The sequence below is a fragment of the Corvus hawaiiensis genome, chromosome 3 (assembly GCF_020740725.1).
Source record: "Corvus hawaiiensis isolate bCorHaw1 chromosome 3, bCorHaw1.pri.cur, whole genome shotgun sequence".
NCBI lineage: Eukaryota > Metazoa > Chordata > Aves > Passeriformes > Corvidae > Corvus > Corvus hawaiiensis.
Genome location: NC_063215.1, coordinates 56,464,254 through 56,608,432, shown reverse-complemented (window position 1 = coordinate 56,608,432; position 144,179 = coordinate 56,464,254). Strand labels below are relative to the sequence as shown.

At 39.0% G+C, this 144,179-nt stretch overlaps 2 protein-coding genes across 9 annotated transcripts; one reads left to right on the top strand and one right to left on the bottom strand.

The window, feature by feature from the left end:
• The first annotated feature begins 29,630 nt into the window (after positions 1-29,630).
• On the top strand, positions 29,631-65,749 carry SAMD3 (sterile alpha motif domain containing 3). Of its 2 annotated transcripts, none has more exons than XM_048299900.1 (11): positions 29,631-29,730; positions 30,463-30,652; positions 34,499-34,609; positions 42,639-42,824; positions 43,128-43,212; positions 50,244-50,411; positions 61,786-61,863; positions 62,613-62,813; positions 63,198-63,369; positions 65,011-65,093; positions 65,338-65,749. In XM_048299900.1, the coding sequence occupies exons 1-11, from the start codon at positions 29,652-29,654 to the stop codon at positions 65,653-65,655; spliced, it is 1,671 nt and encodes a 556-aa protein (XP_048155857.1). In that variant the 5' UTR covers positions 29,631-29,651; the 3' UTR covers positions 65,656-65,749. The 2 variants fall into 2 exon arrangements, with proteins under 2 accessions (XP_048155857.1, XP_048155859.1); XM_048299902.1 differs by having other exon boundaries at positions 65,011-65,188; positions 65,338-65,423.
• Positions 65,750-66,513: 764 nt separating this feature from the next.
• L3MBTL3 (L3MBTL histone methyl-lysine binding protein 3) lies at positions 66,514-143,354 on the bottom strand. Of its 7 annotated transcripts, none has more exons than XM_048298324.1 (22): positions 143,276-143,354; positions 133,360-133,471; positions 121,505-121,616; positions 119,187-119,346; positions 118,055-118,193; positions 116,654-116,738; positions 114,400-114,491; positions 111,795-111,899; positions 110,287-110,422; positions 107,986-108,077; positions 107,280-107,431; positions 98,386-98,462; positions 96,928-97,013; positions 94,675-94,785; positions 92,934-93,048; positions 89,669-89,771; positions 81,870-82,016; positions 80,323-80,487; positions 76,288-76,379; positions 72,242-72,405; positions 71,381-71,443; positions 66,514-69,469 (listed from the first exon to the last, which is right to left on the bottom strand). In XM_048298324.1, the coding sequence occupies exons 1-22, from the start codon at positions 143,350-143,352 to the stop codon at positions 69,326-69,328; spliced, it is 2,529 nt and encodes an 842-aa protein (XP_048154281.1). In that variant the 5' UTR covers positions 143,353-143,354; the 3' UTR covers positions 66,514-69,325. The 7 variants fall into 7 exon arrangements, with proteins under 7 accessions (XP_048154281.1, XP_048154285.1, XP_048154282.1 ...); XM_048298328.1 differs by lacking the exon at positions 143,276-143,354 and adding an exon at positions 143,186-143,248; XM_048298325.1 differs by lacking the exon at positions 143,276-143,354 and adding an exon at positions 141,899-142,002.
• Between the last annotated feature and the right edge of the window lie 825 nt (positions 143,355-144,179).

The window sequence follows — 144,179 nt, the reverse complement described above, 5'->3', positions numbered from 1 at the left end:
GGTGCAGATATTTGATAACAGCAAAGGAAGTCAAGAAACACAGGGCCAAGAAAATGTCAGAATCATACAGAATAATCTTGGCATGTGTCACTATTTATCTTAACAATAGTTACACAGCATGCAATACTATGTAATTTGTCATTTATTGGCTCGAGCTTTACCTCAACCAGTTTCTGAAACTAGTGAGAATACAGACAGAAATGTCTGCTTCCAAATGATTTGTGAGCTGTCAACAGCAGTAAAAATGCTGATTTGACTTAATCCTTTCATACTTTGCTACAGTCTAACTTTTTTTAAAAAGATAGAAACTCATCACTTCAAGTATGATGGAAGCCTATATATATAAAAAATAAAGCTTTGAAAATCATATTGGTAGTTTCTTAAGTAGAAAGCCAAGGTTTTCTCTCTGCTAGCATTGAAAGTATATATGGCCTTTTCTATATAAAAAAGAATTTGCTGGAGTATCTATTCTCTTATTAACAGCTGAAGTATGAAACAAGTGTTTGAGTTGAGTGGCTTTTAATCTGTGTGAAAGTGGTATAAGAAATCAGGTCTTCTTAAACATGTTCCACTGGCATAATAAAAATTTATTTTGGTTTTATTTGAAATGTTCATCTGAAGAATGCGTTATTAGATATTATGAATACCTGGATATGTTAGAATGTACAATGTTGGTGTCTAATAAAAAACACAGAAAAAAACCCATTATTTATTATGCACATACAGGTGAAAAGACTGAACAGTACACTGAATAAAGGAAGTAAAATAGCTGTGAAGTGGAACTCTCTAATGCATAGAATAGTGAGGAAAAAAGAAAATTCCCAAAAGGTGTTTCTTTCTTTTCAGTTTATTATTAAAGTCACTGCAGTTTAAGAACTTCAGCCTATGTCTGGGAGATTTTCTCTAGCTGGCATCTTTAAATAGCAACACCATCTTGAAAGAAAGTTGGAAAGTAACATACAGCTTTCATGTCCATCGCAGCAGAAGCACTCGATAAATAAAGTACTAGTGGAATAATTTGGGATTTTTTTAAGAAAAAATATACAGAAAATATTGTCTGTTCTCAGATTACTGAATTCTTTGGAGCAGATACCTTTTCTTCTCTGCATGTAAGATTTCTTGCTACTGAATCAAAAAAACGCATCTCTTCTGTTTGAACTGTTTCAAGTCAAGGCAAGAAGGTGGGATGCTGGGACTGTAGGTAGAGTATTTCTTTGTTTGCATAAGGATTTGTCTCTGCATTTTATACACCAGAAGTAGTGCCAGCAAAAGAGAAAATGGCTAACAGGATTGCCAGATTTTCATCATTTATTTCTGGGAAGATAACAAAAAGCAACAGAATGTGCAACTTAGCTTATTAGTTTCATAAGAAACTTCCCATGCAAGTGCTGTCATGAGCATCAGTCATACTATCTCCGGATAAAATTCCACTGGGGACTTAGAGGAAATTAGGAGCAAGTGAAGCAGGACCATATTTGAGAGAAGTATTGTTGCTCTTCTGAATGAATATGTAAAAAATGGAGAAAGAATAATTGCTTCACAATTTTGAATGGTGTCACTGAAGTATTTTGTATGTCGCATAGTAATTATCGGTGATCATTTTGGTTGTGGCGATAGTGAGTTCAGTCTTCATGCCATTCCATGCCATCTCAAATTTTTCTCATTATTGTTGGGATAGAGAGATCTGTGAAGCACCAGGAGAAGTGAATAGATGACTCTTGTTTGAAAACATATACCCCTACCAAAATGCATCATTAAGAGAAGTATTCCTCTGTCACATACTTCCATAGAAATAAAAGCCATATCCATGTAATAAATTCAGTCTTATTATGTAAAATGTGAAAATAATTACCTACAACTGCTACCAATGAGGTTCCTAAATATTATTTTTTCTAGACAAAATAGAAACTGGAACTGAACAGCTTGCTTTGTTAAGAAAGCATGAGGATGTTAAAAGCTTTCTGTTGTGAGGGCCTTCCAGTATGACACGATTGTGCAAGTCTCCCGAAAAAATAAGTCCCATTGACAGCCTAGACAAAAGTTGGCTTTCATTTTAAAAGTTCGAGAAGGTGCACAAAATCTTGGAAATGTACTGTAAAATATCAGTCATCGTTTCCAAGCTTTATGAAAAAGAGATTGTAGTTTGTGGTTCTGTTACTTTTTATGCTTGTTTCTAAAAGACAAATGCTGAATAATTCTGTAACAAAGACTACCAAATATGACAATTAAAGCAGACTACTTAATGGGACCAGGGAATTAAAATTTCCTATGAGAATAGTTATGAAAATGGTGTTTATGCCCAATCCAACATTTTGATTCCAACAAAACACAAATCTATAGTCTATGTTACCTGGCATTTCAAGGACTTAAGGACTTCATCCTGTGTAAAAGATTAGTCCCTGTAAATTTTTTTCTCACCAGCCCTCTCAGGACCTGGTTTTAGCCACCACTCTTTTTTTTTTTTTTTTAATCTAGTGAGGATTTAAGGAGGGACTGACAGTTTACTGCTTAAGTCCTGAGGTAGACTTTTGGAGAAGAGGGATTCCTCTGGTTTTGGTTTTTACATTTCAGTGGTGTTAGAAGCTAGAGTATGGACTCAGGGCACAATGTTCATTGACTAAAACTGAGGGAATAGAGTAAAACTAAGAGTAAATACGGTAGAATTAAGGGAAGTATCCCATTTTTTTTTGACGTGACTCCCTTTAAATTCAGTACCCAAAATATTTCTCTTAATGAAGTGTGGCTTGAGCCTCTTCAAGATGCAGACACCATAAAATAAACATTTCAAGACATACTTAACTTTAAACATGAATAAACATGTTTAAACAACTGAAAACCCCATGGGTTTGGACAGTGTTCTGAGTGTCCTGCTAAACTGACTCAGTGATGACTTTGGGGTCTTTGTGCTATAAAAATAACAAGATTGGAGTCTTAATTCTTAGTAGAGTTTTTCTAAAATATGAGTATTAGATAAAATTTACTATTTTGTGATTTTCAGAGTGCAGTTTAGCCCAGCAGTAAGGTCTTCAGATACTCTGCTTGTCCTCCTCAGGAGGTGCTCTGAAACAGTGGAGAACTATTTTAAGCGCTGAAGGAAAGAAGACAGAATGACTTTGTGCCTTTTTGATTTGGGTCTGCATACAAACTACTTCTGTAGTCATATGCCCCATCAACATATGCATATAAGATGTTACCATAACTTACATTTTTTCCTATCACCTTAGAAAATATTTTGGGTTTTTTGTTTTGGCATGGAACTTGTACTTATAAATGATGGATTTTTAATACATACATACAAAAAATATTATAATTACTGCTTGAAAGAATACATATTTCCCTCCTTCCTCAGAAATATTGCATTGCATAGGGATTTAATTTCCCCACGAGAATCAAGCAAGACATACTGGAAAGTACATTGCTTTTAGAGGATTGTATGCTAAAGCAATCAAACTGAAAGATATGTCCCAGCTACAAAAAACAAAAAACAGCTGGAAAGAAGTCCTTGACATTTTTATCCCAGTTTAAAAGGCCATGCTGCTGTCGAACATTTATGTAGACACAAGTTAGAAACCTGTAAACAACATTTTCATTTATGAACCAGTAACCCAGAATGCAGCAGATTCTCAGCATAGTTTATATCAGGAAATTGTCTTAGAAGAGACTGTGGACGTAGCTACTATGCCGAAATGTAAAAAGGAAAATTGGGGGATAGGGAAAACCTCTGTACAAAGATACCTTTGAAGGCTTTTATTTATGTTTTTAATGTTCTCTGTACTGCTTAAAGGATTCTAAATGACTGTAAGGGATGATTTAGATATGAACATGTAATCTGCTGCCTATTTCCAGTAAATTATTGACATAAAATGCTTAAGAGAGCAAGAAAAATAACAGTGGAGCCATTCATTAATGAGTTAAGTTTCCTTTATTAATAATTCTATGACAATCATATCAATCTACCATTCAGTCTGTTTTATCACAATATTGTCTCAAATCTCATTTATGAATAGGTTATAACTGAATAGTTATTTGTGAAAATTAGTTTTGTTTAAAGGGTAATTAACATAGAAGCTTGAAAAAGGGAAGCCTGTTATTCATTATTTCCATACATCTCCCAGGATTTATTATATCAAAATCCTAGGTACAGCAGTATTCTCTTCGGAGAAATAGTGGTACCCTCACTGAAGTGCAAAAGATGGAAAGAGATCATGTCAAAACATTTTAACCTGATAAAAGAAGAGCTTTCTTTTTAAGATGTCTTTAAGCAGTTTTCCAAATGTATTTAAATTAAAGGAGGTACTCAGGAACAAAAAGCTCTACTTGACTACCTGAGCATATTGCTAATTGTTTCAGCACATCTGCTGATGAGCACATAGCAGGCTGGCTGGAGCCTCTGTTAATGAAGTTTTCCAAAATATCAATTCATTCTTTGTGTTGAAATGAAGCACATGGAATTTTGTCAGAGTCTAGTTTGTTTATTTTACTGTCTCTTCTGAAAATATCTTTTTTCTTCACAGCTTGACCAACGCTGGATAACATCTTCCTCAGGAGAGCAGTTCTGTTACAGTTATTTATACATAAGCAGACAGTTTGTTATGTACCCATCTGCTCTCAAATTGTCATTGACTTTAATGTGAAATTAGTGCCCTGGATATGGCAGAGGAAAGTACTGCCTAGTTCTTACTTCCATTTTATCTGTTAATGGAAGCCATCATGTAGATGACAGGGTAATGATGTTAACCTTGGTTTCCCAATTATATTCCAATGTGAATATTTACCGTTTTGGTTTGGGTTTTTTTTTTAATAAAACTCCCTCTAGAGTTTCCAATTGTCACAGCACTCATGTTCCCACCAGAGCTATTACATAGCATGCCTGTACACTACTGACTGAAACATAAGAGCTTCCATTTTTCATTTAGTCATCAGCTGTGCTTCAACTCTACTGTTTGTTTACCATGGGACTTGAAGCATCTTAATATTCCCATAGAGGGAATCTTAAATCCATATCTTTAGGGGGAAAAATACTTCTGATTTGCAATATATTTAAAAGTATATTTTATTCGAACTTTGCTGCTAACCAGTTTAATTCTACTAAAATCCTGTGATTCATCTGTGATTCCTTTAAAAGCACTTGACAAGCTGAGATTGATGCCAGGCATGCTGACCAGGCAGGTCTCGTATTGTTTCCTACTACAGTGTTTTTCCCTCTGGAGTCAGGGGCTGCCATGGATGGAAGAACGTGATAGAGTATGATTTCACGAGCATGCTGTCATGTTTATTGCCAGAGCCCGTGTTTCCCTACCTCAACACATGCAGACGCATGACAGAGGAAGGGTTCAAGAATGCTTGCTCAGAACCATGTGGAGTAATGAACTTTCATTATCAAAGTGTGGGAGTTTTTTAGTCCAAGTGTAAGTTCTTCACACATAATATTAATTAGAGGAGTTTGGGTTGAAAATTAGCATTCTGGAATAAAAATAATGAAAAGTCAATGCTCAAAAATGCAGGTACAAAACATAAAAATGTTACAATTGCAATGGCACCAGGTGCAGCTGAGTGATATTTATTTGCCCTCAGTTGTAGAGAGAACCCATCTGTTGCATGACAGAGAACAACAAAGCTTGTTAGAAGTTGGCCAGCATAGGAAATATCCCAATTTTATGAAGTGTTTTGAAAGTGCATTGGAGTAAAAAATTACTATGTAAATATAGGAACTCATTTATTTAAGGGCAGTGAGCATCCCATGACATTCTCAGTGCAAATTTGAGATAAGTAATGGCTGTGCAGTACAGAAAAGGGATTCATGGGAGCACAAGCTCCACAGAAGAGTAGCTCTGCAGTCTGTACAGCATAATGTCACAGGCAACAGAGGTTTGATGTGCCACGACCCTCAGCCGCATTCTCTAACACCTGTGCCATTCCGATTTGACCCTGCTTTTATAGGTCATGTTTCTGACAAAAAATATAGAGAAAATGACAAAACTATTCTTTGCAGATGTCTTTTTCAGTCATGATGAGTGAAAAGGGGATGTTAGAAATACTGGCAAAGTACCTACCTTTAGTCTTGTGATGATGCCTGTGAAGTCTGCAGATAATGTGAATTCTGGAAATAGGAAAGCCTTGCAGTGAAAAACATTCAGAAAGACTTTTAAAACACTAGACTCCTTTCAAATGGCTCTGGTTTGTTGATCTGTCGAGAAATCTGAAATCTTACAAAGTAAGTTGCCAAGAATCCAGTCTCAGGGCACGTGTGCATAGAAAAGCTGTTGTGAGGCAAGATAGGGCATAAATTTAAACTTCATATGCTGTTTTGCATAGTCTCCATATAGATAATTCATTTGGATTTAGGTCCTCTGTAGCATTCACCTTAGCCCTCTTCTAAGGGAAGGATATTCTGACTGCACTGGAGTGTGTCAACATGTAGAGCTAATGCAAAGTATATATTGATTGCAGTGTCCCTTACTGATTGTATCACTTGCTGACAGTGTGCTATATATTCATCTCAGTGGTGCTCAGTGACAGGACAGGAGGCAACGGGCACAAAGTGAAGCCAAGGAGAGTCCCTCTGAACATCAGAAAACACTGTCTTACTGTGAGTACTGGCACAGGTTGCCCAGGGAGATTGTGGAATCTCCATCCTTGGAGAAGCCCAAAAGCCATTGCCTTTGGCAACTGGCTCTAGGTAGCCCTACTTGAGCAAGGAGTAGATGATCTCTGGAGGTCACTTCAAACCTCAACTATTCTGTGACTCTGTAGCTAAACTTTTAGAAAATTTAAGTTTACTCATTCCAGGAGGATTTATCGGATGAGGGAGGATAGAAATTAATTCTATCCACATTACATAATAAGTCTGATGCTTTCCTTGTCTTAGATATTAGCTAACTCCTTTCATCTCAGGTTAGCAAGCCAGGGTTTATCCTTTGCAATAGCTACAAAAAACACAGTGAAGGTAAATTGAATTTAATCTTGATCTGTTCTTGAACAGTCTGGTCTATACACATTTTTATACCAATTGAAGTTAATTGCAACTACTCAGCATGGATCCACCACGTTCCCTAAGTGAACTTCATCAATATATAATGCAATTACAACAATGCAGCTGCAGACACCTTACTAACACACCCGTTTGCCTTTCCATTGGGTTCTAAACTTAAATATCATACTCCTCTTTTGTTATCTCTGCCCTTATTGTTTTCTCTGGTTCCTTCAAAACCCATGCACCACTTTCACTGTGGTGGTACCACTGTGTGGTAGCCAGGCTTATTGAAATACTGTTCAGCACCTTCTATACTGCTGATGATTTTGCAGAAACTTCTAAAGGAAAATTCTACATTTCTTTAAATATACATTTCAAAGATTTAAATACAGCACACAATCCCAATGGCTTTGCATATAGCAATAGAGAACCTAACACATGATCAAGGACCCTTATTTATGCAGATGATTCCCTTGACTTCAGAAATATTACTGGAATTGGGATGTGTTTCCAGGATCACAATGTTGTATTTGAAGTACAAGTCAAATATTAACATGTGTTTATACTGCTATATGGCTCATTGATTTTCTACCCTGTTCATTGTTTTCTAAAGATACACCTGATAGTTTCCTCATCTGAATGTCTGAATTCATAACTCTGTTTTTCCTAATCTTCCGCACTTCTAAATTACAGATTGATTCAAATCAAGCCTGCAGTACTTTACCTGTAACTGAATATCTTCTAAAATCAAATCTCACTTCAAATACTCTTGTTCAGTGATTTTTTTTTTCATTGGTGTCTAAATCGTGTAAGTAATTTAAACAAGGATTTGTCTGTCATTCACATTTTGAGTTTGACTGCTTTCCAATGAAACTCAAAGTTTCATGTATTTAACAATAAAACAGAATAACACATTTTCTGGCTTTCAATATTTGGGAGCAGATTGTTCCTGAGTTCCCATTTGTTTTTATTTTAAAGCTCAGTGATTGTATGTAGAATTATTTGAAAAACCTTAAGCTTATATACCAAAAAGAAAAGGCAAAGAAGGAAATAACTTAATGTTATTTATAGCTGTTGTTGAGTGGTAATCAACGATGTATATTTTTCAAATAATATCCAGTGGTAATCAATGACGTATATTTCAAATAATAGGGTGATAAATGGGTAAAGGCAACAGAAAAGTTAAGAGCAGAAAAATAAGTTTGTCAGTTCCAAGCAGATGTTTACTGAAAGAAAAAGATCTGCTTTTCTTCAAATAGAAAAATGTCTTTTCTTCGACATTTTTCAGAGCTACAGATTCAGAACATGAAAGCAGGTGTGAATGTGTTTAATGTTGCTTAATCCAAATTGTTTATACAGCTTTTGAGCTGTTCCTGTTGCAAGGTGGTGTTTATCTACTTTCACAACAGCTGATAGAGGAATCATGTTTCCTTGCCTCTCTCTTCTCCAAAGCCAAAAACCTAGCCAATGGCTTGTGAGATGCAGAAGGCAAGGCTGTGACTAAGTCCTGATGACTCAGAAGAGACTCAAAGAAACTGGAGAAACTTCATGCTAGTGCAGCTGCAGCAACACCGGCAAGACTTTCATGCTCTTCAGTTAGATTATCATCAAGGCTTAAAATTTTGACAGCTGGTCCTCTAGCCCATACTCAGGAAAAGAAAGGTTGAAGATAGTATCAATTTTCCTTGAGAAAATGGATTTTAACAAATAAACAGGTATTTATAAAATAGTATAAAATATTTTACACACTGACATGTACAGTTTCTAAAAAGAGACACACATATTTAGGTGGTTTATTTTATCTTTGGTCTACTGGTCTTCAGAAATAATGATTCTAGTTAGTTGGCTGTGTTATGCTTAAATTTAAATTAAAATTCCCTGAGTTTTGCTAAATGCACTTTTTTTCTGTTATTCCTATTCTTTAAAATATATGCAAGCACTATAAAAATGCAAAATCTGTTCCATTTAATCATGAACAGCAACATCTCCAACATATTATATATAATTTCAAAGATATAGGTCTTCTGCCTGCCAGTCTAAAAGCCTGCTTCAATCCAGATTGAACACAACCGTAATTTCATCGGGGGATGATGCTGGGATCCTAAACCACAAGTGCACAGCTCAAGCAGCTTGTGAATGGCAGCCAATCCTTGTGATTAAACACCAGAACTGGGATTTAGCTCAGGACTGTGTCATTATCTGTCATCCCCCAGCTTTGTCCCTTTCCTAGGAGAAAGAAAATTGTCAAAGGCACAAAAAACAGCATCAAACTACACTGCAAAGTAACTTTGGAGAAGCTGGTAAGAAAAGATGCTCGACTTAGCAGGGCAGGGATTAGTCCTAAATGTTGGGATGCAAAGTAACTGATCTCACAGTCATTAATGAGCGGAAATTAGAAAAAGAAGAGGTTTCCTGACTAGATACTGCATGGTTGGCTTGCCCATGAGCTCACATCAGTGGTGCCGCAGTCGCAAGGCTGTGTCTAAGTCACAGGTTAAGCATAAGTGGCTGAGAGCAGCATTGCAGAACTGAGATTATTGGATAATTATGTTGAACTGCATCAAGAAAGAGTTTCCTTACAGGATATTTTAGAAAATCATCATTGTCCATTCTGATTTTATGAATGTTGATTGCAAGGTAGTGAGAAAGGTCAATTGGTGCATCTGAATCTTTGAAGCTGAGAAGATTGAATTATTTCAGTCCAATTAAAAATGTATTTTCATATCCATTTTCCCTGCTGAGAGGGTTTTAAGCCATTTTTTTCCTCTAAAGAGAAGGGGGGAAAGCTGTCATTTACAATATAACCATCAAATCAGAGAGAATCTTGCAAATTTGTAAGATACATTTTCGGTCTCATACAATACCAGATGACTTTGGCTGAGTCCACAGCATCACTATAGCTTGAAAAACGGTCAGATGCAGAGGTAAGCTTCTTTCTCTGCTCACTTTGTTCTTCCATTTGTCACCACACTCTTTGCCCTATACCTATTGCTTCTGGAGACTACAGGGAGTGCTTATACTGTGATTATACCTCTGCAATTTTTACTAAATTTCTCCCTTGCTTAGGACCAACTCAAGTTACTTCTAATACCTTTTAACAGCTGCATATTACCTTTTTTTTAAGCATTCTGAAGCTGCAATTCATAGTTAATCTGCTATAGACTTGACTAAAAGCTATGTTTGAACCCTTTTTTAGGAATTTTCTTTTTTTCCTGTTTTACTCTAGATTTTTACCACACCGTAACACATGTATGCCATTTATCACAGATACAGAGCATAGTGTTAAATTAATACATGTTCTGAAAGAATTACTTATTATAATAAGTTTATTTTGTTAATACTGGCTTCATAATAGGCTATTTTTTGTCTGTTTTTATATCCAGCTTGGCCAAAAATACACCAAAACCATACATGGACTGTGAGGTAGATTTTTCAGAAAATTGCTAGCTATGCTGCCACCTAGTGAAGCTGTACCATCTCTGATAATACTTTTGTTCATAAAGAGATTTAACTCCTTTTTCTTGAAGGCAGAAAAATATATATTTTTAAAGAATGATTTCAATAAAATAACAGGCTAGAAATGTATAAAATGCATTACAATTTTGTTTAAAATTTGGTTTGAAATAGCTAGATACAACTCTTGTACAACGCTAGTGCTTTGAGCTTGGTCACTGTAGTTAATCATTAAATACCTTTTTCCTGTAGGATTGTCCAACAGAAAAGAAAATAATAATAATAATAATAATAATAATAATAATAATAATAATAAGGCCACTGTACGTGTAAGTATCTGTTTCCAATCTTTGTGTTCTCTCTAATGGTTAAAACATCACCGTTTTACCAGCCATCCTGGGTTTGTTCCTTCTCAACTAAAATCAAGGCACTTGTCATTTTCTTTAAGTGAACTAGGTTCTGCTGTAGCTGCAAGACTGAATCCATATGTTTGCCAAACTGTTTTATCTAGAAATCACCTGCCCAACAAGCATATCAGTCCCTGTTTGCAAACACTGTTTTAAGGAAGAAAGACTGCTTGGATTTCATCTAAAAAAATCACAAATTCAGTGGGCTTGAATTTTTTTTTTTTTTTTTTGGTCTGCTGTGCATCTTAGTGCAGGAAAATGCTGAGTAAAATGATGATTACTAGGAAACAACAGCTGATCCACAATGAAATTAATTCTTGCTAAGAGTAGCCAGCATTCCATAAGAACAACCATGACATAACCCTTGTCACCTAACATTTAGTCTTTTCCATATATGTGAATGGTTATATAACACCTGTGCAATCTTAATGCTCTATTCAAATCCTAGAAATATGTCCTGAAAACCCTCAACCTATACACTTATTATCCCTATAATATATAAAAATAAGCCTAGAAAAATAAAGACAATTGACTGATCATAGCACTATATAATATATATTCCTTTCAGGGTAAATTTTCTTGTTTGCAGCCTGCTGTTAGGGTTGCCTCTTGCTTGTTCTTTGTCTCCATAAAATTGTGTTCCACTTTTTCAAAGGGGAGTCTGCTCTGGCTGCTGAAGCTGGAGCTGATGTGTCCTGAAAGTCTCACATCAGGCTGTTCTGCAGTCTGTTACTCCCATCACCCTCAGATTAAAGATGGTCTAAATCCAGGTAATCTCTTTCCTAGAAGAGTCATTGTGCATTGTCAGTCTGTGGTTTTCATTCAATAAAGGACAATCAGAATAACTAAGGAACAGGCTGAGCAGATTTATAATGCTGGGAATTTTAACATTTTAGAATGCTAGAAGGTCAATCCAAATTTGGATATTATCAATTCATTTCATAATCCTCTACTGTATAGAGGACATAAATATATGTAATACTTCTGTAGCTCCCCAGACCAAGTTTCATTAAAGTGTACATCAGTAGAGACACGTCTGTGGCTCACAATAAAAGCATTTCATATTGGAGATAATTTTGTCCTCTGTAAGTATTTTAAGACTGATTTTAAACATGTCTACAGTAAGTTAGCACTCAGGAACCAGGGAGTGTAAGCCAGCATGAGACTTAACAGCCTGAATCTTGAGTAAGATTGGAGTTCATGTGAAATTTAGATTGAGAGAAGCTGAACCAATACTTTTCATCCCTTGTGTTTTGTTTCCTTAGTAAGTTATCATCATACTAATGTATGTACTTCTAAATAACCAGAGAAGTTTGTTTTGTCTTAGGGCAGCATTATATACAGGTAGCCCTACTGGACCCAACTCTGAGTGATTAAAGCTTTATCTAGGGGCAGATTTTTAGGGAAGCAGACTATTTTGAGTGTTGAAGTTTCTGGAATATTTGGCTGGCAGCAGTCATAGCAGGAGTTAAACTAAATGGTCAGCCTTACTTTAGGTTGATCATAGCAGTTGTGCAGCTCAGTGATAAGTGTCATCAGCTGCAAAAGCACATGTTCATGGTTACCAAATCCAGCAGCCCGACAGCAGCAAGGCTCCATGTCCCCAGGGCTGACCAGTAGCACATGTCCCCAGTAGTCACAGGAATGCGTGTGACCCCATAGGTGAGCACACACATACACTGCCAGCCACACAGAGCAACACAGAAACCACAGCGCTCGCATCCTGTTCCCCTCTGGCTCACCTGTGTAGTTCTGCTAGTGGGAAATGCATATGTATATATGCAGTGGGAATCCCTCTGGTTGCTGGACTTAGTTAGGCACAGTCCGCTTGGTATATGGCCTTGGATTCTCAGTCTACCCAGCCGGTGGCACCTGGAACTCCCTTAAACAAACACCCCTGCAGCCCTCAGCACACACACACCATCACATAACCACGTTGTGGATTCCTCCAGCAAAGGAGCTTAGCTGGTGAGTCACGCACCCACATCACTGCTCTCTCTCTTTGTCTTGCAGACATGGACACCCACATCCTCTCCGTGGCTCCCAAGGCACTTGCCATGCTGACATGCAGACACACAGCCCTGTGATCCATGGTCCTCCTCCAGCTGCTGGCACTTGGACCCATTCATCCACCCAGAGAGGGTGAATAGGTCCAAGTGCCAGCAGCTGGAGCAGGGCCCAGACACACACAGAGTCAAAAATAATTAGAAATTAAACAGAATGAGAAGCCTGCCCTGATGAGGCACACGGTATGGGCAGACAACATACCTCTGTCTCTCTAAGCCTGAAGAGCATTTGATTTTCCAGATCAGATGTAAGGTGAGGTCTTGAGCACTTGTACTCTTTAAAGTACTTTGCAGTTCAGTTTTTGTAAGAGTTGCTACTAATCGTTTTATCCTAGAATTTATTCTAACAAAAGTATCAACTGGTAGAGTTATTTTTCATCTTATCCTCATTAAAACATGTCTGTGTTATTAAGAAATATTGAAGAAAGCTTTTGTGAGCAAAGGCTGCTCTTTTCTATTCAAGGTAGCTAAAAGTAGAATGAGGAGATTGAGAAATTCTTAAGTAGTTTGTTAAACATTTGGGAACCTTCAACACATAATGCTCTTCTAGTTTTAGCTCTTCTAGACCTGCCACTTTCCAATAGGCAATTATCTGCTTTTATTTCTGGTAAATCAGTACAGAATGCAGGATATAATCCTAAATGCAAGATTGTGTGACATCCTGTGAACCAAAGACATGGTCTATAGCAATCTCATATAGCATTCATTTCTCACTTTAGAGAGACACTTTATAAAAACTTTTATTTTTTACTTTGAAAAGCTACTAATTAGCAGCAGTAGCCAAGCAGGATACACAACATTCACCAGCATCTCAGTCGACTATTATTTACTTCGTAGTGCATCCACAGTAATGTTATTAACAATAGTGTCTTACACAGATATTATCCCCGAGTTGCAGTTCTGCAGGTGCTAAACTCCTAAGGATAGTGTGCACTTGGCCACATTATTTCTGTTTCCTTGAAATACAATGTTATATGTATTGATTTTGTACTAACAGTATCTAGCCACACTGCTGCATAAAGCTCGTGTCATTTTTAGCCTTCCAAAAATATTTTTTCTCTTTTCGTTCTTGGGAGACTGTGTTAAATTTTTTCCAGTGGTCCAACATTGCAGGGCAGACACGACTTTCCAAAGCAAACACTGTACTGAGAGCTTTGTAAAGATCATTGCTATGAAGTTTTTTCAAAAGAACAAATGGCAGGAGCAGGAAATTCTTGTCTCAGTGGGATGTCTCAGTCTTGCCTGGGTGAGATGTTTGGATTGGCAGTGGTAAAGTTTCAGTGAGGATTGGATGGAGACTCTTGTGCAGTACAATGATATGCTTGTCATTGTGGAGATGCCAGTCCTGTAATTACCAAATGGTTGAATTCAGGTAATATTTCTGCAGATTCCTCTAAAGAAATGGAAAGATAGGATAGCCAATCATGTGAGACCACACGACCAGTGAGACCCCACAGAGGCAGTTCTACACTGAAAACACACAGAGGAGGCTGAAGGGCGGGTAAACTGAGGCAGAAAGAAGGCCACTACTTTGCTAGTGAAAGCATGTAATCTGAATCCAAGCCATATTACTATTACTGCTAGTTCTGCCAGGGTCCCTAAAAGCCGTCTTTGCCAGGACTACTTGGTAATTTAGTCTGATGCTACATTCTGAGTGGAAAAGATGGAGAAGGTCATATTCCTCAGGCAGGTATTATTGCAAGTCTTCTCCTGATTACACTTGAGAGATGGAAAGACATGGCAGAAATCAGTGTTGGTGCAGCAGCTCAGAATGTGGCACTATCTAAGTGAAAATTCTGTGTAGGAGGATTTCTGGTTGCCAAAACTTACATGAGTAAGAGATGTTCAGTGCGATATCACATGAAGCCACATAAGGCAGGGGAACAGTTTCAGAGGAAAAAGATGGGGGAGCATTATATGTTTTTCAGAACGTTCTCAGCGTATTCATACTTTCCACAACATCATATTTCTTCATTCCTTAACTTTGAACTTTTCTGTCCGATCTCCTTGAACATTGCAGACTGCCACCAACATCATCCTGATGCTCTTCTCCCGATCTTGAGAATCTGCAGCCACTTCTGTGCTATGCAATCTTTTAGTAGCTCACTAAATATTCCTCTTTTTACACTCTGCTCCTGTGATTTTCCAGATGCTGAATGCCCAATAAGAGCCATGTTATCATCACAAAAGATAGGCAGTAAGGTGGGAGGGAGAAGCATTTGGCAGCCACACTTTTATACCTTTTGTGAGAAGAGACATCCCTGATGAACAAATGCCTCTTTCAAAATTCTAAATGGAGCAGAGCAAGCTACACGCTGGCATCATTCACCAAAATGCTCCCACCTGACATTCTTCGTGTTTGAAAGGCCAGAACTACCTATTCTGAAATGAAAAACATAGTGACTCTGATGCTGGAGCTACAACAGAGTGCTTTCATGTGCAAAAGTTACACTTTGAACCCCCTGCAGAAATGCACAGAGTTTACATATACACGAACAGAGTTACAACAGCTTTTGAAATTAGAGGGTGTATTGACCTAAGCCTGTCACCTTTTCAGTACCTTGTTATTTGTGCATGCTTAGGCATTCAATAAGCAGAACGCTGGAATGGTTGGGTTTTGTATGAGACACACACACACACACACACACACACACACACACACACACACACACACACAGAGTGAGCCATCCAGTTGTCCTGATGAAATGCAAGGCTTTTGTGCTATGAAACCCAAAGGGCCCCTCACCATACTATTCCACAGAGCTTTACAAGATACTCTATAAATTTCTATGCACTTTTAAAAGAGCATGGATCAAGTTTTGATATTTTTCTCAATATAAAAATGATAATAATTTAAAGTCTGCACTGTACACAGGGCAGACAGGAAAAAGAGGCCACTGTTCTGAATCCAGAGCAACCATACATCCAGAACCCCCTAAGCAAGACTTAGTGTAGGACAAGAAGGAAATGGATTAAGTTTAGTAGCCTGGTTAGGTACAGAAAATCTTTAAATGCAGAGGCATGCATGATCCCTCCAGGACTTAAGAAATATTCTAGTTGAGAGGGAAAAAGACTCAATGTCTATCAAGAAAGTTAACAAAATATTTGTAACAAAACCCGAAACTGACCATATTCCCATCCCAAAACAGGAGTCTCATCTGGAAATCTGACAGATGAAGGAGTTTTGTCTGTATTCTCTGATATCTTTCTATGACAAGAACACTCTGGTTTTTAGGTGACTTGTTACCGGGCTCCATTCTGATCCTGGCATCATCTCCATACTGCAGTATCTCAGTACCCTTTTCCAAACCACAGGCAGAAGTGTCACACAAATAAAGCATTTTCCAACCCCACATAATAATAAACAAAGAGCTAGAGTGCTATTTTTTCTCTTTTTGTTCTTGGGAGACTGTGTTAAATTTTTTCCAGTGGTCCAATGTTGCAGGGCAGACACGACTTTCCAAAGCAAACACTGTACTGAGAGCTTTGTAAAGATCATTGCTATGAAGTTTTTTCAAAAGAACAAGTCCTCACCTCTTCCCAAAAGTCAAGGACACAAGTCTGTGTAAAGGACACATTGCTCTGTGTAAAACACATTTGAGGGTGAGCAACCTGGCCTAGTGGATGGTGTCCCTGCAAATGGCAGGGGGTTGAAACTAGATGATCTTAAAGATCTCTTTCAACCCAAATCATTCTATGATTTTATGATTGTATTAAATTCAGAGTGCTTTCAACTGCAGAGAAAACTTTCCATCAGGAGATGGTATCTAGTTGGGCCCAGAAGTGTAGAGGCCGCAGGAATGGACTACCCAGCAGTCATGTCAGGGTGCCAGTCTTCCAAAACAGCAGGCAGTGCAAATGGACATGAGTGTGTATGAACTTAATGTGCTGTGGAGTTTGTATTCCTACAGACAAAGCTCACAAAGGTCTGTGCTTTCTCACCAGGTGATCAGAAGTGAGCCATGCATGTGAGCAGAACCAGCACTCAGTATGAGCAAGGAGACTTCCAGATCTATTTAAACTGATCTATTCCCAGACTATCATGACCTCCCTTCCCTGCATCTGTTACCAGCTCCTCTTGTCATATCCAGTGGTAAACTTGATTGTACACAATGAGAACAAAAAGTACACATCACTAACTTCTGCTCTGCCAATTTAACTTCATGGGTTAAAACACATTTAAACCATGAAAACTGGTTTAAAAAAAGAAAAACAAACAAACGAATCCTTAGACTCTAGTGATCTTTCCTCATCTATTTTTCCAAAACAGATATTAAAGCTATAATGGTAGATAACAGGGATTCCTTCCATGATGCAAGACTAGAGGATATCTTCTCTGCTTAATATTTTATCATCATTTTTCAGAATTCAGAACAAGAGTTTTTTAATAAATGCAGATGGAAAAACATGATCATAAAGCTTAGTGGTAAAGATTAGTGGTAAATTCAGAAACCTCTTTGTAATCAGGTGATGTAAAAGTAACATAGTTATGGTTGCCACCAGCAAAATAAAGTGTTTTACAAAAACAAAGGAAAGAAGGTAGGTGCTTTTCATTTACCTACCCTTGAAGTAGGTAAATATCAGCTGGGTTTGGATTGAAAGAGTACCCTACATGCAAACTGAAATGTCAGGTCTTAAAACAACTTCTCATCTGATTATTTTTGCTTTAAATTTAGTAATTAATTATAAATTAATTCTAAATCTGTTTTTTTTTTTAAAAAAGCAGTTTAGACAGTTTATAACTTTTAAGGCATTTTATTATTGAGACAGAAAAGGCTGATCTTAAATACCAAGACTACCATCCTGCCAAATTTCAAATCACTTATTTTAATGTCTTCTTTGCAAGCACTAAAACAAGCCCTCTACGGAAATTCTTTTGGCCTCAAGCTTTTGGTGTCCAAAAAGTGTTTGTACACTACTGGTTTAACGTTTAGGTTGCCTTGTTTGGAGTCAGTATTTGGACATTATGACCCTCGTGTGTCCCTTCTAACTCAGAATGTTCTGCGACTCTATGATCCAAGTCCATTTTCTGAAACAGACTTCAGAATTTTACAAAGTTGGGTTGTTTTTTCCTTTATAACCTGAAATAAATATAATCCCGCTGCTGATTTTAACATACGGAATATTTGAGGGTCGACATATGTGTACATTTTTTCCAGATATAGAATGACTGGAAAAGTTTTGTGAAAAGTTAATTAAATATGATATCCTTAGATTAGAGGTGAATCACGTTTTCTGATAAAACTAGTAATTTGAGGCTGCAAAATTCCAGGAGCATTAGGAAGTCTGTGCTAATAATAAATTATTTTGACTGCAGTTGAAATCTTAGTATGCATATAAATAAATTAATCAATAAGAGAGCCCACTGAGATTATAGCAAAGTCAATTAATGCATAATTTTGCATGTAATTACGAAAACACCAGTCATCGAAAGAATAACTGGCAAGTGTCCTGCATCAGAGCTTTAGCAGTTAACACATGGCTTAGTTAACATTTACTTCTACCAGTCTACTGGGCCAGTTTCCATGACCCCCATATATGTTAAGAAAAAGTGTAAATAAAACTATAGCTTTAGCTATCACTGCTGATAAAACTATAGAACTTATCTCCATTCTTTCAAGCAGCAGCTCGTGTTCTTTTTATTGGAGAAGCATAACTTAAAAGAAAGATCTGCTCTGGGAATATTTAAAGCATCTCTACTTCAGAAGTTAGATATCTCTTTCTTTACCAGTACTGTAATTATCAGGGCATCAGATACTGTTTATGCCACTGAAATATTAGATTTGTTCTGATGCAGACTATTTTAGTGTGGGTTGAACTTTTCAATAAAGGCAAGGGAGAAAATCTATCCACACTGAAATGTTGTTATCAACTGTCATGATTTCTCACCAAGGTAAATCAATTCACCACCTCTAGAAGGTGTTACACACTGAACTGACAGTCACAGGGATTTGATGAACACAGCAATGTGGACAAAGTCCTTATCTGTGCCATGGAGAATACACAGCTTTACTTCAGTGTTGCCACACTAGAGTCCAAAGTCTCAGGTGTAATCCGAACTAGCTTTTGATTATAGTACTTCATTAAGTTCAAATCATCAATAACATGCAGTACAGGGGCTAGCACTATGCTTCCAGGCTTTTGCTCCCTTCCCTAAAACAGCTTTGTCTGAAACTAGCACAGCAGAGCATGGCTTCATCCCTTGCTTCAACAAGAGCTGAATATAAAATATTTTTGCTAATTAACAGTGTCAGTGACATGGGAAATGTCAGCAGAACAATTACACATTGTATTCTGAACAATATTTATAAAATAAGGCCTGGTTTTCTGCAGGAGAAGATCCAGCAGACAAGTACAAGAACACAGCTTTTTTTTTTTTCTTGGAAGTCCATGAAACCCAACAGTTTATTATTGTTGACTCTTTCAAAAGACATAAGGGCACCCTTCAACCACACAATATCAGAACTGGAGGAAAATAGCTAGGAAGAATACATTGTCAATAAAAACTGCAGTAAAACCCCTGTTTTGTTACCACTTGCTTATGTCGAATAAGGCTGTTAGCTCCAACAGTGTTCTATGATACTTTTTACTGTGCCAAAATTCTATAAAGTTTAGTCACTCTTTGATTTAATCAAAACCAACAATACAATTCTTTTACTTTATCCTTCCAAATAGGGAACAATAGCCAGTTATTTCCAAAAAACTCCTACTGTAAATAAGATGATATGACAACATTGCACACACACGCACAAACACAGGCAGCTGGAGGTATAAGGGGTCTATTTTCTGAAATTTGCTGTCTGTACAGCAAAGAAGGATGAGATGGTTGTGAAACAGTTCTTAAACTAACCCAGTTTATACCTCAGAATTTTAGAGCAATGCAGAATTAGCTGTGGCTTCTTTCCTAATTCATTTCCTAGCAGGGATATGCATTATTGAGGTATTGGTGAAAAGCTGTTAATCTCTTTGGAGCAGTTTGGTGTCAAGACTTTAATGTCAAGAGATCCTAAGAGTCAAAACTGGAAATATAGCTCATTATTTCCTCTCAGTAAAACTAGATTTGCAGACAGCTTTGTGAAAAAAAATTGACAATATAGTTGATAACATGCATCTCTAAAAACACTTCTTAAAATGGTAGACTAAGAGTGACAGAAATATTGTTGTATGGTAGCATTTGAAACTTCATTTGGTAGTCACTATGCTACCCTTTGATTGCCTTGATTGAATTTTTAATTATACAGGTAATAACTGTCCACACTGATTATTTTTAGCCCTTTAAGATACAGCTGAGTTTTAGATGCTTCATAAACTTTAAGACTGTAAAAACACATTCAGCCTTCTAATCTTAATATCTGTGTATCCCTGGCAATTAGGATCACAGACAACCCTTAGCTGACACAGGACAAGGCAACATGAAGGACAAAGCAATCCTGAGGTGGTCAGATTTTTCAACGCGAAAAAACCCCAGACTTGTCCTGTGCTGTGCTCTAGACACAGCCTTGCCTCTAGACACAGGCATGAGCTCTGACAGGACATCTGAGCTCCAGCACGGCAGCGGTCCAGACCTCATGCTGTGACAAGAGGAAGACTAGAGATTTTGAGGGTGTTATTAGAGATTCTAAACTCCCAAATACACTTAGGCAAGGAGATATGAAGAAAGAAACATCTGGCTGCACTTATAAGGAAGACAAGATTTGCAATTGTAATGTAAGAAATTCCAAATGCCAGAGACTTAAATAATTCAAGTTGCCTAGTAATGCTGATTTCTCCCTTCACCCCTCACCTACTGCTGAAGACTATTTCATCCACATAAAAATGGTAATGAAGCCTGTCTGCTCACTGGAGTCCAACAACTTAAGGTAAATGCTGCAGGAGGATTTCAGCCCTGACTTTATATTAAAATGGCCATGAATACATTCTCCTTCCATTGACTGATTGAGACCAGGGAGTAACCAGTTGCCAAGCAGCAGTAGGATGTGGCTGAAGCACTGACTGCCTGAGTGACTGCCCCAGCCATTTCCACTGCACACTTGTACATGGAGCCCCATGGGACTCATACCAAGCCTATAGACTGAATCTGTTCTGCACTGAATTTGGATCTGACTAACGCTCAGTTTTCAGAAAACTATGTGTGAGTGAGCAGCAGCAGCAATATCACCCTCAGAAGAACAGAGAAACCACAGGTTTCAGCCACTGCCCAGGGCTCCGGGATCAATAAGACATGAATGAAATGAAATATCTGGAGGATCCCAGAGGCAAGTCTAACCTCCAGGAAATCCTACTTTCCCTCATTCAGCCCTTACCAGGCATTCTTACCAATGTGATTTGTAAGAACTGGTGCAAATAGAGATCAATGCATCTCTAACAATGACAAAGACTCACTTGCTCAGCATCTGAAGTTTCAGTCAGGGTCATTGTGAAAAACAGCCATGGTGATTGAAGGTGTCCTGCCTGCGGTACCAGTGATTGCCTCCTGCGTAGCTAAACTGGTGTACAGGAGTACACAAACAGCTGAGGTTTGACAGCTCTTCAGCTAAGAGACAATAAGTACCTGGAGATCATGCTTCACATCAGGGCAGCTCTTTCCAAAACAACTGTTTGTCTACATCCTTATTTAAGCTGGTCATTAGTCCAATAGATATTTTAAGCCAAATTCTTACCAAGTGAGTAAAAGCACTGAGTCACGCATGGAGATATCCTAAAGTAGCTCCACAGGTACTTTGATTCTTTGCAAATATGCGTTCCGTAAGGTCAAAGCCTGTCCTCCTGTGTGTTTCCAACTGAACCTGTTTCTATTATAACACTTTAGACCTGCTTGTATTACATACTGCATTGGCAGTATTTAGCTACTGTAGTAGCAGTAATTCTTATCATAATCATCCACATAATCAGTGTCATACTTCTCGCACCTGACTGAGTCTTGTCTCTACTACTCTGCCACACCCTGACTGATGAACCAAGAATACCAAAGTATGTTTTCTCTTGTTCAGCCAGTGTATAACTAAATACAAATAACGTACAAGGTATATGGCTGTTGGGGGTGTGCATTTGCTTAAAATTATTGGCATTTTAACAGTGAAATGATAGCACTCTGCTTTAGACACATGCAGAAGGATTTCTCACCTCTTTTGGTGTTGTATAGCTTCAGTCTGACTGCCTGCAATGTAAGCAAGACTTACAGTCAGAAAGGATTTATTTATAAAATGTGTAGGTTTGGGAGCCACAGAATGAGTGAAACAAAGCTAAATGGGCAAATTCTTGCATTTTCCCACATATATTATAACTGCTTAGACTGAATCACAAAGATGATTTCTTTTAGCTATTTTAGAAAAGAAGTTTAACTTCATTAATGCACTATAGAAGCATAGCACAACCATGATGTGGCTGGATTGATGCACATTATCTACCCATCTTCAACCTGTAGAATGGATCTCTGCCCTTGAGATCCTGACTCCAGCCCCTCTTCTAGAGAAGGCATTTTAGCTGAGATCAGTCCCTTTTCTGACATATCACTACTGACATGTCCTCCCCTCCAAACAGCAATCCTACCCCATTTTGTAATGCTTGGCAGTCTGAAGGTTTAAGGCATAGCCCCAAATCCCTCCTCTGCCTAATATGAAGCAGGGATTTGAGAGCAGTTTCGTGTGTTCTGGTTGCTGACCAAGAGGCTCTGAAGCTACCCACAGTAAAACTTGGGTGTTCCTCTTCACATAAATAATACAGAAGTCCTGAAAAGCACAGATTACAGCAATCGACTAGAATGTAGGCCCACTAATTAATACACTGTCTAAGCATACAATCTCAGTAGATCCTTAGACCAGAAAACTTACACACTTGTCACTAGAACAAATGCTTATACGTGTGTAGGTCCTTTGGGGTGGAGTTCTCTTCATGGCATCATAAATTTGCATAGCAGGAGAAGAGGCAAAAAGCAGGAGGAAGCAGTCCTCTGAATTGTTTTGTGAATCCTTTTACTTATGTAATGATTATATACTATCCCAGCAAAATAGGAATTTTACAGGTGTTAAAACCTTCCCATTTCCTGTCTCCATTGTGTAGGTTGAGATCATTGGTTATCTTTCCATTTGTGATTTCAACTAACATTCTGTATGAGATGTGGTTACATGACTTCTTCACCTGGATATGATGAGGAGACAGCAGCACATAGGCAATGGGCAGAAATGACTGGTTTGATGTGGTAATATTTTAAGAAATGGGTTGTACATGCCCTAAATATCAATGAACTAATAAATGCATTTACCATGTGGACACATTTATTTTGAATTAATACTGCATTTCTTAGTTCCTTGAGAACACCTTGAACATAAAGAGTCTGAACCAATGGATGCCAAATTAGTTAAACTGTTGTTTCTAGTGTATAAAATAGACCTATGAGACAGGCTGTTTAGGTTTTAACATCTAGCTCAATTACACCCACCTCACCTGGCTTCATACGCCAACATAATTCCTTAACACAAAAATCTGTGACTGACTGGAGCTGTCATTATTTAATGAATAGTACAAACCAAAAAATGTGCATTGTGAAATGTATTAAAAATTATTCATCATCATATTCATATTTGTGTGATGAATAAACTGGAGGAGTACTGCCAGTGGTTAGTAACATATGATTCAGCAGTTCTCAATCTGCTAAAACAGCAATCCAGAAGCACTGGGTGACAGCAGGCACTGCTTAGTGGTGGTGCTCCTCTCCACAACTCAGTGATTCCTAAAATAATTCAGTATCTCTTACCAGGAGGTGAATGACTCGTCCTGCTGAGAGGTGTCTTGCCCAGTTTACTGCAGGAGGAGGGAAGAGTGAGTGTAGAAGAGATGACTGTGCCCTCAGTCAGCCCACAGCTGTTTGTCTCCAGCACAAGTCAAACAAAACCCAAAGGTGTCTTCGCTTGAGCAGGCCAGACCCCCTTCCTGTGTTTCAAACACGTTCTCTTGCTTTACTCCTTCAAAACGCTGATGAGGTGCCAGCAGACTACTAACAATTCATAAGGTGCAGCAAGCTCCAGTTTTGCCAGGTTCACAGTGACCATTTGAGAAGTAGCCTCTGGGCCAAAGCTGATTGTAAACAGGTGCCCGTGTCTACCAACGAGGGCACTTTGTTAGTTTCAGTGTTTGCTTGCATATCTTCCAAGTAACTCTCACTCCTCTACCTGGCTGATTCATCCTACTGATCAAATGGCAGGAGAATTCAAAAACTTTGTTGAGGTTGAATGGCAGGAGAATTCAAGAACTTTGTTGAGGTTCTTGTTTCTTTGCTGCTTGATAAACATTTCTGGATACAGTTTGTAGGTTTTTTTGAGGTTGGGCTGTCTCAGACATTTGGCCATGCCTGTTGATGGTATATTTCTCAGAGACTGGCCAAGACCCTGCTCCGCAAGAGGTGTAATCCTGACTTTGGGCATGACTGAGTCGCTGGTTGACAAAATCTACCACTGACAAAACATGGCTGAAAAATCTAACTTTGAATGCAAGTTGTAACACATAATAAGAGCAATTAAAGCATCTGAAAAAAATTAGAGTGGTATTTTATAACACCTTTTGTGTACTGTAGGTGTAAGAGCTGTGTAGCTCACTTACGAGAAAAACATGTAAATTCTGTGTATCCACGTGGTTCCACATGGGAGCCCCAACTTAGGTCATAGTTCAATGATACAGACTCAGTTAAGGATATGCATCTCTTTCTAGATGTTACCCAGACCAAAAAGGTTTCTGTATCCATCCCTTGGGAACAACAGAAAGCAGCTTTGTCAAACATTAGCACCTTTGAGGATCTGCCAACTGAACCACTCATAAAATGTCACCAAGTATTTTCCATCAGAATAGACTTGGTAAGTTGTTATTTTCAGTTAGCATTAAGAATTTTTGTAAGGTCACTACAACTGACTGCTGGTTCAGCTCTCTGAACTGGTTTGTGGTTCTAAATCAAGAGCAGAGCAAGCAAATAATAGAATCATGTATCCATCCTTTCCAGCAATTGGTGGATCAGCCTCAGTTTTTTGCGTATTCCACATCTTACTAGTCTTATTTACCAGAAAGGCCTGAAGAGTAACATTTCAAGAAACAGCCAGTATAAATCAAGCTAAATTATTTGAGGGAAAGGAGATAGTTACATCTCTCTCTTTTTTTTTTGGAGGTGGAGTAGTTACTACTCACACTTTGAGTTTCTGGCCTAACTTTACAAACCAATGCTCCATTAAGATAGAAATCTTCACTGTTGTGATGCATTGAAACAAGGATCAATGCACAACGTGATAAATCTACAGATATGAATCCACCATCTATTTTCACACAATTGGCCAGGGATTTGGTTAAACGCACTGATCCATATGGAAAACTTGATGTTTCAGTTTAGCCTGTACTGCTGATTGCATGGCCACACAAATGGCTGCAGAGAAGAGGGCTGGATTATGGATGCCAGTTTAGGCTAGTGGGGAATTGCAGTGCAGGGCTACAGTGTCCAAGGTCTCTGTATTGCCTGGTGACAAGAGCTGGAGTCCTCTACCAGCAAACAGTGACATGATCAACAAGGTGCTCATGGTCCTGGTGAGAAATATGTACTTTGGGGAGAAAAGTCAGCGTGATATCACTTATAAGATGAAATTATTTTTTTCTTTAGTCTTCTGTCTGTGTCATACTGACACAGTGTCTGTGTCATACTGAACATCTTCAGTCTGATTGCTTTCTTTTTGGTACATGAAATTTCCTTTTTGTGATTCATTAATTTTTAACCTTTAGTTGATTCTTTTCCTGTTCTCACTACCCAGTAACATTGCATCTTTATTTGATACAATTTTCTTAAAGGGTAGTATAAAAAGCTTTGATTTTACATGGCCTTCATTTTCAGAAGGTTTTCTAAAAAAAAAAAGAAGGCATTTACAGCTAAGTGTATTATTTCATCACTTGTGCACTGTTGCCAGTGATAGCAAGAACGGAGTATCATTTGAATTACTATTAAAACACAGTCAAATTAACTTTCTTTTCCTCCTTTCAAATTGCCAAATAACTTGAACACCTCTAATAGAGAGAAATTGGTACTTGTATTGAATCTTGCTGTTGAAGTAGGACACCTCATTTTTCCAGTAATACTGCAGATAGTACAGATGAAAATATTTTTAAAGTTCATACAGTAAAAACTTGAATATTAGAAATGGCATATTTAATCAGAAGCACATGTATTAAGGAAAGAGTTGATTTTTTATAATATTCTTCGGAGTTAATTCTTGCAGCAGAGGGATTTGTCTGCTTGATAAGCTCAATAGATGGGCATGTTCAGAACCCTTGAAACTTCCCTTAACTCTGATCAAAGTTTAGAAGGTTTGTCTGGCTTGTTTCCCTCTATCTACAGGTGACTAATGGATGTGCATGTTTCCTTCCTAGATCTTCTTATACAGCCTTTCTCGTAGGTGATACGGGTTTTCTCTTGCATCTGCTGTACGCTTGCACGTGTTCTTGTCTTGCAGCTGCATGTGTCTTACTCTACAGTAGCATAGAAATGAGAACTGATATGTTGACTTTAGGATTTGTTCCTTAACTGATATTGGATTTTTTTTTCCCTTTCTTTCAGGCATCTCTGCACAATGGTTCATGCTAGCATAAATGCCTAGTAAGTGACAGCAATGTGTTGTTGGCATTTTCTTTGAGGGATGGGGAAGGTGACAGAAGTGTTGCCTCTGAATGTTTCCCTGTACGTTGTTGAAAAGGTTTGTGGACGACTGCTGCTCTTTTCATGATAACTCAGCATTGGATCTGAGATTACATATTCTGTCATCAATAAATTTGCTTGAATGTATTTTTAATTGTTTTGAAAATAGGGTGGTAGTAAGTGGAAAGAAAATAATAAAGTATCTGTAATGCATTTGAAGATGAAGCCAAATCAAGAGAGCATAAAATTGCACATAGGATACTTTGCTTTTATCTCTGGTATGCCCAACTCCTACTCATCACACTTGCAACTTTGAGACCTGGCCTGTACAAAATGTGCCCCGCAGCTGTGACATATAGATGTGCACACATCACATGCCTTACACATTCCTTTAGTACTAAAATGTACTAAAATTAACCATAATTCTGACCTCAGTGAAATCCTCATAGAGGACTGTCAAAAGTTGTGCTATTTGTAGTCTGTGATGCTGTAGGCTCTCTCATAGGTCAGCATGGGAGGTAAATATAATAACTCACTCATCATGTTTAAAGTGTTTTGATATATCAGCTTATTCATTTAGAAGTGTCACTTCAAGATTATGTCAGTGCAATATATTTTCTCATAGAACAAGCTGTGTGGTAGATTGGTGCAGGTGCAGTATGGATCTGCCAGCACAGGCATGCTGATCAGGAACCCCATCTCTTGCTATTGTGTAACCAACTACATGAGCTGAAATCTGTACCATCGATAGGTCTTTAGCCTGATCTGATTAAAACCAAAGTTTTTATCCTTTCGTCTTGAAGAATTTTATAGTAAATAGAAGTGTTGTCCTGTTGGATCATAGGGAAAGGTTATTTTCATTGATTTCATTACTTAACTTCATTAACCAGGGCTAATTTAGTCCTAATTATAGTTATTCACCCCAAGTGTATGAAGAAATGGCTCCCAGTGATTGACTATATTTACTAACAAACAGAGATCACTCACACTTAGAACTGTTCTGAATTTGACTTGAAGTTATGCTGTAAATTGCTGGCTCTAAAACGTCACTGTTACTGGGTTTTTGTTGTTCTGGCTTACAAGACTTGACTGAGGAATATAAATATTCACAGATTTCACCACACTAAACACAGGCAACCCTTTGCTGGATAGTCTTTTGATGCTACTGTAATAAATAGAATCATTAATGAAGACAAATACCAGCATCTGTGCTCAGTTCCTGTTGTCTCCATAACGCTGCTAGAAGACTGGTGTGCTCTTTTTCTGGTTGCTGTATCTATAGCGTATGCAAGTAACTGAAATCACTTTTGAGAAGCATTGCAAAGTATTTCTGTTTCATGACCCTTAATGCATATAATCTGATTTTATTAAAAAAGAAGCCTCTCAATTATCATCACTTCCCTCTATAAAGTGTGCAGCCTGCACTTCCGTGTGCAAGTGGCCATTTTGCTGCAGAATCAGCCACCCAGGGCTAAATGTGCATATTGTTATTCATGGCTAGAGTTTGCTCGACACTTTTTGAAGTGTTGGTATCTGCCTGTCTGCTTTAGAAGAATTGTTTGAGGGTGTTAGTCTTCTTATAGGATGAGAAATGACCTTTCCAACATTTTAATGTATCTCTCTGCTTTTACACTACTTGGTTGATAAGGGAAGTATCTTTCTGCTTTGCACCCGGTTTTATCTTTCAAGTTTTTGGGGACTTTTTTTTCTGCCCTACTCTTTGCAAGGAAGTAAGAAGTGTGACAGAAAGGTGTGATTTTTAATTTACACCAGAGTTCTCAACAAATAATGACTTTTCACACCCTGTTCTTGTTGCTCAGCCTGGGGGAGGAGTTGTATGGCTACTGTTGTCATATCAAATTAAATCCACTCACGTAATTCAGAAAGGCATTCCTCTTAAACTTAACCCTTCTAAGTTGCTGAAGTCGACAGGCATAAGAGTGTAAGCTAAAGTGTGTGTCTTTTGGAGGGTCTCTGCTGTTGAAGGATGAAAATGGAAATGCTTTTATTTCAGGGAGTTTTTTTCTTTTTTTTTTTTCCTTTACTTTTGAGCACAGGTGCTGATGAGGTTTGTGAGGGTGAATCCTTGTGTTAGCCTGGAGTTTGCTGCAGGCTCAGGGTATGGAAGGAAATGTTCGGCAAATGATGCCAGACACTTGTATACTTCTCTGAAAAACTGACTCAAATAATGTCATTTTGCTATGGATTGCAAGCATGGTCAAGAAGCTTTTAGGCAGTAGAGCTAAAACACATTAATAAGAATTTCCTCTCAGAGAGAGATTTCCGCTGCTGAGAAGTTTGCAGTGTGGAATAAGCTGTGTCTTTATAAGTAATCTTCCTCTGGGGAGGTCACTGTTGGTTTTGGGATGTCTTGCACCCCTTTGTCATCCAAGTGAGTCCTTCAGGCAGGAGGCACAGGATGTGTGCAGGATTCATCCAGACGCAAACATCCCGGCTGCCCCAGGGACTCTGCCTTCCCAGGGTGCCCACTACATCCTCCCAGGTACCACTGGAGCTGGAGAAAGGAACCAGCAAACAACAGGAGGAGCAGTCTCCTCCCTTTCACCTTTATTGTCCCTAGCTGTTGCTAATTCAGGGTTAAGTATTTGCTGGGTACCTGCCCTTCGAGATGGTGCAGAGAGGGTTAAGGTGCTTGATTGACTATAAGCATGTATGTGACAGACTCTTATCTGATGGTGGGGTGGTTTGTTTTTTTTTTCCTTCTGTAAAATGTCAGCCATTTCCTGATGAGCCTGGTGGTGGTGGTGAATTTCACACCTTTTTTCTTCTCTGTGTGGAAACCTGGGTGTTAATGGTACTGGGGCAGGTCGTGTTTTATAAGGAACGAGGCTGCTTCAGATCAGAGGGAAACCAGGGACGGGAGAGGAGGTGAGGAAAAGGATCCAAGGCAACTGCCAGTTACAACAGGCATTAACTGGATTATTTTGTGCCATTTTTATTCAGAGCATGTAGATATATTATTTGCTAAGTGAATTTTTTTGCTATGAAATGTTGGAGTCCGGCTTAGAGTTCAGCATAAAAATAATACTCTTTTCATTTCACAGGGAAATTAAGCATTGCAACAACTGAAGATGGAAAATTGGTCAGTTGAGCAAGTCTGCAACTGGTTGAAACAGAGAAATTTAGGAGAACTAGTTCCTAAGTTCCGTGGTAAGCATTTTTCTTGTTTGGGGGGTGGGGGTGGTGTTTGTTTAGTATTTCTTGCTATGCATTTAATTGGCACTGCCTACCTTGTTTTGGTTTGGGGCATGTGTGTATATGCTAACTTCAGACTTTTATAGAAATTTATTAGGGTGAGAACTGACATAGATCTGACAAATCAACGTTAAGTGTACAGATTTATTACAAAGTCTCTGAGAAATCCTGGGGGATGAGATTCAGCCTGTGTATAAATAGAGTCACCTCAAATCAGAGCTGGCAGTTTAAAAGTCTTGACAGGGCCTATTTTATGTTGTATAAATCTTTTGAAATAATGCAAATGTAGTGTGTAAATGTTTTATGTGTGAGTATATAAACAGTCTACAGAGGAGTGCACAAGAAATTGTTATGTGAAGAGCCTATTTCTTGTGTACTCTGTTAAAAAGCCTTCATCAGCAAGTAACAGTCTCCCGTGGTTCAAGCAAGGCCTGATTTAAAGCATTAAAATAGTCACCAACTTGCTTCTGTATGTTTTGGACTTGGCTTTTTGTCAGGGGCAGGTATCTGGCCAGTGATTAGGACTCCTGGCACTGCTTGGGAAAGGATGGTGACAGCTGACGATGACTGTTAGCAGTAAAAAGCGTCCTTACCTTTGACCTGTCTTCCATCGTCATGTTTTTAGGTGTATAGAATGTAACTATAAAGATATTATACAGTAATTTTTTTACCCCCTTCAATCTGCAGAAGAAGAAGTAAGTGGAGCAGCTCTTCTGGCTCTTAATGATCGTATGGTGCAGCAGCTGGTGAAGAAGATTGGTCACCAGGCAGTGCTGATGGACCTGATTAAAAAATACCAGCAGCAGAAGAGTGGGCTGGAATCCCTTACATACTGTTGTGAAACAGCTTCTCAAAAATTTCCAGAAGTAATCAGTGGGTGAGTTTGTTCATGGCACAGCAAATACCAATCTGGGTATAGTTGTGTTCTTTTCATGGCATTTTTAAAATGGCATTTACTAGCTCTTCAGCTTTTATGAGTATCTGTAACAAATGTGAAATGTAAAATTAGATTATTACCTTGTGGTTTTAAGCAGGGCATCAACATTCCTGAACTACACCATTAATTAATTTAAACCTTTCTTCATATCCAGATCTAGGACGTAGTTTTCATTTGGATGGAGCACTGTCAAACTTTTATTATGGCTAAAATTTTCTCTGGTTACAATATTAAGCTTTTGAAGAACTTGCTTTTAAATTCTTGCAAGTCTTGGGGTAAAATAATGGTTTAGCCACAGATAATACTTATGTCACAGGTGTATTGAAAGTCAGTTTATCAAAGGAAACTCTGGATTTGGTCCAGATGTAAGCATTTAATAATCCCACAGTGGGATTATTGAAATTTATTGTGAAACTAGGTAGATTTTTAGAAAACAGATTCCAGGGAGATTGTCCTAAGTGATTGTGTCCCAGGTCTTGGTTGAGCAGGGTTTTTTTTGTTTTTTTGGGGTTTCTTATAGGTGGGAGAAGGGGGCAGAATTTGTGGGTTTGTGTTTTCGTTGGGGGTATTTGGGTGAGAGGTTTATTGATTCACCCATCCTTTCCCTCCATTCTGACCTATTGTAAGTCTCGCAGGGTTATTGTTTTCTGAGTGTCTTGGCTGAGGAGAGAAATCCTGACCTCTGAGTGGTCCCTTTTAAACCCAAGAGTCCAGGCCGCAGAGAATGACTTGCCAAGGATGCAAAATACGTTTTTTCAAAGGAAAGGACTCTTCCTCTAAGGCTGCATTAGTCACAGTAGGATTAATCCCAGAGGATTAGAACTGCAGAGAATTTGCCTTCATCCAAACTGAGTCCGGGTTGTGTAGTCTGAGGTGGTCAATAGTGAAAACAAAACCATGATGAACAGTGGTGACTGAGTTATTTCCAAACAACTTACGCTCATGAGCAGAACTAAACTGCTCATGTAGATGCATCCTCCTGTCCTCGTGGAAGTATGTGCAAAACTCCTTAGGTAAATGCTCCTGCACCTTTGGAGGAAAGGGATTGCAGGAAGAAGACCATGTCACTGCATGTATGATTTATCACAGGCCTGAATTATGCAATCACACAAAGGGCCTGCCTCTTTTATTTATGGGAAACTCCTTCTTTAGGGGTAGAGTAGGTGTCTGCTGTGAGGAAGAATGCTGTGTATAGGTCCTGCACTTCATCCAAAGTGTGGCGGATACACCATAATTTCAGCAGGGTGGTTCAGAAGAAGATATGTCTTTTTTTTTAGGGCAGATAGAATGTTGCTTTGGATATTTAGCTTTCACCCTTGGCTTTGTCAGGACTGTTTGGATAGACTCTCAGATGTGACTGTTTCCCATGTGCTTCTCAGCTCTTGCAGGGCAAGCCATGCTGTCCCACAGAGATGCAGTTCCAGTAGCATGAGTGCAACAGCTTTGCTTTGAAGGTTCTGCAGACTCCAAAAAAATTAAATGCTTAAAATATCAAATGTCAGTGAATATAATTTACAATAAAATCCTTCCCTACCTAGTCTCCTTCCTGGAAAATAAGATGCTGGTATCCTTCTATTTACAGGAAAGTTGTGTAAATAAGGTGCTGTTCCTGAAATATTTTATGTGTCATCAAGAATGACAGAATAAAATCCAAGCACGTTTAAGATGCATTCAGACATGTATTTTAGGAGGAGTAAAAAGTCAATATATTCTGTGCAGTTTGGGGTATAAAATTATGGAAAAGCTCTTATAGTGAAAAGAGTATTTTGTTGCAAAACTAGAAGTTGTATCCTCATGCAGACAGCTGTGACTCTCTTTTCTTAACACTGCAGTGCTTGTCTAAGTGATGTAGTTCAAAATTATTTTTGTCTGTTCAGTACATCTTGAACAAAGTCCTGTAAGAATAATTTCTTTTGATCTAGTGCATGACTAAAGTGTACAAACAAAAGTAAAATTCATCATTCTGATAGTTCACAATGTATGTGAACTCACATTTCCTCCATTGCTCAGTGATGTTAGGCTGAATTGCAGTGAGTAGACTAACCATGCTAAGGTTTGCAGTTAATAGCATCCATATCTGGATGTGTGGTCCCCCTGTAGTGCCAGGAAACAATGGTAAAAACTGAGTTTGTGTGTTCCTAGCCCCTATCATGCAGTGCTTGAGCCCAGGCGAAAACTAACCATCTTTTCTGTTTTGCAGAATTATTTCTCGGTCAGAAAAATAGCTGACCAAGAACTAGCTCACCCTGCCAAGACCAGTGACAGGGTGGTGAGGGCATTGCTCAGGACAGGGAAGTAAGCATCATCATCACGGTCTCTTTCAGGGTCAGCTGAAGTCAGTGTGGAGCTTCCAAGAGCTCTCAGCAGTATTTCCCTATTGTGTTTCTGACATAAATGATATCCCCAGTGCTTTTTGGTGTGCTCCTGGCTGCCACCTTTTTATCCTGGTGTCCTTAGATTATCCTCTCACTGTGTGTGAATTGTGCTGAGCTCTGCTTCCCACTAGAAACAGAAACAAAGTCCTTGGTTGGACATAGAATTTAGAGTGTGATAGGTGAATATTTTCTGTGTGGAAGTAATAGATTTGTGAAAGGATGCCAGATGGGGCTTACATCTCCAGCAGTTTGGATTAGGACACAGAAATAGCATCTTTTGTCCGTCCCTGGTTCGGTGGAAGTGTTCTCAGTCACACAGAAACTGTGCTTATATGTGTATGAGGAGCTCACTCAGACACATTACCAGGTAAATATTAAGATACCTTCCACTTTCACGACCAATTGTTTCTAAGAGTCACACAGAGAACATACTAGGGTTTTTTTTGTTTTGTTCTTTGACTGCATAGCTGAAAAATAATGATTCATGGGAAGGGAAAACTCTGCCTATAAATTTGGCAAAGTTTAGTGTCACTTCCAAAAGCAACCTTTTGTGTGCTGAGTGAAGCTGAGGGTGGAAGAGTTTCTAGAGCATCTTAAGAGTTCAGATGTTCTGAAGAGATGAGGTTTAGGGAAAAAAAAGTGCTTTATGATTGCCACGAATTCTTGGCAGCATAACAGTATCCCCTATCTTAGCTCTGCCTTTCCCCCAGTATAGGGTAATACTGCTGATGTTGGCTTCTACCAACACATCTACCAAAAGAAGTAGTAACAGGAATATGAGGAGGGAGAGAAGTGCACAAAAAGGTTAAGTGGAAAGCAGTGATTTGGACTGGCTCATAGCAAAGTGGCTACCTGGAGTTTTTGTTGCTAGCGATGAGCTAGAGTTGGAGCAAATAACCAGGAACAGTGGACTGTATTACCACGTGGCATTCAGAGATCTTCTAGAGTGGCTGGAGTAATGCAAAGCTGACTTGAAGCTTTTGACTTGACCTTCAGGAAAAAACAACTTTTCAAGGTTCTGTTTATATAGAAACTGTCTTGAAATGCTATGTAATTAGTTCTTTCAGCCCACCCCTTGCATGTTGTAATGATTAGTTTTTTCCCAGGGATTCGGAGATACCAGGTTATGAAGGTGGAAGTTACCCTGCAACTCAGAGAAGGCTGATATTCTTGGGGTTTGAAACTGTGTAGTAATTAGAATATCAGCAAGCAATATTATTTACATTTGTCCTTTCACTATGTCAGTTTGGTAATTGAACTGATTGATTAAGAGACATCAGCATCATGTAAAATCATGACTCTTCAATATGTTAGTTTTTCTCCTTTTCTATTTCTGCCACTTGTATTTTAGAACTCTTTTCTATGAGCTGCACGAGACCTGACAGTGAATTTTTTTTCTTTCTTCTTTCAGGGCTACTGACAGACAGATGCTAAATTCTTCTGATCCTGTGGAGCAGAAGAAATATCTGTGTTCAGCTGAAAATGAAAAAGGACTAATTGATCATAGAGTGCTAAAGCAAAAGTGAGTTTATAATATATTCGTTGAATATTCCTTACCTTTTGAAAATAACATAAACACTTCTTCTTGCTTCATTTATACTTAACAAAAAGTGATCTTAATTACCGGAGGTCAGGTTCAGGTATATCCAGGTGTATATAGAAAACAACAAGAACAGAAATTTATTAGGATTTGACTGAATGAAATAGCCTGCTGATGTTTTTCCATCCTCAGTCCTTGCTCACTGTTTCATGTTACCTCATGCAGAGGGCAAGATACAGGTTTGTCTTTATTTACCTGATTTTTAAAAATCGTCTTTTACAGATGTGTTTTCAGCAGGAATCTGGCAAATTAGTCAGTATAGAGTGGAATATGGCTATTCAAAAAATTGTGTGCCTGAGGCATCTTAAATATAGCACTTGGGAGGGTAGGCATGCTGATTTCATTTGCACACTCATTTTCCTTGGTTATCAAAATAAGCCTCCCTAGAAACTGGAGGCAAGACAAGGTGATAGGTTTTTTTCTTTTTTTTTTTTTCTCCTACCCATGATTTTCTTCTTTGAGATGGGCAGTCACTGCTGAAAGAGAGTTCTGTTCCTCTTTCAAAGCAATTATTTTCTTGTTTGCAAAGCTTTGTCTCCTTATCTTTATCCCCCTTTATTTCCACCTGCTACAACTTCTCCTCCTGCCATTCTCCTCTGCAGATATGATTTAATGCTTTTAAAAGTCCTGGTACTTCTGTTTCTAAAAGAACAGCCCAAAAAATCCAAAAATCCTGTCAGCATTGTTATCAAAGAAACAAATCACGTGAACCCTTGGAATAAGCCACTAATATGATCCTGCAAAGTTTAGCCTGTGCTTCTAAAGGATGTTTATTTTTAATTAATGATGACTAATTTGCCTTGTGCTGTATAAAAAGTTTTAAATGGGTTGTGTGAATCAGAGTAACCATTACACAATGTACAGTTTAAATTATTGATATTTGGCCAGGATTACACTTATAGCCTCTGTCTCCTCATTTATTTAATCCAAGCTGAAAAAGAAAAACTTAACATTTGTGGGTTGACTTTTTGGTTTGGTTTTGGTTTTTTCTGTTTGTTTTTGTGCTTGTTTGTTTGTTTTAATTTGTGTGTGCTGTTGGGTTTTCGTAGTTTGTTTTTGGCTTTGGTTTTGTTCTTCCAGAAGATCCATGGAGCCGCAGCTTTAGTAATTGTGTGATTTTTGCTGAAGTGAATTAATGGGTGAATTTATGGATTATTAATGCTGGTGAATTGGCTCCAAGTTTCTCTGTGTTTCCTGGGTAGGTAGTCCTAAGAACTGTGTTAAACACACTCTTCTATATTACTAAATAATACCAAAATATCAAAGAAGATTGTTTAAACACAAAAATAAAGAGTAAGTGGATGAAGCAATTGCAGAATTTTTTTTTTCTTGTATTCAAATTGGGCATACATAAAACCAGATGAGGTTTGCAGGCTACTCCAATAGAATAATGCTTTGCTAGCAATGGCAGAAGTAAACACAGCCAATCTTTTTGTTAATCTCCCAAGAAGATTAATCTTAAAGCAGTGCCTGTCCGTGAAGACAATAAGATAGCCACAGAGGACAATTCAATAAATACATTTCCTATATTCCTGCTTTTCTGTATTTGAGTACTAGCAGTTTTATGGCTCCTGACAGCCCGGGGTTTATCTTGTTGCTAAGACAGAGGCTTTTATTATTTGTAAATACCTGATACTGCTGTGGAAAACCAACCTTTTATTGGTTGGTTCATATGTTCTGTCTGCCTTTCCTCAACATATTTGCTTAGCAAAATGACGTCCCTAATGTATCCCTTTTCTACTGTTTCCACTATGATGGTCCAGCTGTTTTCCCTCAAGAGTGATGTCCTGGTAGATGTTTATTTGTACCTTTTTTTTCTATAAAAACATGTTCTGTAGCTCTTGAGGGCTGTGTAACAGATTTACTGTCTGAATGCCTTGGAGTAATTTACTCAGGAGAAAAAATCCTCCAGCCAGCCTCAACAGGTTTGAATTTCCCTATTTGCAGTGAGTATGGAAGATGTGGTCAGTGCTCCACTAAACCTGGGCCTCCTGAGTGTTCATATACCAATAAAGCTATTGCCAACATTGACAGAATATTGGTGCTGGTGCCTGCATAAATTTGAGCTGATAGCAAGGACAATGAATTGGGAGATAAACTTTACATGTACAAATATGGCATCTGTCTTCAAGATGCCCATGACAGCCTGCATGGGTCATTCATTTCCTCAGCAGAGGAAATGTCTTTAACTAGGGCAGTCCCACATCTATTTTGGTCAGGGTACAGCAACTGCCCTGACTGCTGGGTAGCTGCATCTGAAGTGTCTTTTAGTTATGATATGTGATTCTGCTAATGATCTTTAGAGAGCTCCTTCCTTTGCTTCCCCTAGTACCTATACATCAGTATTGTTGGTCTGTTTGATGTGTTTTATCAGAAACACACTTATGCTTGTGCTTTTAAAAAAAAAAGAAAAAGATTTTAAAGGGAAAAGAGAAAAAGAGAAGCTAGCCTGAAAAATTGTCACCTAATCAATTACTTCAAATTATTTTGCTCCATTTACACAAGAGAGCAAATATTACTTTTATACACATACATATACACCCAAATGTATCTATAACCCTACACTGAAAACTCAGCAGGACTGTGCTTTTTAATGTATAGCTTAAGAGTTTCTTTGTTTCTGAGCAAAGACCTTATTCTTGATATCATCAGAATTATTTCTGGTATATGTGATGATTTTCTTTCAGTTAGCTCATAAGGACATGAAAAGCAAACTTAACAAAACCATGTTAAGCCTTTGACAGTGGTCAATAGTAGGAGAGAAGTACTGCCTGTCTATTTTGTTCAGAAGTACAGATGTCAGATGCTTCATTTGATTATACCTTTGGTAAAACGTAACAGAAAAATAATTTCATTTTTATGATTTCTGATAATTTCACTTCAGTCGTTATTCCATCTTCAGAAAACCTGTCTTATCTGTGAATTTTGGTTTGGTTTGTTTGGGGCTTTGGGGAGATGCTTTAAATTCAGGTTTTTAATTTATGTGGATGCGAGAATTTCTGCCATTCTTTTGTGTTTTAAGTCAGAATTTCACATCTCTGTCATTGCAACAGGATACTCAAGAATACTAACTTGAAAGTTAAAAGACCTTGAAGACTCATAATAATAGATACTGTCTGTGCTTGTTGCCTCAATGTTTTGGAAGTCAAGACAACTGAACTCATGGGTTTGGGGCGCTTCGGGTCACTGGAGCCAAATTTATTGACATGGTGCTGTGAGTCTTCCACAGAAGTTTGCAGGAAAAAATAAATAAATTGCTAGATCTTCTTCCTTCCACACCAGGAATGAGCCAAGTCTTACAAATGACTTGGAGAAGACACTAACTGCATTGCCTTATTAAGGTGTAGCAAAGTCAAAACAGAAACACAACAAAAAAAATCAAAAAATGCATAAAATTCTTTGGATACAGTGTAACATATCATAGGGATGATATTTTTTTCTTTTAAATGGCCTGATTTACCTGGAAATTTTGTCCCTAAGGAGCATTTTTTCTTCCCCGCTTTGTAACCCACTGCTGCTGGCCTCACATGAGGTGAAAGGGCAAAGCCTTCCCTTATGTGATGCAGCTCCCCAGACTTAAAAAATCTGGACTCCTTCTAGAAGAAGGTTGTGTCTGCATCTCGCAAAATTGTTTGGAAGCAGATTAATTTTGTCTGTAACTTCATGCTCATACTGAATGTGATGTCTTCTACAGAAAGAGTACTACAGGGGAAGCTGAAGTGGGAGCTGCTCTGGGAAATGGGCAGTTTTGGCTCACCTGACAGCTCCCACATCCCAGCCTTGCTGAAGTTAACGCTGCTGTGGGTAACTTATTTTTCAGTCTAAAGGATACCTGCCCTTGTGTTTAGTGGGAACTAAAAAATATAAGACATCATCAAGCATGAGGCAGACTGCAAATCCCAGGCTTTAGCGAATGACTGGGAAACCTTGCATTTGTGCTCAAAAGTTGGAAATGACAATGAAGCACTTAAAGAGAATGGCATGAGGATATTTTAGGCACAGATCTCAGAACTGTGAATAGAAAAATAGAGCCCTGTTATATCTGACTATTGAGAGGGAGAAAAGTTTCATTTGATATTTCATCTTCTGTCATAATTTCTTCCTTTTGATGGAAAGAGCCTGTCAGGGTCCCTTCCCCCCTGCCATGTAGCCCTGAGAGAGGGGCCCTGGAGGGAGGCACGGGGTTTCCCTGCCCTTGCTCAGCCTCGTTCCCTTTGGTTGTTTTGTGTTTCTCTGCGCGGGCAAGGACCTTCGGGTCTGTGACTGCCTCAGTTCCTTGGCAGAGCTCCGGCCATGCGGCTGGAGAAATAAACATCTCTGAAACATCTAGCAAGAATCGGTCCATATATATATTCTTTCCACGGGCTCGTTGTCTGATACATGTGTTGCAGTATCCCCACTGTAACAACAGCCTTTGCAACCTTAAGTGTTGTCATAAAGTTGAAAGCATATTATACATGTGTTAGGGAAATGGAACATTTTTTTACAGCTGAAGACTTTTCCTTTCTTTCACGTCTGCAAGTTCCTTGTTCTCTCCACTGTTTCTTCCTCGGTTTTGTTGACATGGACTTTCTTCCAGACTACAAACCTTCAGACCTGAGTCTCTTGCTGATGTATGATGTAGACATGTGAAAGGTTAGACCTTCATTTGTGAATAATGGGAATCTATTGAGACTTCACCCATGTGCTGAGTTTTATGTGGATATACCAAAAATGGGAACAACCCACTGATGTCAGCAAATTTCTTCTTGACTGCCGTGTCCTCTAACTAAATGGGATCTGAGCTGAGAAGAGATATAGCAATGGGTGCCTGACTCATGGACTTCAGCAGACAATAGGGAAAGCTTGTGGCACACAGCCTGTTTATACATGTGCTCAGTTGGCCTTTAAATCACATTTTTCCCTAAATGAACTTAATACATGCAGGCAACAGATCCTTCTTACTAGTATGCTCAAGAAGCTTAAAAATAACAAAGTTGTTATGATCTAGTATTTTATCTTGTTTCTAGCTCTCTATGGCACTTTACACAGCTATCTTGATTGAGTTGTCTGTATTGATGCCAAGATTATTTTTATTGACTTTTTACAGCTAATTCAGGTAGCTCTGTGTGTCTGTGTGATGTTGCACAGGACACTGAACTTGGAGAGATGATGCTGTGTTTACTCCCCACTGTTCTCTCAAGTGTAATCTAAAACTGTCACTGGATGGTCTGGGTGACACTGTGAGTGTGTAACTCTTTGTCTTCTTGACAGTAAAACACAGTATTCTCTGGGATTAGGGATGCCAGGGGTATATGATTCCAATAGGTGGGTCTTTGGGGGTTCTTTGTGGGGTTTTTTGGTGTTTGGTTTTGTTGGTTGGTTGGTTTGTTGTGGGGTATTTTTCCATCTGAAGGAGACAAATGGCTCCTCCCAAAATGACGCTATTTTATAGCTTCATGTCTCAATAAACATGCTGTGCACAAGACGTATATGATTACAATGGAGACAAAGAAGGAAATGGCTGTGTGAGACCGGACTGTGACTGAGCACATTAAAGTGGCAATCTACAAAAGATGAGTGATAAAAGCTCTGTGAATAACTGTCTTCTTGCTGAGGAGATGCTTCTTAGGATGCACTTCCGTACTGCAGCTAAGCATAGAGAGAACAGCTTGCTTCATCTGAATTGGTGCTTGTTTCACCTCATGAGAAGCCATTTTGGGGACTAAAACTGTGAGAAAATTAAATGAAAAGCATAATTAAGAATTTTTGTCACTGTAGCTCCTTGTAACTTGCTGCAGGATTACAGGCTCCCTAGTACTAGTAAGGAAGGGGTGCAAGTAAGTCAGATGTGACAGCAGAGAAAGGAGACTAAAATTTTGCCAGAGCTAGCCATTGGATTAATTTTGCTGTAGAATCAGAAGTCTCAAGAACTGAGAGACAAGAAAAAAATGTAACTTTGTGACTTCGAGATTTTTTTAAGATTTTTTTTTTTTCAGTTTTAAGATTTTGATCTTATTTCTGCCTCAGGTTAGCTGGCAGAGGTATGGCTAGAAACAGGCTACATATGTTTGTACCTGAATCTCAAAACTGTATGTGCACTGGGATTTATGTATAGAGCCAAGACCTCCCTTGATTGTGGAGAACAGCATTACAGCTGAACTGAACTGTTCTTTTAGTTAAACAGGTTTGCATGTGAGCATTTCTGAGGATAAAGTTTATGTGGAGTTGTGTCTCTTTTCAAACAAGCTTGTATTTCATTGTGAAATATGACAGCACATGTTTAACATGAATTCCCAAAAGTGATGAGTCCAGCTAAAGCTAGTAAAATATGTAATCTCATGCACTGTGGAGACCAGAGGAATTTTTGGATCTCATTTGGAGAGCAAGGAATTTTTTTGTGTTACGTAAGGCTGAAGATAAATGAAATTTGGAGTATTTTTGTTGCAGTGGCAGATGTGAAGGGACTGGTGAATGGGAGAGTTGCCACAGTTCCCTGGTTATTAGCCATTCCAACTGCAAGAAATTTTATTTTCTCAGGTGACTGAGTGTAGTCCAGTGTGCCCAATTGGAACCTGCTAAACCTTGCTGCTTTTTGAAACTGCTTTTCAGCTTCACTTGTATTACCAACAAAAGGAATTTCAGTGCTGCTCAGATACAAAGTACTGTAAATTTTAAACTTAAGTCCACTTTTGAGCTAGTTTAAGTGGTAGCTTGTTGAAAACAGTATGTAGTAATTTGCAGCCTGTGTGTTACGTCATTTCCATCGGTAAAGCTGGTGAAAGTACAGGATGCAAACTTAAAGGCTGGGGAGCTGCTCACTGATGCCACATTGAACATCTGCTCTTTGTTTGCATAGGAGGGATTTCCAAGTGATTTCAGAATCTAAGATTGGTTATATTTTACTATTTGTATATTAATTTTTCACCAAAAAAGGACATGAATGTGTCTATGTGGATATGTTTCCTCTTCTTGCACAACTTTTCCTTCTTTTGAGACTGCAAGTACTAAGAGAAGTTCACTGCACCTTGCATCTACTGTTAACTGTCTGTGTCCCATGAAATCTGGTGAGCTTGGAAAGACAGTAGCCCTGACCATTTTGTGCCTGTTTTGCATGGGGAAATGTTAGTGCTGTGAGTACTTCTACTGCTGTTAGGAGCAGATGACAGTACCCCAATTTTTTTTGCTCAGCACTGCATTGCAATTTGTGGTAGGGATGGGATTGGTGCAGTTACATGATGGATGCAGAGGTTTTGATAGCCTGCAATCTACATTAAAAGGTGCCACGGTGGTGTGGCAGCATAACCAGGTCAGAAAGGTTGAGAGTTATAGGCCTACCTACTCAAGAAGGTATTGAGACTGTAACTGGCTATTGGGACCTACTTTTCCCTGTGTTCTTTCAGAATTAGGGTTGGGGCAGCCAGCAGTGATAACCTGCCTCAGGCTCACCCCAGCTGGGGTGTGACATCTGTAAATAGTGGTCATGGTGTTCTTGTGAAGAGCTGCTGGGCTGTGTCTGTTTTGTTTTGAGACGTGTGCTGATGATAATTGCCTTCATCCCTTTCTTGCCTTCCCCTGTGGAAGGACAGCCTTAACTAATGTCATGTATGATATTTTATTCAATTAAGCTGTTTTACTGGAGTAGGAAACATATTATAAATGAAGACAGAAAAAGATATTTTGCAACAGTAGCAAGCCCCCAGTGAGTTCTGCTCTGCTTTCTGTCAGAAACCACCTCCTACTGTCTGCTGGTTAAAACATTTCACATTTGACATCTAGTTTATAACTGTATGTATTGATTGCTGCTTTTGTATGTATTCTTTGTATGTCGAAACAAAGACAGCAGGTCTTGAATTTCTATAGCAATAACTTTCCCTTGTGTTGAGTTTTTCCATGTATTTCTCTTTCCCTCCTGCCTGCATTTCCATAGAAGAAAGATGTGATTGTGACAATATAATCTTCTCTTTTACAGAAAAAATCTGAAATTATTTTTTGCAAGATACAAGACATTGCAGTGGACAAGTTCTTATGCTTTGCCAGACTTCCCTTACGATGTCAAGTGCATATTAGCAGAAAAAAAATGCCCTGATCACAGTATGAGAATAAGGATTATTGAATTTTTACAAGCAGACATGACCAAATACCTAGAAGGATCATTGTGAGTAAACACCGTTAAATTTATTTGGGGGAGTTACCTGTTGTCTACAGACATAAATTTTCAAATGGATGTAAAGCGATTCTCTTTGATATATTTGCTTAAATAAAGGAGGCTAAGGGACTGAAACCGACTGAAACCAATAGAAAGATTTCATGCAAGCCTTTAAGCTGTGCCCTTTGTTATTTGGAAGGCAATTGATTGCCTGAGAAATAGTCAGTTTAATGTAGATCAGAATAGACTCCAGTGTTTAATACTGTCTAGAAAACCAAATATTTCTTTTACATCTCCATCTTGTTTGCACAGGTATCCAAACAGTCAGCAATATAACATTGTTGTCAATGCTCTGCTCCAGGCATACCCATTCCTTGATGAAGATGGGAATGGCTTTGTAAGTATTGTGGTCTTTTTCCACACAATCAATCACAAGAAAATAATCTTGTTCAGAGGAAATCAATATCAATTTCTTATATGCTGCCTCTATTTGGAGCACACACACTTGGCTGTGTTTGGCAAATCACATTCTTATTTCATTATGTCAATTAAAGATTAACCCAGGTATAGCCATACCTCAAAGCTACCATGAGATCATGCAGGCCTGTACCTGAAGTCCCTGGTTGCTTGTCAGCTACATTTTCTTTCTGGACTGATTTCTGCCCAGGGATAAAGTTAAATCTGATTTATTTCTGTTTTTAAAAACAAAGAAGCCAGCTCTTTAGAAAATTATATGAGGACTAACGTGACTGATGCTCTTGCAATGTATTATGAACATTGGTGTGTTAGATATGAAACTGTAACATGCAGTAATAGTAGTGGTTTAAGGAATCTAGGTCTAATTTAAAAAAAAAAAATAAAAAATTTTTTGAGTATCAGTGGGGAGGATAACAGAAGGCAGTGGAAGGAGATGATTTAAATTTGAACCACATTTTTTTCACTTGTGACCCAGAATATCTGTCTGTGGTCTCAGAGGACAGTGGTCACCTTTTCACTTCACATCATTGCTTTATCATGTGATACTTTTATAGCATCTTGTAAAAGCTTGTGAGCCTCACTGGGGACTGTTAGCTTTGAACATAAATATATATCTCACATGCCATTACTCTAGAAAGCAAAATAATTTTGGGAATAAAAAAAAAAATTGAGGCTTAAGGGGTAACTATTCTAGTTCTCCCCTAAGCCCAGGCATTGTTGAAGGGAAGGGACTACAGAAAACAAACACATCTCAAAGAGAAGAGAGGGAGCAAAAGGACCAGAGAGAAACAGTCTATCCTCATTTTAATCAGGATACCTCTCTGAATACCCCAGTTGTGGTCCTTGGGCATGATCCTGAGTAATGCTATGGCTTCATCTAGCTTCCTTTAGGAGGAGGAGCTGGAATGATATTCAGCTTGGTCCGAAGACAATTTTAAAACCTTTAATTTTTAAAAACTGATTTTAAACAGGGGTTCTTAAGGTAGGTTTTCAAAGGGCTTTAGTTGCAGTAGGACCATAGACTGGGTGAAACTATTATAACTCTGTTCTTTGGGAAATGGTCATTATTAGCCAGATGGATGGCAGAATTGGTGCTGGCAGAAGTTATGTGATGGGGCAGAGGTTTCAGATTGGTTGTTCATTATCTTTTGATCTTTCCCTCAGGCTTACTAGAAAGCACATCTGGAAATAACCGCAATAAGTAAGAAAGAAAGCTGGAATTAGCAGTTTCCAGTATTGCTAGTCTAACACTTTCTGAGCCAGCCCCTCTCCATTGCCTGGGTTGAGACAGGAAAAAATGGCACTAAAGGTGTATGCCTGCATACTTAAGTTTAGAGGAGGGCATGAGAATGAATTACTATTTTTATTTGCCCTACTGTTAGACATTCTGTTCTTCCTTCATGATCATAAATGCTATAAATACTTATTTTTTCTTGATCTGAGACAGTTGTGTGTTACAACAGCTGTAGTTTAAAACAAACCCTACAACATATGCATAGCTACTTATCACAAGACTTGCAGTAAAATCGAATTCATATACAATTAAGAAGCAAACTAACAGCAAAAAAAAATTGACAACAAGCATTCTTTCTTTTTTTTCTCAGAAAGGATCTTCAGCAGGTCAAAAAAGCAAAATTTTTGTAGGCTTTCCTTTTAAAACTCTCTTTGACTATCAAGGGACTATAATTTCTGCTTGCTGTTCCTGATAATATTATTGAATGTAAGATGTAAAATATTGATTACTGAGATATTTTGAATACCTTAAAGTTGTTTATCTATAGTAATTAAATAATTGTTGTTATTATTACAGTTTTTTAAATAGTACATTGAAAATATTCAAGAAATCTACTGTCAGTAAAGTTCAGAGGTAAGGGGGAATGATAGGTAAATGTAGAAAAGGAAAACTAACATGAGAGTAGTATTTTAATCAAAAATGCTAGTTACATTCCTTGTTAAACGGCATTTGTATATAAACTTCTGGGGAGGCAGTTCATATAATGTGGTTTTGGTGTGTACATTGGGAAGAGAGGAATAGCGCTCTGTAAGTTCTTGTATCTCTGTGGACTCCAGAGAGAGCCTCAGGTGGCCAGCTGTGCACAGATGTTAGTGTCTGATAGAGAGCCACCTCCTTTTCATGTCTTGTAAGGCTGAAGGATGGGACACACCAAACATGGCAATTCAACTGGGCTGGCCTCTGACAATAATGGTTTCCTCTAGTGGTAGTGTAATAAAGTTATTGGAGTCTTTTTAGAATAACAACAAGCCTGTTTCCAATTTTTGAACTTTTAATTTCTTGTCAAAGTTGCAGGAAAAATAAATTATTGCATGCATTTTATAAACCAAAAGGGCTGAGAAGAGTTTGGAGTACCAAGTTTTGCGTTCCCTCTGGTGCGCTGGAGCTCACTTCTACCATTGAGTACTTTTCTTTCTGCCATGTAAAATGCTCTATACCACAGTATTGTAAATGACATTCGTTTACTGCTCGTTATTTATTGCTGTGCTATGTCTCAGTTCCTAGATTCATTTTAACTCTAAAGTTATTCTTAAAAGGAAAGCAGTTTCTTACCCTTTGGGGTGGAAGAGCAGCCACAGCATCTGCTGGGCTCTGCAGAAGGCTGCAGTAGTTCTTAGAGAGATGTCCTGAGAAGGTCTGTTGGTGGTGTGATTTTAACTCACAAGCCTTGCAGTTTAGAGCCCTTCACCAGAAATGGATGTGTGTTGGCTGCTGGAAGGGTGCAGCAGAAACTGTTCTGGGTTCTTCCCTGGCCAGTGCACATGTCTGTGTGGTGTGGCTGGGAAGGGGCAGGCAGCGGGGCTTCCTGGATGAGAAAAGGGAAAACTCATCCCATGAGAGATCCTGGAATTCCAGAATTAACAGAATTTTCTCCTGGCCAAGCACAGAAAACAAGAATGTAAAGAACCTGATGTTCTTCATCATGGATGGAGAAACTTTGAACTGTAAATGTCAGCACTTCTGTTGCAACATTTTTGCGGAAATGAAATGAACAACTGGAAAAGGGAAAGATCTTCTGGCAAACATAGAGGAACAACAACAAAAACCAAACATAAGAGCACCTAAATTAACACCAGTATTTTCATGACAGGAAAAAAATTACTAGCAAAACTTTCAAATTTTTTGGTTTATTTGTGGGGTTTGTTTCCAAAATACTGGACATTTATTTACATCTCCAAATTATTTCAAACAAATAATTTAGACAATGTGTGTGTTATGTAGAAAGATAGTCTAGTATTTTCAATCTCATACTCTTGCAATGAGAGGTCATTAAAAGTTTGTGGTTTCAAACAAAATTTGATTTTTGGTAGATTATTCACAATTCTGTTTTGTCAGTTAAAAATTTTCCCATTTAATTTTGCGGTATTGAAAAAAATATGCTTCTGTTCCATCAGCCCTTTCTCAAAGGTTAGCCAATACAACATAGTCAGGACAATGATTATGATCCTAAATAAATTCATTTACAAATAAAGTCATGAATAAGCCCCTTCATGAATAAGCCACTTATGTACTACGAATTTTAAAAGAATGTTATTTATGAGGTCAGTCTAGAAGCAGGGATTAAGAATTATCTGGAATTACAAATAATAATTTAAAAAATAATTTTCTACTAACAGTAAAACTAATTTAAAAGGCTGTGGAGTACCTGGAATTAAATTAATTCCAAGATTAACTTTTGGTAAGAGTGCTTTAAAGTGACTACCTAAGTAAATTTTCCCATGGTATTTCCTTCTACTTACAAAACAATGCTATCCTAAACTAACATATGATGTTTAAAAAAATAAAAATATTCACTTAATAATGAAATAGCTTATTAGATTTGTGATGTATATTGTAACCAATACAACATTTGTAAGTTATGGATGAACAGTTTATATAGAAAAAGCCAAGGTCATAGACACAGCAGTCAAAAGCAAATTGGCATGATACTGTTTCTTGACGACTTGCAAGGTATTCTATCTCATTTTACAAGGCTTAAACCCAGTAATTTGGAAAGAATAATTTCTCTTATTCCATTTCATTTCAGCCAACCTTTTGAAAATCATATGATTTCAAGAAAACATGACATGAGGAAGGAAGAGAGAGGGGTCTCTCATCCATGCCACTTGCCAGTGGGCTTTGCATAAGCAGCTGCCTTGAGCTGGTGGCTGCCAAGCGGTGCTGTGGTGCCTGTGAAACCCAGCATGCCAGTGCTGACATGCTCAATTCATGTAACTGCTGCACACAAGATGATTATTTGCTAGTAAATTACTGCTTTTAATCTGCATGTAATCCTTTTCCTCCTATGTCAGATAGACACAGGCTAATCCTTCTACTCCTTTACCAGGAAGGTAAACCTTCCTGGGGTGGTGTTCAGGGGAAGGGGGGAAGGGCAGGGAAATTCATAGAAAAAAAAGTTGTTGGTTCAAAAATGGTAACAAAAGCATTCTTTTTAGAGGATGCATTACTCACTAGGGAAACCACACGTGCTTGCAGTCTCATTCTGGAAATAGGTATGTGAGAAGGGACTTGGCTAATTTTATGCCAATCCTATTACAGAAATAGGTTTAGTTAAAATTCTTAATTTATTGGGGGACTGGAAGATGAAACAGCTGATAGCTAGGAACTTTGAGGGATATTTAAAGCCTTGTATAGGTGTCAGCATATTCTTTCATGTGAAAGAATAAGCAAAAATATCTTCTAGCTAAATAAAGATTTTCAAAAGAAGGAAACTGTGTGCAGCTCAACTACAGGGATGCTTAAATTGTCATCTGCTAATATATTCTGGGATGATCATGTTTCAAAATATTATAACATCTGTTAAACACTTCAGAGAAGCATTAAACTAAGGTTTTTGTTTGCTTCTTTCTTAGCAGCCTTAAAATAGCAAGCTAGGCATAAATTTTGCTAGGCATATGAAGATGGGGTATTTGCATCAAAATGTGTAAGGCCAGAACTGTAAATGTACTTAGGGACCTTAATGGTTCAGGTGAACAAGTGGGATTTTCAAGGCATGTAGTCTCTACTTCTGAAAATGGTGCTGAAGTGTAATACTCACATCGAGGCTGTGACTATGTGTTGTGAGAAGACTGGGTGAGCAGTTGTACTCTATTTTTGTCATTATCTTTAGGTTGGTGATGTGACTTCTGTTCTGGCAGAACCCTAAGCCTGAAGTCTGCATTTTAGAAATGCAGATGGGCTTGTTTTCTTTCCAGTTCTTGGATGTTCAACTGTGACTGGCAGTGAGAGGATGCTTCAGTAAGGGCACAGAGGTGGGTGGCAGGGAGTGTTCCCTGGGGAAGGGCACTCCTGCCCTGGTGGGCCCCGGGCTGCTCAGGAAGAGCTGAAGTAGACACCACAGGGATTGTGTTCTCATAGCTCTTCCACTGTAATTTTTTGCCATTAATAGAGGTCTTGCTTTTAGGATTGAGGGCTTGTAGGTCAGCTAGAACCTGGGGAGGTGGGAACAATAAGCTCAGCAGGAGAAATGCGAGGTCACACTGACTTCACCACCATCTCTTAAGAGATCCTCTCATCTGTATCCTGTGGGTGAGAAAGGTAGGAATGTCAGACTCACTGCAAAGAGAGATACTGTACTACTTAATCTACTTCTACTGAATTCTGGTTTACACCAAAATTAACCTTTCAAATAATTCGATCTTGACTAAGAAATGACACCATTTTGGTAAGAAATTTAGGGCAATCATTCTGTTTATTTTGTGCTTTAGCATGTCAGTGGGTACAGGCTTGAGTATAGTATTGAGTGAATATAGTATTGGAGTCAATTTTGAAAATTAAGTAACAGATATTTGAATCTCTCTTTACATGTCCTGTCATTTACAGTCACTTTTCTGTTTAATTTTTGTTCCCTCTGACTGTTGAATACCCCTCAATAACTGGAATAAGCAAATGATTTTGAGGAATGACAAAACTACTCAAAACTGTAGGTTGTGCCTCCAGATGTGTTTAACAGCCTTTGCTTAGAAATTGCTTCCCAGGGTGTCAATGGCAAGGCAAGGCTAGCTCCTGCCATGGGACATCCAGCTTTGGGCCACACGTAAATGGCCACTGGTCCTTAAGGATGCATGAGGAAGTTGCTGTCCATACAATTTTCAGAAATGACTTTTCAATAACTGAATAAAGAAATACATAAGGGTGACAAAAGCAGTGGGGCCACGTAAGCTCTGTCTTTGACTGCCAAGGAGTGATGAATAGCTGCATTAAACAGGAACTGCGCAGAAATGCTTTTAAGTTGCACTTTACATACCTTGGGGTGTCTTACAAACGCTAGGACCTATTTAAATGATCCTCTTAGTTCAGCAGTTTTGAGTTCAGTTTAAAAATGTACTTGATCCCAGTATAACTGTAGGCTCCCAGCAAAAGGTAGTACCAGGCTGTGTCTTTCCCACTCCTTTCTGTTAAATACAATAATCATACAGCTGTGCAACCAGTCAGATACTGCCAGAGGCAAAGGAAAAATAAGACACTAAACTAAAAAAAACCCAAAAACAAACCACCAAAAAAATCCCCCAAAACCCCACAGCACAGTTTCTCTGGCATCTGTGAGCTGATCTGCTTCACTATGTAGTTTCACAACCCGATGTCATGAATGGAGCATAAAGCAAGAGCTGAGAAAGGGAAAGCACACTACAGTTTCTCCGGCAGCCTTGTATAGATCTAACCCTTAGATTCAATTCCTGCTATCCTCATCAAGCCACAGCAGTGCCATTAGCCCAGCCGTTGGTTGCCATAGAGCCATTTACCACAGGTGCTTTTGTTTCCTTCCATCCTGAAGCCACCGGTGGTGCCGCCCTATGAGTCTTTTTCTGCTTAATGGCAAACACTTTTGTAGAGTTAGATAAAACAAAGTGACCTACTTTAGGATGGGGCAAATTCTTGAAAGATACTTGTAATGATAGCTATTTCCCCTCCCCACCCCCCCACCCCCCCCAATGTAGCTGCTGTGGAAACGGGCCCTTAAAGATCGTTTCAAATACGTGCGGAGACCCATTGAAGATGATGAGCAAGTCCTGAGGAACAAATACAAGTTTGGCCACAGGAGAGGACAGACCAGAAAATCTTCGTTTGCTGAAAATAAACTCGATGGTGTCCAGGGGCAGGTAGAGGTAAGATTTTTGGTGCTTGACTGAGTTCAGTCTTTCAGCTTCTCTCTTGATTGTAAGGCCATCAGGCAGTAAAGGGGACAACTGATCTCATCCCATTCAAACTCATTTTGTATAGAGCTTGTCATATGGCCAGACCCTTGACTTCTTTTTATTTCTGGAAAACTAGGTATCAACAATAGAGCTAAGCCTGATACTGGATGCCTTGCACATTTGTTGTCATTTAGAATTGTTGTAAATTGGACAGAAAATACGGTCTGTTTTTTTAAATGCAGTATTTCTATTCTGCTCTTAGTTATATGCCTCCAATTAGAGTGAAAAACAATAGAGGCTTATGTCTACTAGCTGAAGTCTCTGTACAAATAAGAATGCAAAGAGGTATTTGAGCTGGTAACAAATGTCTGTATCCTCCTCTCACCTTGCACTTTGTTATGTAAAATCTGTTTGTGTTGATGTGTGATATACACTGGAATGCTTACAAATCTATGCATACAGTTGCTATGTATTGCTTTAATTGGAGAATTCAGAGAGTTATCACTGTCCAGTAAGTGTCTGAAGCACACTAATTAATTTAGACACTTTCATAAATACACTAAGGTTCCAGCTATGCTCTGCCAGTGGTCCACTGCACTTCGTGCTGCAATTAAAACACGGTAAAATTTAAACAATTTTAAGAATGTGATAAAGAAGATATGGAAGTAGATATTTATCTTTCGTTCATCCATGTCCATCCTGCTGTTTACCAGACCCTGTATTTAGGGAAGCAAGAGTGGTTTATTGGATGCGTTTCTGCATATATTGCCCTTGTGTTTGAAGGTAGCTGTAGTCTCCTGTACAAAATGCAAATACATGTTTGGTCTGGTTTTTAGAAATTTCAGTAATTTCTGTTTGTTTCCTTTGGGTTAATGTGTTCAGGAATAAACACTTCCCTTCTTTCCTGCTTTAGTTGAAGGGTTTGCAGGATGTGTGAAGTAAGAAACCTGTAGCTTGAGTGCAAAACAATGAACAGTCTTGCACCCAGTAAAGATGGAATTATAGGCTCCTGGTTTTGTGTTCACGTTAAGAGTTAGCCATCCTTTATCTGCTAAAGCTTGGAAAGGGCACACGTGGATCTTTTCTGTCTTACGGGCTCACTGAGAAGGGCTTTGGAGTGATCCTGTAGGACCTGCATGGTAAACTTCATTTATCTGTAGAGAGGGTGTAACCAAACTGTGCTGTGCAGACCAGGAATCACCACTCTCTTTAACTGCTTTGCCCGAGGCCATCACTGGTCACCCTTGTTTGCTTTAGAAATTGAGGAAGAATGTTACATCTCTTCTGAAGGCCTAGACCTTTTTAGGTCATAAGCAAATTAAGGGTTAAACTTAAAGGAGGTGAGAGGATGCTGAGTATCCCTAAAGAGCTTTTCCTTTCCTTCTCTCATTTTCCCTGTATCCTGAACATATATATATAAAATACAAATATAAATGCAAGAATCAACACTTGTGTGCCCTATTAAGGCTTAAGAATGAGTTCCATAAAACTGAGGGAATCATAACTTCCTTAGTTTTAAATGTGTTTCTACATTGAAAGCAGTGATGTCTGACTCTGAGATCCTAAATTATGTCACTACATATGTGCAAAACTGAGCAAAATGTTTAATATTATTTTTAACAAAAGCAGTGTGGATTTTTTCATTCTTTTTATTTAGAAACACACATAATGGCACTTTCCTGCCAATCCTTGGCACTAATTGCTCTATGAAAATACAAACTGTTAAACAAAGTGTTTTAGTCTCAAAAAATAAATATTTGATCTAGAAGCCAATACCACAGGGAAACCCAAATGATATTCAAGTTACCATTAGCCAGATCCCCTTGTCTTCATCCCTTTTCCAAGACTGGAAGAATGAATCAGCCTTGGGTGAACTAGAAGCCAACACATCAGAATTAATTAAGGTAAAATGGGGGGAAATGAATTCCAGGTTAAGGACACCTTTGGAGAATAGTTAATGAAGGATTCCTAGCCCCTTTGGGCCACCACACTCTGCTTTAGATAGGCAGAGTAGGACATTTAGGGCATTACAGGTCAAAGCTGACTGGCAGAGCTATGCAGATGAGAGAGCACATCTGTTCCCAGCAGATGACCTACTTAGCAGTCACACAGCTGACTTCTATATTGAGCTTTAGTTTCTGAGCAGTCATAAGCTGTAACTCTGTCATGTGTGCTTTATGTCAGTAGTCTTGAATTGTCAATTGTATGAAACTGATAAAAAGATTATTCACTGATAGGAAGTGTCTCACTGTTATACCTGGTATTTATTTTTATACGAAAAGAATAATAAAGTTATTACTACTAATAAAACCCTTAACCAATCTTTTTACTTCTTCATGTGAAAATCCAGCTGCTTACCAGGACAAGCTTCCTGTGATGTTTTGAGCCAGATGATGTCTGCCCCTTGGTCTGCTCAGGACCCATTATCTTCCAAGCAGGCATTCCTCCTTCAAAAGCAGCTCAAGCGCACTTGGCCTCCCATGCAGGGCATTGCTTCTAGGTGTAACATCTGTCTTTCTCCTCCAGTTTCTTTAAAACATCTGCTGATGTGCTCCTCTTTACAGAGCATTATATTCAAACAAGATTGAAGAGTAGCTACTCTTTTTCTAGTGACTTGCATTACGTGAAAGGTCTTGAGCAAGTGCAGGCCAGTAGGGTGATGGTAAGTAAGTACATAAACCCATGCTGGAGGTATTTGTCACTAAAGGAGATTTTTATTTAAATGATGCTCCCTACAAATATCCATCAGGTTGCACCACCAGGGAAAGAAGCTTGGACTGTGCCTGACAGACATAAATTTGAGCCTCTGTGTCTGAGGGATATTCAGAATTTTATCAGGAAAGCCTCCATAAACAACAAATTTTATGGCTATGATGTGAGAATCCTCCTCAGTCATTTTCCACAGTCAGGCAAATATGCCAGAGATGCAGTAATCCAGAGGAGAGTGCTTTGTAATGATAAGGACCTTCATCTGCTGCAAATGGAAGGTACTTTCCATGAGAAGGGTGATCACACGGTGAAAATACATAAGAAAAGCAAGCCAGTTTTCCCTCTGTAGCCAGAGTGGGATTACCAGGTGGGATTACAGGGTGGGATTAAAACCAGCCATCCAATGGCTTATTCTGACCAATCTCTTTATTATTTTTTTAGCATCAAAATCCCCTTTCTCTGCCCTAAGGACATGTTTGGTTTATGGTCCTTCAGGCTATGAGAGAAACCACCTCCTACCAGTTGTAATAGGAAGGGCCCTAGACTTGAGGGAGCCAGAAGGAAAAGAAAGAAAGGACCTTCCTGGTCCTTGGCCAAAGGATTGTCAGAAGGCAAAAGGTGATGGAGAGGGAAATAGGGTTAGAGCTGATGATTGGCTTGCATACCTTGAGAGCTTGTGGCTCAAACACTGTCTTAGTCTTCCCAGGGGTAGTGACCGAAGAGCAAATTGTCCCTTTCAGAACTTTAAGCTTGGAAAGCTTGTCAGTCTTGAGCAGTGCTGTTCATAGAATGTGTGACTTCACAATCATTTCAGTTAGCTGAATACAGAAATGAAAAAACCCACAGATATCCTGCATGGCTCCACCTGCCAATTCAGGTATGTGTTTCCCATAGGTCCTGTATCATATTCTGCTACTTCCAGAGGCTTCTGAGATACCCTTATAGCCACTAAATAGCTATATTTATGCAGCTGGATTAAGCTCCTTCCATCCATCCCAGACATTAAGTAAGAAAATATCTCCGCAAAGGGACTACCTAAGGGTATCTTAAGCTACCTGAACTGTAAGGGAATATAATCGGCTAGAAGACTGCTAGTAGTTCTTGATCTTAAATAAAAATGGAAAGAGAGTACAGTCCCTCTCTTAGAGCCTCTTATTTCTTACATCCTATGACAGCTTGTTTGTGAGGTCATCAGGGTTTCTCTGAAGCTGTCACACAAATAAATTTGGAGTTAGGTGTGAAAATGAAGGATAGGCTCTGACAAGATGTCAACTAAGATAGTGGTAGATGTCTGCAGATAAATGAGAGTATTTGCCACACCCAGCAGAGCTGGGAATAACATAATGAAAACTATTTATAAAGGGGGCACCATCAGGCCATCTTCTTTCTGTGTCAAGGGGATAGACACAAGAAATGTTTTGATTAGTACTTAGGCTGGGAGAAAAGGAAGAATTCTGCAGAAATTTTAACTCACTAAGTTGGACATCTATTGATATTATTCCTGTATAGGGAAGATAAGCAGGACACTTGAAATTGGTGAATGTGCAAATCCTGTGCCAAGAGGATGAAAAAGCAGAGAAGACCCCTGGCCCAGGAGGAACACCATATATTCTTGCTTCAGTGGTATCATGCAGTACAAGAATGGTGAAATTTACCCTGTTGATTGTATCTGGAAATTGTCTTTTCTGATGAAAGGAGGAATCGGGATTGAGTGAGGTCTACCCCATGAGACAGAGTCTCTTTTACCTCAGATTAGGTAAATTCGGCAAGTTAGACATACCCTAGGGATTTGCCTTTCTTCGAGGTGATAACTAACATCATGTTTGTCAATGACCTTATGCCACTGCAAGAGTCAGAAACTTGAAACAAGATTTCAAGGAGTCTGGAAAGAATAGGATTTGGAAAGTGATGGCTGGAGAAAAAGGGAGCAACGAGAAAAATAAAGCAACAGTAAGGGAAAAAGAGAACTAAATGTCTGTAAAATTCTCAGAGGATGAACAGCTTGTGCATGAGATGCAGAAATTCTCTTGGCTCAATCTCATGGCACTATTGGCAGGTACAGCGTTAGGTGTGATCTATACTGAGAATGCCATACACAGATGAAACAGGGGTGATAGCACCTTTCCCTCTAAGATTAATGGTCTCCAAATCAAGCGTTGGAATATTTGCACAGCCAGAATGTGAGCATGCATATATAAACGACCATTCAATGGCTGTACTGAGCTGTTGTAATGTGAGTTTTCCACTAAAACTTTGATGTGCGTGCATCAAACTTTGAGTGTGTAGTGTTGCTTAGTTAATATTTTAAAATGCTTTTAAGTCAAAGCAAAAGCTTTAAACACAGATCTGTGACATACATCTTGCACTCCACCTTCTTATTTATGTCAGCCAGTGTCTTCATTGTTCTGTGAGTGAAATTGTCAAGTACAGGTTGTCCCTTGATAGAGAAAACAGATTTCTCTCATTTTGCTTATGCAGTTTATGAAATCAGAAAGCAGCTTCTGTGATCAGAAATAGACTGACTTATGTGGCTTTGAAAGTTTTTGGTTACCACTGACACGTAAATCTAGCTCTGAAGTTGCCTGCCTGGTTCAAAAGGGTAATTATGTGTAATTAAAGCAAAGCCTGCTTTAATTAAACATCTCATTGGAGTACAAGTCAGTGTGGATCCTGCTGATAGTTACATGCTCATTTTGCTTGAAAGCAGCCTGTCCATGCTGTTTCACCTGTCTGTGTTCAGTATTTGGACGCAAGAGGTGGGGCATGGTTGTGATGCCTTCTCAATCCTCTCCCACCATCCAGGATGAGAAGATGGGCCATGACCAGTGTAAAGGCAGTTTATAGCCTGCCTTTCAGATTCATACTTGTTTCAAATCCAGTGTTTTGGGGGCTTTTTTGAGCAGATCTTCACTTTCTAATTGTCATAGCCTGTTTTGATCACTCCTCCTGATATAAAACGCCCCCATGCTCATTACAGTAAATGTCATTCCAATGAGCCTGATTGTCACCACAGAAAAAAAGGCTGTCCCTTACAATAGTGGTGGTAAAAAGAGTTCTATACACTGTGCTTTTATGATGCCTTGTGTCTGTAGGTGTTCGAAATAGCAAGACCCACTTTTCAGCATTCAAAAATCAAGACAGACGATTCAGATTATGCTCGCTTAAGTAACTGAAAGCTGTTTCTCACTCTGAAGAAGTTATAAAAGCCAATTAATGGAAAAGATTATTCCAAACATGGGTCCTAACTACTGTCAGGCTTTCTTGTGCAAGTACCTTGAGCACTGATGCTAACTGATGCAGGTAGACTCAACAATCAAGAAGTCTTAGCAGCATCAATGCTCTCAGCAATAACATGACTTGGAATGTGCACTGGCATCTGGCAAGGAAAATTTGAAATGTGTTTTTTAAAGGAAATATTATTAGCAGCTGCTGGGAGCTGACAAGAGCAATAATAACAAAAGAAAATGGCTGTACCAACACTACTACCCCTCAGCATCCCGGTCCCAATGTATGGTGTAAAAGGAGCTCCCATTCAGTGCTGATGCCACTGAACCTGTCTGCACAGCACTGCTGTTCCAGGACATGATTCTCCTTACCATCACGTTTTTTACATTGCTTTCCAGCAAGCAGATTAGTCTGCATCCAAAGGAATTGCCTCAAAGAAATATTCCCAGAGCATCCCAGGTGAGGAACCTGGATCACTGGTTGGCAGTGAGCAGACCGACAGCACGCAGTAGTGTCCTCATATCCATCTCTTTAACTCCACTGCTCCTATTCGAATTCCCTCTCTCAGACTGAGGGGCCAGTAGGTCCTACTGGCATTCTTCAAAAAAGAGATCTTGATATTTGTCCTCAGCAACCATTAGGCTGCATTTGCCATTCAGGAATTGGTGCAAACCCATGTAAAGAACAAGAGGTGTCTGTTGTCCACATCAGAGGCGCCTTCATCACTCTGTGATTAGGCAGTCATGTTACGTTGGTGTTGACAATTATGTCCTTTATGATTTATGATGCTGGCTTTCAACCATAACTGAAATCTTAGACCTTGGAGATCACATCATGCATAAGAGTTGCTCCCTTCCACCTTGCAAACTGATGTAGCAGTTTCACTGCCTTGGCTGTGGCACCGTTTCATAAAAGTGCCTTGCTAACTGGAGCTTTTTTACAAGAATGTGCTAATACAATCTCGTATCTTGGGAAGAATCAAGATCCATCAAAAGGACATTTAAGAATTGGGCCTTTATTTAGAAATCCATCTCCAATCAAATGACTATCCTCTTGCTTCAGGAGGTGGGATGAATTAGGGATTTGGAGTCTAGTAGTTTTATGTTTGCATGTTTTCTTGCTTTAATGCGAGCATCTTAACACAATCTACTTGTATATGGTTCCAAATAGAACCATGAATGTCAGGTGGGGGGGTCACAGTCAAAAGGCATCTGGAGCATAGGCAAGGAGCCTCACAACCTGTGTGGCTCCCAGACTTGGTGTCTTCAGTCACAGATACCTGAGATGCCAAGAAGTCAAGAGAGTTTGTAGGCATGGGCACTAAGGGATGGGCTCCCTACTGCTGTCACCCTTTGAGTGTGAATCCAACAGAATGAGTAGGATCCTTGGCAGGACCATCCTTCAGGCTAGGGCTAGGTTACTCTGACAGACAAGTACTGGGAATCTTCTGCTTACCATATTAACTTCCTTTCTGCATCCTTTTCCCTTTTTCTCTGTTCTGCTGCTCTTCTCATGAGTTTGTGACAAAAAGGCAGCTTCTTATCTAAAGACATTGAGATAAATTCTCATTTTTTCCAGAAGGAATTTTTTTTTTAAATTCAAGTTTTTATTGTTTAAAAAGAAAGGAAATCCTTTATGTTATAAACTAAGTCTGTAGGTTGCTAAATAAGAAAAAATTCTGTATACAAAAATAATTAAATATCACCAATTAACATTCTTATTGCTGCAACTGAAATGGATTTTACCGGTGACACATTTGAAAATGTGGCCAGAGGAGTTGGGTGACCTCGAGAAGTAAGGATTCTTCATTTAATGAGGCTATTTTTTTTAGTTCTGTCTGGCATATATACTGCACAGTTAGCTGTGGCTTCTTCAGACATTGAGACAAGAGATCCTGGCTTTGGCCTAGGTAGGATTGCTTTTGAATGGTATTGAAATAACTGAGCTTTAACCTTATAGTCAAATTTTACTGGAATATTGCCATGCTGTAACTAGCTTTCTTGCTTTGACGGTTGAAGTAGAGAGGATGTAGAGTCCTCCCTAAATAAGCGTGTGGTAGGCTGATAAACCAGTTCAGTAACAGCTTCCAAACTCAGATTCTTCCTGCAATGTTAAAGTTAACTATAAAATATTTTAAACCACACTTGGAATCATTCTCCCATCAACTGGGTGTCCCACTGAGATAACTTATTTCCCCCGAAAGAAAGCCACCTCTCACCTTTCCACTTACCTTAAAAACCAACTTGTTCACAAACTAAGAATTTGGAAAGACTATAGATAGTGATTGCTCTAAGCAGGATGAACACTGCAAGAAAACAAATTTTAACACTGACTTCTGCTTGTGTTACTCCCAGGTAACAGATGATTTACACTACAAAGTTTGGCCTTCCATTGCTAATTTTTACCCCTAATAGATAGGTATGACAGCAATTCTTCCTTATACTACTGCTGTATTTCTATTGGTAGCATGCCATTGCCACTGATGAAAATGTCAAATGGTCTCCTTTAGCTAATTAATAATGTCATTAGCTAAAATAGCTCTGAAGGACAGATAGAAAGTCCATCAAATTAAGCAGAGTTTGCTTTGACAAGTGGGATGGAGAGAAGCTGGTGTAAAGGTCACAACTTTTTCTGTGGTTACAGCACACTGGGTCAAGTTGTTTTGCTTTCTTGTCTCTGCAAGTAAGACACTGAAGGTTAGAGGCCCTCAGGTAATGAGCCACCGTGCTCAGCTGGCTGAAGAAATTCCTGCTTTATGGTCAGGAGGCATGAAAGCAGACCCACAGGAAAAACCAGTGGTGAAAGAGCTGTTTGGAGTCAGAGACTTCAAGCTAGCTCTTGCACAGCATAAAAAACATAGTGTAACTTAAAAAGCCCCAAAAACTGCCCAAGTGAGAAAGCATGGGCATCTTGAGATTGACAAGTATGGGCCAACCCTTGGTTCTGTGCAGTGGTCACCGTGAAGCAAGAGACAGTCTGTCCAACTTACGGCAAGTTAGCAGGTTAAGGAATAGCTGAATACCCAATTGGGAATGTGTGAATAATAAGGTGGTATTCACAGGAGTAACCAATATAAATTACATACCAGAAACCATCAAAGGCTGATGCAGGAAGCTTGCAGAGATGACACACCAGTAGCAAAACAAAACTGATACTGTGAGTGATCTGATAGAGATTTACAGAGAATTCTTTTTGTGGTTTCCTGCCTTTTCTGCACTGGTTATAAAGGCTTTCTCACCCAGGTGAGAAGCAAGAAGCCTGATACTGCTAAGGGAGAGGAGTGCTCAAGGTGCGCTCCCTAGGTACAGGAGAGCTGGCAGAATATAAAGCCATACCAGAAAAATTAGACAGATTTTGCAAGGATTCTCAGTAGATGAGTTCAGATGATCACATTACTGGGGCCATTCTTCATGGGCAGCATCAGGGCATCTGTCTCAGACTGGCATGTCAGTGAAGGGGTTACAGAATAATTCACTAAAATGAGCAGTAACACATTTCCAGGATCAAGTATTTGAGCAAAATTTTCGGTCCTGTCCAAGGATAAAGCAGGTAATTTTCTAATTGTGATGCACAATTTGTCTCATGAAACATGATACTGGATATTTGGAGGTAGCTAATTTGACGCCAGTTTCTAGAGTTTCAGGAGAGAGCTAGAGAACATATGGACAAAGAAAGCTTCTGTCTTCACTGGCCCAGTTGGCAATAACTATAATGCAAACCCAAGAGGTTAACACATTAGGAAGGAATCAACAAAGTTCCAGTAAACAGACATAATTCTTCACAAATTCATTAGTTCTTTGAAGTATTTGACAACCCTGAGAACACAGGCAATCCAGCTGATACAGTTTACTTTAAATTCAGAAGAGATTTTAGCACATGCCTTACAAAAGCTCTTAGAGGATATAATCTGAGGGGATAAACAGGAAGGTCCTTGAATGGATAAGCAGTTAAAAGATAGAACAAACAAGGCTAGGCAGAAATAGTTGGGGTTTACAGTGGAAAAGACTATGAATGCTTAGTTTAAGTAGTTCAGTGTATTTCTAAATGATGTGGGAATAGTAGAATAGTTGGCGGATTACATTTTGTGATGCTACCAAGGATAGTGAAGACAAAGACTGAGGAATCGGAGAGGGACCCCATGCTAGTGAGCTCCAGGGAAAAAAACCCCAGCAGATAAAGTTCAGTTCTGATAGATGGAAAAAAAGGCACAAGGAGAAAACCCAGTCCTAACATTTACAGTGATGGGCTCTGAGCTTATTAGTACCACTCACAAATGCTATTTTTATACTAGGCCGAAGGATATTTGGCACAATGCTAAGCAGCACTCAAAAAGAAATGTTGATTACACAGAATTATTTAAGAAAGAAACAAAAGGCAATGCATTATTCCACTCTATGCCCATGTGGTGTCCCAATATCTCAACGAGTACTTTAAGTTATACTGCACCTATTTCATAAAGCTACAGTGAAATTAGAAAACATGCAAAGACAGTAACAAGGATAACTGAAAGCATGGACCAGCTTTCATATGTGAAATGATTAAACAGCTTAGGATGGTCTCTGCTGGAAAACAGATGGCTGAGGACAGAATATGACATATCTATAAAACTACAGTGGCAAGGAGATGGTGAAGAGGTTTTGAATCCAGTATGATAATTAGAAGGCAGAGGTAGCAGGAGAAAAATAAATGCATTTCCTCTGACAGCATATAGTTAAACTGCCAAATTTACAGCAGGATTTTGTGGAAGGTATGATTTTATGAGAGTTGGAAAAGTGACTGGGAGAAGTAATTGAAGGAGAAAAAAAATCTACTGAGGGCTATATAAATATAAATACTGAAGGCTATTAAATATAAAGTTTGGGAGTCCATAAGCCCCAGTGTAGTGAAGTCTTGACAGAACCCACAGGAAGTAGCACCATCCACTCATCATTTATACTTTTTCCCAGCACCCTTCCCAGGCAGGTAGGGGAGGGTATGGCACTGAGTTGTCTGATCCCCCACCTCTGCTCCTGTGCACTGAGGAAGAGGCCAGGAATGCCTACACAAGCTGGTCAGAAACAAACATTATCGTTGTAACACAATGAAGACTAAAATTCTCTCTTAGAGTGCCGACTGTGCTAATACAGAACCCTAGCAAGGGCCAGAGAGTACCTGCAGGGGTCACATTGGGTATCTGTCCTGCATGCAGAGGGATGGAGACAGTTTTTTTTCACTGTGTACCTTGTGCAACCATTCTTGGGATATCACATGCATGGTTTTAAAGAAGGATGTTAATTAAACTGGAAAGTTTAATTGCACATGCAGAGCACTGCAAAGTGGTTTGGGATGTTGTGTGTTTCACAGCTCTGTGTCGGAAATGTTCTGGGGAACATTTTGAAGTGTCTCAATTCCCTCTTGCATTGACCCACAGGTCACCCCTGTGTGTAGCCACAGCTGCATCAGTGACAATACCGACAGGGAAAGCCAGCGGCAACGCAGCCTGAGGATGGTAACTGTACTACCTGTTCATCTCTATGTCCCCTCAGCTTCTTTCAGTGAGCAAATTCACTGCATGCACTGATGGATAAGCTACACAAACTCAGGCTACTCCTATTGGTGTACTGCTTTGGCTAGCCGTTCCTCCTCTTGGTAATTACTGGCTTTGGAATTACCTCAGGGACAATAAAGATAGTTTTGAGGAAGGTTGTTAACTATCCTCAAGTACAAAAATACTTTTCGAAAACTCTAACAGTCAAAATGCTCAAATAATGGTTTTCAGTAAGAGTTTTCTTAGTTCAGCTGGTCTCCTTGGGAGTACAAACTCCAGTAGCATAAATGTGAAAGTTAGTTGTCCTGCTTTTAGGACCTGTATGAGTAAGCGGAAGATACAATTTCTCTTGGTAACCCAGAGTTAATACTGCTGAACACTGAGTTTTCTTTAAAACCGACAACTCAGTTCCAATAAACCACAATGAGACAAACCAGACACAGGAACAGGAATTTCATGAATAGCCTCAAATATGCAATTTGAGCTTGGGGGACTTGGCTTACAGGTATAGTTTTATGTGAAAACAGACCTTAATCTATTAGAATACGAGGGTGAGTTCACAGTGCTGGAATTGAAACCACACTACACTTTCTGCTGAGCTTGACTACACTCAAACCACAGAGGTCACATCAAATGACCCGAGTGAAGAAAGCTAAATAATCAGATTAAAAGGCTGATTTGTTACAATTCTGTCCTTCATTTCTTGATAGAAATCTGCTCATCTTAAAGGGAGTACAATGGATTTGCATATTAAGTGGCTTAATCAAGAATATATGAAAACTCAGAGGAACTGGGAAGAAGTGGATAACAGAATGAATGTGACAATAGAAATACGGAGAAAGATGATCAGCGATAAGGCACCTCTAAAAGATATTCTTAGACTATTTCCTTTCTTAAGATGCCCTTATCAGGTAACAGAGCTATTTTTAATAATGACATAGAATTCTGTGTTATAGATGTGATACATCTGTAGGAATGTATTTTACGGGATATTTCTACTGAAGTATCCATCAGCAATGTTCTCTTTAATCGAACTCATATTTTTGCAGCTAATCCCATTTTGAAAGGTTCACCAGTTCTGTCTTAAAGGTGCCACCCACACCACCAGTGGACTATTTGAAGTATTTTGGTGTTACTTGATGTATTTCTTCCCTGCTTTGAAAAGAAATTAAATCAGCCTCTTGAGTTTATAATCTTATTTAACTGAGCTAGTTTTATCCTGTCTTCAAAGTGCATGCATTGTTTACAGTTTTGGTGTTGAGGTTTGCAATATCAAATATTTGTTTTTCTTTCAGCTTTTTAGGGAGTTCCAGCTTCTCACACACATGGACATCTATAAGAAAACAGTCGAGATTTTGGAGATTTATTCAGAAAACATATTGTCCTTGTATGTGGTGAGGAATAATCCAATTAACATTATGCTGCAAGAAAATCTGAAGCAGCACACCGAGGAAGATGTTCTGAAATGTCAGTACAAATCTCCTATGCTCTGAATATCAGAGTTTTGTTGTAGCTAATTGTTCTTACTTATGTAACTAGTTTCAATCGTACTGCAAAAATATTTCAAAAATGTTATAGTTTCTTTGAAAATATATAATGATTGTGAAGCATTGAGAATAAAAGCTACTAAATTAGTGGGAAAATTAAGTCAGTCAAGTATTGAAACTTCTTTTTCCCACTGAATAGAAGACTGCAGGTTTGATAAAGTAAGTAATTACCTTAAAATAAGTATTGCTAGATGAGCAGAAGTACATATGTCTAGATATATGAGTGCTTCTAAAAATACCCATGTAAAACTAATTTTCTGCTTTAGAAATAGCCCCATAAAAAAAGACACAATTTCCTTTAGGAAGCAAATTTCTATGGTTAAAATCTTTATCCCAGTAAAATTAAAGCTGTAGTTCCCACTACCTATTTCAGCCACCTCATCTCTGCAGAGACACACTGCAGGAAAAAGGGCACAAACTGGTACCTCTGGTGAGGTCCATGTACCTCGACGTCTTTGGCTCCCTGGCTGTTGGGGAGCAAACACCTGCTGACACTCAGCTTCTTCCAGTCTGAGAAGTCTGGGGAATGTGGTGCTGCAGGGACAAAACCTACACAGCAGTCACTCAGAATTGCTGTTCTTCCCCAGCCGACGCTGCCTATGCCCAAGTTTAGCTCTCTGAGAAGTGCTCCTTAGACTCACTCTCTATCAAACAGGCATAATGCCAGGATGTGAGTCCAAGGTCACGTGACACATTTGTGTCCTATAGCAGTTTCACTCCATTTATTGCCAGGTCATCTTTGACAGAAGAAAGCAGTGTAGGTTAAAATACTGGGGGTTTCCTTCACTTAGATTAAAAACACAAGTACTTGTGATAGATTAAAATGCTAAAGGAATAGTCTAATACAGAAAGCCTTTATGGACTTTCTATTCATAGCTTTGGCCAAGGAAAACTATGGATATAGTAAGTACCCTTTTCTTATACAGTGTGTCCACAGAGATTTTCACCTATACCTTAGTAAAGTCCCAAGGCATTTACTTTTCTGTTTTTCTCTCACAAACAACTTGACCTGGCACCTAGATAATAAAAGCATGGCAAGTTAAGTTCAGTGAAGTACGTGACACTAGAAGCCTAACCTAAAAAATAGTTGTTATAGTCAGTAACAGCTGAACCAGAGGGATAGCAGGTACAGGAGCCAGGAGGTTCTGCGGCACCAGCTTGTACTGCAGCCTTCAAAGCAGAGTCCTGTGGCAGCACGACTCCCCAGACAGCCAGTTTACTGGGGACAGAGGAGTTTGGGGAAGGCCAGTGGGGGCAGGAAGACTACTCAGCTCACAAACTCAAAGCAACCCAAAGGCCAACTTAACCTATTGTGAGGGAAATTGAATCATAATATTGAGTAGCAGAGTTCCATGAATGATTTGGACACTAATGTCCATTAACAGCTGATGTGCCTAAATATTGACTGTGGTACAAATTACCCTTCAAAGTGGACTGAACAACAGCTCCACTACTGAGCTGTTAAAACTATTACATAGACAGCAATCTGTTTTTCCAGGAGGATACTGCAGGGCCAGAAAGTTTTCATTTGTAATTTAGTAGAAATCCTTGCCTTTGACAGATATGAAAATGACTGCTGCATGTTTACTCCTGCCAGAGGTCTTTGGAGATGATTCCAGTCTGTTTGCTGCAGTGAATGAGGAGGTAGGAGACAGAGCACCAGCAGCCTTGGTCTCTCTTCCTTTTATCACCTGCATAGGCACATCACCTGGCCTTTTGGTGGCTCAGCTTAGTTCCTGGTAAGAGATGACATATGTCTTTTGAGTAGAAGTACTCACAGAAATACTACCTAATTTCAAAGCAGTTTTATCAGGCTTACTTAATTCTCTGAGCTGTTCATTGAAGCAATGCTGTGGCATCATTTGAAATACCCTTTTTTGAAATTTAGGTAAAGGCAGTGACACCAGTGTTGGAAGTGAAAAATCCCTTCAACATGAATTCATGCGCATTTGCCCTGTACGTAGAAAGGGAAGAGTTAGCCCAGCTCGATGACTGCACCATGGCTCTGGCAGCGCTGGTGGCCGCATTTCATGTGTTCAATATCCCATGCCCAAAGAGAATCCACAGGACACTGAACTTCCTGGAGTCCCTGGTCTTTGAGGTGAGGAACCCAGCATCCCTGCCCATCCCAGTAAAGACAGGGCTGGAGGCACCCGAGCATCCAGTATCTGATGGTGTGCCCAGCACTCCACTCAGGAGTATTTGATATTTTGTTAAAATAAATCCCTTTGTGCCATTCTTTGTAGTGAAATTGTATGTATATTTAAAAGTTATGTTTAGTAATATCCTTTTTTTTTTATTGTACTGGCTACTTAAAAAAAAATTAAAACTCAAATAGTTTCATTATTTTAAATGTAGATTTTAGAGCAGTCTAGACATAATAAAATTTTCTAGATTACTTCATGTGTTATGCATTATTTTTCTATATGGAGCATTTGACAAATTCAGATATTTTGACTGAGAATTAAAAAAAAATGTGAATCAATATGAGCACTTAGCTTCTTTAGATGGTAATACAGTTAATGTTTTGAAATGGCACAAATTAAACATGTACTTATTACCATTGCTTCATAATATTAGGATTGCTGAGAGCCTAATAATAATTTTTGTGGTTTAAAATGGTGGGCCTGATTTTTAATTTGCAGGATGATGACTTTTCATTGTTTTTCATTGCATGAAACATTTTGTTTTGTTTGAACATTAATCCTGAATTTAAAAAATAGGGATTCTAAGATGAACTCTCAAAGTAGCAAGAATGACTTATCTGGGGTGCTGCCATGTGCAGTGGTAACCACAGCTTTGGTGCTGCAGAGGGAACGCCTAATTTTCTTTCCAAAATTGGTCCCTGGAACAAATCAGCTTTCTCCATGTGGTGACTCTCTGTCTGCCCACACAGAGTGGAGGCCCTCTCCTCTCTTCTTCCACAGCCTTCTCTTTACCCGACACTCTCCTCTTAGCTCTTGCATGTCTGAAAATCCCAGGGGACACTGCCTGGCAGTGCACAGCTTTGGACAAGTGCCTGGTGATAGACAGGAACAGCAGCCAGCAGACAAGACCCATTGCATTAATTAGAAATAAAAAATGGCTTTTTATTAAAACACTGCATTCTATTACAGACCAATCTCCCACCAGCTCAAAAAATGTCAGTGTAGGCAAAGCAGCACTTGTGGTCACAATGATTCTTTAAACACTCAAACACAGTCTGGAAGATCACAGAAACTTTGGTAAAGCATGGCTGTGCAAGGGGTGACTCCAAGGCAGTGATTACAGTGGGAGATCCTTCAGGATGAGAGGAGATGGCTGCATTTAATGGCCAAACTCTCTTGCTGTAGGCTTAGGATTTTTCACATAGCTCCCATGGAATGCAGAGTACAACCTTTATCAGTGCAAGGGCTGGGCTACCACCTATACAACACAAAAACCAATGCTAACTGCCATTTCAAAGATTCAGTAGGTCTGATGAATGGTTTTCGTTTCCAAGTGAATTTGTTGGGTAGTTTTGTCTGTAGTTTTTGTAACAGAGCAACACTTAGGCTACCTCATCACATGGAATACAAAAGTCAGGATTATGTATGTCCTCCTTATTGTATGTGATAGCTGCATGAATAAAAAATTAGGCTCAAGTGAGGTTTATTCTACACCTTGTAAACAGTATTAATTCAAATCCATTTCTTAAACCACAGTACTTTGTAAGTAGTTGTATATAAAAATTCAGGGAGATTCTAACATCCCCAAGTAATCTCTGTTGAGCTGCAAATCTCTTCGTTGGTTATCACTGCAGGCTATAGACGTGGCACACAGGACAGACACAGAGGGTAAAGGAAAATAAACTGCATGGAAGGAGAGAATGAAGGAAAACAGAAGAATTTGGCATTTTACTGATCTGCATGTGCAACTTCAGCTGCTGCCAGTGACAAAGTCCAGAGCTATAAATGGGATTCTGATTAATGGCAAGGGGAGCCTTGGGACTAAATGTTCAGGGAGAGGGCACACAGCAGTAGCCAAGTTGCTCTTTTGAAACTCCTGGCCCCACTGAGCTACAGTGAGGAATTACTCCACACCACACCCATCAGGAGCAGCTGGGTTCATCTGAGAATCCTGGGCACACAAAAAGGTAACAGAGGCTCCAGTTAAGGTTTTATTTGTATTGTAGTACAATAAGAGTGCAATTTGAATGTACAAATATTGAACAAAATGTAAAAATATTATTTATGCAATGCTATGGAAGGAAATTAACAGAGCAATGCAACTTACTTCATACTGACCCTGTTTCACTTCATATTATGGCAGGCACCAGTCACCTACACGATCTGGAAGGGACACACAGAGTGAAAACTTAAGAACTCCAGCCAAAGAAAAGCCTAGCAAAATCTGTGGGAAGATGTAAAATTCTCCCAGCTCTCTGCAACGGAAATGCTCTGTTTGTTCTCAGCTCTACAGCTGAGCAACTGCCCACTGCAGCACTAAACACAGGGCTGCCAAAAAACCTTATCCAGCTCTTCTCTCTCTTGTTGCACAAGTAGCATTCTGGAGCAGTCCTCAGTATACAGGTAGCTAGGCTTTCTTCCATATAAAGTGCATCTGGTTTACATCTTACGTACATATACCAAGTGCAACGACTTTCGCTGACAAATCATTACAATAATCCTCCAAGAAGGGAGGTTGCCTCACCTCAGTAACTGCTGGTGATGTCTGCAGCCTGCTAATGACCTAGTGAATTGCATGTATTTTACACATAGGATGTGCTGGTGCACCACAAGCATTTAAGTATCCTTTTCCTCGTGCTTTGCCTTTCCTCCTATGCCTTATTCATTTACAAATCAGAGTTTTCGGCTAGAAAGTGGTGGGTGAAATAATTCTCCCACCACTGTGAAAGCAAACCTCTGTGGAATATGAAACCAGGGTAGCAGTCCTAGCTTGAGCACAGTTTTTTCTCCATTGTTGTGGTAACTACCCTGAAGACAGGGAAGTGCAGACACGACTGAATGTAGTTTCTTTTCTGCTAATCTCCTTGCCTCAAAATACTCCTATTTTCCTCCATGTTCTGCAGGACTGTAGCAGGCTCCCATGTAAATGGCTGGGACTCTATTGTGCAGCATAAACAAAAAGTCTTCTATGAAGTCAAACTTTATTTTTCAGTTGCAGCCTTCTCTATACTGGTCTTTTGATAAAATACATTAAAGATGCTGGTGGCAAAACTCACGTAACATTTCTGTAATCGTGCAAAAGTAAAAACATTCAGTTATCAAGAAAGCATTATTTTCAACCCCAACAAGGTTTGTTTTGTTACAAGCAAACAGACAGTTTTATTATCTGTAAAGTCATATGCTGTAGCATAATGTGTCACATATGTAACATTAAGTGTTTCATTTTTAAACTATGGCACAAATACACATTAGCCATAACAGTCTCATCTGGCTACCTGTAGCCTAATTTTTGGCTGATCAGTTTTTATTTTGATAAAATGAAGTAAAAGCTTCTGAAAAGTAAAATGGGTACATGAAGTACAATTCAAGAATCCTTAGAAAATATTAACGTTCCCTTATATAATACAGCATAAATAATTAATGAAGGTTTTCTTGATGTCCAGAGAGAGTTAGGGATCCTAACCATCCATGGAGAATTAGCGCCATTAGTTTGGTAAATAAGACCAGCTGACTCGGTTGTTACACAGTACCTTCTCAAAAGCTTGAACACTTCCCAGAAGGATTCAGATGTGTACTGGCTCTAGGAGAATATAAATAGTCCACCAGTGCTGAACTTATGTTTCTTCCTTTCTGAGAGTCCTTACTCAATACTTCTAGTGAGTCTTTGTGCTTTGAATAATACATGAGCTCCAGTGGAGAAAGCTGGTTCGTGCACATTTTCCATTATCTTCAAAGTTCATTGTGTGAGTTTTTCTCTGCAGCTTTGAACATCAGAATGGAATTAAAGATTTTTAGGGCTGGTCCCAGCTTAATGCTCATTATTTTGACTATGTCTGATTGGGTCATTAGCAGAAATGCTTCTCCATCAATTTGCTTTAAAAGAAAAACACAAAAAGCTATTAATAGGTCTGACAGTGCAGCAGTATAAACGTTTCAGAAAACATGAAAAGTCCCAGCAATTTCAGACAAAGTTAAGGGCTGGCTGAATACAAGCACTTTCAAATGCTTTCAGGAGAGCTTTGATTTCAACCTTTAGACAGATCAGCTAGTCCAAGAGAACAGGATGATCTTCTGCTTGAAAACAACCTTCTGGCTAATTTTTAGCTAAACAGTTTTTATTTTCATACTGACAATATAAAACCTATGGAAAAGTAAAGTGGGTAAATTAAGTGTAATTCAACTATACTGAAGCACAGCAATGCTGTTAAACATCTTAGCAATTCCTTTTATGCAAGCATCCATAAGGAAAACTTCTGGATTTCACTCCCAGCTACAGAACTGGAATCCCCTTCAGGCCACCACTTTCTACTCACTAAACAGCAAATTGGAATTATTTTGATCCCAGATGAAAACAGGGGCCAGGCTAATAAAACTGCCTTTTTAACACAAACACAACAGAACTTTTCAAAACCCGGAATTTTTTTCTGCCAGCTTTGTAGTGTTGCTATATTACAAAACATTACAAATGAACATTCTCCTGTAAGCAAATCCTTCTCTCAGCAGGAGTGCTAAATCCCAACTCGAAGAGCCCCAGGGTCCTTACTTCCAGGGGCTTCAACAGGGCCAACATTTTCCTGATTTGATTAGCAATATGCCAACTTTTATTTCTAAATTCATTGATGAGACACCCCAAGTGACATAGGGGGCTATCTAGGTTTGAATAGTTAAATGTCCAACATCTGAGCAAGTGCAAAATGCCCAGAGATGCAGCCTGCCAGTCCTTTGATATGCAGCTGTAATAGTCATTACAATCTATAGCACAGCCTGAAAGCTTCTGTTGCAGGAGATTAGCAGGGCCATCTGTATGCATTTTCCCTCAGGAGGTGCCTTCTCAGGTCTAAGTACCACAATTATTCTTCACTTGAAAGGCTGGCTGACTCTGCCCATTCAGGTCGACTGGCTGGAATAAGCACCGGAACTATTCACTCTGGCATCTGTGATCAAACTGCCTTCTTGAAACTAAGCATTAACAGGAATAACAAACCGCTGAGCAGAAAAAAAACCAACCTAGTTTATAAAGGCCTAATGTACCTAAAAGCCCTATCCATTCTTAATGACAACTTTGGAACAACAATCTTCTCAGATGACAAATGCATGCCTGGCATGCTCACAAAGTGAGCACATACTCCTTTGAACCTCATCAGAACCTTCAGATCTTCTCACTTCCTGCTCACTCAAATCACCTTCATAAACTGGTTATATCAGGAGGAAGAGCATCAATAGCCAAGTGTGATCAGACAAGACGCAGAGTTTTAAGAGGTGGTTATCTTGAACCACTGTTCTGCTTTATTTTACTTACTAACATCCTGCAGAACTAAAATAACATACTTGTTTATAAATTTCATCCAACCAGATCAAGAAAGAACAGTAGTAAATAACAAAGTTGGTGAGTAATTTCAATTGGCAGGAACAAAGTTGTAAAAGCACCTGGTTGACACTTGACTAGTTTTCTCTTTAATTTCTTCCTACTTCATGGCCTGAAAACCAACCTAATCTTCCATACATTTGCAACTGACTTTAAACAATGTGGCATTGAAATAGGTTGCCCAGGAAGGTGGTAGAGTCACCTTTCCTGGAAGTGTTTAAGAGGCATGTGGATCTGGTGCTGGTTGATAAGGCTTAGGGGCTACAGGGATAGTGCTGGTTTGGAGGGTTAGACCTAATATCTTAAAGATCTCTTCCAACTCTGACGATTCTATGATTCCATACACTTCATCCTACTAATTTATATGTATTTCTACCAAGCTTTTTTGTCTCTGTCTTTTTGAAATAAAATTCACCCACCTCATCTTTAAACACCTTGCCATGTTCTTCACATCCTGGTAAACTTCGTATAAATTCAGAGACCTGCCACCAAAGTATACAACAAAAGATTTAGTAAGACTTAGGTTTTCTCAAAATAGTCTTTAAGGTTGACATTCATTAAAGTCTTTTAGCTATTGCTTTTACAGTCTCGTATTAGGTGTTCTACCTTCTTCTCTAAGTGTATGGAGTCATGCTTCTTTTTTTCTCTGATTAAGTGAGATCCCAGTGCCTCAGGTGCAGAGAATAGTCACAGGTACTTGTGAAAGTAAAGCAATGACAAGACTTTGTCTGTCCAAGCATTGTCACATACCTGAATGGAGACAGGGCTCTAATCTTAAAATCAGGTGTTATGGCCTGACCATATCCACAGCGTTCCCCTCTGCACTCTCCAAAGCAGTGTGCCACACCCAAACTATGCACCAGGAAGAGCTTCTTGGTTCATGCAGACCCCTACACCATTCCTCCAGAACGTTTGTGTGGGGATTAGATGTTGGGAGTGGAGACCATGGGCAGCTGATATGCTGGGCTGTACATTAAACACTACTCTTAGCATACCCTTACACCAGTGAGTATGTTTTTAAATATATATATACATATGTGTATATATATATATATATACACATATATATGCATATTTATCTCTGTCAATACACGTATGCATTAATATTTCTGCTTCTGGGGCTGCATGGCAGCCGAATGGGCATTTTGGGGATCAGTTACATTAGGTCTGGCTGAGTCTAATCCTCTGAGTACTCATGTATTAATCAATGGGGATAATCTAAAGCTCTGAATCAACTTTCAAGGAGTGGTAGTAAGACAGAAGATAAAGGGGGAACCTACCTCATCTGTACTCCACTTAGAAACTTTACTGGCTGGGATCCCAGCTACACTTGGAAGGAGCTTGCTCTGCTGTTCCCAGCGCAAGGGTAGGCCAGGGATTTGCAGCTTGGAAGACACGATAACTGGTTGAGAGAGAAGTCTCTGCGTGTTGGGTTCTTCAACATCTTCAGCAACAGGAAGCAAGAAACAAGAATTAAATCCCTCTGTCAGTGATGAGATCAGTCACAATAAAAGCACATTCATTTCTATTCCTACATATGGACCTCCCTACACAAGCTGTACATTTTTGCTTACACCAGAATTAGAGTGCCATGAGTGTTCTTCCACTGGTATGACTATCATTATATTGGCTCTCCATAAATACAACTGCTCTTACATGGAAGAAGTCTCTTCCAACACAACACAATTCGATGCCATCGGAGCTGTTAGCATAACACACTATAGGTCAAACAATTTTAAATATTTTGGTACAATAAATCACACACACATTTAATAGTTGTACAGCAACACAAGAATTAACTTAATTTTGGAGTCGAGCTGTTAGAAAATCGAAAGCAGCACTGCACTGCTACAAAATTCCAAGTGAATCAGTTACACAGTTCCAGCCCACACAACATTTATGGCTCATCCACAACAAAATGTTTTTCAGTTCTTCTGAGGAAAAAACGCCAATGTCTGCAAATTCTCTGCTTCCACTTTAACTGAATGTTTTGTTTGGAAAATAACACTAAACTCTTCCGTGCTGCTTTTTATCACGCTCATCCATAACAGAAGGAATGATCTCCCATCGCACTGCCCCCAAAGGTAATGTACTGGTGGGAGGGTGTCTTCAGCCACATGCTGCTGTTTTCTGGAGAAAAGCAGCAGTTGCAGACACATGCAGCAGGAAAGAGTGAAGAGTCGCACCTTGAATGATGTTGAACTGCATATGACATCCCTGTTCATTTACATCCATTAGAAGTGCAAAAGCACATGCCTGCTATATGAACTCAGGCCAGAGTGCTTCCCAGTTGCCAACTAAAATTGTGGAAAACCTCTGAAATTCACTTCTGAAGGACCTGCCAACAAAGCATGCTCTTAATGCCTAATATTCCTTAATAACACGGTTCCTGCAGTTACAAATCCATATGCTGTTTTTGTTTGGACTGCTCATTTCTGTTGCAGTTCCATTCTACTTCCATTTTTGAGAAGCTGCTATTAAGCACAAGTTCTCCCAATCCTCACTGTTATAGTTTTCACATATTTATGCCCAACAACTAGAGCACAAATTCCCATTATAGATTTTTGCCAGCACAGTGGGGCTGGTCTATAATATGCCTATCATAGGATGTTATTACATTTGCTTGTGTTGTTCTGCTCCTCTAGCCTAATTTTTTGTTACTTTCAAGATTTATCCTCATTTCATATTAATGCCTATTATTCAGAAGTTGACTCTTAAGCCATTTAGTCAGCACTGTCAGCCCACTCATTAATTTTTTTAAAATAGACTCGTTAATGTTTTACTACCATTATACTCTCACTCTTCGAAGAGAGTTCCCTAAATATTTGTTTACACTTCACTGTTGTTTTACAAATGCTCCTTAGAGCCTCTAATACTAATAAAAATCTCAGTGAGAAAGGAATGTGTCTTGTCAGGCAGCAACTGTGCTGAATGTAAAGCATATTTTACTGAACAGTATCTTTCTAATTGTTCCCTTGAATCCCCTCCCCATCCTCATCCTCTGACCTTTTCCTTCTAGAAAAGGTCTCTCAAGAGTTGAAAATATAAGTATTCAGCTATTTTTTTCCTTTCATCCACAAAACATGCAATATAGTAATACTGCCACATAAATAGCTGACTATAATACTGTGTGAAGAAAATACTGCACAAATCACACCCCGTATTTGCATGTTTAAACATATGTACACACAACAGCACATAGGTACAGGCATAGTGAGCAGCATTCTCAGTCTGTATAGTATCTGCCTCACAGGTAAGACAAAGAGCACACAAATGGAGCGTGGAAAGTGCCAATTTACCCAACTAGATGGAGAAAATTAAAAATAAAAGTCCCTAGCCCTGTGGCAGACATAATTAGAACACCATCAAAAGGAAATTTAGGTTTAGTGAGGGTAACCTTGTACCAGAAAGTCCAGAACACACCAGTTTGGCTACAATCTATGTCTCTAATACCAGACAGTTAAAAGTTTTCCCCACCCTCATGCTCTGGGATATTTCTCACTCTGCAAGCCCTGCTTCCCATAGAGGGGCAATCTGTCTTTCTGGGCCAGACAAAATATGACATATATTCCAATTTTGCCAGCTCCACAAGACAGCAGTCAGATGCACAAAGTTCACACTTCTAAAACTAACCCGTGTTCTCTGCTGACATTGCGCTTCAGCATCAGCCCACCTGCCTTTACATTCTTCTTCATACTTTATGCTACTTTGTTATCCTTCTCTATGATAGTTCATTTCTATCTTCTTAGCAAGTTACCACAGAACAAAATATAAACTTACTCTTCAAAGAAGCCAAATGGAAAATACTTTCCAGTATTAATGAGAGACCATTAACACTGCTCAGTCCCTCCTGCATGGCTCTAGCTCTTAGCATGTTAAAAACCATTTTTAAGCACAAGATTTATGTCCACAAGAAAGTTCATATGAAGGGGCTGTGATTTCAGCGGAGCTCTTTAGCTCCAAATAATCTTTCTGCAAAGAGAGAGAAGATAGCAGTAACATTTTATAAAGTTATCAGTAGAGAACTGCCCAAGTGAGTATTGCAAGAGTAGGCTGAAGAACAACAAGGTAAGTGACATGCCAAAAAAACAGGGCAACAAGCACAGTTACCAACAGACACAATTCACGAATTTACAATTATTTTATCTTGAGATTTCCATGACTCTGATAGCAAGAACTTAATGATCCATTTTTGTCTTACAGCCTAAATGTGCCATCCTACTCAAACACATAATAACGCGACATTACGTGTGTAACAAGGACAACTTTTCTAGATGATAATGTAAGAAAATGTTCTGTTTTCCTAAATCTGACTATGCAAGAACCTCGCAAGCAGAGCTTGTTGGTGAAACTTTATCCAAACAGTCAATTCCGTCAAACTCAAAATGCTTCACAAAATCAGGCCAGTTTTCTTAGAATTAAAAAGTAAGACATGTAGATCTTAAAGAAACATAGTTACTCAAGTCCTACGAATTTTGATTAAAGCCTTAAAAACTGCTGTTGCACAAAAAATTGCCAAAGAAAATAATCAAAAAATACAAAGAACTAAGATTAGGAAATTAAGACACTTAACTTGTATTGACCTTCGTGTCAGCTGCACTGAAACAATGCACTGAGTCAGAGTCATAACAATCCTGACATACTAAGTTTCACACATGTAAAATAATTATCAAATATAAGACTGCTTTGTTCTGGATTTGTGCTGTATTCTTTCTAAACAATGAGGATAAAAATTAATAATGAACAGTTGCTTGAATCTGTCCAACTGGATCTGTGACAGCCAAGAGTTTTGATACAGCAGTACCTACACAGAATCACTGAACAGAAGAAAACTCCATGCTGGAAGAAACCTCTGGAGACCATATAAGAACTTTCCAGTCTCGCCAGTGAAGAGCCACAGTCTGGCCATCACCCTCAACAAGACTGAGGCTGGGTTAAGTAAGTCACCTTAATTTTGCATCATGTCTGTAATGTGTAAATGCTTTAACTTTCAAAACACTTTCGAGGCAATAAGCAAATGTTATACCTTTACCACTTGGATTGGTTTAATGACCTATTTTTAAAAGTCAGTGGAAAAACATCATTAAAATGAGATTTTTTTATATCACTCTTCATTTTGCACTCATGTTTACAACTGTGATAAAGTTCTTGGCAAAGCCTCTGATCATTACAAGATAAAGAAACAGTGCTGTCAAGAAATTTTTGGACACAAACAGTGAATGTGGAAAACAAGTTGTAATTCAGTTTAATGAGAAATTCAAGGGACATCACATTTCTTCACCTCTGCAGATTTCAATTTGAAACAAATGAAGTACTTCCAATTTACCTTTAATTTCATTTGAAATGAGCGGTTTATTTTCTGTCTCCTCATCTTCACACTCTTTGTTCTTTATGGTGTCCTTTGTTTGTAGTACTCCACTGAGGAAAATAAGATGTTCAATTTTTATTAATACATCATAAAAATCACTATGCATGATGACATCTCTTGCTAGCAATGCTATTAATACACCAGGATTCACACACAAAGGATGTCGTATCATTATAAAATAAACAAACAAAGAGGATCACTTTTCTGACTTACAGAATGGCATGATTACCGACATGAATTTTGCAAAGAAGGCTCAGGAACAGTGTAAACCAAGATTATGTAAACCATACCAGCACACTTGACTTCATAACTGAAACTGAAAACTATGCAAATGAAGGCAGTGGATGTGTCCACAGCAGAAGATGAGAAGAGTGAAACCCACATCTATAGCTGCATGTCCTACAAAGCCTTACTGGTTATGCATGCCATTTTCAGGAACTGTCTGAAATAACACCTACTCCTTTTCCTCTGCCCAACATTCATCTCTACCTGACATCAATTCATTGTCAGTACAGTTCCTGACACCCAGCTGTTAATGCAGCTGTTAATGATCCCATCGAAAATATCTGTATTCTTTTGTATATGCTTTTGCATTACTTCTGATCCAGCTTCTCCCTCAGCTTTGCTGGCCCAAACATTTGCAAAGAGGGAATGTTTTCCCCCTATTGAGAAAAACTGGGCAAGAGATGTGGAAATAAAAGAATTTCTTATTCTCATATTAAGAGAATTTCTTAATAAGAGAATTTCTTATTATCTTATAAAGGTGGGGGTAAGTGGGGGTGTGCACATTTCCATCTTAAAGTGAGCCCCTGGGAATTTCCTTTTCAAACCCTGCCTTCAGAAGTAATTTCCAGCCTGGCTTCTTACAGGTGTGAAGTGATACGAATTTGCTGACATTATGTGTCTACTTACTCCTGCTTTTAAGAATTTCAGAACACTCTGGCCAATTCTTACTAAACCATCACAGATACAGAGCACTCAGAGATGCCAAGTACGTAATGAGCATATTCCAAAAATATGCAGCAGACAGAATGATTCTTAGAGTCAAGACTACAAGAAATCCCCAGAAGAGTCAACAAGAACCCCTTAACAAATGTCACAATCACAGATAAAAAGCCAATCTACACCTAACACCTTGTTACACACCAAGATTAGCTAACCCTCAGAAGACAAATCCGCAGAAGAAACAGGTCTGTTTAATTCCACTGCTTACATTTATACTAATAAATAACATTTATATATTATATACAAGAAAACATCCGTGACTATATCAAGTAGGAGCTTGATTTAAGATTCAAGTTCACTGACTTCAACAGAAATATAATTATCACACTACTAATGGTGCAAAATGAACAAAGCAGATCAGAAAATCCAGCCTTTTTAGTATGACAGGACACAAATAATAATGGTATGACAAGCAATACCAGTGGAATGTGTACAGCAGGCACTTCATGTGCCACAAAGGACTTTCTTCCTTAGAAAGATTTATTTACTTAAAACTTATTTTCCCAACTCCACAAACACAGAAAATTTCTAAAGTAACACGCTACAAACTAGTGCAATTAATTCCAAAGGCAAAGGGAATGATAGCTGTAATTCAACATAAGGGGGAGAGATCACCAAAACCTGTGAGGAAACAAGTACCTCCCTATTTTCTTGACGGCAATTTTCATAGCAATATACATCCAGAAATTTTACCTCGTTAGTTAAATATGACAGTATCATAAATTGAAGGTTTTGGGGAAGATGCTGGAAGACAAATTGAATTTTCTTTTAAGAGCTAGTATCATTCGATTCCCAAGCCTGAGTGTTCACCTTCCTTCACTGTAGAGATTTCCAGAGTGGAATCCTTATTACAGTGAAGTTCTTCTGCTACTCTGAAGATACTTTCAAATTAAAATTGAATATGCTATAGGCATGTAATTTTTATCACGACTTTTAATCTCAGGAACATTCCAGAGGGACACACTGCACTATTTATGTACATAATTATATTTTTGCAAACCAAAATTTTCTAATATAATTGTTTGATGCATAAAGAGCCTAAAAAAAAAAAAAAAAAAAAAAGGAGTAAGTGGAACTAGAGATTAGCTGAGTACCACTTAGATTTAACACAACAAAGTAAAACTCATGTTTGGGTTCATTTGTGGATGGTTCCTCAATGAAGGACTTCTGTGAAACAAAAGATTACCTTTGAATATGAAGGTATACACAATTGAACTGAAGTCAAACATAATTAAATCCATGCTGTGAGCTCAGCAACTAAAGAGCACACAAGTGTGTGTATCTATGTCTTCAATTATGCATGTGTACTTTGAATACACATCTAAAAAGATCCACTGAGTATTGCAATAACTAGATGCTCAATATTTTATAACCACAGCAGTTCATATATACCGAATGTTATTTTTCATGCCTTTTTCAAAGGAAGATTATTCAACTGAAAGTCCTCTATGACTTTGCTGGATACATAACAAATGAGGAAAGCTAGACAATAAAATGCAGACAGTCATCAGTGGATTCAAATAGTTGAAACACAAACTGCAGAGTCTCTGGGTTGTTCAAAATTGGCACAAGACTTATTCTCTTAATGAAAATGACTCAACACAGGGAACAGATAGCACATGTATTGGTTAGCTTAAGTCTTCTAAAGGTAAGATCCTCTAAAAAAGATAAAAGACAAAAAATTTTTTCTTCAATTAATCTTAACAGGTAGTCTGTAAAGCCGAAGTATATTTCTAAAAAAAATGTGAATTTACTGTAAGTATGGTTAAAATGATGAATTATAACTATTTTTTAACACAGGTTATTTCAAAATTACACTTGAAGCCATCTTTTTTTATTTGCTGTTTAAATTCACTAGAGTATGACTAGTGAATGCTGTTTATTAGTAGTAGGGAAATTATATCAACACTGCTTGATGCTCTTACCAAATCTTTTCCAAAATAACTTGAACAATATAACCTGATTGAAATAACATGAAAGAATAATTTAAAAAAAAACCCCTAAAAAATGCAAAAAGTTACAAATGAAGTTTTATTTTTTATTTAATGTAGGTTTTTGCAATAAAGGAAATAACTAATAATAGTTAAACAGTCTAGTGGAAAAAGGAAGAAAACTAATAAAACACTGCCACATCTAGTTAACCCAATTTGAAAAAAAGTTTAAAAAAAAAAAAACTTGCAGCATTTTCAGAGGATTTGATTCACAGAATATCCTAAGTTGGAAGGGACCCACAAGTATTATCAAAGTCCAATTCTTAACAAAAACAGTTGCATTTCAATCATCAGCTTTACTGTGGGATATTTATCATATAGTACCAACTCTCCAGTCTCTGTCTCTCAAGCCACTATTATTGCTAATACAGTTCATGTATTATGAACACAAAATAACATAGCTCATGTAAATAGGTAACAAACACTTCTTAGTCCAGGGTGTCATCTATTTCTGTTTGAAAATAGTCAATAAAATAATGTAGCAATACTGTAATTAATTAAAAATTTAGGGAATCCTATTGCCTCACATATCCCCATGAAAACACTGAATTGTGTACTTTAGCTCCAAAGACAGTTTCCAGACTTGCACTGGAGAATAATATTTATGGTATAAAAAGCTATCTCATGTCATTTTCTGTCAAAAATGCATGCCAGATGCTGAAAGTTATGGAATTACTTTCAATTTTTCCACATCTGTACATATTTGTATATATACAATAACATATTTGTACACAAACCCAGGAAGAAGGATCTTAATTTCCAGTAATTGATCTGTATTGTATTTTTCCTCTCCTCTGACATGTGTTTCTTATTTCTTATATACCTTGTGATACTCCCTTCCCCTCTATTTCTAAGATAAAGAGATCTGAAGAGCTTCCATCTCTTTCCCCACCGCTTCTAATAACTCCACAGACAAACCACTGGGCTGCATTGCCTGGTAAGTTGCATTTTAAACTGACTCCAAACAACCAGTACTTTGAAAGGAACTGAGAGTTACCCAAGTGCCTTCTTTTCTTTCACATTGCATAACAGGGGCTTCTTGCAAGGAGATTTACTTTCTGCATCTTCCAGCCTGGTGGTTTCTGGTACAGTTTTCCCCGATGGTCGATTGTGAGGTGAAGATTTCATACCTACGTGACCAGGGCTGGGGCATTTTCTGTCACTGTTTAAAACAAATTAACGAAATGTTTAAAAGTGGAAGCTAAGCTGCTGTTTAATTTATCTTCTCTATGCACAAAAAGTCAACTGAAGACATCCAAGGTGGTTTTTTTTGCTTAAGAAATACAGAGAAGTTTTTTGCTTGGCACTAACAAGATCGTACACCTGGGATTTTCAGAAATCAAAATAAAGAACTCTTTCTCCATTCAATCAAAGGTAAAATGATTAGGCAATTCAACAGGAAGACAACTTGTCTAACAGTATTTTTGATAATAAGCTATCCACTTCAAATATCTGTGACATAAGAACACTTTGAGGTATTATTTTCCTCATATCCTTTCTATCCCATGATATGTCACTGTGCAGCCTTTAAAATGTTGTATGCAGCCTCTTAATTGGGACAATGAAAAAAGTAGCACTTGACACAGTCCCTGCAACTGAGGACATTGCTCGAAATGTTACTGGATTCACTGTAACGGTACGCAGGCTACCTGCCAGCGAGCAATTAAGTCACTTCAGATTTCTAAAACCTTAAATTTATAAGAACAATCAAATCAGGCAGAACTCTTTGACAGTGGAATACCTGGGGTTTTAAAGCATGAAGCTGAAACTGTCTCTGAGAAGGCAATTTAAAATACCATCTATTGAAAATATGTGGTCATTACAGCAGGAACTGGAAATCTTCACTACAAACATTCACATTTCACATTTACATTAATGTAGCCTTGAAAAGAATGGAAAGCCTCTCTTCTTTTCCTGTCCTTCTTAAATTCTCTATTTTTCCCTATAGCCCAAAATAAACACAGAAATCAGTATCCACAATTTCTGAGATAAAATAATAATCTGCAATAATCATCTTGGTATTGCACTCCTTTGTTTTTTTCCCAGTGCTCCTGTTTAAAAGCTTCAGCTACAGACTTCAGCATTATTCTTGCAAAACTCAGTCCCAGTAACTTGATTCCCCACTCCCAGTGTAATGACAGAATAGTGGCTGTTCTTCAAAGAGCAACATTAACTTACAGTCACATCAATAAGGCTACTACAGCAAACAAAAGAAACACAGAGACATAATTTTCTAAAGTGAAACCAACTGGTCAACATTCAATTTTAAATTCCAGTTAACCACTTAGTAGTCTAGATAGTTACACCGAAGATGAAACTGAACTCTTGTTAAACCACAGACAGTCTCAGTATCAGTCTTTGACAGCTCTGTGACCTTTTAGATAAGCACTGAAAAAAACATTTTTCTTCCTTGTAAATGAAAATGTAGATAACTAGGCAGGCCTTTCTGAAACCATTCAGTCATTGCACAATTATAAATTGCATTGCAGAACACAGAAATCAAGTACTGCTGTTAGTCACAGACATCGCTTCAATAATAATTACTTGATTACAGGAGAGGTGGATCTTTCACTTGTTTCCACTTTTCTGTTTCTGGAGATAGGACTGGCTGCAGGCATCTCCCCACTCAACCGGTCAGGTAAGAGGCTTTCTTTGTTCAAGTTCATCTCTGAATATGGGCAGCTGACTGCACTAGAAGTTAAAGAAGAAAAATGACTCTTTATTCTCAGGCACTTTAATGATTTCACTTTTTTCAAACAAAATGACATTGGAGTTTCCTAGAAGTAGATGACATAACTTAATATAAAGAAGATTAAAAAAAAAGCAGTAAGTAGTCATACTTTAAAATGTTAATAAATCCATCGATTAAAAAATTCAACTTCACATTTCCTTTTGACAACAACTTGTGTAACACAAATTTTATTAATTTGTATTACAACATTAATTGAGGAAAATTGCTTGATGAATGCTTAGCCTGCTCTCTCATAATTTTAATGGTACTTATACAACACAGGATGCCTTTGACTACATCCACATCTCTCCAAATAAATTCATATTACAATGGCTATTTATTTATGTGAAGGAGGATGTTTCTATTACAAAATGTCTACACAGAAGCTGCATTTCAAGGGTACAACATGAGGAATGGTGCACATCCCCTTACTGCAGTGAGTGCCCCATCTTTGCAAATGCTATTTTGTGATATTCCATTAAGAGACTGTGATATTTTCACAGTATTTCTTAACATTCAATACTCTCTGTTTCCATGTGCTCCTGGCTAGGGAAAGAATTTGACACTGAACATTGATAGAACAACTTGCAACTATTACTCTAACAAACGTGAAAGTTGTACCACTCAAAGTCAGAAAACCTGTGTTTGCACAAGAAGTAAGAGGGAAACACAGCAATACAAACCAAAACACATGGGGCCAAACTAGGATATTTTCTTCAGAAGATTGCTCTGCAGTGTGCAACTGATTAGTCAGCCAGACTGCATACTCAACACACCAATGATCATATCCTAAACTCTGAATAGCGTGTATATATGTCACAACATATATGAATAGCATCACACTCAAGTTTTCAAAACTCTGTGTAAGATACAGGAGAGACTGTACTAAATATGATGCTCTATTTGTGGCTCATGAGCTATGACACTAACTATATTCTGAAATTATGCTTTCCTATTCACTTGTATTTTTACAAGGATTTCTATAATGTTAAAAGGTAAAAAACCCATATTCTGCAATTTTGCTCATTTTCTTTTCAATAATACAACTACCTATCTTGCCATAAATCAGTGCAATGTTTTATTTGTTTCACTGATCGTTACATGCATGATTTCCAAAGAGAACTGTCTAATATAAACAAGTCTACCTTGACAGCCATACGCCCTGCCACCTCCAAATTACAAAAATAAATAGAAAAACAACAGCTTTCACTATCATTTTCTTTCTACAAAGCACAGCACTAAAAAAGAAAAAAGGCCTTTTATTCAAAATATGCTGTACACTCTCCTTTTCCTTTACTAAGGAAAAGGTAAAGCTCTGGGTTCAGAATGAGTATGTAACAGCTCCTATAATGGGGCTGGACAAATATTGGTAATCCAATTTTGATGTTGCCAATATAAAAACAAAAAGTTAGTGGAAATTTACATTTCTCTCAGCACTTGCATAAAGGAGAAAATTCCTTAAGGCCAAGTCAGTCAGCCCTTGCTGGGGTTATCAAGACAGATCAACAGCATGTCTGATTTCTGCAGTTGGCTCATTTGAAAACAAGACAGTATCGACTTTTTTTTTAAATTATTACTCTTGTTATTTTTAAATCCTTGAGTAGCTATGCTGAACTTGAATTATGGAGGGAAAAAAAATATAATAGTTTCTGCTTTTCTAAGCAAGATGAGATCCCTGTTTAAGGCTACTCCAAGCAGATGTTGCTCCGTAACAGTCTCCACAGGGCTTTAAAGGGACATGTAGCCCTATCCCCAGGTGATCCAATGAAGCACAGAACAGTCATCTTTGCCTTCTTCTGGGGAACTTTTTGTTTACACATCCAAATGAGATAGAGTCCAGCCACCCATTTGGCTATAAAACACTACACTTGAAGTATGGTATGCTTTTGTTAATGAAATTTTTTAGAGACATGGAACAAAATATACAAATAAAAATTAACTTGGAGTATTCACCTTTTATTTCTACTTTCTCTTAAGCAAAATAGGGCATTTTGGTTTAAACCTATTTGTATATGTCTACTTATATTTATTGTCAAGCTAGTGGGTTTTTGTGTCTTAGGACTAGCTCCTGCCAGATGTCTTCTGCTGCTGCATCTACCACAGTGATGTATTTTTTCTCTTTCAAACAAAATACAAGATCAAAGATACAGGCTCCTGTTCAGAAAAAGGTTTTAAGGCACCAATGCTAGTGTGATTTAAGTTCTTGCTGTGACAAACACATACCATTGTGATGAAATACAGTTATCAGAAATTCATGAATATATTGGTTAATCTCAGTTCTGCCATTGCTACAGGGCAAAGCATGTAATTTTCTTTTGGCTTCCTAGGCTCACAGGAGTGTTTTGAGCAATGTTTCTGAGCAGTTAAAGGGCTGTCACAAGGAAACACCGAACACTGCCACTGTGATATTTAACTTCAGTTGTGTATTATTAAGCAAGACTTACATCACAATGAAATCTGACAATATGATTGTCAGACTCCAGCAGGCTTTCTACTTACACACATCACTAATAGGTTTTAAATTTTAAAAAAACCCAACCAAAACAAAAAACCCCAAGAAAAAGCCTCAAAATTCAGTCTTTTATTATAACTTGCCTGCTCATATAGCACCTTTTAGTATCTTCTGGAAAAACTGAAGCTGAATGACTGTTTCAGTCAACAATAGTTATAATATTAATGATGCTTTGTAACACTAGATTCAGATGACTTTTTCTCTGTAATTAATAATTCAAGTTGCTGGATCATTTTTTAAAAACTCCTTGATAGCCCTTTGATGTTACTGTTACTTGAGGCAACAAAAAGAACCCTCGTGGTTTCCACTGTTAGCTTTGTTACAACAAAACACAGCATGAATGAACATGTGTATGGCTTTAGATCAATCAGTAAACCCTCCTGAAACTCAATGCCTCCAGCCTTCAGTTCAGTTTAACTTGGTCTATTATAAAGAATGAAAAAAATTAATCTTGTTATTCCTACATAATAGAAGTATTTGATTTATATAGGACTGTAAGTTTTTAACACAACTCATCTCAAGGACTCAGAAGTCTTGGTGCTTAGGTTATTTAATATTAAATAAGGATTTTTAACTCTTCTGTCACCTTAAACCTGGATTTCTGCTCCAGTTTGCTTTAGCACATCGTTTTGAAAACAGCAGAAGTTAAGAAGCTAGTTTCCAAAATGATCAGATGTCCTTGGCGGGGCGGGGGGGGGGAGTACCAAGGTCTGCCAGAGGCTGAGGAAGAATGGCAGGAGGCAAACGCAGCAGCAGGTACTCAATGCAAAACCTCTGCTATTCATGTGACAGGGCTTTACACCCCCCAGCACTGCTCCACAGCTTTGAAACCAGTCCAACACGAAGATCTCAATTATCATCAGAGCTGCCTCAGTAAACAAACATTCACATTAATAGCACCTGACACACACACATCCCCACACAGGAGAGTAATCAGCTATCTCTAAATGTTGAAGGATCAGCACAGCACAACAATTAGCTGTCTGCAGGGCACTACTGAAATGGCAGCAGACTGGCTGGCAATAAGTGTGTGCATAACACAGTTTTCTGAGGAAAGGAAGCCACTGTTTGCAGAGTCCTGCATATGCTGAGTAAAAACTGGGCATTAAAATAAGTTTCTGTTTTTATTGAATCATGAAAGATGAATACAGAAAAAGGCAATGCACCATTCTGATCACAGGCCTGTAATTTTCAAGTCAACAGGGGTTTTACATAACCAGCCCTTTCCAGAACGGTGTGACGGAACAGAAGTGTTGAGTAGCATATCACACCTGTGTTTATTTGCAATTGCTCTTCTATCACACTCAAGATCTGTCTCTAGATGCAGTAACATACATATCTCTTTTCTATAAAGTTCAAGGGTAGGAAGATAAAACTGGGTTGCTGATAGTTAGGTATGGACCTTAGTCTTCTTCACACATTTGAAGATGCTCCTATCTTGTAGCAGTATGGAAATTTTCTGAAGCACAGAGTCCAGATGGAATACTCTCAGCTACACCTAGTATCAGAAGGGAACATAGGCCAGAATTCTCTCTTAAACTGAAGAAGGTTAAGGCAGCACTCTGTTCGGTCTAAGAACCTGCATATAAAGTACTTTTAAATATAGATTATTAGTCTTTATGACCACTTGGAATATTTTGCAAACCTGTATCAAGCCACAGACAGGTCTCCTGGTTTAGCTATACTCGTTGGAAATGTTACCAACCCCAGCTCCTCAGTGCCTTTCAGGTGCAAGTTATTGCCAAGCACCGTCAAGGGATGAGGTTATAATGAGAGCTCCAGAAAAATTCACCTGGACTAACGAGTGGATTAGACTATCTAGAGTAGCCTATGTCCAGATGACCACATCAGCTGGTGATATATGATTAGCAAGAAACCTTTAGACAGCATCTGAGGGATGTGTTCTTTTTTTCTGATGGATTTTGTTAAGTGATCTCTTTACTTCAGACTTTATGAAACCATTTTTAACTAGTCTCAAAACAAACAGTACAACTATACTCTTTCACAATTACACATGTTTATCATCAAAGCATTCGTTTTTTAGGGGAAAGCTGCTTCAGGAGTCTAAACCTGAATCAAGAGTACTTTAGAATGGATTTGACCAGTGCCAATGACTTGACATAAAAGATAAATAAAACTTGAGACTGGCATCAAACCAGCTGACAGTTACTTCAGCAGACACTGAACAAACAGATGTGACCTTCTGCTGAGTTGAGGTTTCCATGTTTATACAACATGTCCTGTCTTACAACACAGCCTCTACCACAGTACTTCAGTTCACTTCAACTTACACATAACACACGTGGAGTTTGAAGTTTCTGGCAAAAATCTTTACTCATGAAGAGTTGACTCAAAACTCTAATGAACTACTTACAACTGACCTCTTTGCGTTTCTGCTTGAACCTGAGAGTTATGGCATGCATTAAACATCAGGGTATACAATTCACAATCATAAATATGCAGGTGATCTGCATAATGCTAACAATCTGTACATCAGGCTGTTTCAACTGTGCAGCACATAACCCTGGATCAGCTGTTGATAGATACCAAGTCCTTATTAACATGAGCTTCTCCAAAAAGTAAATGCTTTAGCCCTCCTATATAATTAATCACCGAGGCTTTCATCTGATTCCTAAGGAACAAGCTCTCAAAATTACTTCAGAACTACTTAGCATTTTAAATTATCATCCTTTCTGCACACAGGCATTTATGCTTTGCACCTCATCACAAAAGAAAAGATAAGCATGGTTAAATACATTTCAAGGTTGCCAAGATAAAAGAGCCATGGGAATGCTACCTGATTTGAAAATTATACAAATTTCAAAATCTCTTCATTAATTCAGGAAAAAAGTGGTGGTATGACATTAGAATTTTTGTGGTGACCTGGACCCTCAAATTTGTAGGCTCCAGATGAGTAACAAATCTCATTATTTGCCTCAGAAATTCTGAAGAACAAAACTAGAATATCAGCAAAGAGGGCAAACCAATAGCTAGTGAATAAATACTTACTGGTAAAATAAATTTTCTATGAAATGGCAAGTATCTGTCTTATGATCAACGAAATTTCTTTGCTTATATTTTTATACCCTAGAACTATCAGTTAATGTGCAAATAATAGGATTGCCAAGACTACAGTAAAAATAAAGCACAATGAAATGCCGTGAGTTTGTTTCTTTTCTTAATATTCAGGATGAGTAAGTATAACAACCTTTAAATAGCGTGGCAAATGTAGCTATAAAAGCAAAGGCTACACAAAGTAAATAGACATATAGCTCTTACTCATCCTTTCCATCTAAAACACTAGAACTTTTATTGCCAATGTTTATTTAGAGAGATCATAAACGAAAAACTTTTCAGACAAATTTACTTTCTTTTTTTTCTTATTTTAAGTTTCAACTTTGGGCTGAAACCCATGGTATGTTCAACAGATTCTAAGTAATTGAGATAGCACTTGGTAAGGAATTGGAATTTACTGTCTTCCAGATTAGATGCAATAATAAATTATACAAGACTCAAGTCTACTAGAATAAGAAATAAAATGGGTTTCAGATAAGCAGTCAGGAAGCTTTTTAGGCAAATCCGGTTTAGTTCACATTTGCAGTGGATTAAGACTATGAATGCAGAAGGTTACGATACGGTAATAGATGGTAACCTCTTAAGGACTGACTTGACTGTTTAAGGAGTTATCCTGCTTGTTGAGTGCAATAAAGGGAAAGTAGAAAAAGGAAGATAAAACAACTGGGAGAAAAAAACCAAAGAAAAATAACACAGACAGAAAAAGACAACAGGAATAGGGTGAAAATAATCTGAAAGACAGTGGTGTGGCATACTGTGTCATGACAACTCCACCACAATTCTTACTGCAACAAGTTGTGTCACTGGAGCCAGACTAGTTACATCCCTTCCTGGGGACAAAGCCTGTCCTACCATCATGAGCTCCTTCTGCTCCTAACAGTACAAACACAATGCTTCTGCTGCAGATAGGGAAGAATTTGCAGCAGAAGATGCCTTTTGCACATCAAAATGTAGCAATACAGTGAGTATTGCTAGCCAGGTATCTTTGTTAGGGATTAGCCAGGACCTTAACACATGGTGATACATCATCAAAACCTTGTAGCATAATTTGAGTCAACAGGACACAATTCTCTCATCAAAAACATGAAAAGATTGCAGAGCTCACTCTTGGATCAGGGCAGTTTAAAAAGGTAATTCAAAAAATGTATAGGTAAATAACCAAAGAGCAATCCTCTAACCATATGAGAGAGCAGGAAGAACAAAGTGACATGACATTTGAGAATTTTATGACTTTGTAATGGAAAAATGACAACTTCTGGAAGCTCCAATTTGCAAAAAGGTAACAGGATGCCATTCATGATGCTTAGTTCTCAGCTTAGCATACTATATTACTTGTATATCCCTTACTGAAACAGTCTGGATTCACCTCACACTCTAAATACTTTTAAAATAGCAAGATTTCAACTTGGGAAATGTTTCCCATGTCCCCTCCATTCCAATCTACCATGCTAATATCAACTACTGTCTAGGATGAGATGTCCATATTTCTGAATTATACCTCAGAAGGTGTTCGACAAAGCACCTTTAGAAACACTAAATAGAAGCAGCAAGCTATCATTCGGGAATATGTCAATCGGAATTTCCTTTCTAGCATTGTTCCAAACCAACAAGCAAGTCCTTACCCCTACCAGCCAAGCAGAAAAAAAAATCCAAGGCATAATAAAATCATATTTCAAAAGGTTCAAAAGTTATTACTTGACACATATCTGTCTGTAATATTTTGCAGTCTGGACAACCGAGGAATCCTCATAGGAACAAAATAGAGAGTAACTGAATCTACCAATTGTGACAAAAAGTAATGTACGACAAATCTTATCTCAGTACACCCTGGTGAAATGAAGTTACAGATTGCTAATGTTTATTTCAGCATGCTCACCATGGCAACTGAAATAATTGCATATTTAGGTTTACAAGGTTTCCTATTTTTTTCCAGCTTGGATCTGTTTTCTTATGAACAACAATTTAAAAAAACCATCTGCACACATCCCTCAATTGAAAGAAAAAAATCAGTTTCACAGAACATACCTGTGATGGCCAATATGTCTTGCTCTTTTGATGTGTCCAACTCCCTTACATCCTGCTGTGGGACACCCTCCATGCTCTAAAGCTTCCACCAATTCCAAGGGACCTGCATGCCAGGTGAAATTACAAATGAGATTTTAAAAAATGATCTAATATTTAAAAGCTGTATAAATATGCACAAATACCTGTGCATTGTAGCAAGCATGAAGAAATAAGTAAACAGAAGTACTTTAATAATGCATTCTGCAAAAGCATAATGGAGATTTAAACAACCTAATCCACTGGAGAAATAATTTTATTCCGTGTGAGTAAATCTCTACAACAGAACTACATCTATATAAAGAACACAAATCTTGGAGCAGCTGCATGACATCAAATTTCTCTTCTATCATCTACATTTAGCTGGAACCTGGTTGTTTTGCAAGAGCACAGAAAAAGCAAGTTACCCTATCCCTGTTCCTGAAGACAGGGATGTGTTTGTAACGCATACTGTCCTTACACATTTTTTAGCTGAAGTTTTCCAGTAAACAAGATGTGAAAACGAAGACTGAAAATACTACTAAAAAACACAAGCCATCAGGAGATTTTTGACATTTTCACTTCATTGAATTTATGTGTCTATCTGATTTTCATCAACCTGTAACAATGATGCCTGCAGGATTAAAGGATGTATGCCAAAAGGCGCTTTGAGGCCCAAGCAAACAATGCACAGCTTCATAGGAAGTGAGACACAGCTGTGCTCCAGTACATGACACTGGGAACGCCTGCTGCACCTCTGCAGGCGTGCACTGTCCCCCTCTAGTTCTTCTTGAAAAGTACATGAACTTACATCTCCTCCTACAGATAACAATACAGATATTAAAAGGCCTATTTAAATAGATTTTTCTAGATGAAAGACAGATTCTTGCTCGCAGATGGATAATGGAAGACAGAGAATTATTACGTATAATTAAAGCAGTCCAAAAGCTTTTCTTACCAAATATTCCAGCTATGAAAATGTTACAACACTATGACTACACCGAAGTCCAAAGACTTCTATAGCCTTTAAAGACTGTAATTGGTGAGAGAACAGGGAATTTCACCTTTTCTACCTTTATGCAGAATTCATACTTAAAATGTAGCAAGTAAGTGGACTCAGAGGAAGAGTGACCCGAATAGGGATGTTTCTGTAAAAGGAAGTCCTGCTTCACTGATGTTCTGATTTTGAAAAAAAACCTCCCTATAAATGTTCTCTCCTCACTTAAAAAATTCAAACTCTTTAAAAATGTAATTTAAAAGAGCTACAACTGGTTGTCCATGTTTAAGTGAGAAGCTGCTGTTTGCATCACTGTGAAACAATATAAAAATCAACACCAATACTTGGCTCTCAATTCCCTAACTGCTATCATAAAGGTCATAATTCATCATGATGAATTCACTACATCTGAAAAGACTATGAATACATGAATACTGACTGGTAACTGCTCTAGACTAATATTACTAACATTGCACAGCATTCACACAAACCTTCCTAATGTGAAAGGCAGAGATCTGGACCTCATCATTGAAAATCCTATTATATTGACTGAAGCAGAAACTGTCTTGCAAAATATTTTCTTCCCTCCTCCTGAAACCCTTTCAGAAGTCTGGCAATGCTTTTTAACTTACTTGGAAACAATATTAACATTTTTATAATATTCTATATGGTAATAAAAGTTATATTGTCGGAATAATCTTTTTACTCAGCAATCATTCTATTTTATAAGCATTTGTGTAGGTTATTGCCTTTTCCTGCTTAATGAATGGTCAACTTCCTCTCCTGTCATAGCTTAACAGAAAGTTACTTCTAACAGTCACATCCTAAAAGGGATGAACAGTGCCTCCTAAGCCACCATCTAGAGCAGATGATGTGTTATACATGATGGGCATCTGTACCTTGTTTCTTTTAATGTCTCCAAAACATGAATTTACCTATTAATACTCACACCTAGGCTAAGATTTTTTTATTTTTATATCAATCTTAACATAATAAAAATGTTGCAACCTTATTCAGCTCTTTTGCCGTATGATACAATTTTTATTTATGTGGCCACAGACTACTTTTCCCCCTGGGCTGCTCATTCAGCACACAGGACGGCACATCTCAGATTAAGAAACAGATATGCAGCATCCTGTCTTCTTCTTGTTATTCACTTTGTGCTTTGGCACTTATGGCACTCTATTCAGACTCTGAAGGCAGAATGATTAACTTCCTAACAGGCAGTCATCACTGTACTGCTGGAGTGCTCAGAAAACTAATGAATATACTCTGATCACAGCCTGGATAGGAATCATTTCTTCTTGTCATTTAGAGACATTGAATTGAGGCACCATGATTTTCAGGTAACATATTCACACTGTGTGTGATTTATCCCAGTTATTTTACACTTAATTTTTTTCTGAGTACTTGGCATTGCTCAGCATTTCTTATTTTCCAAGCACAGTTCTTTCTGACCTTATTACAGCTGTGAATACTCAGCACTTGAGCAAACCATACCGCAGAGTCACTATATAAACCAATCTCAGAGAAGAGCACTCACTTAAAAACTCATCTCTTCAGAGTTTGGCTGAAGTGATTCCACGGTCATTATCTAGAAACACGGTGGCCTAGGCAGGGATATATTTACCAAAAAGTCTCTTCTCCCTGCAATCTTCAGTCTCATTTGTCATATACCTCTCACTTCAATCAGTACAACAAAATCCCCGGACAGGGCAAGCTGGTAAATCCAGTGTTATTATTGGTACCATGCTTCTGTTAGATTTATTTTCAAAGTGGGCACCATTAATCCCTCTTTGCTCAGCTGAAGAAAAAAAGAAAGTTAGTTGTTTTTGAGGATTTGCCACAGCAATTGAAAGCAGCATCTTCTCAGTGCACTCTGGACTCCTTTGAGCCAAAAAGCATAGTAACCATCAAGAGAGATGTGAACAAAGGATCTTAAGAACGATACCCTACCCCTACTGAGTGCCACAGCAGTTTCAGCACTGGCTTTGAGAAGACCAGGATTTTACACAACAGGTCTTTAACATTACATCTGGTTTTGACTGTGTTTCTTGTATTTCCATTGCAGTAAGGGTAAATAGACCTATCTACTAAAAAGTGATTAATTACTGACTATTGATTTTGCACTAAATGTCACATTTGCAATTATACCCTAGTGGCTTCTCTTCTTCGAATGGCACTGGCAGGGAAAAAGATAGCACAGCACACACGCCTTTTACCGTCATTACATTACAATGTGGTTTCTCTTACTAAGTGGGGGCTGAAGAGGGTGTCCAGTTTTTGTACACCAGCCTGCAGGATGGATATCAGGGCTGTCTACATCAGTCCAATAATCATAAATACTATCCCAGCCATCAAAATGAACCTAAAATACAAAAGGGAGAATAGTACATTTTAGGTCAGGAAAATTCTCCATAGAATCAGTTTACCTGAGTAATCTCTAGAAATGGTATGTCCATTAGAGAAGTCACTTTCAGAGAACTACTTAAGTTACATGGAAAATACATGTACATTACATTCTGGACCCAGGCATACTCTCACTAAAGTAAAGAGTAAACAACCATATGTCACATAGTTGTTTACTGTGTTATCAGGGTCAAATCCCAGGAATAACGCAGTTCTCACATTAGTTCTCACACTAATACTTAAGTACGAATTTCTGCCTTTTCATCTCTCAAAAAAACCACACAAAAATCCAAATGTTTTTTAATCTCCTGTTTGAACTGGATTTAAGAACAGCAGAGCAGTAAGCAAGGACTAAAAGAATGTAATTTATCGGTAAAAAACAAACAACCCTTCCATCATACAAGCAACAATTTTACTAAAATCAGACTATACAGGATAAAGAGTAAATGAAGCATGTGACTTCCCAGGAAAGCACCAGTATGGGTTATACACATGGGTTTTTTCCACACAAAAGCTAAATATCTTCAAATCTTGCATGACCTCTGTAGCAGTAAATTCCTCAGATCTCTCACGCGCACGTGTGTGGATGCACGTACACACAGAGACACAAACAGAGCTCTTTCAACATATGCTACAGGGTCAAATTACTGCCCTAGAAGTTACAAATCTTGTCATTTAATAAATTAGACTGGAGAGTGGGTATTTTCTTGATTTTGGGATGGGGTTTTTTTGTTTCCTTTTTTTTTTTTTTTTTATTTTGCATGTCCAACTTAAGGTAGAAAATGCGTAGGTGTGAAGATATTAGTTCTGATGACTCCCTACCAGCAGTTAATTCAGATGATTCAAAATGAAATGTCAGCTGCATCTCCTACCTGAAATAACAAGTATGCCTGGTAAAAAATCTCTACAAACTGCAAACACATACATCCTTTGTTTCTAACTGGATATCTAGTATATGTTAGTCCTTCCAACAGTTAAGGGCTCCAGAGTGGAAAACTGGCTTTGTACAATAAAAGAAAATTAATTCAAATACACAACTTCTGCAAAATACATAAAAAATACATTAACTTAGCTTAATCCAATCTAAAGCCCATAATTAACAGAAACTTCAGAATTGCAGAAATCACTGACAAAGGACAAGAGATCAGGGCTATTTCTTTGATATCTCACATATATCTCTCTCTTCCCTTGGAAACTTCTAGAGATAGATTCAATTAACCTAGACCAAATATTTTATGGTCCCTAATACAAATATCAAAGCAGCCCTTTGATACTTGACATTAAATAATCACATTTCTTGATAGAATAGACAATTGTCTCCTATCAGCTATTCCCAAAGCAATTTTCCAATATATTCATCTCTGCTCTCCAACTACTCACCTCAGCAGAAGTAACTGGGAGGACAATAATACAACCCATTCTGAAGGAATTACGCATATATCAATTAGTGAACAGCAAGAGCAAAATCTTAGCAGGACAGAGCAGTGCCACTCATTTCTTCCCATGGTTAATTTTACAACTACAGGATTTCAGTTTTACAAAGTCGTCATCATTTACTTAAGCATGATAATACAGAGAAACTTACTTTTATTCTATAGTCATCAGTATCTACAATGGTTGCTACTCTGATAAACACTGGATTTCTCTTGTCAACCACTTCAAGTTTCATGTTTTTCTGAAAGCCATGAGAAGGTTTCTAGAAAAGAAGAACAATACTGTGTGAAACAGAAGAAAACCTCGAAATCTCATGCAGTTGTAAAATATATATAATCCATCAAAAATTTTCTGCCTTTATTTTTTCAAATCTGCCCTCCCTCTACTAGAAATTCAAGTATAAAAATGTAATGCAAACCAGTCTTATCAATCTAGCGAAACAAAGTAACTACTTTGAGATTCTAGGTTCTCCTGGAGTGGACTGGATTCAAGCCATCCAAGGATGTAAATGGGTATCTTTGTTTGAATCAGTTTTTTACCTAAATTCTCTAGAAAAGTTTTCCTAGAGATTTTGGCCAACAGTTTCAACGCAGTATTTAATAGAGCATTACATACTAGTTCCCTGAAATGTCCATGAAATCGTCTACAGGAAACATATTTGTGCTTTCTGGTATGTATTTTTGTTTCATGAATCAAACTCTTTTTCAGTCTCCTACTGAAAACATAACTAATCCACAGCATAACAGTAACAAACAGGACCAAATGCCTGGGTTTTTAATACTATTTTGACAAAAATGGTGTCTTTGGTAGGAGTATTGGATTTTGTGTTTTGTCATCTGCAGTTATGAAAACTAAAGCAAAATTATTTCCATTTTAAAGGAACATATTCACAAGACAAATTATGGGTTTTATTCTAATTTTTTAGGAAAATAATGTATCAGTCCCTCTAGGACTTCCCAGAGTATTGGTGTTTTTTCTTCAGCTGTGGCTTAAGAACTCGGTTTTCTCCCATAATACAACATCAAACACTGTTACTGTCTCAGATATAACCAAATACCTTCCTAATCCTTGCTCAGGGTATTCATGCTGAGAATGTAAGATTGAGAAACATTATTAAACCAGACACACCTTGGGGTGATAGACTGCAGGTCATTAATAAACTCTGGTAATCTACTGACCTCAGGAACTGCTATAAACACCACATTTTGGCTTTTGTTAATCCAGCTCTTAGCAAAGTGTTATTGAGAATTAGTGTCCCTAATATGAAAAGCCGAGGCAAACATGCTTCAGTGTGCTGTGAGACAAAGGCTGGGAGCTATGATGCTGGCTCCCAACAGCAATACAAGATGATTAGAGGGGATGGAACACCTCTCCTATGAGGAAAGCCTGAGGCAACTGGGCTTTTTCAGTCTGAAAAAGAGATGCCTTTGGAGTGACCTAATTGCAGCCTTCCAGTACCTGAAGGGAGACTAAAAGAAAGATGGAGAGGGGCCTTTTTACAAGGGCATGTAGTGACAGGATAAGGGGAAATGGTTTCAAACTAAAAGAGAGTAGGTTTAGATTAGATATCAGAAAATAATACTTTACTGTGAAGATGATGGGACACTTGAACAGGTTGCCTGGAACTGTGGATGTCCAATCCCTTGAAGGGTTCAAGGCCAGGCTGGATGGCGCTCTGAGCAACCCGGTCTAGTGAAAGGTGCTCCTGCCCATGGCAGGGGGATTGGAACTAGATGATCTTTAAGTTCCCTTCCAGCTCAAGCCATTGTGTAATTCCTTTCTGCATTAGTGACCATCACTGAAATCTTAAGAGCTCAAAAAGATGGATCACTGAAAGAAACTAGCAAGTACAAAGATAAAAGAAGGATGTTGCCCACAGACACCGTAGTTAAGCTGGGGAGCTGCTTGTGGGTGCTGCCCACATGCCCTAGTTGCAAGCTTGCAGAAAAAAAGTCTGCTGAAGGGCGTTGAAAAAAAGCTCTTGCCCGAGGCAATGGACTAGATGGACAAGCAGACTAACCTCTTACAAACATTTTTACACTGTATCTATTGCACGATATAAAATGTACAGAAATACAAATCTTCAAAATATGTTATCATTACTCAGTAGCTATCTCATTATTTGTAATAAGTAGGCAGTAATTTTCCATAGCAAATTACACTCATTAGTAATATATTTGTAGCATTTAATCCCATTTATAATAATTAAAATAATACATTAATTGTTATTTATAATAATCTGATTTCTAACAGTGAACTGCAACTTGCATAAAAATAAACCACCTATTATGCAACTAATTAACTGGATACTTGGAAACATAGGAACACCATATATGTATTCTCTTCTTAAACTAATTAATCACATGAATTTAAAAGCGTGAAAAACATTTAAGCATTTTCTCACCACTTTAAAAGCCCTTGCAGGTGCAGGTAATGAACTGGTTTCTTCCAAATACTTATCCCAAGAAAAATGCTTAGCGTGTGGATAATCTGACACAGAAGAAATATGAGCAAAATGAAACACAACAATGCAAAAAAAATAGGTTAATATTTAATTTACATAGTGCCTAGCACTTTTATAATACTGTTTTGATTTACTCTTTGGCCTTACAAAATAATTACAAGAAAGGCTCTTCTAAATTGTCTCTGATAAATTCACCATACAGGTTAAAAGAGCCAACAATCCTCTCATACACTCTACTGAGTAGCTATTGTACACAATTGCTTTGGGTATGAGAATATTCTGTGATTCCCTCTGCAATAATGTAGACTGGAAGAATCTGTCCACTTAACTGAGGAAATTAAATCAAGTAACCAACAGTCATTCACTGGTAAACAATCTGATCAGTGATAGCTTTGTACCACAGTGAGCACACCTGACTACTTGTCACTCTTTTAGTGAGCAATTTTTAACTAAATTTCTAGCAAAATACCCTGGACATTTATGAATAATCTACAGACATCATCGAAGAAGATGCTGCCTTTCTCAGAAAATGTCATGTTTATAAACACTCTAGGGAAGAAACACAAAGACAGCTTGGCTCTTAAAGAAAAGGCAGTGCCGGTCCTTCATCTTTACTCTGCATCAGACATTTAACTTGAAGTTTAAATATTATTATTCATGAGCTAGAACAGAATTTGTTTTACAAGGGATTCACTGAATAACAGGCTGCAATTAACCTCCTGACAGACAGACTGCTTATGACTTTTCAAGATTTCTGGCTATTAGAATTGCTGTTGAAGTTGGTTTTAACCAATTAAAACTTTCCATGTTCTCAGACCACAGATGTCAGTTTCTGCAACAGGGCATTTAGGTCATCCAGCCATACACAACAGTCCTGAAAAACACTAATGAATATGCTTCCTTTCTCCTGTATCATCTTCCTCACAGTGTTTTCCTTCATTTCAAAGACCCCTTACAAGTTTGATTCCTTGATCAATAAGGCAATTTTCTCATGAATCCATTATCTGGCACACTCAGTTCACATGAAGATATTTTTCTTATGCAATGATCTCATGCACCTGTAATTTGCTTTATCAGCATTTTCAGAATGCGACTCTTACAGGACTTGTCAGCCATTCAGCCAAAAATACAAACTTGTTCAGATTTCAAGGGATATCTTTTGTGAGTAAATGTCTCTTTACTAAATCAGTATATATTTGCATACTTAACACCTAACACCTATTATACTTCTATTTTTAATACAATAAGTCCTGCAAAAAAAAATTACAACTCTGCAAATATTAATTCCTAATTACAGAAAAAATTCAGGAGAGGTAACAGAAAGATTATTGTAAATTCTAATGATGCTAGCTGACTGTAGTCGCCTTAAATCTTTCAGACATGTAACAAGATACAAACCTGGTGGAGTGATGAGAGTTCTTTTATGTTCTTTACACCATCCAACAGGATGAATATGTGGGCTAGCTGCCTCACACCTGGAGGAAGGGGAGAAAAAAAGGGCCTGAAAATGCAGTTCTTCAGACATCCTACTATGCTTACAAACCAAGACCTACAAGAAAGACTTAAATTCCAAACAACCCACAACACCTTCAACTTACACTTAAACTGCAAACATAACCTGAAGATATGAACACATCTAACACAGACTTGTCACCACCTATACAAGCATAAGGCTTTATTTACAATTTTGCTGGAAGATCAAAAAAATCAAGTCCTTTAAATTAGTGGTAGATCTCCTTTGAGAAGCTATAATGCTGGATCTGAAAAATTTACAAGCAGAGACTCTTGGTAGAATCATGTTGGCTAGTTGCAAGAACACCAAAATCCCATCAAAGACAGATGGAGTCTTACAATGCCAAGACCAAAATTTGAAACCAAAAGCTTAAAGATCTTGATTAATGATCCAGGTTGCACCTGGAGGCAGAGGAGAAAACCATGTATAACTGCAATGCACTGCCAATAGCAAGCAAAAACTCAAAACTGGATTCTGAGTGGCTTAAATGGTGCTATAAACATGTTACTGTAGCCCAGAAGCATATAAGCAAAGTAAGTCTGAGAAAAAGTCTAAAAAAAAAAAAACAAACCCAAACCAAAAAACCAAAAACCCCAAACAAAACAAAAAATACCCAAAAACCAACAAAACATGCATTTTAGGCCCAAAACTACATTAAAGAATTAGTGATCCAAGACTGCAAACTGCCCTAAAAAACTGATCAAACTCTCTTACTCAAAGGGTTAACAACTTGCCATATTTTCTGCCAAGCGCAACCTAGTTTGCACTACTGCTGTTGCCTGTGGCGTGCCACAAGAGCCACAGAAGATGAACAGAGGCAGGGTGAGCTACACTTGACATGTGCTGGCATCTGTCTGAAGCAGTGAGATCACTCTCACTGTGCTCACTGGGTCAGTTACATTGTGCACAGAAGAAAGCGGCCGTGGGTGCTGGCTTTCAAGTCCTCTTACAAAAACAAACAAAAGAGACACACACTGCAAAGAAAACTGATATAAAAGCAGACAAGAGAAAACCTGTTTAAGCCTCCTGTAATATTAAATTATTATATATAGAACTATATATATCCTTACTACATATTATGATATTATTTCATAACGTAACACATTTTGCACAATAAAACACACAGGGTATATAATATATAATGTATATACTATAATTATTGCATTGTATTAATACACAATATTATTAATAAAGGCAAAAAGTAAGACTGATCTACAGGAAAAGTAAAATGCTATCAGGCTCTGCTGTGAAACGTGCACCATCCCTATGTCTGTGTCGATATTTACTGATGGTTTTTCAGCTCGCCAAACAATTGACAGTGCTTTTTTAATGAAGTAAAATACACTGTATTTATGTAGCCAGGATGACTAAGAAACATGCTGCTGACACAAAAGGCCAGCATCACTCTGCATGGCCCTGCACTACACTGTGCAAACACAGTTTGCCTCTATTTAGCTGAAAACTCATATATTATAACCATATATTATAACCTTAAGGACCTCGCTTCTCTTAGTACCCTGCCGCACCTAATTTCTTCTTTAGTTAGATAAATTCAGTATTACAGTGCACTACCTCCCTCCTCCACTATTTCCTATCCCTAAATGTTTCAGTAGCTGACATTAAATATTTCCAGCTATTGTGTCCCCCCCTCCCTGCCTTCTGAAGAATCCCACCAGCATTTCCATCTCTCCAGCAGCCATGAGCTCAGTGTCCCACTCACTCCAAGGACACAGTGAGGCCAACAAAATGAAGCCTGAGTAAATTGAAGTAGCTAAGGCCTTCATTCCCAGTTCCCCAGGGAGAGATCAAGAAACCTTAAGCAGCCAAGCAGTCATCTACATTGAAACCCCATGTCTCCCTCCTGTGTTTTCCAAACACCTCTCAAATATTTAATGAGAAAAGAAGACAAGCAGAGAGCAACCATGCATGAAGGCACACACTTCATACAATAATCACTGAGCAACATGCCACTCGTGATTCTGTTTCTATCTAATCTCTCTCTGAAGTCAATGTCTCCATCATTAGGTGGAGAATAACAGTCTCTCCACTTTCCCTCAACCCAAGCTACTAATGCAAATTACCCGAACAGTGTCGAGCTGCTCTCTCTGAGTGCCATAATATAATCATTATCAGTATCTACCCAGAAAGTATTACCATGCTGGAACTTCAAATTAATTAAGTTGCCTTAATTAGCAATACTAATTTATATACTTCTAAAAGATCACATGCTGGTAATGTGCAATACCTAATAGGGTGCAATGAACCGTGCATGACAGAAAAAGAAACTAAAGGTAAATTATGCAGGCACTCTATCTATAGTCTTAAGATTCAAAGGTCTGCAGATGTGGAACACAAACATACTTCAAGGATTGCAAAAGGAAACACAGCACAGAAAAGATTGTAGACTGGACCCTAGGCTACACCACATTGCAGTTTTGAACCTCCACTGCATAAAAGAAAAATGAAGGAGCACAGCATATTTGAAATACATGGAATAACATTATCTCAATTTTTTTTTTTTTAAATCTGGGAAGTATTTTACATGATGTCTAAAACTCAGTAGGGATATACTTCAACAACAGAAATGCAGGCTGGGTGTCTCATAACATCATTTCACAACAAGCACTGCTCTAGCCTTCTACATAAACAGAGTGAAGCACTAGTGATGAAAAATACTGGCCAACATAATACAATTACCTTGTGGCTATATATATGAAACAGTTTTGCTGGTATTTCTTTGTAATGATGCCAATCAGGTAATTCCCAGCAGATAAAACCTACCTTAGACAGACTCTGTAGTGGCTCTGACAATAGCCAAGGATTTAACTCAGTCCAAGAATGCCAGCCTTTTGTTCTTCTACAATATATAAAGCTATACTGTATGTATTTAGTATTTATAGTATCGCACCAGGTACTCTCTAAATTGTTGAAGTTGCCATTAATAAAAGGAAGCAAAGGAAGAAAAAGACCTTTTGTGATAATTTAGCACTGTTAAAACTCAGCACCTGACTCCTAGAAATGTTTTGCCCCAAAAAAATAAGAAAAAAAAGGTGAGTCCTTCATGCTTCCTCTGGCCTCTTTTTTTCTCTTTACAGTAACCGTGAAGAGAAGCTAACAAGTAACAAGCACGTGGGGCAGCACGCCTCTCTTCAATCCCTCTCATGCTGGGAGTTTTATATGGATAAGGTTCTTTTCTGCACCGAAAAGAAATATCCTCTTACTTCCTAAAACGTTTTGAAGTAAAGTCCACAAATTATTTTCAAAAGTCTCCTGAGTTAATTTGAGAACAAGACCCATGCTCAAGTCACTGTGGTATTATCAGTATTATAATTAAGATAATCACGCAGGTATGTAAAAACACGAGGACAAACCTTCTAAATGCATTTGGTTTGGTTTGCTTTTTCAAGCATAGTCTGAACACAATTTTAATAAAATTCTGAAAAGTGAATGCCACTGCACACACTTCTTGCCTTGAAGATTCAAGAAGAAGCAAATGACCAAGGAATGTCAGAATGAAAGATGCATTCCTGGAAGATGCTCTGACATTTCAGTGAGCATGGAACACAAAGCAACATGTGATTCAACAGCATTGCAAAATAGCACCATGAAATATCTACAAACAATGATTTGCTTTAAAATAAAAACCCATTCATTACAGATAAGCCTGTAAGAAGACTCTGCAACCACAGTGGACTCAGGAAAAAGAAAGATCCCTGTTACAGCAAAACCAGATCATACAGTTCATCTTCACCTACTGATTTTACACAGCCTTTTAGCTTCCAACAGTTCATTTAACAATAGAAATTAGAGCTCAGTAAAAGTCACACACAGTTTAAAGTAAAACTATTATGCTTAAATGTGTGTTATTTAATGGACATACATCTAGTTTGGAAGAACAACAATAGTCTATCAGACTAAGCCCAAGAGTTGTCAGCTGCAATGCTAAAGCCTAGCTGACCTTTCACAATCAATTTGCCACATCCCACAGCTTTTTATCTCCTTTGTTCCAAACCAGAAGGCAGATCACCCAGCTCACACGCTTCATAAAACACAATGCTCCATGAATTGTGAGGATGCTTGCTAGGCCAAAAAAGGTTACCAACACTAGCAGGAGCTGGAGGATTTTGCACCTCCAAACCTACCTACCCCTAGACCAAAGCAGAGCACCACCACCACCTTCTGCCAGGCAGTAGAGACGTGACAAATGCACGCTCAACTAATAAAACAAGATTACAATGTCCACACAATTCATGTCACTTGTGAACCATTCTTTCTGTTGTGTGAGAACATGCAGACAGAAAAAGAAATCTAATATCCATACTGGAAACTGAAGCTAATCCAGGAAGCTGAAGTGGAGCCAAAAGCAGCAGAGTGCACCAGCTGAACCTATAAGAGAGCCATGCAGTGGGACAGAACAAGTGACAGCTTGCTGAGTTATGGACATCTTAACTACAGAAAAAACATCAAAGCAGGGAAGAGCTACATGATGTAAATGGCCAGGAAATAGTTCTGCAATAAGGAAAACTGAGGGCAGCTGACAACACGATCCCCTGGTGCTTGCATCACTTTGCGTGAAAGGAACACATGTAAAGTTCAACAGTCCTTAACTCACGGCAGGAGAGCACATCCCAATGGGAGACGCACACGTGGAAGAAGACTTAATATTCTTCTATTGATCACTTTCACCTGTCCTGTTAATTCTTCCCAAAAATCTGTTTCACATATACAGCTCATCATAACTAGATCAAGAGAGATGGATGATAATAAATGATGAAAAAAATGCTTGCTGTTGAAAAAGTTAATACTCAATTATTTCAGAAAAATATTTTTCAAAATAGGTCTCCACCTGAAGCTCTGGACAGATTTTTTTATTAAATAGTCAGCATTGTCTTTACAGTAAGTTGTATGTGTTATAATCATTTTCTGTTTTGAACTGATTTCTGGTTTTCCCTTTTGGGAAACAAATCTTTTGATAGTTTGATTTTCACCTTAATAAGTGTAGATACAGTCTATAATGAAAATGTTATCTATCAAAAACCACTGATACACACATGCCCAATACACACAAATAATAATATATCCTCAAAAATGCTACTTATACAAGTTCTTGATTTTGACATGTCAGTCATCCAACAGTGCATAAAAAAAGAAAGAAAAACATAAAAACCATCCTGCAGCCCCATCTAGTGCATAATTGAGAATACTTCATCACTGACAAGTATAAAGCTGGTATAATTTTAGGTCAGGACTTCTCAAAATGTAATCCAGGAGACATGCAGGAGGTTATGGCATGCATCCAGAGGTGGTACAGCAACATCATCTATTTTCTATTTAAAGTCTGATAAGAAAGCAGCATGGTGATTCACATGAAATTTTAGAGCTTTAGGGTCAGATAATGGTTCATTATCCATTTAAACAGTTAAAAGCATGCACTGTGACTCATGGTTCTTCAAGATTGTTTTATCTTCTTTTTGACATAATATAACCCCTTCTAAAAGACTGTTCCTTACAAAGAGAAAGTGGAGCAAAGTTAATTATCTCAAAAATGAAACAAGCAGAGTGCAACTTTTAAGGACTTGGCTGCTAGGAAAGTAGTAAATACTGATGGAGAACAGGGCTGGCCTCTTACTTAGTCTCACACCAAAATCCAGTCTGTTCCAAAAGTCATACAGATCAGAAAATGATTCCAAAAACCAAAAGCTATTTTATTTTCACAGAAGGATTCAGAAATCATTTTTCTATGCAAGACAGACAGGAACAGAGCAGTGAGCGATGCACGGGCCATTGTATTTTAACACACTCCTGGTAAGCTGATCCCAAAAGCTGCTTGTACGACCTTCTTGGCAGGGGAAGTTCAGACCCAGCCAAGGATGAATGAAGGCACCCAGAGCCCTCTGACAGAGCAAGTCTGGGATGCAGTACATCCAGCACAGCCATTGCTCCACTTCTCCTGTGCGTAAACAGCAACAAGCTGGCACAGCTTCACCTCTGTCATGAACTCTGGCTGTGTTTCCATTTGGTCACAAAAAAATTAGGAAGCTAAGGTGACATCGATCTGTGTGCAAGCAAAACTGATGTAAGAGAATGGAGGAATGTAAGATGGATCTGTAGTTAACTCACAGTTCTGACATACCCAAAGATTCCCAATGCTATTTCCAGGTTCAGACAACGGTAAGAAAATTCAGGAGTTCCACTGAACAAGAATGCCTTCGGCTTTCAAAGAAGTATTATGTTTCATCAAAAGAGATGGAACAGATGGAAAGGGCCTGAAGGCTTATGTTGTATAGGACAAAATTCTCCTTCATTAAGTAAAGTCTTGAATTTGACAATTTTGTTCACTTTTCTTCCATCTAAAAGCCAGTATCAAAGGAAAATTTAATAGGATTTATAATATACTGAAAGTATCATGACCATGCATTAAAGAGCTGCTGTAATGACTAATTCTAGCCAGGGTACTTACTCTCAACCAAAACCATATTTCCTAATATTCAGAAAGAAAGGAAGGAAGAGTATCTTCAGGCTGAAAGCCTGGAGCCTAAAAAACCCTAGGTGATGGTAATGGATTTCTGTTGCCTGAAGTCAGTAAAATCAGTCAACTCTCTTTTAGGTATCCAAAAACAGGAAAGGTTTTTTAACCTCAGTGAGAAAGTTCAGTCTACTCCAAATAAAACACAAAAGGTATACAGAGGTATAAGGTAAAAACAGGTACTTGTTTGAAAATAACCAACATACACAAAGTAAGTCATTTCACCTTCATTGTAATTCTGAGATTGAAGCCTACATGCAGGCACAGGGAAACTGTGAGGCTTGGTTCTGGGTAATCTCAAAAAACCTTTTTGTTTTTAGTTACAGACAGCAGTTGGTAGACATGAAATTTATGCACCTAAGATATTTTAAGGCCCCTACAAACTTAATATCTAAAATTAAAAATGTAAGTGGGATGCATTCAGGTTGCATTTTCAGACGCTCTTTTGGTTGGACATTCAATTGCTATTTTCATTTGCTGCTCTTTTCTCCCATTTTCTTTCCTTCTTTCTCTATTCACTTTTCTCAATGCAATGCTGAGATGGAGGCCACACTACTCAAAATTTAATTTCCATGCACAGTACTTCCAGAAGCATCTTCTTGCTGCTTCCAGAACAGTATTTCACAATTTCACCAAAAGAACAAAACTTAAGCTTGACTTCAGTATAAACACAGCTCCAATGATTTATCAAAACCTATAGGAAAACCTAAAACCTTTCCACTTCAAATTTTCATCATCCTTTATGAGGGTTTTATGCCATGTATTCTACCTACAAAATTCAGAAAACCCACTTCAGGATACTATATCTATAACTAACACCATAAATGTAAAGCTTGGTTATATACTTAAAAACTGCTTCTCCCTCCTCTGAAAAGATTGGTGGCCAAAGTTCCTGTTGACAGTGGAATATTAACAAATCTGAAATTCAGTATACATCTGCTATATACAGTGCAGTATTTTAGAAAGATACCTATGCTATGTCTGAACAAACTACGGGTTATATTGCACTGTGTTTATCCTAAAAGCTTTGTCTAACTGCCATTTTAATTATTACTTAATGTCATAGCTGTTATTACTGAATATTCAAATATTAAGAAATTTAGAGTTAAGTTTTCCCAGTCCCCACTTCCCTGGTGCTTTGTAGAGAAAATGTATGGTTTGTGTTACTTCTTCATGGAAATAATTGCTAATCTTTCTGGTCTTTGACTAGTATGGTCTATTACCTTGATATTCAGTTCTTGACTTCACTGACTGTTCACTACTGCTTCAGTAAGTCAGTTCTACTTCAGTTTATTTGTCATGTTGGCCACAAAATTATTATTTCAAGAGATGGACTTGCAAAGTTTTGAAGTTACTTTAATAGTTTTGTGGCATTCTCATTGACATAATGCCTAAGTAGTCATCAAATACAGATGAAAAAAAGTTTCTTCATTTATATTTATAGGCTCAGCTATACAATTAAGTTGCCACTGCTGAACCCCAGACATAAAGGGGATACAGACAATACTCTGTTCTGCAGTAACCTACTCTCCAAAGACTGTAAGATAAACTACCTTGCTCCAAATCTGTCAGCTGAAGATCCAAGTATAAATACAAACTTACACTGTGACAGCCTAAACCTCCTTCATTATCTTTATGCACCTAGTACGTTCTGCTCCATCCACCGACTTTCCTATATAGATACACACAATCCCTCCACCATACAACATGCAGAAACGTCATCTCTAACATGGGTCAGGATAGCAGGCTCCCAATTTTCACTGGACTGTAGAACACAGAGGACTAAAACCAGGTTTTGCCACTATCCTGTTGCCTTATAGAAGATGACTACAGTTCTGTTACAACAGAAGTGGATCAAGAACCTTACGAATACATGCAGCCTTTTCTTCAATTCACAACTATAAGTAAAACTAATTCCAAGTACACTTAGTCTCATTATCATGATGCATATTCTCCACTGAAGATATCAGCCTCAGAGATAATATGTAATTGAAATCAATCCACAACTCCAGATGCAGCAGCACACACAAACACTCATTTAGCACAATCTCAGCATTTTTTACATGCAGCTGGACATGGGAAACTTAATTCCTCCAGTTTGCCACTAAGATGTACTTTGGTGGCCACACTTAGAAATCTAGCAAAAGTGGTACGGTATCTGTATCACCAGTCTGGAAAGCATCACAGAAAACACCACTTAGAGCTAACACATTTCTGATACATCTCATAGGATACAAAACAAAAACATCATACCAGTAGTCATAACTCTCATCCCAGTTGTCAAAATGAACCAGAAAACGATTGTCCACCATGTCTGTTACCGTGGCAACACAAATGAAAGTCGGGTTCTTCTTGTCTACAGCTTCCAGCTTCATCCCCACTCGAAATCCCGACGGAATCACTGTCTACATAGAGAAAGACATTTAACTGGAGATAAATACTATAAACCCAGAAATCTCCCCAGTGTACACGATCAATATATTCATGTCATTTCCAAGTTTCCCAATTAGTTGTCCCATCAGAGTGGCAGCAGCCTAATTAGCTGACATGAGAGATGTTCAAACACAGGGACTTGTGATTTATGAAAAAAAAGAAGTCCTAAACATGCTGCTAAAATTAAATGTGTTCGTTTTAGCTCTGTCTTAGATACTCTCTCTGAAAGAGCATTCTTGTTCCCCAACATTATGGTGCAAGACACAGTACTAATAACAAATCTTTAATTTAAGATACTGTTTCTGAATGCACTGGAATTTTAAACAGATCAGTAGAAAAGTAATGAATTGGAACTGCAGCAGTTAGCTGCAGTGGAGAATGTTATTCAATTGTAAAGCAATTGTTGTAAAGATTCTAGTCTTAAATTTCAGGTCTCAAGTCTGCCATCACTGAAATGTGCTATTAGTCTCTACCACACACATGAGCACACTCACAACTACCCCATGAGTAACAAGTGAGTACTTACTGCATTCTGGTTTTCAAACAGTGATTTAGGAGCAGCTTGAGCCTTGCATGCCTTCAAGTAGGAGGGCCAGCTGAATTCTTCTTCCTTATATCCTAAATGAGGGTTGTAAAAGAAGGGCAAGAAAGGGCACGTATGAGGCACAAGGTGCATGTATCAGTGAGAGATCAACTTTATACTATGATCTTCTTCCCTTTGAACAAACATCTCCAAACAGCACAGGCTACAAACCACCTCTGTCTCTCCCCATGAAAACCTCACCTTACCACCTCCCTGCCTCACAGTGGTACTAACTTACTTCCCTTTGTTGGTCTCATTGACACAAACACACAACCAACAAGTGTTCTCCACCTACTTTTCAGTCTGTTGCTTCTACTTCAGAATCAGAAAAAGACCTACAGATCCCACAGCTCTTCCCACTATGCCAGCCAGTCCAAGAAAAAAAAGTCCCTCCTCCTCCAGACTTCACTGTATTACATCATCAGGCTAACACTAATACATCATCGCTACCAGCTTTAAAACAAATCCCCTAGGTTATATCAAACCAGCTGCTTACACAATCAATGCCCCAGGACCCCTTCCACATTGACAGTGTAAACTGTCCCCTGCATGGACTTTATACATTTTTTATTCTGTGTATATAACACTTGGAAAGAAATCTGTATTTCTGTTAATGTCTTGCTTCTTAGGGGGAAAAAGCACAAATAATTTATAACATGTTGAACTGCATAAAATAATCTACAATAAACCATTTGTAGTTCTAATCTACAAAACAATGCTAGGAGTTGGAAGCAAATAGATTTTCTCCTTCATTTTTCTGTTGAGTAATAGTTATAGAAACATCTCCTTTAGTCAATATGTTACAACCCAGTAAAGCAAGACCAAAACCACAACAAATTTCAGTGAGTGATTGCCTCTACTGAAATGTGTCACCCCTTAACTACTTGAAGTATTACTCAAATATGCCAGAGACAACTGCTTTGCTTAACCTGAGATTCTCATCCCAGGAAACGCAAGTTTAAAACCCTTCACCTTCTCTGCACAGGGCTTCCTCACTTTTTATTTCAAATAGTAGTTGACATAAATTAACCTACAAGTCCAAACAAAAATACTTTTCTTATACTCCAATTGCCTCTTGTCTTGATACACTACAGCTGTAGACCATTTGAAACCATTTTTAAAGCAATACAGTATTGAGATTTCTCATTTTCCCTTTGTAATTCTAGAGAGTATTCAAACCTAAGCCCAAACTCACAGGAGACAATAAAAACCTCCCACCTACTGTATGTGTGATGGGATCAGGTACTGGGACTAGGACAAAGTCCATGGAAAAAAAACTGGTTTTAGTAGACTGTGAAACAGTTTCTGGGCAGTGTGGGTCTTCCTGTCACCAACTGAGAAAGGGAGATCTTAAGCTCCTAATTTAACTCTCAAAAGATGGCCAAAGGTCAGTTTGATTTATTCACTGCAGATATAGAACAGTCAATGCAATTTTGACATGCATATGTACACAGGTACTTCCATTCTCTTGCTGTAGAATTTGCCTGTGTGAGAGAAAAAAAGTGGCCTCCTCTACACAAAATGAATAGTGTCCTGAAACACTATCTTTCCTAATTTCTGTGAAACCCAGTTCGATTTTGCCGCTTCACTCCCCTACGCCCACTGGAAGCCCAGCAGCAGCTACCCATTGCCTCTGCTGCTGTGGGGATGGGAGACATCCCACCACAAGGCCTATTCTGCCCAGCAGCACTAGGAGTTACCCACCCTTTCCATTTTAACTAACAAGACTAGAAATACATTTCAGAAAACATCTAGAATAATATTCTTCCTTTTTCATGTCCCTCAATTCCCCTCCTCCCCCCCGCCACGTCAGACCACCGGGTTCCAAATTTCTTAGGTTTATATTATGAAGGTCAAAAATTTGCATTTTAGCTGAAAAATGAAAGGCTACTAATGCAAACCTTTGAGTTCTTCTCTGAGGTGCTATTTTATATACATACTGTCTTGCAATAAGCATTGATTTGGGGTCTAAGTTTGCTGCTCAGTTTTTTTTTCCTAATGCCTTATGATGACTCTTATGGTCCATTTTGTTTTCTTGGTTTCTCTGGATTTCCACTGAATAAAAGTGGAAAAAATGCTTTCAAACTTGAAATTTTAGGCAAGACTTAGTGTTTAATTTGCCATTTTCAAATACTCTTGACTAAATTAACTAAAACATTTCTGCCAAAAAAAATATTACAGCATTACACAGGTAGTCTCAATCTTAGAACCATGTAAGACACACAGATTTAAACTTAACAATACCTTTAGGGGGATGAAGCTTGTGACCTGTTTTTTCACACCATCCAACAGGATGAATGTCTGAAGAATCAGCGTTCACCCAGAAATCGTAACAATCTGGGTATCCATCAAAATGGAGTCGTATTCTGTACCCACAAACCTAAAAGCAAGAATCGACAACATACAACACTATGTTTTAAGATCTTTGCCCAACACATAACCACTTCCATTCAATATCATATGTAATAACTGTATGTTTTCAGTCAGCTTTTTACTTCTGCTCAATCCAACATTGGATGAACAAATTCATTTGATAAAATGAATTAAAAGGCAAAGCTATTTGGAGAGAATTAAAAGGCAAAGCTATTCTCAGTCTGAGTGCCTCCTCTTCCGGTCAAAAGAATTTAACTAAAAGCTGGCTATTGCCAGTAGTGTTCAAAAACTTGAAAATAGTTCAACCCAGCATCAAAGTAAAATATAAGCCCTACAGAAGAGCATGAATACATCTGATACAACCGAGGACAAAGTGCAGATAATGAGGTTCTCAAGCTATCCTGATTAACTGATATACAAGGGAGCACTGAACAATAAGTATGTTCAAAAGGCTCTCCAGCGAGATACTGAAAACTGTTCAAGTAAAGATGAGAAGTCAGTGGAGGTATTCCCCAGAACTTCATTATTCCATGAAGTAATAAGTCAGCCACTGAGAGGAAAAAAAACAGGACACAATACTCTCTCTGTACGGAAGTTCTCCACATCTCCCTGAGTGCCAAATGCTATAAATTTACTGCAGTCATCAGTGAAAATCTCAACATCAACCCCATTCTATATTTAATTTGTATTCTGACATAACTTCCAGTTTCCTCATTTTAATTCACAAATGAAATCCAAAAACCCACTAAAACTACACAAAACTTAAAGTAAGGTACGTTTAAAAAAATATACAAAATATACCTGAGAAGCAGGTTCTCTATTGAAAGCAAAGAAGCTGTTTGTCAGAAAAACTATTTCATGAACCACAGCAAAAGAAAAACTGAGCTTATGTTTTATGTTAACTTGCACAGGTTGCCAGTACAGGCAATTTCTGCGGCCATCAGTCTGAAAAAGTTGTAGCACAACAGCAACATAAGAAACTTTTAGGTATTTGTATCAGTGAATGGAGCAACTGCAAATACTATCAAACTTCTATAAAACTGCTGTGTATCAGTTGTCATACTTACATTTCTTTTCTATTTATTTTTTCTTTAAAAACTACAGGATTACAGATAAACACGTCATCCAACTAGTCTAATACTGTTTTCTCTAGCTATGTATGTTAAATATATGCAAACAGTCACTGCTGCATTGACACTGGATATATTTTTCACATGTCTATCAGGCAGAAATAATATAGCATTATTAATTTAAAAACCATCTTCCTACATATAGTTTCTGTCTGCCTGTTAGATAAGAGTTCGGGTTTTCAGCTGCTGCTGTTTCATTTCAGCCTCTGCTACAACCCCACACCATGGCTGCTTGCAGCCTCTACTTACCTCAGCCACTGTGAGAACACAGTAGATTGACTGGTGCTCAGGATCCACACCCTCCAGCTTCATCCCTACCTTGAATCCATTCTTGTTGTATGGGAAAGACTGATACTGCAAGGGAAAGCAACAGTTTCAATACTTCTGAAAGTATAGCGGAGAAACACCCAATATCTTTGTAAGGAATAGAAGAATGATTAGTTATTATTCATGCTTCTGAAAGAACTAATAAATCACTTCAAATTAAGTCTCGTGTTTTCAAAAACGTAGAGAGGAAAAGAGAAATTGGTGATTGTTTGAAAAACACATTGATACTAGAATGACTTAAACTTTGAGAGTATGCAAGAAAATTAGAAAGAATTAGCAAAACAGTCAAGGGAAAGAAGATGACATGATTTGTCCTCCACTTTTTTCACTAACTGTCAATAAAACATCTTAACAATTTAATTATTTATTTTTTCAGCCTGTACAGTGACACTGACACCTTCCTGGTAGATGTCATTCCCTATAATAATCACAACAATGACTCTATTTTGCCTTCCACATTTCAGGCCATGAAAGATGAACTGAAAGGCAGAAATATTGAACACTGTATATTGATATGGCCTACTTGCTGTCCTTCACATGCTGAGTCCAGATTATGTCTTCCAGGAGAATCTCTGCATCACAGGAACATGACCTATCCTTACATCACATTACAGTGAATCCAGAAGAACATCTTTCAAAAAACAGGGAGTGAAAAAGAGGCTAAGCAGTATGGATATTTTCAACCAGAAGGCATCAGCATCCCTCTGTTAAAGAGGAAGGAAGGTAGCAGATACTAAGGTTAAATTGGAAGCGATATCAGAAAAATACGTGACCAAAACTGAAGACAGTTTTCCACAGGTTAGAAAATTCACAGTTTTTATGTCCCAAATGGTTACAGAAAAATACACAGGAAAAGCATCTTAAATGTTCCCTTTTCCTTCCGTTTCTGTCTAAAAGCTACACATGCTCCCAAATCAACTGCAGTACCTCTGCAGCCAATGGGAAGAGAAGGGTACCAAGGGAGCTACTCAGAAAGGTACCACCTACTTGGAAGGAAGCAAAACCTTGTGAGACACAGTTTAGAAATTATTCTAAGATCAGGAGGTGGCAAGGACTCTTCATCATCCTGACCATTCCTAACTATGGGTACAAAACAACACAGTGAAAAGTATTGCTTCTGAGCTGGTAAAAAAAAAGAAAAAAAGAGTAATACTCAAAATGCAAACAGAAATCAAGGATTCATAATTGGTGATGTTTGATTTGGGGCTTTTTTAACCTACCTGTTTATGTGGCTTGATTGCTCATCTGTAAAATGGAGAAATATTACCTGGCCAATTCTGAGTGTTATTAAGAATTGTCTTTCTGCTACAGGTTTTAAATACTGCACACTAAATAAAGCATTACCCAGAGGCTAAAGACTTTGATAGAAAATACTAAATTAAGATGCACTGGATGAGAAAGGTACAATGTGGAAGAAACATGGAGTAACTCCAGACTTCATCACCATGTGCAGCACCCTGCAAAAGCCTGTGCGCTGCTATAGCATTTCATGGACCTACAGACAGGCAGAGCAACGCTTTGTAAATCTACCTTCTCACTAAGACATTCCTTATCCATATTGTTTTCTTGCTAATTTTTGAACCAGTATATAGCACTGGGGGATACAACTAAAGGTAGACAGAGAACAGTTGTTCTTGCACAAATCTATGGAATCTGCACACCTCAGTCCTAGTTCTTCACTTTTCTAACTCAACAGCATCTAAAAGCATCAATTAAAGGTCAGCATCACATGCATGTACGTAAGCTGAAAAGCTAATTCCTGCACAGAAGACTTAATAGCTGAAGTATGAAACATACAGAAAGAAATTGATGCAAGAAACAGACTACAAGTAAGAACAGAATTATCAAAAAAAAAGCAACACATAGCAGGAGTACAGCAGCTGAGACATGTTCACATGTTTCACCAGGTTTTGCAAGAGAAGACAATACCACAGAAACCTTATGGATTAGCTCTCTTCCAAGCAAGAGAAGCGTGCTAATGAAAGCACTGAAATGACAATGACTACCATAGCAGGCAAAGGACAAGCAGGACATGATGATGTGACATCCAATCAGATGATGGGCAAAAGGAGAACAAGACGAATTAGTATCTGATATAGTAACAAAATATAATGACAGCAGAAGCTGAAGAAAAGACAGGTAATATAATCAAAGCAACAAGACAAAAGATGACCTTTGTACCACCTTTCTAAACATATTTAAAGAAAATGATAGGGCATGAAAAAGTGTGGCTACGTATAACATTTTCAGCTTCAGAGATTAGAAGGAATGGCTAGAACGGCAGATTTTGGAAAAGCATCTGCGTTCTGCAGTCTGATTTGACAGCATTCATCAACAACAACAGAATTCTCTGAAAAAACAGAGAAAGATAATTGCTTTCATAATTGCTGATGGACATAGCATTATTTTCATCATGCAGGTTTTCCCCCAGAAAAGCGTAAAATCTTCAAACTATTTTTGTGTATTGATTTCCCAGGAATTTAATGATCTTAGGTGGTTGACTGACTTAAATTTCAGAAGGTCATACCTCTTTAAAAAGCTTAGTAGGTACTGCAATGGCCCTTTCTTCCTCCAGATAGGATGCCCAACACCATGCTTGCCTTCCTTTAGAGGGTACAGCTATAAAGAAGCATAAAACAGTGAAATAATTCTGTAACTGTTAACGTCTCAAGAAAAAAAAACCCACAACGTTTTGAAGTTTATAATATCCTTAAATTTACATTTTATGAAATGCACTCATGGTGTTGCTCAGAACTTATTTCAGAAAAAGGAGAAGCCCTGTAGGCTCAAATGCATCAGGAACATGAAGGCTCCTGGCTTGTCCAGAAACATTTCCAGCAGTTCAAACCTGGATTAGTAACAAGATAAAGCTCCTTCAGAAGCTTACAAGAACAACTTACAAAGTCTTGCTCCAACCCGTTTTTCCTTACTGCTCCTAAGAAGCATTAAGATATACAATTTGCAGATGTATAAAAAGATGAGTTCAAATCACAAAATAACTCAGTATTTTAAGGGGTTTCTTCTTCCCCCATGTACTTCTTTTAGTGGAAAGCATTTTCAACTGGATACCACTCATAATAGGTTTTTTTAATCACAGCTGAAACACCCTATTCTTTAACAGTACTCAGAATGTTTCTCACCTACTCTATCACTTTGTAGTTTGATGGTTTGGGATAGAAAGGCAGTGATTTAACAGTATTTTCTCCAAGCCAGCAGAACTGTCACCAGTGCTTTTTTTCCTCATGATGTCATTAGCATATGACAGAAACCTCCAGTTTCAGGTTTGTTCATGCAGTATGAATACTTGCATAGTAATTGCAATATTGCTTACAGTCCATCTTAATACTGGCTACAGTCACACAGTTTTTAGGCCTTGAAAATAAGGCACTACCCGCACTAGCAATAGCCAGGAACTTCAAGAACAGATGGTCTGTGAGGCTGGCCCTGTATGTTCCTACTTTCATACACCTCTACTCTGCTCTACTGATCTCCACCTAAAATGCCTCCTCTGCACAAGCAGCTTAGCATTTCAGATCATAAGCTCCCACGGTCAGAAGGATTCATCACAGTCCACACTATGATTCTGGCTTGATCCAGACTGTGGGCTACTCACAGGAAAAATAAATCCCTTAAGGAACAGTCTGGCTTAGCATTTTTATGATTAAAATATGAACCATAACAATAGTGATGACAAACTCTCCTGAAGAAAGATGATAATGTAACCAAAAGATAATAAATTTCAGAGTGATAGTGATCACTCAACACTATTAGACCACATTCATTTTATTTGGGACTTACCCAGTTTTTATCTATTCCATTAAAGAAATTAATTGTGCTTGGTTCTGAATACAAATACCAGTTTATTCTTTTATACTGATGTTTTCCCAAATAAAAATAAAAAAACCCAACAGAAGAAATGTGTATGATCATTCTGTCAGTGGGCAGCAGTGATTTTCACAGAGCATCAGCTTTGTTCTTGTGTCTCACAAGCTTCTTATCTCTTCAGCCTTAGAAGCAGCTGTAGAAACAAATCAGGAGTGATTCTGTCCTGGGAGGGGCATCTTTCATAAATTTTATTGTTCATCTTCAACCAGTAGTTCATCTGCCTAGTGTACATCAAAGCTAATTGGAGTTCTGTGTTGATTAGTGGCCTGGCAACCTCTGCTAATGTCTCCCCATCTAGCGTAAGAAGCACTCTGGAGGGCAAGATGTAGGTCTGTGGTTGGTGTACCACTGAGGTATAATAGCAGCTGATTCTCCAAACCTGCCTAAAATTATCTATCATACAAATAGCTTGAAAGGACAGCACTCACTTAAAATATGTTTTATTATGTTGCTTGATGCAGTATATCTCCCTTTGGATTGATTATAGCAATTATTCCTAAACAGTTCCATAAATGTGTCTATTTCTAGCACATAATGAAGAGGCAAAATTGATCCCCAAGGAAACAAAAGTAAACTTTCACTGCTGCTTGATACATGTCTTTCAACATCTGGGAACTCAATGGAGCTGATTCCCTCTAATACTGGCACTATTTAGAGGGATGAAAAGAAAAAAACCCTAAAACATACATTAGTTGCATTTACACTCACTATATCCTCCCCTATGCTGCCTTAAAATTTAATTGCTATAAATGAAGCTGGCACTGGTTTTTTACAGTACTGAAAAAAATTCAATAGGGAACACAAAGTTTGTGAAACAATGCTGGCAATTCACAATAAGATATGGATATTACCTAAAGAATTGATGGTTGAGATTTTTATTTCATAATCTAACTTACTTTGTTTCAAAACTGTTATCTCCCCTTTTCTTTTTCTCCTGGCTCTCTGTGAGACTCTCAAGATCCTTCCTTCAGGTTTGTCCTCCTAAATTAGAAAGAGAAAAAAACAAAAAAAAAAAGACTACAGTAACCTCACTAGCTTAGAAGTCTAGTATGATAAAACCTGAGATACTGTAGTTTAAACTCCATTTAAATGGCTATTGACCCAGCTCTCTCCTACCTCAAACAAATGCACAGATGTCTAACAGAAGCAAAGTGAGCCATCAGTGACAAAGCACAGCAAACACAGCGAAAATGACAGGCAGAAGGATTCTCACCACTTGGCACTGAGCCAGCCAGCCTTGCCTGACCCAGGGACAGATCATGAAGCCTTCAGCAAACCTCACTGAGACACTGATCAATAACAGTACCTTTGGCATGTTCACGCTTCCAAAATAATTTAGAAGAAAACCTCTCACAGCTTTAGTCTGTTTTTTTTCAAAGGTACTATTGCTTTATTAAATATAAAATGGCACTGATCCTTATAATTTTTTTACTGTTTTTGTATTAACAGTCTTGTGAGCACCTGAACAGATGAGCAGAGTAAGTACTCACCTGGGAAGGCAGATGCATGGAGACAAAGAAGGTACCCCCAAACTTTTGCCTAAGATATTGCTATACAGACAGCTGCAAATTCCCCCCTGACAACTCAAGTGTCTTCAGCCTTTTGACAATCCAGTGGCTGCAGAACTCTACCCTTCTCCCTGAAAACTGTGCTACCTCCAGTAGTGTCACAGCTATTGGCAAGAAAACAAATATTATAGGAAAACAAACATTACAGGAAGGTACTATGGTAAGCTTTTTCTAAAATGAAGAAAAAAATCAATAAATCCAAAAGGAAAAAAACCCAAAAGGTGCCCCAAAGCAAATTACACTGCAACACAAGAGCAAACCAAATTTTTGGTTATGTTTTTCAAAGGCAAATTACACTAAGGAAATCCAAAGTATTCTCTTCTTAACTGTAGTGGAGCTTTCTTTGTAAATAAATTATTGGTCTATAGTTATTTATTCATATGCAGAATGACAAAGTAACAGGTGTTGGGAAATATGTACTCCTGTTTTTCTATGCCTACGACTTGGCAAGTCTAGATTAGCATCATTTTTTCTTTAAGTTCTTTTTATTCTGGTCTTAAAAAAGCAGGGAAGAGTGATAAAAACCAGGTTTTATCAGTTCATTGTCAATAATATTACAATTTACTGCTGAGGCATAATTAATTGGCAAACAAACCAACTACTTATTGTGGCTCTGACAGAGTGATGAAGTCTCTTCTCTTTGTGGACTGATGGAGCTACTGACATTGCAACACAAGGCAAAACTCCCACCCAAATACTTGCAGGAATGGGTTTACAATGCATACTAACAATTTCATCGGGATTCTCCTTCTTCTCCCCATTATCCCGGGACTCTTCTTTGAGAGGTAATTTTGCTTTTCTTTTCCGAATGCCTTTAGAATCATCTTCTCCATTGCATTCCGTGCTGGGATTTTCCTCCTTTGGTTCTCTATCACAAGAGTAACACAATGACACAAAGCCAGTATTATTTCACTTCTCATATTCATAAAACAAGTTAAAAAAGCAATGTGTGGGTCCCATAGTATTATACCAAACATATTCTTATAAATACTACTGAAAATTAAGTCAGTCAAACGAATTAATCTGAGAGACACACAATAGCAACTGTAAAAGGAAAACTGTCAGCTTATGCTGAACAAGTTCTACATGTTTTAAACAGTGTGTCTTTTTCCATGTACCATCAAGTCTCCTGGAGAAGCAAACTGTGAAATGTTTGGGACTGCAGGGCAGTTTAGAGTGAGGAAGGCAAAGGCAATTGTTAAGTTTGACAAATCCAATTGGAGAAAGCTGGTATGTGACTGTATAAAATGCTAAACAAGAAATCAGAACAGGAAACTGTTGAAGCAATTCTCTAAAAATGAAAGAAAATGTACAAAGTCATAAATGTTAAAAACTGCCATATCTAGCAATATACAATACAGAATGGACACACTGACAGAAACATACTTTTATGATGAGATGAAATGCACTAGCTGAAAAAAAAAGAACTGAGAAACTGCAGTATGCTCATGTTTTCACTCACTGTCATCTATAAAACAGCTCTTGCACTTAATTATAATTAACTTACCACCCCAACCATCTCATTACTGATTATCTTAATTCTAATGACTATGAAACAGGGTGGGAGTCTGACACTGATTCATGCATCCCATAGACTGTTTTACTGCTTGCTTCTGACAGCAGAACACAGCACACTCTGAGTAAAAAAGACTGCCTTCAATGTCAGTGTTAGACAAAACCAAATGTTGTTAAGGCATTTACACAAAAAACAGTGAAAGAAAATTATAAACCAATGGTGACACCGCACCTTGTCTGTTTAATACCCCCCTCTGCCCCACCATAAACATTTTATCCCACCACTTCTCTCTCGTGCTGCATTTATGCCAAATTCTTTGTTTCTATGCTTTATTATAGCACCTACTTGTTTTTTACTTGCTGGGCACATTTCTGGCTGCAAAATTTCCCTTCAGGAACAAATTCTTCTATGGTACCATAGCGGTAACAGTTTTCACAGAAAACAAGTCCATCCACTTTTGGAGTTTCCTTCAACCTTGTGGGGATCCCTGTCTTTTCTGAAAAGGCTGCACAATGACAAAAGTTAACTTCACTTAAGTAGAGGAGATACATTCCCAACCATCCTCAGCAGGCCTTGCCAAGCAAACAGAAAAACATAAGCCACACCACTCTTGTCAGAACAAGAACTAGGAGTTAGTGTTTGCATGAAGTCCAGATTGCTGACAAACAAACTGGGTTTTCAAATTGCAACAGGAGAGAGGAACTCACTGATTCTATGATTCTGTCACTGCTTGACGTGGCTACTCGTGGAAGGACTGAATTTTGCGACAGGCAGCACACTGACCACACACAGAGTTATCACTGCTCAGAATCCATGACCTCATCTCCTGCTGATATGCCTATATCTAAATTTGGGAGAAAAGGGTTGGGGGCAGTTATCTTTCATTAGGTGAAACTACTTCTGGAAGCAAATCGCTGACTACAGTCTGCAGTCTCCAGCAGCAGTTGCTCAACCAGCCTGAGGTCCACCAAAAGTGAAAAATCACTAAACTTGTAACAAAGCAATCTTTAAATACTAAGTTACTCACTGACCCTAAGCTGCAATTTCCCCACAACAGGCATATAGCCCAGGAGAGGCTATATCCAGGAGAGAATGCAGTTTTTTTCCCTCACAAGCAAGTATGAAGCACTGTCAAGTACTCCAGCCTCTAGAGCAGGTTGTTGTCTTAGTACCTTCCCCAAAAGGCAAATTTCAAGTCACAAACTATTTATGTTGCTTAGGCACTGTACTGTCTTTGAAAGCAAAGTCAAATGAATTCATAGCATGCAGGCTATCTCCCCTAAAAGAATATATAATGTATGTTATATTTACACACCAGCATCATAAGTGGTTCAAAACAACTATTTCTTCTCACAACGGAAAATTTTAGCAGTGTTTTTACTTTTGGAGAGCACTAAATTAATCAAGGACAGTGTAAGGTAGCAGCAGAATTCTTACTTGATATGTTTATATGCCCATAAACCAAGTTTAATTTAGGAGAATCACCATTTTTTTGTTTAGGTTTGCCAGACTGTAGGGGATGCAGTTTCATGCTTTACTGTCAGTAACTGATCTCTAAGCAGAGAATCTGTTCTGCTACTACAGTATCACAATTTCGCTACTCTCATCACAGATTTGAAACTTGAATTAACTATCACTGCCTTGCTACAGAACACATTAACTGTGGTCTGAAGCTTCATACCTCAGGGGGAGCCCAAACCACTTTCCCACCAGTGTTAATGCTCCACATGACAATTATGATCTAATAGCAAGGGAGCAGCAAAGGAAAGCTCTCACTGCCTTCACTTCTTGTACTTATAGGGATGATTATGAAACAAAAATTGTGAAGTCTGCTTTTTAAAGGACTTACAAAATGCATATTTTAAAAGAAAGTTGATAAAATGTAATACCAACAAGGAAAAAACTAGGAAGTTGTAAATACTTGCAAAACCAGTTGTGATATTCTCTTCCACGCTACTCCATCATTACTGGAGTCAGTGTGAAAAGATCGCAGTAATTTATGACCACATAAACCAACTTTTCTTGAACAAAACAGGTGTTTCTTACTTCAGTATTTTAAATCCAGGAAACACCTTATCTGGTAGGTAGATACTACAACTCTTAGAATTTTACCATTCCAGATAAACACTAACTGTTACTACACACAGATTTTAATGCTGCAAAAAAGCATAGTTGGCAGGAGCAAGGCATCTGTGTGGGTACACACTACACAGCAAACACTGACATTGGTGGTGGCTGCTGAGCTGACCATATGAAGGCAATTTGCAGTGCACAGTTTGTAAAGTCTGTGGGCAGTCTGGAGAACCAGCTCAACAAAAATGACCTCTAAAAAAGTCCCAATAATTTAAAGAATTTTACTATTTTGCAAATTAAATAGAGGAAATATACCAATTCTAAATTTAGAGAAGATTACTCTAAGGAAAAAATTGTGGCTGTAATTGAACTTCAGCTGTTTAACAGTGGAATTATTTCCTTTTAACTTGAAATGAATTTATTTTCATACTAATTTACATCCCAAGAAACGGGTTACTTCATCAGAGATACTCTGTCCATTAAAGCAATAAGTTGGGTTTTTTTTATTTTGGAGGGAAGCTTTAAGGAAAGCTGGTACATTAAAGAAACTACAGTCTACCACAGAAAATGTTTACTGCTTCTTAACTGACCTTCTTGAGCAGTTGGAACCATCCAGGTTGTGGTAGCAGTGGCCTTTTTAACACTTTCCATCTCAGTTTCATCTGTAATTACTTCCAGGGCCCCAAATTCATTGACTCTAAACTGTAAGACAAAACAAATGGAATGGAGCATAGTAAAAATTTACTAGAAGTCTCTTGAAGTATCTTCTACTCAATATAGTTTTTACATGGTGTCCTTGCCACATTGCCTATTTTCTATGTGTTTCTGCTTATCCCCATGGGATTCAAACCAAGCCTTTCTTGTTTCTATCAAGCCAAATGCAAATTCATTTTGATATCTATAAATATTAATTTGCAACAGATACTGATACAGATGCCTCCACATACAGATCAATATCTAACTTACACACCTAAAAAAAAATCAGTAACAGAAATTAATGGGAACATCCCTTAACCAGATGTTTTTCATTGCCAGCAAAATAACACACTCCAGGCACTGACTATTCTTTCTGAGGACAAGGGAGCTGAATGAACATCACACACCAAATGCTTCAGAGTACAGAAATTTCAGCATCCTCTGAAAACACAGTACTTCTCCACTAAAAAGTGCACATAAACAAATATCTCAAGGCAGTTTATGAGGTGTTTAATTACACGCTGAATGTGATATTACTGTCAGCCAGACACAAGGCTCAACAATGCCCCACATGCTGTGCTTACAATGGAGCACCGAGAGTTACAGGCATCCTGCTGCCAGAAGAAAAGTTTCTTCACAATGCTGTAGTGATTACAGCACTGCCACATGAAAATAGCTTCTGCTTCCCAGTCACTACGTGGTTTGCAGGCCCAGCTGGTTACACGGGTTTAGCTCAAGGCAGGGTTTTGTCCCTGATCATCTGCTCCGAGCAGGGAAGGGGTGTCTTTGCCACAGAGAACAGGTCGTTATCAGTGTGATGCTCTCACCAACAGCTTTCAACAGGGAAAATTATGTCTGAGAGGGTACTTCAGAACTCCCCAGCATCCACCAGAGAGGATATTCCTTCAAGGCCATAGCATGAAGCCTATTTCTGTTTCTCTGGTCAGGCAACTTTACATTGGGAAAATGGGAAAGGGAATAATTGCCTGGCCCTACACTGACCCTCTCTGTGCCTCCAGAGGCTGATGAACACATCATTCCCCCTTCACTTTGGACCCTGCCATGGTACAGTACTGAAAATAAGCCATTCTGGCTGCAGGCAAAGGTGACCCCCATATACACATACCACAGCAGTGTGCTTTCACTAATACAGTCCTTCCAGCCTTAACATTTGCAAAGAGCCAACAAGTCCTAAGGAATGTGAACAGATAAGAAATAATAAGCTGAGGGGAGGGAAGGAAGAAGAGGCCCTCACACAATCATATGACATCTGGAGCTAAGATTTTTACTTGTGATCAGCTGTGCTCACAACAGATATGAAAGCATGGACAAACTGCTGATAAATCCATCTGGACTGAAATACCATGAGTTCAACTTTGAAGGGCAACCAAATGCAGTAAACACCACGTGCTGATACTTCAGTTTGTGGAGAGACAGTCATGCTGTTCCACCCAAAGAAAAGCAGTAGAGTTACTATTCAGAAGAGTCTTACAGCTGACTTATGCACTCAGTCTTGTTCCTATTTTGGTTAAGCCCATTTTTGCTCTTGGTGCTTTGCTGCCTCTGCAACAGGTAGATGCTAGAGAGAAAATCCTCCCTGCTTTCAAGAGCTCCAACATTTCAAGAGCTGTCTCACAGCAGGCAAGCTGTGAACATGGGCCAAGACATCTGCAGGTTGCAGCAGCCTACCAGCCAACAGGGCGCAGGGAAGTTACTGACCATCTCTTGGAAACACTCTCCCACAGCTTCATACTGTATCAGCAGGAAATCCGTGCACCAAAGGTATTTCTGAACAGATACCTAAATACTTGGGATATTTCCGCATGATTCGATCAATGTCCAGCCCTGACACCAGAAACGTGTTCCTCCTCCACTGGGGCCTCCTGTGGAATGCAAGGACATCACCCCAGGTAATGCAGTAACCTGCCAGCCCTTCTGGCTCCAGGGGGCTGACTGATAGGCACCAAACAATGGAAGACAGATGACTGTAGGGAAGGCTGCTCACAGCTACTCTTTCCCTGGAGGCTGTTAACAGCAGCAAGAGCTGAACCCTTACGGAAAAACTCTTCAACAGTCAGGCCAACCATGCCAAGACAACTTGCCACTGCCTTATCAGGCACAACAGTCCGACTGGGCACTGCCTCACTGACTGGTGTAACTTCACTTTTCACCTGCAGCCTTGCCTTTACCAGTCTCAGAGGCTTCCAGCCCCTGTTCTGATGCAAACTTGAATTCATGTCTGCTCTCTCTCCCTATTTCCCCAGCGACACCAGCACTAATGTATATGCCGAGCTCTTCGTGGCTAACCAGAACAACGCCTCACACCTGGGGAGTCATACTCTGGTTTTAGCTGCGGAGGAAAAGACATGAACAGCTTGTGACAAAGGTTAACTGCTTGAAAACAGGATGAATAGATGTACAAAGCAGCATGTTGCACAAAGTCATCACAGAATAAAAGTTGCCAGAGCAACATGCCAACTAGTGTTTACTGTTGGAAGGATGACAAAAAAGGATCTCAATTAATGGTGGTTTATGTGCCTATGAAAAAATTCAACACATTTGTAAGTCTCTTCTACTTAGAGAGTAGGCAACAGAAAACCTGAAAGTAAAAGTTTCATCATAGTATTTCCTCCAAACCAAAATACAGTAAGAGCAGTCCTCCCAGACACTTCCCTAGGTGTCTTGACACTTTGGAATTTCACAGTTGATATAGAGGGAAAGAAACTGCCTTTGAGCTAACTTCTGAGGATGGATCCATAGCTTTCTGATAATAAAAATTTGTTTTCAAGTCACAAAACTCCCTAAATAAATACAGAAATTTGCATTGGATGAAGGGATTTCCCTTCAATCTGCCTTCATTGCATCAAACAGTAAAAATCCCCTTGACAGAAACAAAGTCAGGCCATTACCAAGTATTTTACAAATAAACTCTCAAAAAAAGACTGATTTTTGTCACTTCAATGTTTTAAAGAGAATAAATGATAAGGCTCATTGGGTATAAATTTAATCCACTTGACTTTTGTCAAATGCCTGTTGGCAAAATTTAAGTAACCTCTTAAGATAATTCTGTCCCACACTATAGAACCATTGGTCTTAAAAGACAGCAACAAAGAAGAGAAAGAAACCTCAACAGCTTTCCTGAGAAAATTCACAGCAAGATAAACAGGAATAAATATAACATCTGGATAGAAAACTTAGCTTCCAAAGTTTCATGTAAAGGCAAGCAATAAGGGCAAAAATACACATGTTCAATTAACTGCAATCCTTTTAATGCAAATATATTGTAACTGAGTCGGCAGGATGAATCCAGCTGCCAGCAGGTAAGTATACAACAAAGAACTTATTCAGCTGCCTTGTCTGCAGTTTCCACAAGGATCAAGGACCGTAGCTTCCTTTTAAACATCATTAGAGATTCCTTCCACTCAGAGCTGAGATACATTTTCATGTTCTTGGGAAATGATGCCCTGATATACTAAAACTTCAGCTTGTATGACTGTTAATTTTATCCCCAGGAACATTTTAATATTCATTCAACAGATAACGAACATAGTGAGGGAAGCCAAGGCTTAAATAAATAATAATCAAACATTATCAATACTTTCTGAACCATTTCTGTCTGTCCACATGCTAAAAATTATTCTCAATAAACATTTTCAAAAAAATTAAAATTGTATGAAAATTTACACAGGACTGGAACAAGTATCATAAGCCACTGATATGAAGCCTTTGTCTATTGCAAGCAATAGTATCACACAAAGTATTTCATAAACGCTTCAGAAGCAGCCAGATATTCTGTTACCAGTGTCTCTAGTGAAAGTCCCTTCCTGAATTTCTTTCTTGGAAAACCTCTTTTTATGTTTTAATTTCCATGTACTCATAGTCAGTTTGTACCCATTTTTCTTAAGCCACACTGCCATATGTAGTACCCTAACATTTACTCTCTTAGCATATGATAAAGCAAGCAATTATGTACCTCCTCAAACTTGATTTTATTGCACTAAGCACAAGGTTCTTCTGTTCTTACGAAAACCTTCTCCATCTTCCTGTTCAGCCTGTCCTCCTTTGCCCACCATGTGCTGTGCTGAACCACAGAAGTCCCAGGGAGCATGACAAAGCATAATACCAAAAGTGGACTGCTGCTGTCTCTCCTCCAGTGGGTTTAGAGCATTTCCATTTCTAATGGAAGTTCTTTGCCTTATCCTGCTGGCTGGAAGATGCTGTAGTTTTATGTAGGGGTAATTGAATGTTAAAAGGGCTTCCGGTTCTCTTTTCCACATTTCATAAAATTACTCTTGAGCATTTGTCTCTATGTGTGATGAAAAAATTGCAAACGATGCAAAATGTCTATCATATTGTAGATTAATTCTTATAAAATCAAACCTGTTGGGAACAAACATATAAAACCTAGTTTCAAATTAAGTCCCCAGTTTTCATGCGTCCAAGTCAGAGCAACACAGACCAGACTATCAAGGTTTGCTGTTACTTGTGCCTTCTTAATAATGTAGAAGATCTCATCAGTTCCTACAGATATCAGATCAGAATAAAAGTCGCTATCATTTTATATATGGTATAATTATTATTTGGGAGAACTGACAAATAAAAACAAAGAAAAAGGAAGAACAACTGAAGCAAAGGAAAAACAAAAAAGACCAAAACCCCCACATATGTTAATGCACAGCTTTAAAATAAATTAGAAAAATCAGCCAACACTACCATCTACTGGGCAAGATAAGGACAAAGAGTTCTTTGCAATAAAGACAATTGTTGCTGCATTCTGACAGTAACTTCAGCAACAAAACATATCTTGACACCACAGCTGTGATTGTGGACACAGAAGAAACCTGCAAAAATTTTATTATCCAAAACAGAAGTAAATTGAGTAAATGCCCAATGCTCTTTATGCCTATGAAGCAGCTAAGTTTAAAGCAGCAGAATTCAACAGGAGTTTGTCAAGAAGACAGACACCTGGGACTTCAGTGATAGAAGCCAAAGAACTACACTCTGATCTCTGGCTAGCAAAAAGTTATCATTACTCTTGATGTTAATCACCATTTAGTCACAGTGGTTTCAGTGGGACTGCTCAGATAAATCAGAGCTTTTCTGGCATTTTACAGCTCCTCATCTTTTTAAAGTGAAGGAATTATCTGTCACCACTGAATTGTCCAACCACATCCTGCTACACACCAAACTATTTTTTTACATATTACTTAAGTTAAATAAGTTATTAAACACCTGACATTGTCCATTCAACCAGACCCCTCTTCCCTGTGTGTGTGATACACTCTTTACATGCACATATTATTTTTTTCCACAGAACCCCTGCCCCAGGCAAGGGCTGGATAGCATTCAGAAAAATGAGGCAGCTGTTGGTATTTTTATGTTCTTTCTTCAAGCAGTAAAGCCAGTCTTATTTACTCTACATGGTTTGAAAGCAGAATGACTGTTTATTTTCCTTTTTAAAAAACCCAAATGTACAACAAAGAGCATGTATCTAAAAAAGCTTTAGGCACTCTAGCAATTACTGTTACAATGCAGTGCAAAGTAACTCCTGAAACAAAATCTCTGTTCTCAGCCACTTAGAAAAGAAAAAAAACCTCTCTTGGTAGCTCTTCATCCTTCTGAGTACTCTCCTCCCAGCTTATTTTAAAGCAGTCAGTAAGCATGTGACCCCTTACACTTGCCTCATCACAAAATTTTGATTCTTTCAGGGATAGAGGATGTTGGGGAAATGTGTTCCTCCCCCTGACAATTCTGCTTCTTCAGTGATGAGAAAGGATCCTGCCTGCACACTGCTACTCTGCAAGTATGGCAAAAGACAAACTTAAGTAGGATCACAGGGTATCTAGAGCTCCCTAAACCATAGTCAGCAGAGATTAAATTCCTCACCACGACCAACAGGCAAGGCCAGACCCACTCTCATTGAAATGATCCTGTCAGCAAGAAAGTAGTCAAGCATTCCACCAATCTTGGATTGATTTTAAGATACTTCAATAACACTGCAATAGGCTAATCCTGAAGTAAAAAAGCAGAGAGAACAATTTGCATCTAAAAGGAAAGGGTTTTTTTCCAATCTGGGCAGGCACAAGCAGGAAAGAATTGCTATCAAATTATATCCTTCCAAAAATAAAAATAATAGGAGCATTCTCTCATCATTGCTGAACAGAAAGCTTAGGTACCATAGGAACCCAGAGTGCCATCAGAAAACACATACCTTTAGCAAGAGAGACTGACATTTCCCCATACCAATACCTCAGTCTTGTCTGCAGTAATGTTTATCTACTTTATTCTTAGACACTCCTCAGGCTCTTCCAACCCCCCCCCATTCCACTTCAAGTGCTCAAGAATTATCTTAGTATCAGAGGGCTTCCCACTGATTTCTCTACACTGCAAACTCAGTCTGCCTTATTATCTCCACTTGAGTACGAAATTGCAGCTAAACAGACTTTCTTAAGGTGACACATAAATCAGCAATAGAGCCAGAAGTCAAGGCCTGCCAAGATGATGCTTATTGATCCAGAAGTTGACTTACAAGGCAACCCTAGCTGTGAAATATTTTGGCCAGAATATTTCTAAATACAAAACACTAATATCTCATGGGAAGCCCAAGCTAGCAACAAATAAAAAATGGCTACCTGCCAAAAATTTGGTTCCAGTGAGTTGCTCAGCGCTGTGCAGGAAGGCTGTGGTAGGAGCAAGTGAGGTGCTGAGCATTCCTCTGTGGGATTTACCTGTAATAATCACAAAACTATTCCTTTTCCTTCCTGAAACCCTCTGCCTAGTTGTTCAGAAGTTTAACAGCATCTACAGCTAATGGCCCAGAGATTTTGTGGTAGAATACCACATGATCACTTAAGGGAAGACTACCATGACTATACATGAGGAAACCTGAATAAAGATCCAAACGCAAACCTAAACCCAGCATTTCTTGTCTTTGCAGTTTTAACAATTTTAATAGTGAAACTTCCTTTTTTGGTCTTATTTTTCTTACATAAGGTTGACTCATTTTATGACATTGCAAAGTTTTAACCAGAAATCTATAGCAATGAATCATAGCAAGAGCTAATTAATTACCTTACATTGCAACAGAATAAAGTTAATTTCATATGGAAAGGACCAGGCCACTAGACAGATCTGCTGGAGCTCACACATGGTCAGAGGAAAGTGCCTGTCTACCTTGCTGTCTGCTCCCTATGCTACTCCTCACCACATTCTCTGAATGGAATCCATCTTCTCTTTGGAGCAGCACCTTCCCAGCGCCGGCAGTGATTTAACCAGCTTCTGGAAGTTGATGTTTCCCAAAGACACCATTCTCATGGACTCTCCCTGCCTCTCCAGATTCAAAGTACAGCACATGCTGCCATGAGAGAACAGAAACAGCTTTGCACTGAAAAAGCACTACATTAAATTATTGTCTGAGACACTACCGATGTTTCTATAACAATGTGAGGAAAGAAGTTGTTCTTAAATCATGCATTATCACAGGCAAGCTTGAATGTAATTTCAGAACAGGCAGGTGGAAGGATGTACTTTACTGCCTCGTGTTGCTGCACCCCTGCATCCAGAAGCACAGCAATCCAAATCACTGTTATCCTCTTTACAGCACTGCTGGAAATACCAAACACCATTGGCCATTACTCCACCATTCAGTTCCACTACTCTAGTTGGCTTCCTACAGTATTTGCTGCCCAACTTTATTTACAGGTAAATTTCTTCATCATCAAATTTTAATTTTTTTCCTTTATGTTCAAACACATTTTGAAAGCTGGAAATAACGACCAAAATTCTGTCCACGCAGTATATAACTGCTCACTTTCCAAACACAGCACTAGAAAATGCATTAAGAAGTACTTCATAAACTTCTGTCACTGCAGTAGGAAGTGACTGTAAATTATTACAGCTTTTCCAATTTAATGAGTATATTTAAATCCTGAAGCCATGGTGTTACTGTGTGCACTCAGCATAGAGAGTTAAAAAAAAAAAAAAAAAAGGAGAAAAAAGAGAAGCATTTCACATTTACATTCACACCATGCAGAGTAACTGGTAAGCACTGATGTTTTTCAGATGAGCATACATTACTTTGCCTGCCACATGAAGGCATTCTGTAATTTGTAAACTATTTTAAATTCTACTGGAATTCAAGTTTTCTGTTTTATTTAAACATCTTGAAAGAACTAATATACAATGCTAAAATTTTTGTTCACAGTCTTCAGTGCATCATACTGTACAATTTTTAATTCTCCCTATTCCCTGTGTAATTTGAAATTCTAGCATTTTCCACAACTACTCACTACTTATCTGTCACACAGCATGCTCAAAGCAGCATTCAAGGAGTGTTAACTATTTTTGCTGAAAATTTTTAACAAAATCTGTATGAGAATGTATTTCCACAGACTTCTTGAACTACAAGTGACAAAACACTAACAATTAACAGTGCCCAAAGTCATAGGAAAAGAACATTCTCAGCATGTTACTGGTATAGAAACAGATACAGGAATAAGACACTGTGGCATGGCTGAGCTTGGTATCTGATTTGGCTCCCTTGTTTTGGTTAGACTGGGAAATGAGTGCTCCCTGGTGCAGCCCATCTCACTGAAGTCTGGTAGGCATGAAACTGCCTACAGGACTTCCTAACAAAAAGAAATAATCTAAGTATCTATTCCTGGTTTAGATGTTCTTCTGTATCATAAGAAAAATGTTCAAGAAACATTTTGCTCCACTTACAATAGTGTTTTACCAACTTTTAGTCATTCAGGAACTCATACTCACAAAAATGAAGTGGTTCTAAAAAGAATGGCTGCTCATATATATTTGCCTGGTAATCCCAGGCCAGATATTAATACAGCACATCAGAAAAGACATTTCTTAAAACATGCATATGTTAAAATAGGCATGAAACTTCATTATGCAAGTAGTAAAGACAAGCAAATGGTACATGCTTTATAGGACTATAAGGACTTCAAGTAGGTAACTCTCTAAAATGTCTGTATTTAAAAGCAGTATTTCAACATTTTGGCATAGGTTTAGCCTAATGTTAATATGCTCATACAATATAGTTTACCAAATCTGACTGTTCAAAGACAGCTTCCCCTAACATTTTGGGAAAAGACTTAATGTGAAAATTTAAGCAATACATTGTCAACAATGGATATTTAAACTACTGCTTATTATTTGTTCTAAAATGCCTCAGACACTCTAATCTATTAACAAGCTGTAAAAATAGAACATTTATATTTGAGTATCTTGCTATTACAGTGTTTTACCAGATTTTTCAAGTGCATTTCGATGCAAATACACAATAGTTTGATACCTTTAGTGGAACAAGTCTATTACAATTTTTGAAAGACACATGCAAGTTTACAATAAGTAACTGCTATGTAAGGTCATTTTCTTTAGGTTCAGGACACAATAGTAAAGTACTCTGTGATCAGGAGAGTTCAAGTAAATAATCTTAATTAACTCTATTCTGAGAATTCCACAAAGAGCATAACATATCTTCTATGATCACATTTACAGTTTCAAGTGATTAGTCACCTTTTTAACCATCAGTACTTAGAAGCAGTCCTGAAATATGAGTTGTTACAATTATCATAAAAGCTTAAATGTCCTTACTATTTTAACAGCTCAAGTTGTTTAGGTATCAGTGAAAACACCTAGTTTCTCACTGAATCTTGATGTTCCCGGGTACAGTCACCTCCTCAGGCTAATTTTGCATTGTTAGAAAATATTCTTCCTTCAGTCAGTCTTAAAATGCCTCCATTTTGATTTCATCCTTTCAACTCCTTGCTTTTGTATTAAAAAAATGCAAATTTTGTATTTAAAAAACAAGCAAACAGCCCTCCCCCACCCCCCTCCAAATAATAACCCAGAAAGGAGCTGCCTGGACAATACTCTGTATCTTTCACCATTCTGGGTAGACTACTATGGCACCTCTGAATGCACCTTCCCTAACCCTTGGACCAAAGAAAGAATCTCTGTCCAAAAATCAAATTTCTGTTTGTTTCCAAATTAAATAAATAAATAAACTAAGTAAAAGAGAAGCTTTAAAATGAAGCTCACGCTTTCCTGAAAAGGACATAGTTAAGAATCTTCTTACAAGATTTCTTGAAGCTACCCTGAGCTACTTCCCAGGCCCTTTTCCTCACTTTACATGGAAACTTTCCCATTCCTCTACTACTTAGTGACTCAAACTTTGCTTCAGTTTTGTTTGACCTAGGGTAACCACAACTGAAAAAAGCAGAAACCAGTGATTTATATGAGATTATGGTATTTTCCTGCACTGTTCCCTTTTGTATTGCTCAAACATTTCAATACTATGGTTCCCTTTAACACAATGTCGTGTATTAAAATAGAAAGAAATTGTAAAAGCCTGGACTTAAAAATACAGAAAATACTGGTACAGATATCAGGGATATGGAAGCTCATCATAGCCTTGGCTATCATCATCACCATGAGATGATGAAGTCTGGAAGCCTGAAAGAAGCCAGTGAAACAAACAGTGACTGGACTTCAGAAGAGGTGCCTGTTGGCTTGTTCAGAAATCTGCGTGGCAGGATCATACAGGAGACTCTTCTAAGAGGTAAATAGGCCCAGGAAATCTGTCTCTCTTCTCCAGGGCCTTCACACCAGGAGAATGAGGCATGTCAATGTGCAAGGAGTTAAGCAAATGTGGATGAAGGCCAACATGAATGAACTAGGAACTCCTGACTTAGTTCAAAAACGAAAAGGAGGCAAGCAGAACGTGGAACAGAAACTTTACAGACAAGGTATATAGTGATATTGCTGTAGTGTACAGTGATGGAAATTTATTGCACCGTTCTGCAATTTAAAAAAAAAAATCAAAGCAAGCCAAAAAACAAACAAACAACTTAAACACCAACAGCAAAACACATTCACAACATGTACCCTGAATTTCAAACATTTTTTGACTCTTTACTTCAACAACAGAAATCCTATCAAGCACCAAAAGATAAAAAAGTTGTTTTAAATGCCACACACTTTCTTGTGAGATTCCTTTCAAGAAACAAACTATGAGCAAACCACATTACTTTGAATGATATGAAAATATTGCCTTTAATCAACAGGAAATAGGTACAAGACAGTCTCTAATAACAAAATTGCAAGCACAGCAAAAGACACCTTCTCACAATACAGTAAAAAGCATGAGATAAATAAAAAGAAACTGAAAACAAAATAGAACAGTTACAATTTACTTCAGGAAGCTCAACTAGTGTGAAAAATGTAAGCAAAATTACTACTCCAATATAATTCAAACTTGTAAACCGTACCAAGCTCAGAAGCACTCACTTTATTCATCTTTCTAGGCACCCACATGACAAAGGCACAGCAAAAATAAACTATTTTTAGAAATAAAAAGAACTAAGAACGTAAGACTGTGAGAGCCAATGACAGTATGAAAATTCTTAGTGATACAGTAATATAATGCTCTAAGTGGACAGAATTTTCACACTTTTGAGATTTCTTTGGGATTTTGTGCATTTGATTAATTCTGTCTGTATAGTGAGGCAGTGCTAATTTATGCCTTCCTACGGGGATGATGGCTGTCTGTGCCAGTACCACAAACTGAATCAAGAAACTCCAGAGCTTAAACCTAACAGGCTACAGTCTCTTAACTCAGAACTGCAGATTCATGTTTTATTCATAAAGCAGATACCTACACACCAGCTTTTCAAATGCATTCTTTTGTCATTTAACATTTTATTTCACTTACTGGAAAAATTACTTATCTTACCTTTAGGTCACTTCCTGGCAAAGTACCTATGCCATCCTTCCAGTCCATTGCACTAAATACATCAAACTCCTGACCATTTCCACTAGAGGCAGATTCATTCATGATGCATGTACTAAAAAAAAAAAAAAAAAGTTATCTGAAAATTCCGTAAGTGGTTTAATGCTTATATCACCAGATATTTCTTCTAATGCATTTCACAGATTCATATCAAATGCTTCCCTCTGCACACTGGCAACATGGACAACTGATGACAAGGGTGATAATACACATGATGTAACAAAAGTAAGAGGAAATCTTTCTAAAGCTTTGAAAAAAATACCTGTTTCACACACTAGGAGGCAATGAGGTTGTACTAGAGAGAAAAGAAAAATTTCAAACTGCAAATAAATTGACATGAGGAAAACATTTCAAGTACACTTAAAAACATCTGTTCTGGGAAAGGCAAGACATGAGTGCATGCCCATAATAAATACATTAAGCACTGATTAACAGAACTGCATTTCCTTAATACTGGATATCATGCTGATATGAATGCTTTACCCAAGTTCAAATTAAAATTTCAAAATTAATTTGAAACTGCCAGTTTCCTGGTCTGACTCAGGACACTTGAATATTCTTTATCTGTTTTGAATTGCATTTATTAAAACTTATTTCCATGTAGAGAAACACATATACAGCAGAGAAACCTACTGCTTTGCACGACTTGACTTTACTGGATGCCTCTGTTTCAGAACAGTGAATGGAGAGAAGATATTATTTATCTCCAGAAACAGTGCATCTGGACATCCCCTTCTGTGGTAAAAAATTTGCACAAGCAACAGAAGTACACTGCACTTGCCTCTGACCCCGGCTTCAGCTCACCACTTGTCATTGGAACAAGCACACCTTCAGTTGCACTGAACTGCAAGTGTTTCTAGCAGACAGTTGTGAGCTCCACCAACATCTTCCTTCCCACTTCTCACAAACCCAGCAATCTTTAAATCTGTGGTCTGGCACCTAATTTACTATTTGTTCAATGTGGAATCTGACTTACTTTATTTCTGAAGAACTTCTGCACTATGCCAAGTAGCTGAAATAATTTGTGGCAAAATTAGCTGTCATTGTTTGTGAACTATTAGCAAAATCTCACCACTTTTGAAATTTGCAGTTTCCGAACTTTTTGAAATGTAAACTTTCTGAACTTTCAAACAAAACACTTTCTAAGCCTCACGCCCCATCTGGAGACTGCAAACTTTTGCTGCAAGTATCAGTATTTGAAATTCAAATAGATAGAGAGCTTCCTCAGAGCCTAACCTTGTTTTCTAAAATGTAATTTCTAACTTAAGTCCCACTCTAAATCCGCAAATACTCTCTGGAAATCTTGACTTTTCACAAAAAAACCCCCAAAACAAAACAAAAGGTGCTATTTGTTCACTCTGATAACAGAAAAAGACACAAACCAAGCAGAAGTAAACTCCGGTCAACTAGAAGCTTTTTATTGAAACTTCATGGAGAAAAAAATGCTTAGTTAACTTTGTTGCATGAAAACAATCAAATTTACATTGTATTCATCGGAAAAACAGTATCAATCAGTATAACATCACCACTACAGACAGATACTAGTTTGGTTTGGGGTACATAATGTGAACTCCCTTGCACTTTTCCTTGGTTTCCTCTTCTTTTCTAGCAGAAATCTTTTAAATCCTGAGCAACACCTTACTCCATGAGTACTTTCATTACACTACAGCAACTACACAGTATCAACAAGATAACAGGAGCTGGACCTCAGTCAGTTTCCACTGCTAAGAATGAAAGCTTCTGTATTCCCCTTCATTTCATATGGCAGGCAGGGTTCACAGAAAGCTCTTTAAGAAAACTTTACGTTTTTCACATGACAACTTTGAAGTAAGAAGAACCACATGATTCAATGCGTCTTCCCCACCTGTAGGTAATTCTCCATGAGAAAGTATTGAAAACCATAACAACAATGTACAAAAATTAATTTTAAAAAACGTCAATAAATCTAAACAAATTCAGTGCAAACTGAGAAATTCCCCAAAGCCATAGACCTCATCTTTTAAAATCACTCCCAGGCAAAATCCACCACCCTACCTCAGGGGAAGCTCCTGCAATACATCTTGAGATCTCTGCTTGATCTGAGTACCAAGTACCACTGCAAACCAGTTCAAGCAGGCTTGACCAAACTGAACTGCAGCACAGTGGCAGCAGCACAGACCTTCCCACAAGAACACAAGACCCAAGCTGCTAAGGAGTAGCTGAAAAATTGGATCTCTCAAGATACCCATGAAGTTTTAAGGACATGAAACATGCTGGTTCAAGCACATTGGTGGAACAAGCTCCCCAAGATTAGCCTGGCTGAGCAAGCACAAAGCTGTGTTCTGCATTAACTGAAGTCTCTAAGTAATCTTAAATTATCATCCTATTTGGAGGACACTTCACTCAACCCCCCTGTGGTTTATTATAGAAAACATGCTCCAATGATTTCTGCAGAAGGTATGACAGAAGTTGGGAAAAGACTTGGAAGGCTGTGGAAAAATGCTTCCTCTCAGCAGGCACTGTACCACAGAGCAAGGAGCATCGGACAGGACAGCTGCTCTATCAGATGCTGTCATCTCCCATAGTGCCACTCTCATTATAGACACAAAAATTACATGGGGGCTGGAAAACTGAAAGAGTCTAGCCTACCTAGGCAGGGAGTAAACCATGAAATGTAATTAAAAATTGGTAACAGAAATGATCAGGGCATACTTGCCTCAAGAAAACATACAAATTCTGATTTAAATGTACCCAAGAAACTTTCCTCAGGTAACAAACAGCAATAATGATACATTCTAAAGATGTCTAAACACATTTGTTATTGTTTTCCTTTTGAAATTAACTCGATGTCAAAGGCACAATCTTTTTACGTTTCACATTCTGCAGCCTTCAGAAGTGTTCTTGGTGGGGATGAAAAGGTCACAGGGCAATGCAGATAAAAATTAATTTACAAAAAGGAATTACTTTTAACAAAATACCTGTTTCCAGCTTTGCTAAGTTTGAACAGACAAAAGATAGGCCTTATCCCTCTACTAATGACAGTAAGAAAGGAGATACAGACCAGTAAAATTGTTACAGCAATGAGGTACTAAAAAAGGATGAAATCACTGCAATATTTACAACTAAATCTCAGAACAAAGAAAGCTAAAGAACATCTTATTCCACTCATTTTTTGTTTTTAAAGCTCTGATGTAATTCTTTGAACTAGTATAACTCCTTCTGTAATGATTTCATCTGCTATCATTTCTGCTGCTGCACTGCCAGAAAAGTAGTAAAAATACTAGATGAATAAGGGGCAATGCCTGTCAGTGAATGCCATCTGATGTGAAGGAAAGGACTTAATAGTAAGAACTTGGAGCAGTCATCTTCCAACCATATCTCCAAAATCTGCCTTCAGGGATGTAACTTTCTCAGTCTTCACAGCCATAAGAGAAGTGTGCTGCACATTAATATTTCAACATTAACTTTGTTTCAGACATACATAATAAAGTCATTATAATAAACAGATAAGATTAAGACACATCCCTTAGAAAAACCTTCGTTTTTACCAACTGGTTCAACAACAAATGAGTACCTCACAGAGAGGATACTGAGAATAACAGCACTAAAAATTAGTTTCATCTGTGAGAGACTGTCTAAAGATATAGCAGGACAGAATATGACAATTAGACTTACAAGTAGCTTTTGAAGTAATTATAGGGTTACGTACTGAATACATCAGAAAGTAGTAATAGGACTCTTTCTTCCAGTCAGTGCTTTAAAAAGACTACCTGACCCCTACCCAAATTTTTAAAATCTAAGATGCTAACTGTGAAATGCCTGTATGATTTCTAACCACTGGGATCAACTCAATACTGATCACTGGGCAGCAAAGAGAGATTTTGGCAGTAAAGCCACCAGACATCACTGCCAGACTAGCATAACATGTCTGCAGTAATTTTTCTTTTCTTCTTATGCATCCTTGTGTATTTTTATTTTTACTTTTGAGGATTTCTGTGATGACAAGACAGCCTAGCAGATTTGTCCCATACTGATCCTCTCCCCAGCTGACAGCTCCTATGAGGAGAAGCAAAACTGGGAACACACGTGCCAGGGGAGGTCACAGCGACTGACACCAAGAGTGAGTTCCAAGGGAAAAAGATCCCAAGAGAGACAATATCCTTTTGGAGCCAAGCCATGGTCCCTCTTCCCCACCGGACTGGGTGACATCAGCACTGATGGATGTTCAGAAACAAAGGCAACAGGTGAGGGGTTTTGTCCCAATATTGCATGCATTTATTTTGGACATGTCCAAGGCTGCCTGGCGTAGCACCCATGAGCTAAAAGGACACATTTTCCCTAATCCAGTAAATCAGGAAAACAATATGGATCTGAAGGGAACAACTCAGTGCACCAAAGCTGCAAATACACCAACTTCTAGACACCAGGGATAAGTGGATATTCAGCTTAGTTTTATTTAACATGTAAGAATGTGAATACTACCAGCACTGACTTGCTACACTCCCAAAGCCACATGAGGTGGAATTACCCCTCACAGTGTAAGCTCCCTGTATCTGACAACAGTAGTAAGTTTGACCTTCATGACAGCAAAAGCAAAGCCAATTGACTGTGAGCCCACTGGGGTGAGCCCTGCTTCTCTCTTCACAGTCCTCTCCTGGAGTTGTGCACACCCTACACTTGCCTCTTTCTCAACCCTCTTATTTTTGCACCAGACTCTTCACTTAAAGAAAAACAACCACAACAGGAACAGTACAGGAAATGGTAAAATTCTTTGATGCTACCACCACATTTTAATATGTGTTTTCTTCTTGTACCTGTTTAAAAGTTTAATTATTTTAATATTTCATTAAAAGAAGTATTTTCAGATACATATTTTCCTCAAAAATCTCATTCTTCATTGTTTAGAAACTACTTTACTAGTTCCGCCATGTTTCTATTCTCTGTGCTGAAAAGTTATTTGGGTAAATTTCACTATTTTACCTGTTGCTCAAGAAGTTTATTACAAGTGCGGTATTTTAAAAATGAGATATATAGCTTTTATATGTATTCACAAAGGGACATAGCTTAAAATTCTTAGCCACTCAGTGTTTGTAACAGCAGAAGGACCAAAGTTCCTATTGATGATGTCCCCTTAGCATTACTTACTCTTAGTTTATCTGTTGCTACTCTTCTGACTACTAGATTCCACAGGGTACTGTGTATGTTTGCTCCTGCTTCCCAATACTTTGGCTTTAAACTTTTTTCCCTCACAAGAAGAATCTGGCCACAGATGCACTACAAAATACTATGAAGCCTGGGTCTGCACCAGTGCTTAAAGGAGGTTCATGCTGTCCTCATCCAAGCCTGGTCTCTGTCAGCAAGGTAACACAGTTATTGCTGTACCATTGCTAGAGACTGGGTAACAATTACACACAGCCTTCATCTACTGCTTCGTTTTCAAATATCCACGAGAAACTATAACAACACTAGTTACCCAATACCAAAGCTATTCTGTCATCTAATGAAACTTACCACTGACAGCCTTTCCTTGTTTATAAACAGTCTGTACCTCACACCAGAAAAGTATTTCCTCTGCAAAACTTTTATGACTCCTTTGTTTCTGTTATTGTCTGTGCAGGCCTGAATGGAGCTTTAACCTACTCAGAAAGTAAGAGCTGCATGCAACAACTTCGAAATCCTATGTCTTAAATTCTCTTAATTGCTTGAACTAGGCACAGAAAATTTATTTGTACCTCCTTCCTTCCCCTATGCAGACACTGCCTGCACCGAATCTTCACACCTCCTATCACCTGACCTGTTTCAAATTGTTATTTCCTACCAGAAGTTAATTCAATATACATCTGAGCATCCCATTTGTCTGACTCATGCCCTCTTCTTCCTCATCTGCCAGTTATTACCAGCTTCCATAAACTCTGCTGTTCATAAACAATTAGCTCACCTTTTCTAGTTCCTAAATACACTCAGCAGGTTAGTGCATTTATAGCCTTTCCCTTCTCCCCCATTCATAAGGAGCTACTGGCATCTCCCATTGTGATAAGCGGTCCTACTACTGGAGCACTAACAAGCTATGACTATACACATGCTATCACTTTCTTCAGTATGCCTCATGCCAGCTCATCACTGATTCCTCATACCCATCACTCACAATCCACCATCCTCCTTACCAGTAGTATTAAAAAACAGATGAGAGTAAATTGAACAGCCCACAAAACCTCAACCACCTCTCTTCACAGAACAGGTGATTCCAAATAAAACTCAACAAGTCAGAGGAAAAGGAGTCATCACAAGTTATTGAAACTTTTAAAGTAATACTCTAAAAAAACTCAGTAAATTGAAGGTGAAATATACACCACAAAAGCAAACTAAACCAGAGTTTATTACAATTGCCCAACTGACAACAAACACCAACCAAGACGATTGCTTCAGCCACCTTCAATAGAGCACCAGTTCATGAGACCAACTGGACCACAACCGATGCTGCTGAAGTCTCACTGAGAAAAAGCTCCTACCCGGCACCACCCGGATTAAAGTGGAAAGCTCTGCTGCCTTCAGCCACTACTTTCAGGGAGTTTCTCTTACAGATGTTCATGGTATAGACTTGTAGGAACATGGTGACTTTCTTGGTAAAAAGCATCGGTTTCTGAACAGCTTTAAAATTTGCGCTAAGAAAAGTGTGTTACAATCCTGAGCACAGATTATTTCCTAAAATGATATAGACTGAACTTTTTATATCATATGAGCTTTATTTACGCTCACCACCTGATTTTTAGCACTGAGCATCCATTCATGAGTAGAAACAGCAGAAATGATCGGTCCAGTGCCACTCAACTATACGGAAGAAATTAAGAAAATAGAACAAAACTAAGAATGTAACTCCTGATGCCTTTCCCTGTAAAGCTTTCACACCAAGCTAAGCATAGGTAATTAAAAGACATGAAAGAGGCCGTGACCCTCACGCCCCGGGGGAGGCTGCCGCATCTCCAGGGGCCTCCTACCCATGCAGCGCTCCTCAAACCTAAAAACCCCGGGGGCTCGAGCCGCGCTCTCGAGTGGGACAAGTGACACGGCCGCAGGGCGCGCCCCCCGCCGCTCCCGCGCAGGCCGTGCCTCCCCGGCGGGGCGCGCCGGCCCCGGCAGCGCCCGCCCGGAGCCGCCCGGGCCGCTCCCGGCCCGCTGCCCCTGCGCCCGGCGCGGCGGAGCACGGAGGCGGCCGGAACGCTGCGGCGAGGCCCGGCGGGCGCGGCCGCCGCTCCCCGGCGCCGGCAGCCCGCGGCCTACCAGCAGAGGTCCCTCCTTGGCCAGTTTTGCGGCGTGTTTTTGCTGCACTTGAAACTTTCTGGAGAAAACCCGGGCTCAGGTCCGCGTCTTCCCCAGGCTCGGGCAGAACCACCGAGACAAAAGCGCCCGCCCGGCTCCTCGGGAGCAGCGCTCGGGGAAAGCGGTTCTCGAGTCTCTCCGTTTGCCTCCCGAATTTGCCTTTTTTTCCTTCGCCCCCGCCCCGGGCAATTAAACAGAGCGGGGGAAGAGTGCCCCCCTGCCCCGGCGAGGGGGCGGCGGTGGGGGCGAGCGCGGTGCGGGCGGGGGTGGGAGAGGAACTGGGTGTTAAGTGTTCCTGAGGAAGTTGCACAACGAAAGAGGGACTCTGCTTGTTTACTGGGTCCCTCGCTTTTTTATTTTTCTTCCCACCCCGCCCCCCCCCTTCGCCTCACCCCCCCCCGGGACCGGGATCCGGGAAAAGGAGATTGCCTCCGAGTGGAAAGGAAAAAAATTTTAAAAATTTTACCTTCGCCTCCCTCCTCCCCTCCCCCAGCGCGGAGGAGAAGGAGGAGGAGGAGGGGGGCGAGCTCCCTTTTTTTCTAGGGAGCTGCGGGGGCTCGCTCCTCGGCCGCTCGCAGCCGATCTCCGGGCATCCCTCGGCGGAGAAGTCACCCCTTCCCGCGGGAGGGGCCGGCACACGCCGCCTCCCCGGAGGGCTCGCCCCCGCCCGGCCCCGCAGCCGCCAGCGCCCGGCCCCGCGCTGCAACTTTTTCTCTCACGCTCTCTCGTGCGCTCGCTCCGACGGGGAGGGGGGAAAACCATGGGGGTGGGGAGCGGGCGCCGCTGCGGCCCCGACGCGGCGCCCCCCGCCCCGGGCGCTGCAGCCCCGGCAGCCTCTCCCAAGCCCCGGCCGGGGGCGGGCGGCCGCTCCGCGGGAGCGCCTTCCCGTCGGCCGCCGCTCCCTCCCCCCCCCCGAAAAAAAAAAAAAATCGCTTTCCGCCCCCCCCACCGAAAAAAACACCGCCCCACACGCGCTAGCGAGAACAAGTGTGCCTATATCCTGTTGTTATATGCACCGGCTGCGGAGACGGGGAGGGAGAGACGGGCGTGTGCGCGGGGAGCCGCTCCCCCACCCCGGCCGCACTTCAGGCGAGAGCGCGCAACTTAACAGAAAAGCCGCGTCCTATTCCCTGCCCCTGCCTCCCTCCCGCTCCCTGCCCCCGTCGTCGGCACAATACGCACTCACGTGTATGTGCGCTCACACACACCGCCGGCACCCCGGGGCCAGCCCCCGGCAGCCCCCCGAGGCCGGCCCGCGGAGCCGGCGGCGGTGACAGGCGCCGGCCCCCGCCGCCGCACGCAGCCCGAAGCGGGCAGGGGCCGTTCCCCCGCCGCCTCACATGTCTGCCGCAGCGAGCGCGGCGCACGCACCGCACAGAGGCAGGAACTGAGCACTCGAGCAAAAGACTTTTTTTTCCCGTCTCTTTAAAAAAAAAAAAATTGCTACAAGCTTGCCTTTTTTTTTTTTTTTTTGTATGTGTATGTGTGTGCAAACTTTCCCCAAAATGGCGGAAATTGGGAGATGATTATATTTTAAATATCTCTCTCACACAATCACACAAAGTGCAGGAGCGACGGAAAATACAAACTCTCCGCTGCGCGCTGGTAGAGGCCTTCGCACACGGCGACCCACGGCACATTCAACCGGTATATCCCGGCAGCCGCCACCTCTCGCCGCTTCCGACCAAAAAACCCGGGGCTTTTTCGCACCCCTCTCCGCTGCGCATTGCCCCCTCGCAGCCCGCACTTCTCCCCGTCCTTCAGCCTGTGCGAACAAAGAGCCGGGGCTGCGGAGGGGGGGCTCGGGTGGCAGCAAGCCCCCTCCCTCCGCTCCGCTCCCTCCCCGCCCGGCGCTCACACGCACACCCGTGCCCCCCCACCTTCCCCCCCGCCGCCCGGCCGCGGCACCCGCATCACATTGTTCCCAACAGCGCGGCGGTGCCCCGTAAGTGTCATTAAATGGAGCCAACTGACAAGCTCATTGGTGGGGCAAGTCTGCAAAATGTCTCTCCCCTTCCCTTCCCCCTCCCTTCGGAACCCACTACCCCCCCCCAAAAAAAGGGCCCCCCCAAACACATTTCCACAGCTCCCTCCCCCGTGTATATATATATGTACATACACATACGTGCGTGCTTGCCTGTGTATGTATATAAATATACAGCGCATATATATATACATGTACTCCCTTCATGTGTTTGGGAAGAGAAAAAGAAATACCAGGCACCTCTCTCTTTCTTTTGTTCCTCTTTCACACTCGTACACTTATGATTTAGTGGGATCCCCGGTGCCCCGGCCGCTCCCCAGCCACTTGCGAGTCACTTGCCCACTTTCCCCGGCATTAACTTCCATCCTTTCTGCTCGAGGTGGTCGGGGAGAAGCCCCCCTCCCCTTCCCCAGATACGTTTCGTAAGGGAAGGAGAGGAGGTGCGTCTCTCCCTTTATCTCTCGCGCTCTCTCTAACTTTCATCCTCACCTAGGGGGAAAATTAAAACCCGTCACCAGCCTTTGCCATCGCGGCTCCCTAAACGGCTTGCGGATCAGATCGGAACCCGCCGCTCCTTACCCCCCCAAATTCTCTCTTTCTCCGTCTCTCGAGTAGTCCTGACAAATATGGTCCAGGGCTGCGGGCACAGTGAGCATGCGCCCGCGGAGCCAGGGCTGGGGAAAGGGGAAACTGCCGCCGCCGCCGCCGCCGCCGCGGCTCCTCTTCCTCCGTCGCCTGCGCTGCCGCTGCGCCCCGGCCGCCCGCAGCCGGCACCCGGCAGCCGGCACCGGCGGCGGGCATCGCCCTCGCCAAAAACGCGGCCGCCGACAAGGGCTCTGGCGGAGGTGCATCCTCCCCCTGATTTACTGCCGACGCTGGAGGAATAATAAGGAGACTTGTGCAGCAGCCGCGCGCTATTTTGGGCGCTTTCAAAAATAACGCCTTGCACTTTTCGGGGAGGGGGAGGTCCGGTCCTCGGGGCTCCCGCCAGGTGCTGCTGAGGTTGGATGGTGGGCGCCGAGGGACCGGGGAGAGCCTGTCTGCGGCTCTTGGCCCCATCCTCTGCGCAGAACAGACCTGGGGCAGAGGCAGGACAGCTGGGCACCAGTAAGGAAAGTGCGGGTCCTGCGGGAGAGAGGCTGCTCTCCGCCGCGGCCGGCCAGGGGATCCCGGAGGAGATGGTCTGAAGCCGGACAGCGCGGAGCCAGGCTCCTCCTGCGCTCCCGAAATACGGGGTGCGTTCAGTATGGACACGTTCCTTGTGATGGGCCTCCTCTCGTTTACAACCTCGCCAGCTTACAAAATAAAACTAGTCTCAGATGTGCCACCTGCTTGAATACATCGGTGCCCTGTATTTCTAAAGACAAATGTCACCTTCATTTATTTTCTGTCCCTGGTTCAGAAAACAGTGAAAACTGAAGGCCCCTGTTATTTCAGGGGATTGCCCAGGGTGGACTTCACCTGCAAGGAGGTCTGTTAGCAA

Excerpts from the sequence above, each read along its gene's own strand:
- SAMD3 (XM_048299900.1), top strand. The coding sequence starts at position 29,652 with ATGGAAAATTGGTCAGTTGAGCAAGTCTGCAACTGGTTGAAACAGAGA. Across the intron at positions 62,814-63,197 it reads TCTTAAGATGCCCTTATCAG|CTTTTTAGGGAGTTCCAGCT; the intron begins GTAACAGAGCTA and ends TTTTTCTTTCAG. Across the intron at positions 63,370-65,010 it reads CGAGGAAGATGTTCTGAAAT|ATATGAAAATGACTGCTGCA; the intron begins GTCAGTACAAAT and ends TGCCTTTGACAG.
- L3MBTL3 (XM_048298323.1), bottom strand. The coding sequence starts at position 141,474 with ATGGTTTTCCCCCCTCCCCGTCGGAGCGAGCGCACGAGAGAGCGTGAG. Across the intron at positions 133,472-141,178 it reads AGGGGAGGAGGGAGGCGAAG|TACATGCATCATGAATGAAT; the intron begins GTAAAATTTTTA and ends TTTTTTTTTTAG. Across the intron at positions 110,423-111,794 it reads GTGTTCTCACAGTGGCTGAG|GTTTGTGGGTACAGAATACG; the intron begins GTAAGTAGAGGC and ends TCTTGCTTTTAG.